Source organism: Coregonus lavaretus (assembly GCF_964263955.1).
Source record: "Coregonus lavaretus genome assembly, chromosome: 7".
In the NCBI taxonomy this organism is placed as follows: Eukaryota; Metazoa; Chordata; class Actinopteri; order Salmoniformes; family Salmonidae; genus Coregonus; species Coregonus lavaretus.
Window position 1 is genome coordinate 52,919,754 of NC_139994.1, and position 126,987 is coordinate 53,046,740.

The 126,987-nt window shown below is 44.5% G+C and overlaps 3 protein-coding genes across 6 annotated transcripts in view; 1 reads left to right on the plus strand and 2 right to left on the minus strand.

The window, feature by feature from the left end:
- Positions 1-34,410: 34,410 nt before the first annotated feature.
- On the minus strand, positions 34,411-105,119 carry LOC311132942 (insulin receptor substrate 1-B-like). 3 transcript variants are annotated; one of them, XM_084166332.1, is made up of 5 exons: positions 104,289-105,119; positions 68,497-68,801; positions 65,000-68,135; positions 64,658-64,719; positions 34,411-36,373 (listed from the first exon to the last, which is right to left on the minus strand). In XM_084166332.1, the coding sequence occupies exons 1-4, from the start codon at positions 104,635-104,637 to the stop codon at positions 64,673-64,675; spliced, it is 3,837 nt and encodes a 1,278-aa protein (XP_084022458.1). In that variant the 5' UTR covers positions 104,638-105,119; the 3' UTR covers positions 34,411-36,373; positions 64,658-64,672. The 3 variants fall into 3 exon arrangements, with proteins under 3 accessions (XP_084022458.1, XP_084022460.1, XP_084022459.1); XM_084166334.1 differs by lacking the exon at positions 64,658-64,719; XM_084166333.1 differs by lacking the exon at positions 34,411-36,373 and having other exon boundaries at positions 64,687-64,766.
- Positions 105,120-106,168: 1,049 nt separating this feature from the next.
- LOC311131797 (arf-GAP domain and FG repeat-containing protein 2-like) lies at positions 106,169-119,963 on the minus strand. 2 transcript variants are annotated; one of them, XM_084164926.1, is made up of 13 exons: positions 119,449-119,963; positions 117,132-117,225; positions 115,601-115,716; positions 114,554-114,695; positions 113,960-114,077; positions 113,606-113,710; positions 112,633-112,863; positions 111,143-111,215; positions 110,822-110,865; positions 110,554-110,646; positions 108,245-108,364; positions 107,571-107,641; positions 106,169-107,272 (listed from the first exon to the last, which is right to left on the minus strand). In XM_084164926.1, exons 1-13 carry the CDS (start codon positions 119,613-119,615, stop codon positions 107,225-107,227), a joined length of 1,422 nt encoding a protein of 473 aa, XP_084021052.1. In that variant the 5' UTR covers positions 119,616-119,963; the 3' UTR covers positions 106,169-107,224. The 2 variants fall into 2 exon arrangements, with proteins under 2 accessions (XP_084021052.1, XP_084021053.1); XM_084164927.1 differs by lacking the exon at positions 112,633-112,863 and having other exon boundaries at positions 106,226-107,272; positions 119,449-119,695.
- A 4,702-nt stretch (positions 119,964-124,665) lies between these two features.
- The window catches only part of LOC311132895 (arf-GAP with coiled-coil, ANK repeat and PH domain-containing protein 1-like), a 27,368-nt gene continuing 25,046 nt past the window's right edge, over positions 124,666-126,987 (plus strand). Inside the window, exon 1 of the mRNA XM_084166262.1 lies at positions 124,666-125,305. Within this exon, the coding sequence (XP_084022388.1) occupies positions 125,253-125,305 (53 nt within the window). The 5' untranslated portion in view covers positions 124,666-125,252. The remainder of the gene's footprint in view (positions 125,306-126,987) is intronic.

Consider the following 126,987-nt stretch of genomic DNA (forward strand, 5'->3'; position numbering starts at 1 on the left):
TAAATGTTTTGGGCCTTCCTCTGACACCGCCTAGTATATAGGTCCTGGATGTCATGAATGCTTGGCCCCAGTGATGTACTGGGCCGTACGCACTACCCTCTGTAGCGCCTTACGGTCAGATGCCAAGCAGTTGCCATACCAGGCAGTGATGCAACCGGTCAGGATGCTCTCGATGGTGCAGCTGTATAACTTTTTGAGGATCTGAGTGAAGACATCAAAACTATGATATAACACATATGGAATAATGTAGTAACCATAAAAGTGTTAAACAAATCAAAATATATTTTATATTTGAGATTCTTCAAATAGCCACCCTTTGCCTTGATGACAGCTTTGCACACTCTTGGCATTCTCTCAACCAGCTTCATGAGGTAGTCACCTGGAATGCATTTCAATTAACAGGTGTGCCTTCTTAAAAGTTAATTTATGGAATTAATGCGTTTGAGCCAATCAGTTGTGTTGTGACAAGGTAGGGGGGTATACAGAAGATAGCCCTATTTGGTAAAAGACCAAGTCCATATTATGGCAAGAACAGCTCAAATAAGCAAAGAGAAACGACAGTCCATCATTACTTTAAGACATGAAGGTCAGTCAATATGGAACATTTCAAGAACTTTGAACGTTTCTTCAAGTGCAGTCGAAAAACCCCATCAAGCGCTATATTGAAACTGCCTCTCATGAGGACCGCCACAGGAATGGAAGACCCAGAGTTACCTCTGCTGCAGAGGATAAGTTCATTAGACTTACCAGCCTCAGAAATTGCATCCCAAATAAATGCTTCACAGAGTTCAAGTCACAGACACATCTCAACATCAACTGTTCAGAGGGGACTTGTGAATCAGACCTTCATGGTCGAATTGCTGCAAAGAAACCACTACTAAAGGACACCAATAAGAAGAAGAGACCTGCTTGGGCCAAGAAACATGAGTAATGGACATTAGACCGGTGGAAATGTGTAATTTGGTCTGGAGTCCAAATGTGAGATTTTGGTTACATAAAAATTACTTCTGCGGTTAAATTCCCTAATAGCCTACTGAATAGAAAATACAAGTTAAATGGGTTTCCATCTTATTTTCAACTCTACTGATGGTTTAGTCACAATGTTTTGTGTTATATAGCGAATGTGCCCACTCTGGTCTTGGCAGTTGCGCTCTAGCCAACAGCTTGCAGATGCAGCCTGCAGAGACAGTGCGGGTATAGCCTACATGATGATATTATAGACAAAAGGGCAAGATTATTTGTATTTGTCAAACGGCAGCCAAGCATCGATCATCATGTCGCCAGAATAAGACACTCAATATTTATTGGAAAGGAGCATAAAGCTCATCACCGTGCACTTTCACCACCCTGTGAAGTTCATAACTTATTTCATATGTAGCCTAATAAACTGCGTGGTTTCCTGAGTCGTAGTGGGAGGATCACACAATATATCCACGTGTGACTCCAAGTTTACTTCTACACTGAACAAAAATATAAACGCAACATGTAAAGTGTTGGTCCCATGTTTCATGAGCAGAAATAAAAGATCCCAGAAATGTTCCATACTCACAAAAAGCTTATTTCTATCATACTTTGTGCACACATTTGTTTACATCCCTGTTAGTGAGCATTTCTCCTTTGCCAAGATAATCCATCCACCTGACAGGTGTGGCATATCAAGAATCTGATTAAACAGCATGATCATTACACAGGTGCACCTTGTGCTGGGGACAATAAAAGGCCACTCTAAAATGTGCAGTTTTGTCACACAACAGAATATCACAGATGTCTCAAGTTTTGAGGGAGTGTGCAATTGGCATGCTGAATGCAGAATTGTCCACCAGAGCTTTTTGCCAGAGAATGTAATGTTCATTTCTCTACCATAAGCCGCCTCCAACGTTGTTTTAGAGAATTTGGCAGTACGTCCAACTGGCCTCAACCGCAGACCACTTGCATGGCGTCGTATGGGCGAGCGGTATGCTGATGTCAACGTTGTGAACAGAGTGCCCCATGGTGGAGGTGGGGTTATGGTATGGGCATGCATAAGCTACGGACAACAAACACAATTGCTATTTGAATGCACAAAAATACCGTAACGAGATCCTGAGGCCCATTTTTTTTAAAGGTATCTGTGACAAACAGATGCATATCTGTATTCCCCGTCATGTGAAATCCATAGATTAGGGCCTAATTAATTTATTTCAATTGACTGATTTCCTCATATGAACTGTAACTCAGTAAAATCAATGAAATTGTTGCATGTTGCATTTATATTTTTGTTCAGTATATATCCATATTTGCGCATAAAGGCATTTCCACCACAATTTCTCATAATTAATTTTACCGACACAAAAAGATCCCACCTTGTCTAGCGTATTTTGTTTTGTCAAAATTTGGAAAGTTTACCGACAAATTAGCTGTTTCCATCAGGCCTGTACATTTTTTATGTACTTTACTCGCATAAAAATGTTGGATGGAAACCTGGTTAATGCCTTCCCTTGAATTTTACTATGACGTGTAATTTTCCTCCGAAATTCTGGAGGAGGCAATCAACATTAATGGTTGCACCTGTGTTCACATGGGCCTGGGGTGTGTTCAGTGAGGTGAAAGATTCAGAAGGTTGCAGAATGCAAATAGAAATGTAACAAATAGAGCTAACTTGATTCCCTGGCCTATTCTATACAAACAAGAAAGAATATGTTCTACACAATACATCTTTATCAAAACGTTCTGTAATGTTGCACTCTTCTGAACAAGGCCCAGTTTGAGATAGCAACAGGTGCAGCTAGTCAATGGGATCTGTGACTGCAGAGTTCTAGTTGACTACTAGCAGGACAAGAGGTTGATAAAACAAAGCTTTTACCTTAAAATCTTTGTCAGTTACAATCTACTACTCTCTGATTGAGCTGTATTGTCTGCATGTCTGTCTTTTGGTTGGTGGATGGCCAGCAACGGTGTCAAGGACACTTAATACTTGTTCGCATTGGAAGTGAGTGAAATTAAAAACAATTGCATATCCGATTCAAATCTGTTCTTTTTCATGCAGTCTGAACAGCCAAAAAGCACATGAAATCGGATATTTCAAGCCACCTTCCTAAGTGGTTAGAAGTCCGATACAAATCTGATTCCTGGCCATGTGCCCGTCTGAACGTTCAAATCTGATTTATTTGCCCTCAAGTTGGTTTTAGACTGTTATTTGGCATATCTTGTTGTTCGCTAGCTACTCTGTAGATAGTTTGACAAGAACATGTGGTAGTTAACTAACTTGTTAATTGTTTACAAATTAGTGAATGTGCTAGAACGCTAAACAGCTACCTAGCTAGTAGTTGACTGCTGTGGCAAGCCAACATGTACTTGTTTTGAAAGTTGGATCATCTTATCCTTTGAGGCTTTTGAAGTGTTCTTACGCTATGATTTTGAACATTCAAAGTAACTGGGAAACGTCCATGGCAGGCATTGTCACCTTATCTGCTACAGAACTTCTGAGGGAAAGGAACTAAGCATGAGCACCACCACCAATCAGCCTACGCCACTGCACACACACCCGTCATTACTATGACAACTAGCGTAGCCATGGCAGCAAATGACTGCTGTCTGAACGCACACACACATCCGATTTAGTCACCTGTAACTTGCTGTTTGGACAGACAGTAGTCCAAAACGGATTTGAAAAACAAAACTGATTTGAGCATTAAGGCCTGCAGTGTGAACAAGGCTTAAGGGATCATAGCTTTCACCTGGTCAGTCTGTCATGGAAAGAGCAGGTGTTCCTAATGTTTTGTACACTCAGTGTACATAAAACACAGGGAATCACGTTTTTGATTGCAATGGGCCTTTAATCAAGTAACCTCAACAGACTATTTCCCAACACTTTGTACTGTGATAGCATTGAGAAAATGAATGATATTTAGGTAACGTAACTGATGTCACTAACCTAATGAAAGTTACTGATATCAACATTTATACAGTATATAGAAAAGTGACCGTTTTCTCATATTAGTCAGTGCACTAATGTAATCAAACTTTATTTTGTCCTACAGACTTCTGTTTGTCTTTCTGGTGATAGCTGCTGTAGATGTTAGTTGTTTAGCGCCATCAAGTGGTGAGAGAGAGAATGTACAGTATAATGCTTATCTCCTGTGATGATTTAGTTGATAACTTTAATAGCAAATTAAGGGCAACCATTGATGCCATAGCTCCAGTAAAGTTGAGGAAGGCCACATCCAAACGGAGAGCCCCTTGGATGAGTGAGGAAACAAATCAATTAAAGAGAAATTGCAGAAAGGCAGAGCGGAAGTGGAGAAAGTCGAAGTTGCAGGACCATTCTGATATTCTGAGAGTACTACTTAAGTAGTTTTTTTTGGTATCTGTACTTTACTATTTATATTTTTGCCAACCTTTACTTTTACTTCCCTACATTCCTACAGAAAATAATGTACTTTTTACTCCATAAATTTTCCCTGACACCCAAAAGTACTCGTTACATTTTGACAGGAAAATTGTCAAATTCACACACTTATCAAGAGAACATCCCTGGTCATCCCTACTGCCTCTGACCTGGCGGACTCACTAAACACAAATGCTTCATTTGTAAATTACAGTTGTCTGAGTGTTGGAGTGTGCCCCTGGCTATACGTAAAAAAAGACCGAAAAATATAATTGTGCCGTCTGATTTGCTTAAAATAAGGAATTTGAAATGGTTTATACTTTTACTTTTGATACTTAAGTACATTTTAGCAATTCCATTTACTTTTAATACTTAAGTATATTTAAAACCAAAATACTTTTAGACTTTTACTCAAGTAGGATTTTACTGGGTGACTTCCACTTTTACTTGAGTCATTTTCTATTAAGGTATCTTTACTTTTACTCAAGTATGACAATTTAGTACTTTTTCCACCACTGGAGAGCAACTTGGCATATATAACAAGGCAATTTAACTGAACAAAAATATAAGTGCAACATTGAAATTGCCATTGATAAAATGCAATTGTGTTCATTGTCCGTAACTTATGCCTGCCCATATCATAAACCCACCACCACCATGGTGCACTCTGTTCACAACGTTGAAATCAGCAAACTGCTCGCACACAGGACGCCATACACGTGGTCAGCGGTCGTGAGGCCAGTTGGAAGTATTTCCGGGATCTTTTATATCAGCTCATGAAACATGGGACCAACACTTTACGTGTTGCGTTTATATTTTTGTTCAGTATAGAAATGCCAGACGGGCTAATTTTTCTAACTTGATCACTATTAATCAGCATAATTTGAGATTGCTCTTCTCGGCCATTGATGGCCTGAAAAATCCTACCCTCGCAAACCTATGTGAACTTTCCTCCACATCTAAATATGATGAGTTTGTGGCATATTTCAGAGATAAGTTAACCAACATTAGGCTGGTTATCAGTCAAGCAAGACCTGATGAGAAATTTGATACAGTTGAAGTCGGAAGTTTACATACACCTTAGCCAAATATATTTAAACTCAGTTTTTCACAATTCCTGACATTTAATCCTAGTAAAAAATCCCTGTTTTAGGTCACTGATGTCTTGAGATGTTGCTTCAATATATCCACAAACATTTCCTTCCTCATGATGCCATCTATTTTGTGAAGTGCACCAGTCCCTCCTGCAGCAAAGCACCCCCACAGCATGAGGCTGCCACCCCTGTGCTTCACGGTTGGGATGGTGTTCTTCGGCTTACAAGCCACCCCCTTTTCCCTCCAAACATAACGATGGTCATTATGGCCAAACAGTTCTATTTTTGTTTCATCAGACCAGAGGCCATTTCTCCAAAAAGTACAATATTTTTCCCCATGTGCAGTTGCAAACCGTAGTCTGTTTTTTTAAAATGGCGGTTTTGGAGCAGTGGCTTCTTCCTTGCTGAGCGGCCTTTCAGGTTATGTCGATATAGGACTCGTTTTACTGTGGATATAGATACTTTTGTACCGGTTTCCTCCAGCATCTTCACAAGGTCCTTTGCTGTTGTTCTGGGATTGATTTGCACTTTTCGGACCAAAGTATGTTCATCTCTAGGAGACAGAACGCGTCTCCTTCCTGAGCAGTTTGATGGCTGCGTGGTCCCATGGTGTTTCTACTTGCGTACTATTGTTTGTACAGATGAACGTGGTACCTTCAGGTGTTTGGAAATTGCTCCCAAGGATGAACCAGACTTGTGGAGGTCTACAATTTTTCTTCTGAGGTCTTGGCTGATTTCTTTTGATTTTCCCATGATGTCAAGCAAAGAGGCACGGAGTTTGAAGGTAGGCCTTGAAATACATCCACAGGTACACCTCCAATTGACTCAAATTATGTCAATTAGCCTATCAGAAGCTTCTAAAGCCATTACTTCATTTTCTGGAATTTTCCAAGCTGTTTAAAGGCACAGTCAACTTAGTGTATGTAAACTTCTGACCCACTGGAATTGTGATAAGTGAAATAATCTGTCTGTATACAATTGTTGGGAAAATTCCTTGTGTCATGCACAAAGTAGATGTCCTAACCGACTTGCAAAAACTATAGTTTGTTAACAAGAAATTTGTGCAGTGGTTGAAAAACGAGTTTTAATGACTCTAACCTAAGTGTATATAAACTTCCGACTTCAACTGTATGTGCCCTAGCCTACCATGCAATGGCACTATGGATTTATTTTCCCTGGTTGACACAGACATGCTCAGGAAAGTGATACCACAACTTAAGCCTTATACCTGCCTTCTCAATTCTATCCCCACCACCTTCTTCAAAACAGTTTTTAATTGCATATATGAAGAAGTGCAAGCTATTGTTAATCACTCTGTGTTCACAGGCAGTTTCCCCACAGCACTAAAAACTGCTATGGTGAAACCTCTTCTGAAGAAAAGTAATCTAGATTCTTCAGCTCTTAGCAATTTTCGGCCAATCTCCAACCTTTCATTTTTAAGCAACATTCTGGAGAAGTTGGTGTTCAAACAGCTAAATTATTTTTTAAGTGCGAACTGTATTAAAAAAAAAATCCAATCTGGTTTTCATGCCCACCACAGCACAGAGACAGCCTTAGTTAAAGTGTTAAAGTGGTCAATTATCTTAGAGCCAACACAGATGTCAAACAGCACTCTGTGCACTAAGTGCTGCATTCGACACTGTTGACCATGACGTCCTTCTGGACAGACTGGAGAGGTGGGTTGGCCGCTCCGGTCCAGTTCTAAAGTAGTTTAGGACTTATTTAAATGGTCAAGAGTTTTTTGTCACCCTTGGTGAACATAACTCAGAGATAATACATATCACATGTGGCGTTCCACAAGGTTCGATTTTGGGTCCGGTACTGTTCAGTTTATGTACAGTGAGGGAAAAAAGTATTTGATCCCCTGCTGATTTTGTACGTTTGCCCACTGACAAAGAAATTATCAGTCTATAATTTTAATGGTAGGTTTATTTGAACAGTGAGAGACAGAATAACAACAAAAAATCTAGAAAAACGCATGTCAAAAATGTTATAAATTGATTTGCATTTTAATGAGGGAAATAAGTATTTGACCCCCTCTCAATCAGAAAGATTTCTGGCTCCCAGGTGTCTTTTATACAGGTAACGAGCTGAGATTAGGAGCACACTCTTAAAGGGACACCTCTATAAAAGACACCTGTCCACAGAAGCATTCAATCAATCAGATTCCAAACTCTCCACCATGGCCAAGACCAAAGAGCTCTCCAAGGATGTCAGGGACAAGATTGTAGACCTACACAAGGCTGGAATGGGCTACAAGACCATCGCCAAGCAGCTTGGTGAGAAGGTGACAACAGTTGGTGTGATTATTCGCAAATGGAAGAAACATAAAATAACTGTCAATCTCCCTCGGCCTGGGGCTCCATGCAAGATCTCACCTCGTGGAGTTGCAATGATCATGAGAACGGTGAGGAATCAGCCCAGAACTACACGGGAGAATCTTGTCAATAATCTCAAGGCAGCTGGGACCATAGTCACCAAGAAAACAATTGGTAACACACTACGTCATGAAGGACTGAAATCCTGCAGCGCCCGCATGGTCCCCCTGCTCAAGAACGCACATATACAGGCCCGTCTGAAGTTTGCCAATGAACATCTGAATGATTCAGTGGAGAACTGGGTGAAAGTGTTGTGGTCAGATGAGACCAAAATCGAGCTCTTTGGCATCAACTCAACTCGCCGTGTTTGGAGGAGGAGGAATGGTGCCTATGACCCCAAGAACACCATCCCCACCGTCAAACATGGAGGTGGAAACATTATGCTTTGGGGGTGTTTTTCTGCTAAGGGGACAGGACAACTTCACCGCATCAAAGGGACGATGGACGGGGCCATGTACCGTCAAATCTTGGGTGAGAACCTCCTTCCCTCAGCCAGTGCATTGAAAATGGGTCGTGGGTGGTTATTCCAGCATGACAATGACCCAAAACACACGGCCAAGGCAACAAAGGAGTGGCTCAAGAAGAAGCACATTAAGGTCCTGGAGTGGCCTAGCCAGTCTCCAGACCTTAATCCCATAGAAAATCTGTGGAGGGAGCTGAAGGTTCGAGTTGCCAAACGTCAGCCTCGAAGCCTTAATGACTTGGAAAAGATCTGCAAAGAGGAATGGGACAAAATCCCTCCTGAGATGTGTGCAAACCTGGTGGCCAACTACAAGAAACGTCTGACCTCTGTGATTGCCAACAAGGGTTTTGCCACCAAGTACTAAGTCATGTTTTGCAGAGGGGTCAAATATTTATTTCCCTCATTAAAATGCAAATCAATTCATAACATTTTTGACATGCGTTTTTCTGGATTTTGTTGTTGTTATTCTGTCTCTCACTGTTCAAATAAACCTACCATTAAAATTATAGACTGATCATGTCTTTGTCAGTGGGCAAACGTACAAAATCAGCAGGGGATCAAATATTTTTTTCCCTCACTGTATGTTACCCCTTGGCAGCGTTATCAGAAAGCACAGCATTTATTTTCACTGCTACGCAGATGATACACAACATTACATTTCTGTGTCACCAGAGGATTTTATCTCCACGGATAAATTATTAGACTGTATTAGTGATTTAAATACTTGGATGACTCACAACTCCTTCCAGCTAAATCAAGATAAGACCGAGGTACTTATTGTTGGAGCCAAAGCACAGAGAGAGAATCTAGCCGCACATTTTAATTCACGGGCAATAAAGATAAAATACCAGGTAAAAAACCTAGGTGTTATTTTTGATACTGAACTAAATTTAGAATCACACATTAGGAATGTGACCAAAATAGCTTTTTACCACCTGAGGAACATTGCCAAGGTGCGTCCGTTTCTCTCTCAGGCTGATACAGAGAGACTCATCCATGCTTTTATTACAAGCAGGCTTGAATACTATAATGCTCTCCTGTCTGGTCTACCCAAGAAAGCCATTGGTCAACTGCAAAACATACAGAATACTGCAGCACGGGTACTGACCAAGACCAGACGGAGAGCACACATTACACCGGTTTTAAGGTCTTTGCACTGGCTGCCTGTGAATTGTATCATTAATTTTAAGATTCTTCTATTGGTTTTTAAATCAATACATGATTGTGCACCCCAATGCATGTCAGCCATGCTTTAAAGTTATGTACCCATTAGGTCCCTCAGGTCCTCTGGCACTGGCCTTTTAACTATCCTAAAGCCTAGGACCAAGAGGTATGGAGAGGCAGCCTTTAGTTATTATGCCCCCAGCCTCTGGAATAGCCTGCCAGAGAACCCGAGGGGGGCCGAAACTGGACATATTTAAAACATATTTTTAGCTTTGCTTTTCCTGAGGGTGCTTTTTTAGTTGTTCAGTTTATGTCATACTTTAGTTTTTTTTTTAAATCTTATCTTTGTTGTGTAGTAAATATTTCAGCTTTTATTTTCATGTTTGTATTATTATCTTGCTGTTAAGCACACTGCATCTCATTTCATGTATGAAATGTGCTGTATAAATAAAGCTTGATTTTATTTAATTATCATTCTTATCTTATTGCACAAAAACTGAGCAAAGGTTGTTTTAGGTCATATAGACCTATGTCCATAAAGACCTAAATACACAACAGTTGGGCTAATGTTTAACAATATCCAGGCACTCAGGGTTATTGTTCAGAATGTGTCCTTACATGACTTGAGTGTTTATCAAATTGTCAATGCTTGACCTCAAGATATCTTGTGACCTGAAATCGTTTACCTTGACCAGATATGATGGTTTAGACTATGTGTTTGAAAACATCAAGAAGCTCAATGAACTTCCATAGCTGCCTTATCTTAGTGACCTACAAACAAATATGAAATGTCATGTAAGGACAAAAAACTCTGGGCACTACTTCTAACACATTGTCCATTTAATTCAGCAAGGCAATTGATACCATAACTTGATTATCACTGTTTATAAATGTATTGATTGAGGTTATAGTATCCAGACATTTATAATGAAATACATCAATTATACTTAAACGTATTTTGTGAAACTGAATGATGTTCTTATTCATTTCCCATTTCCCATTAGCCATAAGCAGGAGAACAGTACAGGAGGAAGGATGTTCTCTTGGCACAGAGGAGCTCAGAAGCTGGAGGCCTCTCTACACAACCCCAGCCACAGCCAAAGCCCCAGCCTGAGACGGAAACTTAGCCCTAGTCAACCGGTCCCCAACTGTCTCCAAATTGGCCAGGCTCAGAGGATCTTTAGCCTGAGACCGGGAATCCAACCTGGGACCAACAACATTGTGGCCAACCAGAAAGAAGGTCCCCCTGATGGAGACGAGTATTAGCCCCCCAACAGTTGCTCTAGGAGATTTCCAAGTAGCTCTGTGCCTAAGAAGACTGTTCATTACCGTAACTACCCTTCTAACCTAGGTAGCCCAATTGTCCCCAGAACATGGGGTGCCTCCGGTACCTTTCAGTCAGTCAAAAACACTGTGATACAAAGTAGCCATGTTGACCCCAGTAGTTTGCAACCTGTCAGGGACAGATTTGTCTCTCCTGTCATTGAACACACCCCCATTCCAGCCCAACAGGCAGAAAACCCTGTAAGAAACAATGACAAACCCAAGTACAGAAAGGTTCTGTCTTCCTATCTCTTCGGGGGAATCCCAACCCACTTCTAGCATCTCTGAAACCACTCACAAGGGCACTTGTGAAGGAGTGAAGACCATCAGTTGACTTGGTGCCTCCTCTTGTACCCAAAGTGAAGGAAACCCCAGTGTTCTTGGGCCTGGAAGATCCACACATGTCCCAAGGGGGCTATGGCTACATAGGCTCTCAATTGTACCCTAGATCCTTTACGTTTGTCAATGGACGTCAGGCACAAGTGCACCCACCAACTCTGAGCCAATCAGCTTTTTCTAAAATAGATGCTACCAGTGAAGCCCAACATGCTACTAGTATCACCAAACCCTTCCATAATTGACAGTGCTAGCTTTTCCCAAAGTGGAGGTAGCCCTATATGCTATTCCCCTGGTAAAGTGGCAGATACTCAGGCTAGAAGTGCTTTCAGCAGAATTCAACCTCATAGTAGGTTTGGTTCTTTCCTGAACGCAGTAGCCTCCACTGCAACTCAACCTACCCAAGTCCCTCTGAGCCTGCAGAGAGAGAAACTTTGCCTTATAGTCCTGCACCTGGCCAGTCTTTGAAAACCAAGAGTAGCTACTGTTTGTCCTGGGCTAAGAAACTCATCCAGAGGTCAGAACGGAGGAGCCAGAGGTCAAAATGGAGGAGCCATAGGTCAGAACGGAGGAGCCAGAGGTCAGAACAGAGGAGCCACATGCGGTTACAAACCTGAAAGATCCACGAACGTCAACATGCACTTTGGGTTCAGAGGGTTCCAATATCAAGCTCCCAAGACAACATTGGCTCCCATCGTGAGTGAAGAATACCAACCCTCTGTTGCTATCAGACCTTCAATCAACACAAACTGCAAAGAGTCAAAGTACTGGCTGGAGATAAACCATGGTACACCTAGGGGCATGCAAATGGGTTCTGTCAGTAGGTATCCATATTCAAAAAGTATGGCTTTGACCCAAGGAATCCACTAAAGCTTCCCCTGCCCCAATTGATACTCTAGTCCCAAGGATATTCAAATCAGGCCCACGAGGAGTCCAACCTATTTCCACAGAAGATAACCTTGTCTCTAGCAATACAGACTCTGCACATGGTGAAAATTAACATAGAAAAGTGCAACCTACTCCTAAAGTGGTAAGGTCTGACACCGACCACAGCTCCTACACCCCAGGTCCCAGGCAATTCAATAACTTCAAGAGCGTCTCTGCTCAAAGGGGTTAATGCACCTCCCTGCAGTTCTGCTTCACTACAGATGGAGGACACTAACGCTGCAATCCAGAATGTGCCTATCACTGAAACTTCCATCTCCAGTGTGGTCCAACAATCTTCTGATACTTCTGTTCAAAGCAGCCTGCATTCCCTCAGCAATTTCATGTCTTCTTCAGAAGTGCAGACCACTACCACCGACATGCCTCGCTCTACCCAGAGAGTCAGTAGGCCTTGGTTTCGCAGCTACACACCTGGCAAGGATAACAATGCTAAAACTGGCCATGTTTTCAAGGGATTCAAACCAGCCCCAACCCAACCACCATCTCCCCAGATTGAGAGTCTAAACAACGTCCAGCCAAGCTCTGGTTTTCCCAGCAACAATGATGTCCATGTCAGTTCTACCACTAGAGAGGCTAAACCTGGTCCAATAAGCACACAGCCGATTAGAGCCAAAGTAGTGATTCATCTCACAAAACTGTTGATGATCACTCTAGTTATGAAGACCCCAAGTCTCCCCCACATGACTCAGAAAGCAACAAAATGTCAAGCAATTCCATTAGGTACAAATCTGGTAAACTCACAAAAATCTGGAATGGCTATGCTTTCATGGGCTTCCAAAAACGTATGGGCAAAGCAGGGTCAACCCAGGACAAAGAAAGATGCTAACCTCTGTGCCCAAAATGTGCCTCTCACCACAACCACCCCCACCCCCAGTAAGGTTCCACCTGTCTCTGGATCAATTGAGGCCAGTGAAGAGCATCCACCCCCAGTTACACCCACCTCTGCCTCCAGTGTCCACCCAAGCCCTCCCAGTGTCCAAATCGAACCAGATCCAAGCACCACTGAACTCGCTGAGAGTCACAACCCCACCAGCAGCGTTGTAAAGGGCAAACGTGTCAAGGGAAAGGGCCAAAATCGTATTTTCTCCTCCGATGCCTCCTCTCCCTCCAACGACACCGCCTCCCCACCCATCATCAGGCCGCCCCAAGAGGTTCAAGGCAATCCAGTTTCCTAATATTCAAGGAAGTGCCTCTTTCAGTGGAGTCCGACCCAGGGGAGGCTCCAGACCCAGTGTAAAGCCAACATCCAATACCACAGCGTCAGGCCAAGATGGAGGTGCATTGGACAAGGATCAACCAACACCCAGAGGGTCGGGGTCACCCCAAGGTAAAGGAGGGGACCCCAAGGCCGTCCCACTCCCACCGTTCCCCAGTGAAGCTGATACTGCTCAGAGTGGAGAGGTGGATGTCAGTAGTGTCAAAGGGGACGTCCAAAGTGAGGTAGGGGTCTTCATTAGTGTGGAAAGGGGCATGATAAGTGAAGAAAATGTACCTTTAGATGGGTCGGATGTGCCCTCTGCAGTCTACTGATAACGCCTCAATCTGAAGAGGCATCAGAACTGAACTATTTGAGGACATCTGCAGGTTCTCTCCTCAATAAAGTCTGGTTTGAATTCGTGAAAGATGTGACCTGGCCCCATAGCCCTGCTCCCAAGTATTTATGCAGAACATTATTGTGCTTGTAAATTTCAGTGGTGTAAAGTACTTAAGTAAAAATACTTTAAAGTACTACTATAATAGTTTTTATGGGTATCTGTTCTTTACTATTTATGTTTTTGACAACTTTTACTTCACTACATTCCTAAAGAAAATAACTTTTTACTCCATACATTTTCCCTGACACCCAAAAGTACTCGTTACATTTTGAATGCTTAGCAGGACAGGAAAATTGACACATTTATCAAGAGAACATCCCTGGTCATCCCTACTGCCTCTGATCTGGCGGACTCACTAAACACACATGCTTCATTTGTAAATTCTGTCTGAGTGTTGGAGTGTGCCTCTGGTTATCCATAAATAAATAAAAAACAAGAAAATGGTGCCGTCTGGTTTGCTTAATATAAGGAATATGAAATGATTTATACTTTTACTTTTGATACTTAAGTATATTTTATACAGGTGACTTCATAGAAAGTGTTGCTAATGTGTAATGTCAGGTATGTCTTTCTCTTTGGAAAGAATGTACTGTATGTGGAATTAATCATATTCACACATTGAATAATTCACCAATAACCTTTGAGTCTGTGATTATCTATGTTATCTATGTCTATCTGGTTATCTATATCTGGCATGGGCTTAGCCTATAAATATATGAATATAGTGTATTAACCAGTAATTATACACTTCAAGCACTGATGTCCCAAGGACAAAATACAGCAAACAGACAATATTATGGATGATAATAAATAATGGTTTAACATCTCACCCCAAGAGGCCCATTCTAAAATAAAACCAATACATTTTTCAATGTGGGAAACCTCCAAGGGTCAGACATGAACTGCGTCCTAAATGGCACCCTATTCCCTATTTAGTGCACAACTTTTGACCTATATAGGGAATAGGATACCATTTGGGACGCACTAATGGTCCACTCAACATAATATCAGGGTTGTTTAGGAAGAAAGTATTTGGATATTGTCATGGGGAGTATTAGTTAGGGAAAATGATGGAGGAGAAAGGCATTGGACTTTTTGTTGTTGATAAAACGATAGTTTTCCCATCAGTTGAGTCCCCTTGAGCCAGAGAGGCCCTCTACAATCAGCTGACACAGACTTTCCATCCCCTCTCAGGGCTTGGGGAGCGGAGAGGATTTGGCATACTGGTTCCTGAGTGGACAAACAACATGGAAAACGTTTTTATCAGCCCTTTGTAAGAAATATTTTTATGATGATGTCCAACAAAATGTCATTATCTTTTTATGATAATACCAAAATGAGAGTCTATTTTACAAAATATGTTATCGAAAGAAAGTCTGTAAATGTGGTTTATTTATGTTCACTTGACCTTGCTGCCAGAAAGAGATCACACAAATTGAGATGGAAAAGAGTTGAAAGGTTGTCATACAGTGGCTTACGAAAGTGTTCACCCCCCTTGGCATTTTTCCTATTTTGTTGCCTTACAACCTGGAATTAAAATTGATTTTTGGGGGGTTTGTATCATTTGATTTACACAACATGCCTACCACTTTGAAGATGCAAAATATTTTTTCTTGTGAAACAAACAAGAAATAAGACAAGAAAACAGAACTTGAGCGTGCATAACTATTCACCCCCCCAAAGTCAATACTTTGTAGAGCCACCTTTTGCAGCAATTACAGCTGCAAGTCTCTTGGGGTATGTCTCTATAAGCTTGGGTTTTTTGCCCATTCTTCAAAGCAAAACTGCTCCAGCTCCTTCAAGTTGGATGGGTTCCGCTGGTGTACAGCAAACTTTAAGTCATACCACAGATTCTCAATCGGATTGAGGTCTGGGCTTTGACTAGGCCATTCCAAGACATTTAAATGTTTCCCCTTAAACCACTCGAGTGTTGCTTTAGCAGTATGCTTAGGGTCATTGTCCTGCTGGAAGGTGAACCTCCGTCCCAGTCTCAAATCTCTGGAAGACTGAAACCGGTTTCCCTCAAGAATTTCCCTGTATTTTATCGCACTACTTTGCTTTATCTTGGCCAGGTCGCAGTTGTAAATGAGAACTTGTTCTCAACTGGCTTACCTGGTTAAATAAAGGTGAAAAAAAAAAATTTTAGCGCCATCCATCATTCCTTCAATTATTACCAGTTTCCCAGTCTCTGCCGATGACAAACATCCCCACAGCATGATGCTGCCACCACCATGCTTCACTGTGGGGGTGGTGTTCTCGGGGTGATGAGAGGTGTTGGGTTTGCGCCAGACATAGCGTTTTCCTTGATGGCCAAAAAGCTCAATTTTAGTGTCATCTGACCAGAGAACCTTCTTCCATATGTTTGGCGAACACCGAACGTGTTTGCTTATTTTTTTCTTCAAGCAATGGCTTTTTTCTGGCCACTTTTCCGTAAAGCCTCTGTGGAGTCTACAGCTTAAAGTGGTCCTATGGACAGATACTCCATCTCCGCTGTGGAGCTTTGCAGCTCCTTCAGGGTTATCTTTGGTCTCTTTGTTGCCTCTCTGATTAATGCCCCCCTTGCCTGGTCTGTGAGTTTTGGTGGGTGGCCCTCTCTTGGCAGGTTTGTTGTTGTGCCATATTCTTTAAAAAAAAAGTAGAATAGATTTAATGGTGCTCCGTGGGATGTTCAAGGTTTTTTAGATTTTTTTTATAACCCAACCCTGATCTGTATTTCTCCACAACTTTGTCCCTGACCTGTTTGGAGAGCTCCTTGGTCTTCATGGTGCCGCTTGCTTGGTGGTGCCCCTTGCTTATGGTGTTGCAGACTCTGGGGCCTTTCAGAACAGGTGAATATATATTCTGAGATCATGTGACACTTAGATTGCACACAGGTGAACTTTATTTAACTAATTATGTGACTTCTGAGGGTAATTGGTTGCACCAGATGTTATTTAGGGGCTTCATGGCAAAGGGGGTGAATACATATGCACGCACCACTTTTCTGCTTTTATTTATTTGAATTTTTTGAAACAAGTAATTTTTTCCATTTCACTTCACCAATTTTGACTATTTTGTGTATGTCTATTACATGAAATCCCCCCAAAAATCCATTTAAATTACAGGTTGTAATGCAACAAAATAGGAAAAACGGCAAGGGGGATGAATACTTTTGCAAGGCACTGTAAATCTGTCACTGTTTCAGATAAGAACATGTACAGTGTGATTAGTGTCAAGAGACCCCCCCCCCCCCCCCCCCAACCTGATTTATCTACATTTAAATCCACAACATTCTTTCTTGACAAGATGACATAGGCCTAAATGCAGTGCAGTTTAAGCATCATCATAGCATGTCTAGACTTGCACTGGAGTCTATGATTGATGTTCACTTTTTCCAAGTGCTTAGTTTATCCACTAGGTGGCATGTGATACCATTGAAAACCAAAAGGGGTGGGTTTTTTTTCTCAGTTCCCTTTGGTTTCCCCTAGTGGAAGAAGTGTCAAGTTAGGTTACTTACTACAGGAATCTGGGGAAGTATGGAAAGAACACTATAAACCACATTCATTGCACATAATACTTACTGGATAATAACCATTATTGCTAGAATAGCCATAGGCCTCAGTTTAGTTTGGTTGATTTTTACTGTGAGTTTCCCACAGTCTGAATCAACAAGAGACAAACATTTCACAAGTACAGGGATGTTGTTGCTTTGGTCCAGCCACCAGTGATTTAGCACGGTTCGATGTGTCCATGCTATTGCTCAAATTACAGCGCTAACAGTCTCATTTATGGAGGATGACCCTTCACCTTTTCCCAGCGAGTGAGCCTCACCAAAATACCCACTTCTTTGCTTGTCCTCAACTGCCATTCAGGAACCAGCAGTGGGGGGCCAAGGCTAGGGGGAAGCTTGAGGGATCTGTCAATCAAGTTTAAATACATTGTACATTGGATTAACGCAACTCCCCCCCCCCCCCCCCCCCCCCAATACTCGTGGAAAGTGGAACAGTCCACTTTCCCATAGAAGTCTCCTTCAGAGTTCAAACCCATTAAAGCCATATTGTGTAAGGGTACTGTTTTCTTGTCCCATGAACTAAGCCTGTCTGATTTTGAACATTACAAAGCCGAGGTAAACTGACAGGTCTTTCTAAGCTCCCTCTCTCTTTTTCTCTCCCTGTGTGTGCCCATGAGCATGTGCATGCCTGAGTGTGCGTGTGTGTATGTGCAAGTGTGTGTGTGTGCATGTATCTGTGTGTGTGACGTGTTTTCTCTTTCAAACTGGCTCCCCCCTCCTCCTCTCACTCTGAGGGGAATTCTGTACCATGTGTCTGTGGTTTTCAGGGAGCTTTCAAGGAAAATAAAGTATAGAGGCCGCCCAGTCATCTCCCCCTCTTCCCCTCCTCCCTTTTCTCCTCCCTCTCTTACTCCCTATCCCTCCCTCGCTCCATGTGGTAGTTTTATGTTTTCTACCTCATTCTTTTACTCTCACTGAAACAAAAACGACAGAGTAACCGAGCTAACTACGTCCGCAGCATTACATAAACTAGACACATCCAAAATTATGTTCACATTTCCCATGCAGTACGATTAAGGGGTGGGAGGAGCGAAAAGGGAGGCATGGAGGGAGGGAGGGAAGGAACGAAAGAGAAAGGCTTTTTGTTTGGCCAAGTACACTATGCGAAAGAGTGGAATGGGGGGGGGGGCTGGGGGGGGGGGGGGAAAGGGGCTGAAAATACATTAGAAATGGTTGGGTCTGCTGTGGCATTTGCAGATCCAATTACTTCAGTTGCCAGAAGCATTGGATTCGCTGGGTTTGACTATTTCCATATTAGTCTGTACTGCAGTAATTGTGCTGATTGCACTGCAACAAAGTTTACCCTCAACCTTTTCATAAGAAATTAACTTAAACAAGTGCACCAAATAGAATGGAATTGATTAAACAAGGAGAATGTGAAGGAAAGGGTGATTAACTGAAATGTATGAAACGGTACGGTTATTATCTAGAGTTCAGATCTTTATCAGTCTATAAAAACATATTTATCTCCTTAGTGCCAACGCACAAAAACAAAAATCTAAAGCTTTAAAAACAACACAATATCTTAGTAGGGGAAGGAGACGGTATTCTAATGTAGAGTTTGATTCTTGGAAAAATGTTCTATGTAGACCAGTTTAAGGAGCCTTAAAAAAAAAAAAAAAGTTGTCTTCATTGGATGTGTGTCATGTGAATGAGGATCTGTATCACACAGTGGCGGTCGGTGCTGTTTAAGATTAGAGAGGACTATTTAGTTTTTTATGAGCATGGCCTTATTTCAATTACAGCATATTGGATGGCTGTCATTCATATTCCATTCACCCAGCTCAATGTAACATCGACAGGTTTAGGCTACTACATGATACTCAAATATTCCCTATCTGAGGTTGCTACAACCTAGCCTATGAATGAAAGTTTATAACGTAGATGCACAGGTCGAGAGACAAATTGGAATAATCAAGGTGACAGACAATACCACCTTGCACACTCTTGCCTGCATTTATCTGATCTAAGTTGTAATCATTAGTCCAAACAGTTGCAAACAAGAGTTTCTATTGGACAAATTCAGGTAGGTTTATCCCCGTTTTGTTCCGTTTGCTTCCGTTTAAGAAAAGTTTTTCAACAGAATCGGCAGAATGAATACACCCCTGATCACTCGAACACACAGTTCACTTTTATAGCAGCCACATATAAACAGAATCATCACTTTGTTCGTTGTATAATTCTATCTTGCATCTACGAGCTCTCCTCCTCTTACCTGTTCCCTTCACTTGTGGACTTCAGTGCACAACACAACAGCTGTCTGTGACCAGGCATTTTTTTTAAATCCAAGCCAACCCTACATACCATAACCACTACACACAGCCTACATCTTTGTCACCATATTAGCTAACGTCATAGTCAACATAGCTACTAGAACTAACGTGTTAGTAAACCCGCTATAATCACGCAGTACAGTGTACAGCAAGCAGTTTAGCAGTTACACCGGCGGGCCCTGGTGGCAATAAATTAATAAAACCAAAAGCTTACCTTGACTTGGAAGAGTTCCAGTGATGGATAGCCTTAGCCAGCTAGCTAACATAAATAGCATTCCTCTCTGTTTGAGCTGGGTGTTTGAGTAGGCTAAATTAGCTAGCTGCATTAGCTAGCTAAGTGAAAGTGAAAAAAAATACAACGAAATACAGATAACTCTCCCTCTCTGCTGCTTGTCTTACATTTTTTAAGAAATTAATTTGTTCAAAACTGTTCAACTATTGTCTTTCTCTTTGAGTCAACTACTCACCACATTTTATGCACTGCAGTGCTAGCGAGCTGTAGCTTATGTTTTCAGTACTAGATTCATTCTCTGATCCTTTGATTGGGTGGACAACATGTCAGTTCATGCTGATAGAGCTCTAATAGGTTGAGGACGTCCTCCGGAAGTTGTCATAATTACTATATATTTTTTACATTTTACCAGACGCTCTTATTCAGAGCGACTTACAAATTGGTGCATTCAACTTAGGGGACAACCACATCTTGTTCACAGTAAGTACACTTCTTCAAACAAGCAGCTGTGAGCAAATTCAGTGCAATCAGGGACAACTACATCTCAATCACAATAAGTACATTTCTTTAAACAAGTCAGTGCTAGCAGGTGAAATAAGTCAGGTGTTAGTTTAGACAAAAGACAGTGGTAGTAAAGGGGGTGTAGAAGGATTACTATTCCAGGTATTCCTTAAAGAGGTAGGGTTTCAAGTGTCTCCGGAAGGTGGTCAGTGATTCCACTGTCCTGGCGTCGTGGGGGAGCTTGTTCCACCATTGGGGTGCCAGAGCAGCGAATAGCTTTGACTGGGCTGAGCGGGAACTGTGTTTCCGTAGAGGTAGGGGGGCTAGCAGGCCAGAGGATAATGAACGTAGTGCCCTCGTTTGGATGTAGGGTCTGATCAGAGCCTGGTAAGGAGGTGCCGTTCCCCTCACAGCTCCTTAGGCAAGCACCATGGTATTGTAGTAGATACAAGCTTCAACTGGAAGCCAGTGGAGTGTGCGGAGGAGCGGGGTGACGAGAGAGAACTTGGGAAGGTTGAACACCAGACGGGCTGCAGCGTTCTAGATAAGTTGTAGGGGTTTAATGGCACAGGCAGGGAGCCCAGCCAACAGCGAGTTGCAGTAATCCAGACGGGAGATGACAAGTGCCTGGATTAGGACCTGTGCCGCTTTCTGTGTAAGGTAGGGTCGTACTCTGCAAATGTTGTAGAGCATGAACCTGCAGGATCGGGTCACCGCTTTGATGTTAGCAGAGAACGACAGGGTGTTGTCCAGGGTCACGCCAAGGTTATTTACACTCTGGGAGGAGGACACAATGGAGTTGTCAACCTTACTATGTAAGTCTACTGAAGGGGGTGAGAACCATTAGCCGGAAAATAGCTATCCACCGGCTACACCATGGTGTTACCCCAGAGAGTCCTGTTGAGGCTACTGTAGACCTTCAATGCAAAATAGTGTGTTTTAATCAGTTATTTGGTGATGTGAATATATTTAGTATCGTTTTATCTAAAAAGTAAAACTTTTGTAATGTTTATTTATTTATTTATTTTTTTGGTGGGGACATTTACTGAATAGGATGGTCCTCCCCTTCCTCCTCTGAGGAGCCTCCACTGGTATCACGGTGTATTTCAGTGTGTCTGGTTTGGGGAGCTTGGCTATTTCCGTGACAAACACGGAGTGAACTTCCTGTCTGTCCGTGCCAGAGAGGAAGTCATAAAGCAGGAAGACTTCCTGTATTATTACCAACGCGCCGATGAACGTGAGCACCGCTACATGCTGCTACATCATGGGGGTTGGAGGTGATGAACGACAGATGGGAAATGAAATCAAATGTATTAAAATGTATCCAGCCTACATTTTTAAATTGATAAAAATCCAATAAATATACTTTTTAATCCCCCTACACACACATACAAGTAATTCTGAAACATGTTAAAAGCTTTTTATACATTTTGGTTCCTCAAATACAATGATGGTTTAGTATGGACTGTGCCCGGTATCACATCATCATTTTTTTCTGTTTTCTCTGTTCTGTATAACATAGACATTGTAAACACACACCTGTTGTTAATGTGTTAATGCCCTACAATTGTCTAGTCACACAATTGTGTGTAAATGTGTGTGTGTGTGGGTCTGCATGCTCCTGTGACTCACCCTAACACGTGGCTGAGGGTGAGAGCCAAAAGATGCTGTTGTACAGAGGGCATGTCCCTCCGCCTAGTTCTACAACTAGAGTTCACAGGTCACACACACCAGATGGAGGCTTGGCTAACAGCCCAAACACTGCAGACAGAGGGATGATCTCAGTTGCATAATCCTCATCTCCTTCTCAAAACAGACCCACCTGTAGTCTTCTTCTGGCCTCCAAGCTGCTCTCTCCACCTCTCTTTCCATCTCTGTTACTCACTCCCCCTCTTCAGCTCTTTCCCCCCTCCCTCCCTCCCTCCTTCTCTTTTTATCCCTCGTTTCCTCTAGGTTTATGACATCACTGTCTGTCTGTGATGATTACCCGTCTGAACTCGGTGTCCTCTACCTCGTCTTGGCACCATCCCAGAATACTCATCTCTCTCTCATGGGAGGGGTCAACTGTGGAGCTGCCACCAACGCAACGAAACACGGGCATTGACTCTGCGTCTCCAGTCTCTCACTCGATCACTCCCTACCTCTCTCTTTTTGATGTGGAGGCTCTAAGGGCCACATCTCATCCCTTCTTTTCTCCTCCTCTTTTCCTATATCTATCCATTCATTCACTGTCCTGTCACCTGGCTGGTCACAATGGCCACTGTAATGTAAGAGCAGCCCTAATGGAGGGAAGCAGTGTGTTTGTGGTTAGCGGTCAGCTAGTGGTTAGCTACAATACTTACTTCACCTAGGGCCAAGCCACCGGGCTTTTTAGAGTCTCTGTGACCGTGTGTGTTCATGGGTGGGACATGTCCCTCCCTCCTGCCCCCCCGCCCCGTGTCGAAGGTTAGACTAGAGGGTTCAAATGTAAATGTAACAAGTCTAACAGGGCTAAACATGCCCCGAGGGAAGCCTAAAGGAGACGTTAGTTGAGAGGGAACAGGAACTAGCTATCATGAAGAGAGCAATAGTGTCAGCACAACAGGGAATAGACTACAGATACTATGTACCTACAGGGTTTTATTGGCCTTCTGGTGAGGGTGTGTGAGCCTCATATTCCCCTAATACAGGCATGGGCAACTTTGATGGGGGTGGGGGCCACAAATAATCTCATCATGGGGGGGCCGCAGTGGCTTGCAGGTCTACGTACCCACTTCATACCCACACATTCAGTCAGAGCCAGCCCTAGCCTTTTGAGGGCCCTAAGCAACAAGAAAACAAAGAAGCCCCCCCCACCTACCTTGCGAGCAAAACATTTTAGCAGCCTCCCTCTTGAAAAATGTATACACATTTTGCCTTGGGGCATAGAGAAAATGGTGCAGTTTTAAAGCAAGTTTGCTGCAATTCTACACATTTTGCCATGGGGCGGAGAGAAGATTTTGCAATTTTATTACTAATTTCATGCAACTCTACTCACTTTGCCATGGGGCGTAGAGAAAATGTTGCAGTTTTAAAGCAAGTTTGCTGCAATTCTACACATTTTGTAATGGTGCCGAGAAATGTCTGATATCTGAGTGAGAAATTCGACCATGATTACTACAAGTGTAGATAGCTGGCCGCTAGACTAATTTACCAATCTAAAAAATTGGGTAATTGAGTGACTGTCAGTGACTGACATAACAAGAAAAAAACTGCTGATGCACAACCAAATTTCGAAATTACACTTTGTGTATTGTACTATTCTAACTCTCAACAGTAAATTGAGACCCCGAATGATCCGCAGCCTACAAAAGGGGATATATTCCTTCCTATTCATTGGGCAGGGCAAAGAGAACGTGAGAGCATCTGCTTCATTCTCATTCCAGTGCATGGTGTGCGTGTGTGTTCATTCCTATTCATCCAAACAGGGATTCGGTGGACAGATCACCTGGGGTCTAGGTACCTGGCCATCTGGGAGAGACAGACAACAGACTTCATTAGGTAAAGATTGGGTAATGTGTGGGTATGGAGTGGGTACGCAGACCCGCAAGCCACTGCGGCCCCCCCATGATGAGATTATTTGTGGCCCCCACCCCCATGATAACTCAGCTATACAGCTGATGCCTGCTGGACTGTTCCTTTATACGGTACCGCATCCTGTTTATGTTTAGCCTCAGCCCAAACTGTGTCATCATTACCAGCTGTTGTCTTAGCTCTCTCAAATTACACCTGTGATTGCTTTATGCCTCTCTCCCATGTCAATATGGTTAGCTTATTGTTGTTTCGGTTATTTCTAATTGTACTATTTCACTGTAGATCCCCCAGCCCAGCTAAACCTGCCTTAGATAGCTCCTTTGTCACCCCCCCCCCCCCATACACGCGGAGACCGACTCAATTGGTGCCTCCAGTGATGCTATCTCTTTCATTGTTACCCAACGCTTAGGTTTACCTCCACTTTACTCATATCCTTCCATATCCTTGTCTGTACATAACGCCCTGAATCTTTTCTACAATGCCCGGAAATCTGCCCCCTTTATTCGATGTACCCAACGCACTAGAAGACCAGTTCTTAAAGCCTTTAGCCGTATCCTTATTCTAGTCCTCCTCTGTTCCTCTGGTGATGTAGAGGCTAACCCAGGCCCTGCAGCCCTCAGTATCACTCCTACTCCCCAGGCGCTATCATTTGTTGACTTCTGTAATCGCAAAAGCCTTGGTTTCTTGCATGTTAATATCAGAAGTCTACTTCCTAAGTTTGAGTTATTCACTGCGTTAGCACACTCCGCCAACCCTGATGTTCTAGCAGTGTCTGAATCCTGACTTAGGAAGGCCACCAAAAATTCTGAAATTTCCATCCCCAACTATAACATTTTCCGTCTAGATAGAACTGCCAAAGGGGGTGGAGTTGCAATCTACTGTAGAGATAGCCTGCAGAGCTCTATCATACTATCCAGGTCTGTGCCCAACCAGTTTGAGCTTCTACTTCTAAAAATCCACCTTTCCAGAAATAAGTCTCTCACTGTTGCCGCTTGTTACAGACCCCCCTCAGCCCCCAGCTGTGCCCTGGACACCATATGTGAATTGATTGCCCCCCATTTATGCTCAGAGTTCGTACTGCTTGGTGACCTAAATTGGGATATGCTTAACACCCCGGCCATCCTACAATCCAAACTAGATGCCCTCAATCTCACACAAATTATCAACGAACCTACCAGGTACAACCCTAAATCCGTAAACATGGGTACCCTCATAGATATCATCCTGACTAACTTACCCTCTAAATACACCTCCGCTGTCTTCAACCAGGATCTCAGTGATCACTGCCTTATGGCCTGCGTCCGTAACGGGTCCGCGGTCAAACGACCACCCCTCATCACTGTCAAACGCTCCCTAAAACACTTTAGCGAGCAGGCCTTCCTAATTGACCTGGCCCAGGTATCCTGGATGGATATAGATCTCATTCCGTCAGTAGAGGATGCCTGGTTGTTCTTTAAAAGTAATTTCCTCTCAATCTTAAATAAACATGTCCCATTCAAAAAATACAGAACTAAGAACAGATATAGCCCCTGGTTCTCCTCAGACTTGACTGCCCTTGACCAGCACAAAAACATCCTGTGGCGTACTGCATTAGCATCAAATAGCCCCCGCGATATGCAACTTTTCAGGGAAGTTAGGAACCAATATACACAAGCAGTCAGGAAAGCAAAGGCTAACTTTTTCAAACAGAAATTTGCATCCTGTAGCACTAACTCCCAAAAGTTTTGGGACACTGTAAAGTCCATGGAGAATAAGAGCACTTCCTCCCAGCTGCCCACTGCACTGAGGCTAGGAAACACTATCACCACCGATAAATCTACAATAATCGAGAATTTCAACAAGCATTTTGCTACGGCTGGCCATGCTTTCCACCTGGCTACCACTACCCCGGCCACCAACACTGCACCCTCCGCTGTAACTTGCCCATGCCCCCCCCCCCCGCTTCTCCTTCACACAAATTCAGACAGCTGATGTTCTGAAAGAGCTGCAAAATCTGGACCCCTACAAATCAGCTGGGCTAGACAATCTGGACCCTTTCTTTCTAAAACTAGCCGCCGAAATTGTCGCAACCCCTATTACTAGCCTGTTGAACCTCTCTTTCGTAACGTCTGAGATCCCCAGAGATTGGAAAGCTGCCGCGGTCATCCCCCTCTTCAAAGGGGGTGACACTCTAGATCCAAACTGTTACAGACCTATATCCATCCTGCCCTGCCTTTCGAAAGTATTTGAAAGCCAAGTTAACAAACAGATCACCGACCATTTCGAATCCCACCATACCTTCTCCGCTATGCAATCCGGTTTCCGAGCTGGTCATGGGTGCACTTCAGCCACGCTCAAGGTCCTAAACGATATTATAACTGCGATCGATAATAGACAGTACTGTGCAGCCGTCTTCATCGACCTGGCCAAGGCTTTCGACTCTGTCAACCACCGCATTCTTATTGGCAGACTAAATAGCCTTGGTTTCTCAAATGACTGCCTCGCCTGGTTCACCAACTACTTCTCAGATAGAGTTCAATGTGTCAAATCGGAGGGCCTGTTGTCTGGACCTATGGCAGTCTCTATGGGGGTGCCACAGGGTTCAATTCTTGGGCCGACTCTTTTCTCCGTGTATATCAATGATGTCGCTCTTGCTGCTGGTGACTCTCAGATCCACCTCTACGCAGACGACACCATTTTGTATACATCTGGCCCTTCATTGGACACTGTGTTAACAAACCTCCAAATGAGCTTCAATGCCATACAACACTCCTTCAGTAGCCTCCAACTGCTCCTAAACACTAGTAAAACTAAATGCATGCTCTTCAATCGAACGCTGCTGGCACCCGCCCACCCGACAGTCTGGTTAGACTGTAAACTCTCCTTCCAGACTCACATTAAGAATCTCCAATCCAAAGTTAAATCTAGAATCGGCTTCCTATTTCGCAACAAAGCCTCCTTCACTCATGCTGCCAAACATGCCCTCGTAAAACTGACTATCCTACCGATCCTTGACTTCGGCGATGTCATTTACAAAATAGCCTCCAAAACTCTACTCAGCAAATTGGATGTAGTCTATCACAGTGCCATCCGTTTTGTCTCCAAAGCCCCATACACTACGCTCTTGTTGGCTGGTCCTCACTACATGTTCATCGTCAAACCCACTGGCTCCAGGCCATCTATAAATCACTGCTAGGCAAATCCCCGCCTTTTCTTAGCTCATTGGTCACCATAGCAGCACCCACCCGTAGTCTGCGCTCCAGTTCTCCCCACTGTATATCTCACTGGTCATCCCCAAAGCCAACACCTCCTTTGGCCGCCATTCCTTCCAGTTCTCTGGAAGCTAAAATCTCTGAAGCTGGAGACTCTTATCTCCCTCACTAACTTTAAGCATCAGTTGTCAGAGCACCTTACCGATCACTGCACCTGATCACAGCCCATCTGAAATTAGCCCACACAACTACCTCATCCCTATATTGTTATTTATTTTGCTCTTTTGCACCCCAGTATCTCTATTTGCACATAATATCTTGCACATCTAGCATTCCAGTGTTAATACTAATTGTAATTATTTTGCACTATAGCCTATTTATTGCCTTACCTCCATAACTTGCTACATTTGCACACACTGTATATATATTTTCTGTTGTATTATAATTTTTTTGACTTTATGTTTTTTTACCGCATATGTAACTCTGTGTTGTTGTTTTTATCGCACTGCTTTGCTTTATCTTGGCCAGGTCGCAGTTGTAAATGAGAACTTGTTCTCAACTGGCTTACCTGGTTAACTAAAGGTGAAATAAAAAATAAAAATAATAAATAGTGAAAGGAAAGCGGTAGGGAGATGTAAGATACTGACTTATCTTTTTATTAGTATTTTTTAAAATTATAATTATAATTATTTGTAGTATTTTTTTAGGGGGTAGATAAGCTTTAATATTGCAGATAGATTGTAACTTCCATCAATGTAATTGTCTGCATCACTTCCAATCCCCCATATGTTTTTTTTGCAAATACACACATATATATATATATATATATACAGTGGGGGAAAAAAGTATTTAGTCAGCCACCAATTGTGCAAGTTCTCCCACTTAAAAAGATGAGAGAGGCCTGTAATTTTCATCATAGGTACACGTCAACTATGACAGACAAATTGAGAAAAAAAAATCCAGAAAATCCCATTGTAGGATTTTTAATGAATTTATTTGCAAATTATGGTGGAAAATAAGTATTTGGTCACCTACAAACAAGCAAGATTTCTGGCTCTCACAGACCTGTAACTTCTTCTTTAAGAGGCTCCTCTGTCCTCCACTCGTTACCTGTATTAATGGCACCTGTTTGAACTTGTTATCAGTATAAAAGACACCTGTCCACAACCTCAAACAGTCACACTCCAAACTCCACAATGGCCAAGACCAAAGAGCTGTCAAAGGACACAAAAAACAAAATTGTAGACCTGCACCAGGCTGGGAAGACTGAATCTGCAATAGGTAAGCAGCTTGGTTTGAAGAAATCAACTGTGGGAGCAATTATTAGGAAATGGAAGACATACAAGACCACTGATAATCTCCCTCGATCTGGGGCTCCACGCAAGATCTCACCCCGTGGGGTCAAAATGATCACAAGAACGGTGAGCAAAAATCCCAGAACCACACGGGGGGACCTAGTGAATGACCTGCAGAGAGCTGGGACCAAAGTAACAAAGCCTACCATCAGTAAGACACTACGCCGCCAGGGACTCAAATCCTGCAGTGCGAGACGTGTCCCCCTGCTTAAGCCAGTACATGTCCAGGCCCGTCTGAAGTGCATTTGGATGATCCAGAAGAGGATTGGGAGAATGTCATATGGTCAGATGAAACCAAAATATAACTTTTTGGTAAAAACTCAACTCGTCATGTTTGGAGGACAAAGAATGCTGAGTTGCATCCAAAGAACACCATACCTACTGTGAAGCATGGGGTTGGAAACATCATGCTTTGGGGCTGTTTTTCTGCAAAGGGACCAGGACGACTGATCCGTGTAAAGGAAAGAATGAATGGGGCCATGTATCGTGAGATTTTGAGTGAAACCCTCCTTCCATCAGCAAGGGCATTGAAGATGAAACGTGGCTGGGTCTTTCAGCATGACAATGATCCCAAACACACCGCCCGGGCAACGAAGGAGTGGCTTCGTAAGAAGCATTTCAAGGTCCTGGAGTGGCCTACCCAGTCTCCAGATCTCAACCCCATAGAAAATCTTTGGAGGGAGTTGAAAGTCTGTGTTGCCCAGCGACAGCCCCAAAACATCACTGCTCTAGAGGAGATCTGCATGGAGGAATGGGCCAAAATACCAGCAACAGTGTGTGAAAACCTTTTGAAGACTTACATAAAACGTTTGACCTGTGTCATTGCCAACAAAGGGTATATAACAAAGTATTGAGAAACTTTTGTTATTGACCAAATACTTATTTTCCACCATAATTTGCAAATAAATTCATTAAAAATCCTACAATGGGATTTTCTGGATTTTTTTTTCTCAATTTGTCTGTCATAGTTGACGTGTACCTATGATGAAAATTACAGGCCTCTCTCATCTTTTTAAGTGGGAGAACTTGCACAATTGGTGGCTGACTAAATACTTTTTTTCCCCACTGTATATATATATACACACATATACAGTGAGGGAAAAAAGTATTTGATCCCCTGCTGATTTTGTATGTTTGCTCACTGACAAAGACATGATCAGTCTATAATTTTTATGGTAGGTTTATTTGAACAGTGAGAGACAGAATAACAACAAAAAGATCCAGAAAAACGCATGTCAAAAATGTTTTAAATTGATTTGCATTTTAATGAGGGAAATAAGTATTTGACCCCTCTGCAAAAACATGACTTGGTACTTGGTGGCAAAACCCTTGTTGGCAATCACAGAGGTCAGATGTTTCTTGTAGTTGGCCACCAGGATTGCACACATCTCAGGAGGGATTTTGTCCCACTCCTCTTTGCAGATCAACTCCAAGTCATTAAGGTTTCGAGGCTGACGTTTGGCAACTCGAACCTTCAGCTCCCTCCACAGATGTTCTATGGGATTAAGGTCTGGAGACTGGCTAGGCCACTCCAGGACCTTAATGTGCTTCTTCTTGAGCTACTCCTTTGTTGCCTTGGCCGTGTGTTTTGGGTCATTGTCATGCTGGAATACCCATCCACGACCCATTTTCAATACCCTGGCTGAGGGAAGGAGGTTCTCACCCAAGATTTTTCCCTCCATGTTTGACGGTGGGGATGGTCTTCTTGGGGTCATAGGCAGCATTCCTCCTCCTCCAAACACGGCGAGTTGAGTTGATGCCAAAGAGCTCGATTTTGGTCTCATCTGACCACAACACTTTCACCCAGTTCTCCTCTGAATCATTCAGATGTTCATTGGCAAACTTCAGACGGGCCTGTATATGTGCTTTCTTGAGCAGGGGGACCTTGCGGGTGCTGCAGAATTTCAGTCCTTCACGGCGTAGTGTGTTACCAATTGTTTTCTTGGTGACTATGGTCCCAGCTGCCTTGAGATCATTGACAAGATCCTCCAGTGTAGTTCTGGGCTGATTCCTCACCGTTCTCATGATCATTGCAACTCCACGAGGTGAGATCTTGCATGGAGCCCCAGGCCGATGGAGATTGACAGTTCTTTTGTGTTGCTTCCATTTGCGAATAATCGCACCAACTGTTGTCACCTTCTCACCAAGCTGCTTGGCGATGGTCTTGTAACCCATTCCAGCCTTGTGTAGGTCTACAATCTTGTCCCTGACATCCTTGGAGAGCTCTTTGGTCTTGGCCATGGTGGAGAGTTTGAAATCTGATTGATTGATTGCTTCTGTGGACAGGTGTCTTTTAAACAGGTAACAAACTGAGATTAGGAGCACTCCCTTTAAGAGTGTGCTCTAATCTCAGCTCGTTACCTGTATAAAAGACACCTGGGAGCCAGAAATCTTTCTGATTGAGAGGGGGTCAAATACTTATTTCCCTCATTAAAATGCAAATCAATTTATAACATTTTTGACATGCGTTTTTCTGGATTTATTTGTTGTTATTCTGTCTCTCACTGTTCAAATAAACCTACCATTAAAATTATAGACTGATCATTTCTTTGTCAGTGGGCAAACGTACAAAATCAGCAGGAGATCAAATACTTTTTTCCCTTACTGTACATACATACACATATAAATACATATAAATACAATAATAAGTCAATTTTACAATAATTATATTTTTGTTTGTTTTTACTCCTGAACTTCCTCTACCCTCAACCTCTCCAATCATTTTCATGATGTCCATCTGGTTTGCCTCTACATGCCATATCCCCAAACGGTGCTCTTTCACAAAAGTTCTCAACCTATATACTTATTATGGACACAGTATGTTTTACATTAGTTATTTTGTTGTTATTAGTCCCAACCTTCAGCTCCATTCAACCCCTCCAATCTATCTCTTAACACCATCCATATTGGATTTCTACTTGCCATATATTTCTCAACTGTACTGTGATGTTTCACTGACTTATCTTAATGCCCAATGAAATTAATTTATATGCAAGTGAAAGAGACTGAGAGAGAGCATTACACACACACACACACGCACACAAAAGCAGTTGGTCATCATTCCAGTCAGATGCGTGATAAACCCTGTTGGCATCTTGCCACTACAGAGTCACATTGATCTTATTACATTTTAGTCATTCTTATGACTGAGAGATGATGACTAATATAATTCAATGGCTTTGTGTGTACAGTAATTAAATCATTAAACAGAATAATTTTATATGTCATCAGAATATCTGAGTTATGGTTGTTAAAACCTTAATGAGTTTGACTGTGTGTGTGTGTAAGAGTGTGTGTGTGTGTGTGTGTGTGTGTGTCTGTCACTATAGTACAGTATGCAAATATCACCTCCTGCCTGAGCCTGTACAACTGTCTGTGCCTGTCACTTTGCTTATCAGTCTTTATGTTTTCCTTTTGTCTCAATCTGTCCCTCCCCACAGACATCCATCCAGACAACTCTTCTTTTTATGAGATTTTGATAAAAGGACAATTCCAACTTTATCTCCAGAATAAAAACAAACGGCACATTTCTTTGTTTGCCTTTTTTGCAGTTTAGTTTTTTTTCTCTCAAGCACAAAAGTGAAATTGTCTAACATCACAGGCAAATATCATCAATTTCTCATTCAGAATTATCCCTCAAAGAAAATAAGAGAAAGAAAGAAACACTGTAAAACTGCCTTTTCCCTTCCTCCCCTCCTCCGTAGAACATCTAGAACCCCAAACTGCCTTTTCCCTTCCTCCCCTCCTCCGTAGAACATCTAGAACCCCAAACTGCCCTTTCCCTTCCTCCCCTCCTCTGTAGAACATCTAGAACCCCAAACTGCCTTTTCCCTTCCTCCCCTCCTCCGTAGAACATCTAGAACCCGACACTGCCCTTTCCCTTCCTCCCCTCCTCTGTAGAACATCTAGAACCCCAAACGACCTTTTCCCTTCCTCCCCTCCTCCGTAGAACACCTAGAACCCCCTATCGTGATGGAGAACAGCAACTTAGCTGACACATTCAACTTCATGACACATCATTATCACCATCAATTAATTTCATATTAACACAACACGGCTCTCCGTTTGGAACAGGGGGGTGGTAGGTATGCAGTGGCGATTTTAGCATGTCAATCTTGGTGGGGCAAACTCAAAAAAATTGTTTTAAATGCATGCCAGCAAAGCCACTACACAACACAACACAACACAACACAACACTAAACAATACATTAATTGCACTATGATGGTGACAAACAGTGCCCACAAACAGTTAGGGCCTACATAAAGCTGTCCCAACAGCAGAGCTTTCTTTTCAGCACCATGGAGTGAATCCTTACCACTGCTACACCTGGCTATCAGCGGAGCCTTGTCTGGCAGCGAAACAGTTCATTCAGCCTCATTTACTGCCTTTTTAAAAAACATAGCTGATATGGCTGACTTGCTTAAACAAATGTGGTTTCTACTGACAATTGAGATGTACAAACTATGGCATAAGGGAACGATGAGCGGATAAGACAATGAGTGAGCTAAGACGGACGTAATCAATGTAACTATTTGTTCAGCACTTTGAAATGTACAGCGACAGAATTCAGAACATGGGCCGTTCTTACAGTATTCTCCCTGTACACCAAGTCAGAACTGTAGGATAAATAAAAGGGGGCATATAAGCAGACAATGAAAGCTCTTACAATATCCGATGATGACATTTCTCTACAACAGGCTTTGTCAACTTTCTCTACAACAGTAGATTGTCAACTTGATTCATGATGATGACTGCTTGTCTAGCTTGCTAGCTAAGATTTTGAAAGTATGATGTTGACATGATCAGTCCAATCAAAGCTACGGTAGATATAACGTGATCTGACATAATTGTTTCTGTGGCCAATGACTTTGAGCCTTCTTGGATGGGCACGTCTAATGTAAATCTATGGCAGCACCCAAGGGGCTTAAATTTTCGAGCTCTCCCTGTAAATTATGCAGTGACGTAGTGTCCCCATGAGTGACAGAACACTGAGCCAATCACGGCGCAACTAGAGAACATTACCAACCCCTACACTCTGTATTTTCCGCTGGCTGCCCCACCACCACAGAAAGCACTGAGCTAGGCTGAAATACCTGCATTTTGGAGCTGCCTTACTCAAGAAGGCAAAAAATAGAAAAGAGTTTGTATGCAGCTTTATTAACTAAAAGATTTTTATGATTTTATTTTTTTACATTGTTTGCAAACTGATGTGACATGTATTAATGCCAAAATAACATGCAAAACAGGTGGGGCTCTGCCCCACCTGCCCTGATAGACGGGTCGCCACTGTAGGTATGTTAAATGGAGACATGACACTCTAGCCTCCAAGTACCTTGCTTCTCTAAGAATTAAAGTGACACTTCACTCCAAAATTCAAGTTTGTCATCTAGACCTCAACAGTGACTGAGTTCATGGCCATTGTCCACTTTTGAGGCCAACTTGGAACATAACTTTGATTTCAGAGTGAACTCCTGCACTAAGTTTGTTTTTGTGTGTTTTCCCCCATATTACTGGTACCTAGGATCTTGCTTTAGTTTGGAAGATTGATGAGTCATTATGAGAAAAATATAACATTTCCAAAACACTGTTTGTGTTTAATGTGTGTGCGTGTCGCTGCCTCTTTGTGCCATGCAGTGAACAGAAACAAACCCGGCACAGTGAGGTTAGAGTCCAACTACTTTCCTAACCCCACCTGCATTAGAAACCATTTTGGCCAATTGTCCTGACCACAGATCCCAATCTGGTAGCAATAAAGCCGCTTTGTTATGCTACCGAAAGTCATGTGACTCAAATGAGGAGGAAGCGCTTAAGGCAGACAGCCCATATACAAATTTGGTGGTAGTGAAACGGACAGAGAAATGTCGTTCTGTTTAAAGGGTGTTTTTCCCCCTCTTTTTCTCTTTCTGTGATTGCTCATATTGGCAACTTACGGTAAGTATTGTTCATGAAGTACAATTTCATAAGTGCTTCCGCCCACCCCTTTCTTTCATAAGTGTCCCAGAGGCAAACTATGAGGCAAGATGTCTCAAAAACATCCAAAACAGGTTTTTTTAGTTTTTACAGTGGTAAAGAAAACAACAAGAGAGCAGGCGAGGTTATAATAGCATTTAACAACCGAGAAAAAGCTCATTGTATTAGCTCAAAGTTGCTACTGTAGCTTTTTAATGTATTGTTTGAAAGAGTCACAGCGTATTTTTATTTTGGCACTAATACGGCCATCCATAGACGAGGTCCTCAGTACCAACCCAATACAAACACATGATGAAGTCAGGGGCCATTGGTCAAGTCATTTCATGGGTCACTACATCCTTGAACATCATATTTGAAACCTCAATAAGGGAAGGGTACCTTGAGGTTACACAATATTGTACATACGCTAAGAGACAAATAGACATAAAAATAGACTATATATATATTTTGAGAGGATAGCCCTGATAGTGCTAAAGGGGAAGAAAGCGACAGCCAGACTGACAGACAGACAGGCACTTTAGTGCTGATGCATAGCAGAAAGAGTTTAAAGTAAGAGCCAAAAAGAGAGACAGAGAAAGAGGGAGAATGAAAAACAGAAAGGAGGGTTGTGGCCATCTATGTCCCTTAACCCAATACTTTGCTAACTAGGCTAAAGTTAGCACATTCCCCACAGCTAGCGAGGCCCATGTTATCAAATCCAGACGTTAGCTAAGACGACTTTAGCAAGGGCTATTGTTAGCACAGATAACGTTAGCGCCTCCTTTATCTCTATGGACACTATACTCTACCATCCTATCGCTTAACAGGCTCCTGCAACAATGGGGATGAAAAGATCTGCAACTGTCTTGAGCTAATAGATGCTAACGTTTTATCTGATAATTGGATTGCGTAGGATAATAATGTCGTACCTATATCTGAGCTGTGATCAGCAAAACTAGCCATTTAGCACTTAGCTAGCACAATGTTGAGGGATTTACCGTCTACCTAGCACAATGCTATAATAATCTGACCAACCTAGGTAGAGGAGATTGGGGTATGTTGAGTGGTTGAGCTCATTTTACCCCACTCTCCCCTATTTTGGATGGCTATGTTCCAACATAGCTCATTTACACCACTCAGAATGCATGCATTCCACAATGCATCACTTCATTCCAAGTGGTGTGTTAATGTGGATATTGGAACAGAGCCCCTGTCTTTACCTGCAACAAGTGCCAAGTGTCTGTCTTTGTGTGTTAAATACATATTGTCCAGAGCCAGAGACAGTATTCACGGTGAAGGATGAGTGTCTTATTGTATAGTATGTGGGCGTGTTGGTATGTGATATGGAATAACTGCAATCTTGGATGAACTGGTGTGGGCAGAGAGAGAGAGAGAGAGATTTTGAAAGAGAGAGAGATTTTGAAAGAGAGAGAGAGATTTTGAAAGAGAGAGAGATTTTGAAAGAAAGAGAGAGATTTTGAAAGAGAGAGAGAGATTTTGAAAGAGACACAGACAGACAGATAGATAGTAAGGCAAGCAAATTGGTATTATTATTATCACCATCATCATCATCATTTTCATATTATTCTTACACCTGCCACAACATATTCTACTTCAAAACAAGCACAAATACTGAAGCTTCTTCACTTCCTTAAGTCAATGCTAGGTTGAAGTTCTTTGTAAAATGGCTACAATCAAAAAATGAGGCACTTTTGAGCAGATATATATTTCTATATATTTTGTTATTACACTTTGTATATTCAGCCATCATCATTAGATTAAATCCTTATTTTTGATTGGTTAATTGTGTTTCCATTTAAGCTGATCATCGAAAAATATAATTGGCTCCCAGTCAGCAGTCAGTCTTTATACTCTTCTCTGAAGTCCTCCCTTCTCAGGCTAAGAGCAACCAATAGGTTTTCAGAATATCATTGGCACGCATCCCCATTGGTCATCACAACCAATAAACTGAAAGCAAAATAATTTAGGTTTTCCATCAGTCCTTCCAAAGTGCTTCAGGGGCGTGACCAGTGCAACCCCACTCTCTTCCCATTGGCTGTCACAATTTCCCATAATTCCAAGGTGAGGGCAAAGACATCAGCATTCTGAAAACAGAGAGGAAATGGTCAGGTTAGAAGAACAGTAAACAATAGCATATGATATGAAGATTAACCAAATATTACTACATTTATCTACTGACTACCACACCTTATCACCAACATTGTTTGCATATCTACAATAAGATATCTATGTCTGATTATCCACAGGGGAACATTGTGTTCTTTAATTACATATACAGTGAAGTTCAACTGAGTAATAGAACGGAGGTGAGTGAGACCGCACACAGAGAGAGAGAGAGAGAGAGAGAGAGAGAGAGAGAGAGAGAGAGAGAGAGAGAGAGAGAGAGAGAGAGAGAGAGAGAGAGAGAGAGAGAGCGAGACAGAGAGAGAGAGAGAAAGAAGGGGAAAGAGAGGGCAACCACTGCTGCAGGGTGTGTGTGTGTGTGTGTGTGTGTGTGTGTGTGTGTGTGTGTGTGTGTGTGTGTGTGTGTGTGTGTGTGTGTGTGTGTGTGCGCATGTATTGTTTTAGGTCAATTTACACTTTTCCTGTCATATTATGCAACTAAAGCAAGTATGTCATTAAGAAAATGTCCTCATTATTTCAATAACATGGAGCCGTTGAGAGCTCCACATTCACACACAAACTTGTCTTTTGTTATGGAACCTCTTGTACGATTGATAACGCCTTCAAAGGTCGTACTGACGGACTGATGGATATTTACACTACGGAGAGGAAAAGGCCTGAAAATGCATACCATAACACAACTCTCATACGTCTTCCTCTCCGTTGGTCGATTACCCTTTATTAGGGGTAACTAGCATTCACACGTGACGAGTATGTACTGTAGGTCTATAATAATAATCATGTAATTAACATCATCATTAAAGGCCAGTGTAAATACGAGGAAACGTTGTGGGTGGGCGGGCCGCATGACGGAAACATCAAATCAACCAAAACAGTGACGTTGAATGGTGACTGATTGAGAGAAAGGACTCCTTTGTTCCTTTTCCTAAATTTCCCAGCCCTGCGCTCTAATTGTCCATGAAAAAAAGTGCCTCCTCTATATTTTTGGTGCCCCCCACCCCCCCTTCTTTCTCTTCCTGGTGCAGTCTATATTTAGCGTCCTGGCACAGACGGTGACAGCTAACAGCAGCAGCTAGTGCAGCTCAGCCTGAGAGAGCCACACAAACAATCAGCCCAATGGGCCCAGGGAGACCGGAGGAGACAGGGCACACATTGGCACACACACATTGGTGTAGAAGCGCTCACAGGCAAGTATTCGTGTGGGCACAAACCCACACATTGGCACACCAACACACACACATTGAGGACACAGTGACTGGGTAAATATGGATGGCACATAAGAGCATACTAAACACACACACATACACGTTTTGTTCTTCTAACCTCGTGGGGACCAAACATGTATTTCCATTCAAAATCCTATTTTCCCTAACCCAGCATTTCCCAAATTCAGACCTCAGGACCCCATGGGGTGCACATTTTGCCCCAACACTACACAGCTGATTCAAATTATCAAAGCTTGATGATTAGTTGATTATGTGAATATTATTTGATATTGAAGGTCCAGAGGACCGAGTTTGGGAAACCCTGCCCTAACCCTTAACCCTAACTCCTAACCTTAACCCCTTACCCTAATTCTACCCTGACCCTAATTGTAACCCTAACCCTTAAGCTTAAAATACACCCCCCCCACCACGTGCAAAAACACACCAAACCAATAGGCCGGTGTCAGTGGGTGCATCCTCTTCTACTGTTCTATATCTAAATCCGAACCGCAACACACCCACTAACTACTGACATCATATGGAACCAGACAGGAAGCATTTCCTTTCCTAAACTACTGTAACACACTCTCTCTCTCTCTCTCTCTCTCTCTCTCTCTGCTTGTCTATCGATTTCATTCATTTCCTTGCACCATCTCTCCATTCTGGCTCTAATCGATGTGATGATGCCTCTGGGAGTGTGTGTGTGTGTGTGACTGTCCCGCTCTGCAGGCTCTTTAACTCTGAGGCCAGATGGGGCTATGATCTGCCTCAGCCACTGTCTGGCCTACAAACTGTTCCCTTTCTATATCGGTCCCTATCTCAGTCTGTCTATGTGTCTATCTGGGGCAGTCAATGTGATGGCTCACTGGATGAAGAAGTCAATGTTGTGCGTGAGTGTGTGTTTGTCTGCCTGGGGCTGTCAATGTCCGGTTCTGTGACTGCTCACTTTAGTGGTTCATTAAGGATAAGGCACCCTCTGTGCCTTTAAGTAGATTAATTGGAGTGTTTTTGTGTGTCACCCTAGCATCTGTCAGTCTGTGAGTCAGTGTCCGCAACCGCTCACTTAATATATGATGTAAGATGAATATAAGATGCAATGCCTTGTTCTGTGTGTGATGCACAGTATTGTGTCTGTCTGTCTGCGTCAGTTGTTTGTCTGTTTGTGATGGGGTCACTGGACTTAGTTTAGATCTGTGTGTCCTTCAATAGACTGACACTGGCTGAGCACATACTGCTGCTGCGCAAGTGGGCACACATCTCTCTCTCTCACACACACACACACACACACACACACACACACACAATCGCATACACTCGCTCTCCCCTCTGACCCTTGCACTGTCAATCACTTCCATGCCCCAGGAGACACGGTGGTCAAGTTATATAACCTGCTTAACCAGGTGTGTGTTTGTGTGTGTGTGTGTGTGTGTGTATATATACACTTCCGTTCAAAAGTTTGGGGTCACTTAGAAATGTCCTTGTTTTCGAAAGAAAAGCAATTGTTTTATGCATTAAAATAACATCAAATTGATCAGAAATACAGTGTAGACATTGTTAATGTTGTAAATGGCTATTGTAGCTGGAAACGGCTGATTTTTAATGGAATATCTACATAGGCGTACAGAGGCCCATTATCAGCAACCATCAGTCCTGTGTTCCAATGGCACGTTGTGTTTGCTAATCCAAGTTTATCATTTTAAAAGGCTAATTGATCATTAGAAAACTATTTTGCAATTATGTTTGCACAGCTCAAAACTGTTGTGCTGATTAAAGCAGCAATAAAACTGGCCTTCTTGAGACTAGTTGAGTATCTGGAGCATCAGCAATTGTGGGTTCGATTACAGGCTCAAAATGGCGAGAAACAAATAACTTTCTTCTGAAACTCGTCAGTCTATTCTTGTTCTGAGAAATGAAGGCTATTCCATGTGAGAAATTGCCAAGAAACTGAAGATCTCGTACAACGCTGTGTACTACTCCCTTCACAGAACAGTGCAAACTGGCTCTAACCAGAATAGAAAGAGGAGTGGGAGGCCCCGGTGCACAACTGAGCAAGAGGACAAATACATTAGTGTCTCTAGTTTGAGAAACAGGCGCCTCACAGGTCCTCAACTGGCAGCTTCATTAAATAATACCCGCAAAACACCAGTCTCAACGTCAACAGTGAAGAGGCGACTCCGAGATGCTGTATATGAGTGTATGCATATCCTCTTAGGGATTTAGACCCGTGCAATGTGCATACTAAAATACACAATTTTGCAGAGACAGTATGCACGCACAAGGTGGGGGCCCATCACCATAGGAAGGCCTCTGCCAAGCAAAGAGAGGGTGTTTTGAAAGCCAGTAGGGAAGAGGGGTGCAGTGCAAAGAGCAGAGCGAGAGAGAGAGAGAGAGAGAGTGAGGTGGTCTCTCTCTCTCTCTCTCTCTCTGTGTGTGTGTGTGATATCTGGGAGATGTATGTGCTGTGCTGTGCTGCGGATCAGGTAAGGCTGAAGGCCTGCAGTATGCAGTAGAGGCTGTGGGTGGGTGTGGGTGTGTACCAGGGTTTCCGTTAGCCAGTAATAGCTGGATTTTGGCCCCCAAAAATAGACAAACCGATAAATAAAATTGCCGCCGGCCAATTGTCCGGGAGGAGAAAAAAATCCCATATCAAAAGAATGCTTTTTAGCCATATTATTGATGAAAATATCAGTCGATGTAAATACATTTGACCGGTCATGCTTAAACTGCATAATTTACTGGAATTAAATTGCTGTGTGTATTTTCGTTAGTCGTTATGATACTTATTTATCACACATGCACAGCATACAGATACAGAGCCTAGTTTAAGCAGAAAATCTGGCAGACAGCACGAGAGCTGCTGCTACAGCTCCTGTTGCAGCTGGAGTTTTGATGGCCACGATTAAAAATAGCTACTATTTTTATTTCTCAACTGGTAATTGAAGCTCGCTTCCCTTTCTCCATTCAAGTGCAACGGTAGGCAGGCTTCAGCGGGTCTCAATTTACAGTGTGAGCTGGAGGCAGTATGCATTTTGAAAACATATACTTAATTGTGTGAAACCTGAACTTTTTACTTCATATTATGTCTTACCTTGCTTCAAAGTTGCCTAGCCAAAATCCAATTGCAATGCCATTGAAACCAGTAGCCTTTTTCTCTCATGTTCTATTGGTTTTCAAATAAATTTTCTTTCATTGTCCAGCAGCCAAAGGCACAATCCTAGTCATATTAGCAACCCATGCTGGTTAGATCTCCCATCTTAAAAAATGTCTGATGGATATTTTCCATCTGTCACATGAAACCGCTCGTATGTCCAGTGCGCTTTTGACCACAGAGTTTTCCCGCTAATTGCATTATGGAAAGGACATTTGCGCGTAGCCTACTGCCGTGTGCGCATTGCTGCGCTTATAATGTGATGAAATAATAGTTTATAAAAATGTTAAGCTAAACGTTCTGATCTGTTGCATAAGCCTCATTGTTTTTTAAAGTAACATTTATATGTGCTGGTTGTATGAATTTGGGATCTATCGTCCCATAACTGTCCCAGAGTCTGTTTGGAATTGGCTATTTCTTTTTCACACAGAACGGCAAGCTGACCAATAGAATAGGTTAACTTTTCTACTATGGGGGATAGTAGATTGACATAGGCTATTGATTTTGCTGTTCGTTACTGGTCTTGTTGGCTGAGGAAAAGTAAATGTGGACAGTTATTCTAACATCTTCAAATTGCTCACTGGAATTTGTTTTAGAAGGACGCACGGCGTTGCATCCTCGAGTTGGATGTTCTGTTAAGATTTATTACCATAATCTAAATTAGATTTCTGTCATTCTGAGCACCGCGGGTGGACACCCTAATCAGGTTACACACCCAATGCATATGGGTTCGGTCGATTTCTCAAGTGTCCGGTAAATTAAAATGCTGCCGGTCAAATGTCCGGCACCACATTTTTCTATGTGTGTGCGTACGAGAGGGTGTGTATGCGTGTGAGTGAAAGACAGCGAGACAGGGTGTGTGTTCTTTGCACGTATGTGAACAGATTCTCTAGTGGCTTAGAATCCTGATCTGTACGGGACATCTTGTCCCTGGCTACAGAATGGGAGAGGGGGAAGCCAATGGGTAGTGGGCAAAACATACACACACCACACACGCCGGGGATTCCGCTAGAACATTTTAGAAATTTACTGGACCCATTATCATTGGTCACGTAACCTGATTAGGGCGTCCACCCACGGTTCTCAGAATGACAGAAATCACGTTTAGTTTATGGTAATTCATCTTAACAGAACATGCGACTCGGATGCAACAGCATGTATCATTCTTACCAAATTCCAGTGAGCAATTTGAAGATGTTAGAATACATAGGCAGCCGATCTGCCAACTTCTGTAGTGTCCGAACAGTTTGGGTACACACGAATATGACCCCTCTATGGAATGGTGAGACTCTCACGAATACTTATATGCCGGTTTTGTTCTAGGATGCCCTCAGGCCTCACAAGAGTTGTGTGAAAGTCCCCCTGTACCAGTTGAAAAAAATGAATGGACGTACAGTACCAGCCAAAAGTTTGGACACACCTACTCATTCAAGGGTCTTTCTTAATTTTTACACTTTTTTTTAACATTGTAGAATAATAGTGAAGACATCATTCAGTGGTATCTTCGATCATCCACCGGAGGGCAGAGAGGGGGGTGAGCACCTACTCCAACTATGGCAGGAGGACCTGACTGCTGCCAAGTACGCGCTCACCTTCCTGACAGTAGCAGCGTCCAGCGGATGGAATGAGCAGGCGCTTCGTACGCTATTCAGAAGAGGACTGCGCGAGGAGGTCCAGACGGCACTGGCCTGTCGAGACGACAACCTTTCCTTGGACACACTCATTGCGATGGCCATCCGTCTGGATAATCTACTTCGGGAGCGACGGCACTCTCATCGCTTCTCTCCCTCCCTTCTCAGTGAACACTTTGGATCAGAGCCTGAACCCATAGAGGTAGGGGTCACACGCCTCTCTGCCGCAGAGCGACGCAGATGGAGACAGCTGGGGCTCCATCTCTATTGTGGTCAAGGAGGGCACCAGCTCCAGCAGTGTCCGGTACGTCCCAACTCGGGATCCACGAGAGCAGAGGGACGGTCACATGATCTTCCACCTCCTGGGGCAGGTGTGAGTATCCCCTCTTCATCACTTTCTGAGAACATCACCAGAGCACCAGCTCACAAGATCATCCTCGGCCTCCGTTGGCTTCAACGTCATAACCCCACCATCTCATGGTCGAGGATGAAAATCACGGACTGGGCACCCGAATGCTGGAGGACCTGCTTTCCCGACCCCTGTGGTTTCACGTCGGTTGAGAGTCCTGTGGTTGCCCTTCAGCCCAACATCCCAGAGGTATACCGGGACCTGAGGTATTTCCAAAACCCGTGCCACCTGTCTCCCTCCTCATCGCCCCTTGGACTGTGCCATCAACCTGCTTGCAGGCTCTGCGCCCCCGCGCAGAAGCATCTACCCTCTGTCGGTGGCTGAACCAAGGCCATGGAGGAGTACATCCAGGAGGCGCTCCAACAAGGTTTAATCCGCATGTCCACTTCTACTGCGTCTGCAGGCTTCTTCTTCGTGGCCAAGAAGGATGGGGGTTACGCCCGTGTATTGATTACAGAGGACTCCATGAGATCACCACCAAGTACTGTTAACCTCTCCTGTTGGTGCCGGCATCTCCTCGATCAGCTCCGCGGGGCCCGGTTCTTTACCAAATTGGAACTGCGGAGTGCATACAATCTCATCCGCATCCGGGAGGGGGATGAATGGAAGACAGCTTTTAGCACGATGTCTGGTCAGTACGAGTACTTGGTGATGCCATTTGGCTTAGCCAATGCGCTGTCAGTGTTCCAGGCATTCATCAACGAGGTGTTCCGGGACATGCTTGGACAACAGGTGGTCGTGTATATTGACGACATCCTGGTCTACTCGGCTACCTTGAAGGATCACATCGCTCACATCCGAGTAGTCCTGGAACGGCTCCTGGCTAACCAACTGTTTGTCAAGGCTGAGAAGTTGGCATTAGAGGAGTGGAGACACTGGCTGGAGGGCGCCAAGGACCAATTCGTCATCCTCACCGACCATCGGAACCTGGAGTACATACGGACAGCGAGGAGGCTGAATCCGCGCCAAGCAAGGTGGGCCCTTTCCTTCACGAGATTTGACTTCACGCTGACCTATTGCCCAGGTTCAAAGAACACCAAAGCCGATGTCCCGTCTCTACGATTCGGGAGAGGGTCCTGTCCAGAGTGCACCCATAATCCCTTCCTCTCGAGTCGTAGCCCCTGTGGTCTGGGACGTAGATGTGGACATACGCCAAGCTCTGGAGAGGGAGCCCGCACCCACTACCTGTCCTCCTGAGCGCATCTACGTTCCCACGGGGATAAGGGATCGGCTGCTGACCTGGGCGCACACAGCTGTCGTCGCTGGACATCCAGGTATTTCTCGTACTGCTCAATCTATCTCTGAGAAGTATTGGTGGCCTACCTTGGCGCAGGACGTTATTCGCTACGTCAACTCCTGTTCCGTATGTGCTCAAACCAAATCCCCCTGGCACGCTCCAGCAGGGAAAGAGTTTCCCGTGCCTCAGCGTCCATGGTCTCATCTATCCATTGACTTTGTCACTGATCTCCCCTCCTCTGACGGTTTCACCACCATTTTAGTGGTTGTGGATAGATTTTCAAAATCATGTCGTTTCATCCCTCTCTCTGGTCTCTCTACTGCTCTCCAGGTCGCTGAGGCACTATTCCAGCAGGTCTTCCGGCATTATGGCCTTCCGGAGGACATCGTCTCCGACCGTGGCCCTGAATTCACATCACGGTATGGAGAGGCTTTATGGAGAAGTTTGGGGTCACAGTCAGCCTCACTTTCGGGTATAGGCCTCAGTCTAACAGGCAGGTGGAGAGGATGAACCAGGAGCTGGGGAGGTTCCTGAGGAGTCACTGCCAGGACCGGCAGGGAGAGTGGGCCCAATTCCTTCCATGGTTGAGTACGCCCAGAATTCGTTATGTCACTCCTCCACCGGGCTGACTCCCTTCCAGTGTGTTCTGGGTTTTCAGCCAGCCCTGGCTCTGTGGACCCCGGGCCAGACCGAAGCTCCTGCAGTGGATGAGAGGTGTGCAGCAAGGCTCACGTGAGACTCCGCTGTCCAACATCAGAAGGAGCAGGCAGACCACCACCGCAGTGAGACCCCCGTGTTCCATCCTGGGGATTGTGTCTGGCTCTCTACCAGGAACCTCCCACTCCGCCTGCCCTGCAAGAAGCTGAGCCCCCGGTTTGTGGGGCTGTTCAAGGTTCTCCGGAGGGTCAACGAGGTGACGTATAGGTTACAGCTTCCCAGTGACTACTGTATCTCACCTTCTTTTCATGTCTCCCTTCTCAGGCCGGTGGTTTCTGGTCCCCTGCCTGATGGTGTCCCCCACGACACCCCTCTGCCCCCCCTGGACGTAGTGGGAGATCCCGCCTATGCTGTCAGATCCCTACTGGACTCCCGACGTCGTGGGGGTCAGCTCCAGTACCTGGTGGACTGGGAGGGGTACGACCCAGAGGAGCGGTGTTGGGTTCCGGTGGAGGACATTCCATTCTGGATCCCAACATCATCCATGATTTCCATCTTCGCCGCCATGACCGGCCCGCTCCTCGCCCTCGGGGCTGTCCCTCTGGCCAGCATCATCCTGCGGCTGGAGCCGCTGGGGAGGGGGTGTACTGTCACGTCTACTCCCGCTCCTCCCCTCCGGCGTTTGACGTCGCCGGTTTACTAACCACCGGTCCTGGTAACCATCATTACGCGCACCTGGCATCAATCATTACAAGCACCTGCGCTTCATCATGAGGCACACCTGGACTCCATTACCTCCCCTTTATCTGGCACTCCCTTAGGTTCTTTCCCAAGGCAGTATTGTTTCATGTCAAGACGCTACTCCTATGTTGCATTGTTCTTTGTTATATTAAACTTACCACCTGCACCTGCTTCTTGACTCCCAGCGTCTACGTTACAAATATATGGATCAGACAACATCGGTTTTATTGATCTGTTTGTCAGTGTCAGCAGAGAAGGCTACCCTGTAATTTTTGTTGTATTAAAAAAATATTCTGCTAATGTCTCCAGTCATATGTGTAGTAGAATTGCACGAAATGCGTGTTTTCCTGTGCAACGGAAGGAAAAGAAATGTAGGCTGATATAGCCTAAGCCTACTCTTAGACACTACGCGCTGCATTGAACAGTCTTTTTTTGCAAACAGTGATTGAGTTAGGCTATATTATTAGCCTAAATTATGACTATCCAATCTAATCATCACATTAGAAATATCAGGCTATTTTACATAAGACTGCAAAAGCGAGGATGCATGGATTGCTTTATTATAAAGGTACTTTTTAATGGTGAAAATGTGCTTCCCCAAGCTTGAAACTCACGTGTCGCCTATGTTAGAATAACTGCCCACATTTACTTTTCCTCAGCCAATAAAATGAGTAACGAAGAGCAAAATCACTAGCCTATGTTAATCTACTATCCCCCCCCATAGTAGAAAAGTTGACCTATTCTATTGGTCAGCTTATCGTTCTGTGCGAGAAATAAATAGCCTATTCCAAACAGACTCTGGGACAGTTTTGGAACGATAGATCCCAAATTCATACAACCAGTAGGCATAGACTACATCCAAAAAACGTAAACGCAACGAGGTTCATGCAACAGATCAGAACGTTTAGCATAAAATGTTAAACTATTTATTCACATTATAACCGCAGCAATGCACACAAGGCAGTAGGCTATGTGTGAATGTTTGTTCCATAATGCAAATTAGCATTAGATAACTGTGTTGTAGGGCATGAGTTCAGGGCTCAAGTATGCTCTATCTATTCACTATGTTTAACAGTTTGGACATAAATCGTACAGTGATTGAATGTATCCACAGAAATGGAAATTATAGGAGGGAACATTCTGCTAAATAATGATATAAAGACCCACGCACACCGCACACCGTACACCACCCCCCTTACAAACACACACCCCTCCAGCCCATTTGCTGACTCAGCCCCTCTCCCCCCCTCTCTGTTCTGTTCCGTTGCTCTACCAGTTCTGCCACTTTTCTGCCAAAGTGTTCTCAGAAAGCTCCAGAATAAACACTGTTCAGTTCAGAGGTGATTTACTACCATAAGGAGAGGCAAGGCGGCAGCACGGGGCTCTAGCCCTCTGGCAACCCTGCAGTAGTTCTTCCTAATACCATTCCCAGAAAAAGCTGTACTTCATTCACCCTTCTAAAGTAGAACACAAGACGTGATAGCCTATACGCCTCCGCTGTTGTGGAACATTCAACGCTATTCTACACCGCTTAGGGGTGGAATCGTTCTATGTAGAGTAAATAGGGTTTTGGTTCTAGAGTCTAGACACTGATCTTGGGTCAGTTTTGTGTGTACTCGCAGAGTGGTTGAGGTTAGAGGTTAGGGGAGGTTAATCTGATCCTAGATCTGTGGTAAGAAAAACTTGCATCTCAAAGGCAAAGGCTATTTTACATCCCCTGTTTCTTTGTTTCACCAAATACGTCAGAGGTTTTGGCTACTAGTCTAGAACACCAAAGTGATTGATTGACAAACTTTTGGGGAAATTTCGACAAAGAAAGAACAAAACTGCTAACCAAGCTTTTTTATTAGGAAACATTGTCCCATGGCTCAGGAGGGAGAAACTGATGTGTGTGTGGGTGTATGTGTGTTCACGTCGCCAGGCCATACCCCCGTCCTGAGATCTCCTGATAAATTATGTAATTATTAAGAGTTGTAAGTGGTGTCCCTTCAATCCAATCCCCCTCACAGTCCGTCCTCCAAACCCTTCCCTCCTTCCTCCCCCTGTGGCGTTTAGAATTACCATGTGTAACCTTAGTACCTTAATTCAGATAAGTGCACTTCTGTGAAGCAGGGTGCACGGGGACAGAGAGTGTGTGTGTGTGTGTGTGTGTGTGTGTGTGAGTATGAGAGTTTGTGAGTGTGTACACTACCAGTCAAAAGTTTGGACACACCTACTCATTCAAGGGTTTTTCTTTATTTCTACATTATAGAATAATAGGGAAGACATCAAAACTATGAAATAACACATATGGAATCATGTAGTAACCAAAAAGTGTTAAACAAATCCAAATATACACCCTTTACCTTTATTACATTTACATTTTAGTCATTTAGCAGACGCTCTTATCCAGAGTGACTTACAGTTACCTTGAAGGAGTTCCCACATATGCTGAGCACTTGTTGGCTACTTTTCCTTCACTCTGCGGTCCGACTCATCCCAAACCATCTCAATTGGGTTGAGGTCGGTGGATTGTGGAGGCCAGGTTATCTGACGCAGCAGCCCATCACTCTCCTTCTTGGTAAAATAACCCTTACCCAGCCTGGAGGTATGTTGGGTCATTGTCCTGTTGAATAACAAATGATAGTCCCACTAAACCCAAACCAGATGGGATGGCATATCACGGCAGAATGCTGTGGTAGCCATGCTGGTTAAGTGTGCCTTGAATTCTAAATAAATCACAGACAGTGTCACCAGCAAAGCACCCCCACACCATAACACCTCCTCCTCCATGCTTTACGGTGGGAACTATACATGCAGAGATCATCTGTTCACCCACACCGCGTCTCACAAAGACATGGTGGTTGGAACCAAAAATCTCCAATTTGGACTCCAGACCAAGGACACATTTCCACCGGTCTAATGTCCATTGCTCGTGTTTCGTGGTCCAAGCAAGTCTCTTCTTATTATTGGTGTCCTTTAATAGTGGTTTCTTTGCAGCAATTCGACCATGAAGGCCTGATTCACACAGTCTCCTCTGAACAGTTGATGTTGAGATGTGTCTGTTTCTTGAACTCTGTGAAGCATTTATTTGGGTTGCAATTTCTGAGGCTGGTAACTCTAATAAACTTATCCTCTGCAGCAGAGGTAACTCTTCCATTCCTGTGGCGGTCCTCATGAGAGCAAGTTTCATCATAGCGCTTGATGGTTTTTGCGACTGCACTTGAAGAAACGTTAAAAGTTCTTGACATTTTCCGTATTGACTGACCTTCATGTCTTAAAGATAATAATAATAATAATAATAATAATAATAATAATAATAATAATAATGGACTGTCGTTTCTCTTTGCTTATTTGAGCTGTTCTTGCCATAATATGGATTTGGTCTTTTACCAAATAGGGCTATCTTCTGTATACCACCCCTACCCTATCACAACACAACTGATTGGCTCAACTGAAAATTCCACAAATTAACTTTTAAGAAGGCACACCTGTTAATTTAAATGCATTCCAGGTCACTACCTCATGAAGTTGGTTGAGAGAATGCCAAGAGTGTGCAAAGCTGTCAAAGGCAAAGGGTGGCGATTTCAAGAATCTCAAATATAAAATATATTTTGATTTGTTTAACACTTTTTTGGTTACTACATGATTCCATATGTGTTATTTCATAGTTTTGATGTCTTCACTATTATTCTACAATGTAAAAAATAGTAAAAATAAAGAAAACCCCTCAAATGAGTAGGTGTGTCCAAACTTTTGACTAGTAGTGTATGTGTGTATGTGGACGAGTGTGTGAGTGTGACAGCCAGGCGTGGCCCAATATGGCTCCGCAAATATTTATCTATGAGCAAGGGGAATGCTGGGCGCTCCAATAGGGGCCCTTCCCTCCTTACCACCAGTGGAAAAAGAAAGAGAAACAAGAATCTTCTTCTTCTACCCCTCTGTCTCTTTTCTAGACCCCTCACCATCCTACCTCCTTCCATCCATCCATCTCTCTCTCACTCATTCCATCACTCCCCCTCATGTACGTAGGTTGGTAGATTTACAGTGTGGGTTTTTGCTCCCCTCATCCTAATAAAATGTTTGTTTTTGGAGTCCTGTGGTGAACAGATTACCTGGTCTGAACAGCATAGACAAGACAGAGACTGAACACTGTATGGGGCTGTGTGTGTGTGTGTGTGTGTGTGTGTGTGTGTGTGTGTGTGTGTGTGTGTGTGTGTGTGTGTGTGTGTGTGTGTGTGTGTGTGTGTGTGTGTGTGTGTGTGTGTGTGTGTGCGCAGAAGAGGTAGTGTTGCTGGTTTAATATAATACACATCAATTATATATATGACATTTAGCAGATGCTTTTATCCAAAGTGACTTACAGTCATGCGTGCAGAAATGTTTTACGTCTGGTTGGAAATGGGTCTGAGTGTGTGTGTGTGTGTGTGTGTGTGTGTGTGTGTGCGTGCGCGACTGGGTACACGTGTGTGTTGCTATGGTAGGAAAGCAGGAGCAGCAAAGGTAGAGTTGCTGGCTTGTCGTGTGTGTGTGTGTAAGGGAGAGCAGTAGGATCCAGTGGTCATGCTGGACAGCAGGGTAACAGTAGCTGTCTGTGGTCAAGGCTAGTCATAAAGCATGTCACTGCACCGCTGCTGTTTTTAACCATCCCAGGAGGCTATGTCCTGAACACACACAAGCACGCACACACTTGCGCACAAACAGTTCCACAGACTTTACACACGCGCACACGTTTCACAGACCTTTGCTCACACACACAAGAAGAATAAGCGCATCAACATTCTCCCTTTACAAAACACACACACACACACACTCTCTCAACCAACAACACTCAACAACACAAACACACACAGTCATGCATAATGCAAATGTTACCACTCTGCCCGACTTCTGGGCACACAGTCACCACTACATATGTAAATTAGCCCTGACATGACACACAGCAGTGGTGCTTGACACGTGTTTTGGTTCGTAATATGATTCATATTCATTTGTACTCTAAAATACTTTCCAATTTATCTGCAGTTGACCTCACTACGAAAAGACGTGACCACTCCATGCACACACACACAAACGCCTAACCCCACCACTCCAGCCCACTAGGCTAGGCAAAGGGAAAATGTATATGAAATTAAAAATAAATGACAAAGCTCCACTCATTTGTTGACACACACACACACACACACACACACACACACAAACACACACCTACTCATTCCTAGCCAGTGTTGATAGGGGGGTATATTTCCTCTCCATGCCTGTATGAGTCAATCCTTTTATAAGGCCTAATGCACCAAAGATTAGGTCCTACGTGCTTCGGTGGGGAGAACATTGTGTGCCGGATGCTAATTACTGATGCTGGCTCACTGAGCATCACAAACCGAATGGGATGGGATGGGACGTGTTCCAAAAGAGACAGAGACACAGATGTACATAATTGACAAACACACATATTAAAGCAGTACACATACCAATAAATATAGGCTTACACACCACAGAGATGCAGACAGAGAAGCACACCAATACACGCTTGCAGGTACACACACACTATCCTCTGTGGCATTTCTGTGACGACATATTGAGTCACACACAAAATACAGCCTCCATGGTGACACACTCCTCAGTGTCCACATTTCTGCAGGAGACCTTTATTTCTGTTTCAGTCGCAGAAACCTTGAAGGTTAACGACCATTCCACGTAGCATAATGGGAGACAGAGCAAACATCTTCCTCCACTCTCTCTGTCCATTACCTCTGCCTGCCCTCTCTGACACGTTGATGACAGCATTCAGCGCTCTCTAGTTGGAGCACACATTGTTCTCCTTCCTTCCTACATGATTTAACCAGTCTTTGCCCTGAGGAGGAGGGGGGGGGGGGGGGGGGGGGGTGTCTCAGAGTGTGTGTGTGTGTGTGTGTGTTTGTGTGAGAATCAGTGTGTACGCTGAGATCAACACAAAGGTAGGCCTATGTTTGTGTGTGTGTGTGTGTGTGTGTGTGTGTGTGTGTGTATGTATGTATGTATGTATGTATGTGTGTGTGTGTGTGTGTGTGTGTGTGTGTGTGTGTGTGTGTGTGTGTGTGTGTGTGTGCAGTCAATGAGTCATCCTCTGATCCAATATCAGGTCAAACATCACATCCCACCCTCTCTCTCACCCTGGGTTGATACTCTACATGCACTATAACCCCTGACCCCTACGTGCCCTTTACACTTCTCTCATCTCTCCCACCGACCCATGAGACCCTCTGCCTCAGCATTGACCCCAGCCTGTGACAAACACGTCTCCCCCCTCCCCATGTGAGAACGTCTCATTATCATTAGCAGTGTTGTCGAACGCCCACCAGCGCTAAGCTCTTTACAGACAAACCCAGTGAGAGAGAGAGAGAGAGAGAGAGAGAGAGAGAGAGAGAGAGAGAGAGAGAGAGAGAGAGAGAGAGAGAGAGAGAGAGAGAGAGAGAGAGAGAGAGAGATCCAGGCATAGATCACTGGGGTTAGCAGCAGTACTGATGACAACAGTTACTCAACACTGGGAGAACAGGAGGAGTAAGAGAAGGAGGTGTTGCAAAAATGAAGGGGAAAAGGGAGAGAGAGCGGAGATAAAGAGAGAAGGCAACGAGGCAAACGAGTGCAACGGAGAGAGAGAGCGAGATTGATGGGAGCAAGAGGGGGAGAGGGTGCATGAGGAGAGGAGTGAGAGAATGCAAAACAGAGAGAGAAAGTGGTAGAGAAGAGGGAGAGAATGCAAGAAAGACGGAGCATAGATTAAACAAACAAACGAAATGCCAAAAAAAAAGAGAGGGTAAAAAAGAAAAAGGAAATGCATGAAAGAGGGTGTGTGTCATTGAAAGTGAAGAGAGAACCCCCTTTTCCGTCCATAGAGAAGTGCTCCCATGGACTCAATGACCCCCTGAGTCTGTACTACGAGCATACATACCACACACACCACAGCGCGCTTGCTCACACACACACACACCATACCACAGCAGAGAATCACTGCTCTGTACTACTGTAAAACTGATCCACAAAGTTCCTGGCAGGCGGCCACAACCATCAAGGAACTATATACTGTACTAGTATACACACACACACACAGACACACACAACCACACACAGACACACAACCACAAACACACAAGCAAACAAACACCCGGCGGAACTCTCCTTAATCCACAGAACATGATTATAAGAAAGGAAGAGAGATGGAGGAAGAGGGAGGGAGGAAGGAAGAGATAGATAGATAGATAGATAGATAGATAGATAGATAGATAGATAGATAGATAGATAGATAGATAGATAGATAGATAGATAGATAGATAGATAGATAGATAGAGAGAGAGAGAGAGAGAGAGAGAGAGAGAGAGAGAGAGAGAGAGAGAGAAAAGGAGAGAGTGTGTGGGTGTACTGCCAAGAAAGCAGTCTTAAGGCCTTCCACAGAGTGTACTGCCAAGAAAGCAGTCTTAAGGCCTTCCACAGACTTGAGGCTGGCGGGGGACTTTGGGCATTAGGTGAGAGGCTTTTCGCCTATCTCTTTTTCCTGTGATTTGATTGGCTTACAGATCAGTCTGAGCCTTTCTTATTGAGAAGCCCCAAACACGTGTGTGACTGTACTGTGTATATAAACACAGCAACCAGAGAGCTTACTACAATCTAACAGCTTTGATTTGAGGAACACACAAACACACACATTCACTCTTTCTCCCTCTTGACTTGGGCAATGTCCGGCGCCCCAATGTGTGTGTGTGTGTGTGTGTGTGTGTGTGTGTGTGTGTGCAGATATTACAATACTGTTACATGTATTTCAAATATGTATTTCAATTACTTTTGAGTATTTTGTCATTTGTATTACACTACACTGAACTACACATTTTGTAACAAAATACTTTTGACAGCTGTAATTTGTATTTCAAAATACAAAATACTTTTCTACACCATTTTTTATAGCAGTCCACCTATTTGTGGCCCCCTTTTCACCTTACATTGGTATCAGCAGTCTGATGGCACTGTGGTGTGATAAGAGCGTCTGCTAAATTAACTAAAAATACATGTGTATGTCAATACGGATAATTGCAAACTATTATTCTAATGAGCTCCGCCCCGAAACAAGGATTTGTCTAGAAGAGATAGTTTTTGTCAAAATGTACTTTTTGTGGCAGGTTTAGGATAATTAATGTAGCAGGTTAGGAGAATTAGGTTAAGCTGTATCCCACCTAGACATGACCCCAAAACAAGGCTATAATATTACCCAGTGTTCATTTTGGTATGTTCATTTTCACATATACATTTACATTTTGGTCATTTAGCAGACACTCTTATCCAGAGTGACTTACAGTCAGTGCATTCAACAACATATCACAGTCATAACATGTAAAACATTTCTGTAACCGTTACTGAGAATGTTGTTGCTGTTCGCGGTTGGCTACTTGCAAACGTATGGCAAATGTATTTGAAGTGTTTTGTAGTTTATTTTGATACATTCATCTTTATGGTATTTTGTAACTGTATTTTGAAATTTTGCCCATCCCTCTGTGTGTGTGTGTGTGTGTGTGTCAGAGAATAATTTATTATCAGTCAGTGAGTGAACTTGATATTAGTGATGGGGGGGGAATCGATATATCAGGATACACGTAGTCCCGTGTAGCTCAGTTGGTAGAGCATGGCGCTTGCAATGCCAGGGTTGTAGGTTCGATGTTCGATTCCCACGGGGGACCAGTATGAAAAAATGTATGCACTCATTTAGTCTGCTAAATGACTAAAATGTAATAACTTTTTACTATATATCGCAATCTTATTTTTGACAATATTGCAACATAATATTTTGCGCTAGTCGGCTGTACCTGCACCAAAACTACAGTAATTTTCCTTCATAGCTGGTTCTCCATCTTCTTTTTAAATAGTAAGCCAATTTGTTTTTAGCACTTTTATTTCAATAACTGATCTTTTATTTCAATAACTGATCAAAACTTGTTTTCTCTACAGTAATTTTCCTTCATAGCTGGTTCTCCATCTTCTTTTTAAATAGTAAGCCAATTTGTTTTTAGCACTTTTATTTCAATAACTGATCAAAACTTGTTTTCTCATGGCTCTCTCTTTTCCTTCTGCAGCAGAATTGTTGGGATGGTCAAACGTTTTCAGTGTAAACTTAAATGACTAAAAGCAGATATAAAGTATGTAGAAAAGATCATGGAGCAATATATATTTGAGAACTAACAATCACCAAAATAAAAACTAGACTAAATCTAAATTGATTTTGTTTTCATGTTTGAGTCACTCAGATGGCATAAGAACAAGGCATAAGCCTTGGAAAATTGTGTATAATTGACAGAAATTAGCTTTAAAACTGAACATTTTCTCTCAGCCCCATGACAAAATGTTTAGAACTGCAGGAAATTAGCTTTAAACTGTGAAATCTCTGCGGCCAAGAGGAGGCCCCCCCCCACCCCCCCCACCCCCCCGCTGCTAACTTTGCCACTGCTGCTGAAAAAAATAATTGGGGAAACACTGCATAGGTATCGTGATAATATCACATCGTGAGATCTCTGGCTATTCCCAGCCCTACTTGATATACTAGTGTACTTAGGGATGGGACTGGGTGTGTTACCATAGGAACAGGACCTTAACAAGAGAGTGGCCAACTGGATTTATTCAACAAACACACACACTCAGATACCATCACAACAAGCTTGCATAGCACATACAGTGGGGAGAACAAGTATTTGATACACTGCCGATGTTGCAGGTTTTCCTACTTACAAAGCATGTAGAGGTCTGTAATTTTTATGAGAGACGGAATAAATAAAAAAAAATATCCAGGAAATCACATTGTATGATTTTTAAGTTATTAATTTGCATTTTATTGCATGACATAAGTATTTGATACATCAGAAAAGCAGAACTTAATATTTGGTACAGAAACCTTTGTTTGCAATTACAGAGATCATATGTTTCCTGTAGGTCTTGACCAGGTTTGCACACACTGCAGCAAGGATTTTGGCCCACTCCTCCATACAGACCTTCTCCAGATCCTTCAGGTTTCAGGGCTGTCGCTGGGCAATACGGACTTTCAGCTCCCTCCAAATATTTTCTATTGGGTTCAGGTCTGGAGACTGGCTAGGCCACTCCAGGACCTTGAGATGCTTCTTACGGAGCCACTCCTTAGTTGCCCTGGCTGTGTGTTTCAGGTCGTTGTCATGCTGGAAGACCCAGCCACGACCCATCTTCAATGCTCTTACTGAGGGAAGGAGGTTGTTGGCCAAGATCTCGCGATACATGGCCCCATCTATCCTCCCCTCAATACGGTGCAGTTGTCCTGTCCCCTTTGCAGAAAAGCATCCCCAAAGAATGATGTTTCCACCTCCATGCTTCACGGTTGGGATGGTGTTCTTGGGGTTGTACTCATCCTTCTTCTTCCTCCAAACACATCGAGTGGAGTTTAGACCAAAAAGCTCTATTTTTGTCTCATCAGACCACATGACCTTCTCCCATTCCTCCTCTGGATCATCCAGATGGTCATTGGAAAACTTCAGACGGGCCTGGACATGCGCTAGCTTGAGCAGGAGAACCTTGCGTGCGCTGCAGGATTTTAATCCATGACGGCGTAGTGTGTTACTAATGGTTTCTTTGAGACTGTGGTCCCAGCTCTCTTCAGGTCATTGACCAGGTCCTGCCGTGTAGTTCTGGGCTGATCCCTCACCTTCCTCATGATCATTGATGCCCCACGAGGTGAGATCTTGCATGGAGCCCCAGACCGAGGGTGATTGACCGTCATCTTGAACATTTTCTAATAATTGCGCCAACAGTTGTTGCCTTCTCACCAAGCTGCTTGCCTATTGTCCTGTAGCCCATCCCAGCCTTGTGCAGGTCTACAATTTTTATCCCTGATGTCCTTACACATCTCTCTGGTCTTGGCCATTGTGGAGAGGTTGGAGACTGTTTGATTGAGTGTGTGGACAGGTGTCTTTTATACAGGTAACGAGTTCAAACAGGTGCAGTTAATACAGGTAATGAGTGGAGAACAGGAGGGCTTCTTAAAGAAAAACGAACAGGTCTGTGAGAGCCGGAATTCTTACTGGTTGGTAGGTGATCAAATACTTATGTTATGCAATAAAATGCAAATTAATTACTTAAAAATCATACTATGTGATTTTCTGGATTTTTGTTTTAGATTCCGTCTCTCACAGTTGAAGTGTACCTATGATAAAAATTACAGACCTCTACATGCTTTGTAAGTAGGAAAACCTGCAAAATTGGCAGTGTATCAAATACTTGTTCTCGCCACTGTCCTTGCAATGTACAGACATGCACCCGCAACCCACACATCCGTGTACATCGGTCCATGCATACAATACACACAAAAGCGCTGAGGTCTATTGTGACACTTATCTTCTCTCCTTTTCACCCCATATCTCTCTCTCCTCCTCTTTTCTCCCCCCTTGCCATTCTCTTGAGCATAGGAATTAAGCTAGTCAGGTCTTTCACCATGACCCCCATGAACAACAAGGTCACACACACACACTTAAGGTCACACAGTCATGCTCTTATCCTCACACGCACACACACAATTTCCCAGCACTATCAGCAATCTCCCACCAAGTCTGTGTGTGGGTGCTTGCAGAACGGCATTGAGGAGACAAAGAAATGGGGAGATGGGAGATGGTTGGAAGAGATTGGACAGAGTGGAGTGAGAGAAGGAGAGATTTGGGCGAGACTGATAGGATAACATGGAGAGTTAACTGATAGAGTGGCGGAGAGATAGAGCAAGAAGAAGGAGAGAAGGAAAGAAAGGGTAGGCGGGCCATGTGGTGGCAGGTAGCCTAGTGGTTAAGAGCGTTGTGCCAGTTACTGAAAGGTCACCGGTTCAAATCCAACTAGGTGAAAAATCTGTTGATGTGCCCTTGAGCAAGGCACTTAACCCTAATTGCTCCTGTAAGTAGCTCTGGATAAGAGCGTCTGCTAAATGACAAAATGTAAAGACAGAGAGATAAAGAGCAGGAAAGAGAGAGAGAGACTTTATTTGTACTTCTTTCATTTGCGTCGCTAAGGAAACAGCGCTAAACTAAACACACTTCCTCTCCTGCGGGCTAAAATTCCAAGAAAACCTCTCTCTCCCTCTCGCTCTCTCCCCCCCTTTCTTTTTCTTTCTTTCTTTCCTTCGCCCTCTTTTTTTATTTCTCTCTCCCTCTCCTTTCCCTCTCTCCCCCCATTTCTTTCTTTCTTTCTTTCATTCTTTCTTTCTTTCTTTCTTTCTTTCTTTCTTTCTTTCTCCCTCTCTTTTTTTATTTATTTCTCTCTCCCTCCCTTTTTCTCTCTTCCTCTCTTGTTCTCGCTCAATATTTGTTCCTGTACTTCTGAGTATCACCATGACAAATGTAGCACGCCATTCTCTAGTCTGTGTGCTAAGGCTAACACTGTTGACTGTCCACAACAGGCAATAAAAAGGCTTTTGAATTCCATCAAAATTCCATCAATATCAATCTCAACCACTGACCTAGAATATTACAACGTAGAGGAGGGAATAAATTGAGCATAAAGACAACAGAATATTATAGAATACATTAATAGAATACAACTGACAAGCAAAATGACTGTGAATATTATGCATATGCATGTGATGAAACAAGTGGTTATTACTACATCTAGGATAGCTGCGTTGGCGCGTAGTATCCGCTCTCTCTTTCTCTCGCTAAATGAGAGATTAGTTCTCTATTCATCCTTTACAGAACCAGATCCGCCCATTTCCTCTCCTCTCTCACTGTAGTCAATGGGAGATTAGACCGTACGAGCCAGTACCTCAGGGACAGACGCAACACACACACTGACGCAACACACGCACACACACACACACACACACACACGAGCAGGTGAACTTTAAAAGGACATAAATGCATGTATACACATACACACAACTACATGCTCGTATACAAACACACACTCTTACGTAATTTACACTGGTAAACTTAGGTCACAGGTGACTCCAGGTGACATTACGGTGACACAGAACATTTGTGGTTTTATTGTCCTGTTCTGCTGGCCCGTGTGCTTTGCTGTATCTCTCATCCCTCTCTTACTGTCAACAGTACAGTGGAAAGATCGACTCTGTTGAGCTCTATGATAAAAACCTCAGTGTGTTTATGTGTGTGTGTGTGTGTGTGTGTGTGTGTATGCGTGGTAAACCTCCCTCATGTTCCAGTGTGTGTGTGTGTGTGTGTGTGGGGGGGGGGGGGGGGGGGGGGTAAACCTCCCTCATGTTCCAGTGTGTGTGTGTGTGTGTGTGTGTGTGTGTGTATGCGTGGTAAACCTCCCTCATGTTCCAGTGTGTGTGTGTGTGTGTGTGTGTGTGTGTGTGTGTGTGTGTGTGTGTGTGTGGGGGGGGGGGGGGGTAAACCTCCCTCATGTTCCAGTGTGTGTGTGTGTGTGTGTGTGTGTGTGTGTGTGTGTGTGTGTGTGGGGGGGGGGGTAAACCTCCCTCATGTTCCAGTGTGTGTGTGTGTGTGTGTGTGTGTGTGTGTGTGTGTGTGTGTGTGTGTGGGGGGGGGGTAAACCTCCCTCATGTTCCAGTGTGTGTGTGTGTGTGTGTGTGTGTGTGTGTGTGTGTGTGTGTGTGTGTGTGTAAAGGGGGGGGGGGGGGGGGGTAAACCTCCCTCATGTTCCAGTGTGTGTGTGTGGGGGGGGGGGGGGGGTAAACCTCCCTCATGTTCCAGTGTGTGTGTGTGTGTGTGTGTGTGTGTGTGTGTGTGTGTGTGGGGGGGGGGGGGGGGGTAAACCTCCCCTGCCTATGCTGTGTTGTGTTCCAGAGTGGGCTGGGACCGTATTGTGCCCTGATGTTGAAAGCTGCAGCACCACATTAAGTTTTGCTGACTGTTGCTGGGCTGGCCCTTGTCATGCTGAGTTCGGCACAGGGGTCGAAGGTGTGTGTGTGTGTGTGTGTGTGGTTAGATCACCCACTCCCAGGGATTTTGAGTTGGGCTGTGGTCCACCCATGTAGGGGTACATTGAGCTACTTCACTAACATTAAACTGGATTCATGACTTCATGACAATGTGGTGGAATGAGAGAACTGACATCTGTGGCTCAGAGAGATGATGTCACAAAATGGAATGTGGTGCTCAGGGTCCGGGCGAATATAAAATCACCCAAACAGTACTGAGTCCCAAATGGAATCCTATTCCCTATGTAGTGCACTACTTTTGACCAGGGCCCATAGGGAATAGGGAGCCATTTGGAATGCACACTAACACACCACTATGTACTTTACAAGGGACTGTGAGACTCAGACCATCACAGGGTAACAACAGGGAGCTTGAACAAAAAAAGAAATATCCTTGACATGGTTTCATACAAGACTGTAACAAACGTATATGTACCGTGAGATCACTGGTTGAGTAGAGTGCTGAAACTACTAGCTAGCTACTGAGTTATGGAAAGCAATATCCAGTATCATTTGTACCTGGCAATAGAACAGATGTACTGGCCCTAACAGGAAACAACACATGAATAAAACAGGAAGAGGTTGAGCTGGGTTAGGTTCTGCTACATTAGAAATATATAGCGGCTATATAATGTAGTTCTATATTGTATTTTATATTTATAAAACAGTGGAACTTCCAGGGCAATTCTGCCATAGACACAATTAGGACATTCATTGTTTTAAGAGAACTGCAACACTGACAATAGTAATCAGTTCTATATCTAGATTAGAGTTAAATCCATAACAGAGCTCACATCTTACCCAATATAGGCTGTGTATAATCTGTGGTGGGCCGTTGAGCGTGGTGTACAGGCCTGGCACGTAGAGGAGAATACATTACAATAGATTACAGCGGGATATAAATGTGGAGAACTAGACAGAGGATTACAAACATAGTCTAATCTCCATCTCTCTTCTCTTGACTTGAACCCTTTCTGAGCCAGCAATAACAACTGGATCTGGTCCCTAGGGACCTCCAGGACCAGACTTCACTCACATGGCTATAGACATATAAATGATGGCTATAGACATATAAATGATGGCTATAGACATATAAATGATGGCTATAGACATATAAATGATGGCTATAGACATAGAAATGATGGCTATAGACATAGAAATGATGGCTATAGACATATAAATGATGGCTATAGACATATAAATGATGGCTATAGACATATAAATGATGGCTATAGACATAGAAATGATGGCTATAGACATATAAATGATGGCTATAGACATATAAATGATGGCTATAGACATAGGACTTATGGCTATAGAAATGATGCTATAGACATAGAAATTATGTCTATAGACATTGAAATTATGCCTATAGACATATAAATGATGGCATTAGAAATAGAAAACAAAGTACAGTCAAATCCTGATTCTACATGTGAATGCATGCACTAAATTAGAGAAACTAGCCTAACTTTTGACAGTGGAAAAATGTGGAGACGTTATCAAAACTGATCATATCACGCAATATCTGTAGCAGCATTAATTTCATGATAACCTCTGTTTCTGCATGAGCCATGAGAAGGCAGTAAGTGACGCATGTGATGCAATTGGCGATTGCTTTTGACAGTTTCCCAAACACTTTTTGAATGGTGTCACTTTCAGTATTTGGTAACATTTCTGTATATTTATAGTGACAAAATGTCACCAAGGGGCAACTAATTGTACAGAATGTCATATCTAGTCAGATACTGTGGTCTGCAACAGTCCTACACTACCATGTGAAAAAGTAGGGTATTTTTACACCAAACGCAGTACACTTGCTGTGCTCTGACTGCAGTCATGATCCAACAAGTCCAAAAGGAGAGTTAAAATACTGGTAGCGTATAAATAAGCATCGCTATGGTTACAGGTCAGGGATTAAATGACAGAGTAGACTTGCTCAGTCTGTTAGTCTGAGTATTCTGTCCTGTAATCCAGGGGAACCACGGGTTATAGGCTAGTCCTGTTATGTAAAACGGTCTCTAAATGGAACGCTGCATTGCATTAAGCCAGGTGATGGTCAGGGCACTATGTGTATGTGTGTGTGTGTGTGTGTGTGTGTGTGTGTGTGTGTGTGTGTGTGTGTGTGTGTGTGTGTGTGTGTGTGTGTGTGTGTGTGTGTGTGTGTGTGTGTGTGTGTGTGTGTGTGAGAGAGAGTGTGTGTATTGGGTGGCAGATCTAATATAACTCCAACAACAAGGAGAGCCATTCTTTCTGGTGGGGGGTGCAGAGGGAGGGGGAGATGGATTAAATACTTCTAAACTACCTCGGCTCAACTTCCCTCTATCCCTCACATCTTTGAGGCACTTACCACAGGGTGAGCAGCCACCACAGCACAGCGAGGCGAGGCCAGATGTGTGTGAGTGTGAGAGAGAGAGAAAGAGAGTGTGTGTGTGTGTGTGTGAGAGAGGGTTTGGGAGAGAGAGGTAGATTTGGGTAAATGGTTCTTATTGTTCCCCTCCCTCCCAAGTGTGTGTACCCCTGTGTGTGTGTGTGTGTGTGTGTGTGTGTGTGTGTGTGTGTGTGTGTGTGTGTGTGTGTGTGGACCCCTGTGTGTGTGTGTGCCCTGAGCAAGCAGGAGTTCCACACGTGGCATGGGGCTTTAAGGAGGTGCCAACATGCCATGTCGCCCTCAGGCTTGCCATGAAGCAGGGTAGCGTTACAGAGTCTTACAGGGCAGCGCCACGCTACTGGCATGTATACCGGCTAGACCAGGCTATACCAAATGGGCAGTGACCTCATTTCTTGCACTGCTTTGTGTCTCACTATTCTGAGCTTTTTGTGCCACCTCTTTAGGGAGATAAAATACGATTTATTGAAATGAAAAGGTTGAAAAGTATCGGATCCTGTGTCAGTGGTTGAGTGCAACTCACAGAGGGTAGGGGGTAGGGGCCCGGGGTAGAGGCTAGGTGTCGGTTTAGCATTGGTAGTTTATATCAAATGAGCGAGGATAGAGGGGCAGGTAGCGGCATGGTGAGGAGAAGGCTAATAGTCAGGTCTTCCTGGAACATGTTGGCATGGCCTACAGGGTGATTTGATTTCCATCATCAGACTTATCAGGAGAAAAAACACATGCACTCATCGCATCCATCCCACTCAGTTTGAAAGAACCTTTCTCCAGGTACTGTAGCTGAAACACACAGATGTGAGGTGGTACCCCACGGTTGTTTGCTTCAGGAAGGGACACGTGTTCACAGTGCAGTTGTCATCTAAATCATTTACAGTATGAGCTCCCATTAACCAACACATAAAATGGTCACACTCTAGGTCAGTGGTTCCCAAATCTGGGGTCGGGACCCCTTGTGGGGTCACCGAAAGTTGAAATGGGGTTCCCTGAGAAAATCTGTAATCTTAACAAATTAATATTTTTTCTCTTCAAATGGTTATAGAATACAACTTTTTAGTGTCAACTACTATTAGGATGCAGATTCATGTTATTATGTGTTGCGACACAGACTGCGGAAACTAAAATAGAATGAATATTCCCAGCGTTAACTAGGGAATATCATTTTTCAAAGTGGGGTCTCCTGCATTTTCTAGTGTCAATTTGCAGTCATGTGCTGTTAAAGTTTGGGAAGTGCCCCCATGGACTTAATGACCCCTTGAGGCTATACTACGAGCATACATACCGCACGCACGCACGCACGCACGCACGCACACACACACTGGGGAGCCTGCCAGAAAAAAATCCCCACAATTACCATGGAGTTAGTTGACCAAACACTTTTAGGCCTAAATAAATGCACAGACGAAACGATTAATTGCGTCCAAACCGCGCCGTAATCCACGGATCAATCTGTACTTTTGGGTACTTCACACTACATTCACACCGTCTCTCATTCTATCTCTCTCTTTTATTAATTCTCTCTATCCTAGTTGCTTTCCTCTCTTCTCAATAAGAGGGGGACTTCCCAAAATAGATTTTTATCTGCCTTCTCTCATCGTTCTAGGATGGAGCGAGACACAATGTGAAAACAGAGGGAGGGGAAAGATGCAAAAGAAAGAGACAGTGAGAGGAGAGAAAGAGGGGGAGGAGAGGGAGAAGAGGAGAGAAAGAGAGGGAGAAGAGGAGAGGAAGAGAGGGAGAAGAGGGAGAAGAGGAGAGAAAGAGGGGGAGGAGAGGGAGAAGAGGAGAGAAAGAGGGGGAGGAGAGGGAGAAGAGGAGAGAAAGAAGGGGGGAGAAGAGGGAGAAGAGTAGAAAGAGGATAAAGGATGAATGAGTGAAAAAGAAGATTGAAAGAGGAGAGAGAGACAGGAGAGAGTGTAAGAGAGAGAGCGAGAGAGAGAGAGAGAGAGAGAGAGTGAGAGATAGAACACTTTCAGGGGGAGAGGAGAGGAGCTCAGTTCAGTCCAGCCTGGCCTAGCTGAAGGTAACTGGCAATCCACTGCGGCAGAAACACCCGGACAAAAGGATCATTTATTGGAGGAAGAAAAAGGGGGAGACGGAATGGACTGGAGGGATGAAGGGAGGAGGGGACACTGTACAGAGGCATTTGATTTGGGAGCAGTGTGCATTAGTGAAACGCTGGCCCCCTCTCAACATTCCCAGCCATCGTGTAACATTCTGCCCCCACACTGCCTTGCTGACGCGACCATGCTAACGCGCACAGCCAGAGATTTCCCATAAGGACCCACTGTGGTGGGCTACCACTAACGCTAAAATCCTCTAAAAAGACCCACTGTGGAGGCTAGCTAACGGTGCTGAATTCTCCATAAAGGCCAACTGTGGAGGCTAGCTAATGGTGCTAACGTTCTCCATAAAGGCCCACTGTTTGAAGTCTAGGTAGCCTAGCGCGACTTAACACTTCACTAGTTAATACTGGCTTATAAATCCCCACTCAGGGTTTAACTGGGGTCTATCTATTTAAACAGCAGACAGACTTCTCTAATGAGCCAATTCTGGCTAAGTCAGGGAGGACAGTGGCTTCTCTCATTGCGAACGTTTGTCTCCTCCTCAGAGAACATGCTTGTCAGAAATTGAGCTAATTGCAAGGCTAGGATAGGAGTTCAGCTGGTGATATTGAGTATGAGTCCAACTATTTACTTTTTTCCAAATTTCTATTTTGAAGCCATTTCCTGTTAATAAACTTGCATGAATATGTGATGAGTGTCAATAGAATGTTCAGTTTGAGACTCTATGAAAAAATATATAAGCACATTTTCATTTTCATCGCTACAAATAAAGATTGAATTAAAAATAAATAAAAAGGCCTGCCCTTTAGACAAAACAGACTAAGATAAAAACCATATGTACTTAGCTAAAGATAGCAGACTCACCATATCTCTTCTAATTTAGGCGTAAATAGACAGTGTGTGGTGACTGCTGGGTAATCCGGCGCCTGCATTTAAGCATAGATGGACAAAATCTAAAATGCCACCGTTTCATCTGAAAAATGTAGACAGTGGCAGCAGGAGACAGGAATGGAGGGGGGGAGAGACAGAAAAGAGAGAGGGGGGAGAGAGAGAGAGGGGGAGAGCAAGAGAGAGACAGGGTGAGAAAGAGGGGTGGAATAGGAAGAAGAGCAGGAGAGCAACCAAAGCTGCACACAAAACATCACAGAGAGAGGACATTTAGACTTCCCCCCAAATATGGCCAAAGGAGTAGAAATGAACTCTCACCTGTACCGTCTTTGTTTCCGTTCTGTTGCGTCCGCAGCTCCTCTGACTTGTAGAAGTCAATGCTGGCATAGGTGTTGAGGTTGGAGCCTCCACTGCCCCCGACGCCTGCTCCGGACACCCCATTCAGCACGGACGAGTAGAGGCGAGTGGGGATAGCCTGGACGGTTGAGGACCCGTCTAAGGCTGAATGAGGGCTCTCTTTGTTGACCAAGTTCAAGTCTATGTAGTTGAGACCTTGCTCCACGGACAAAGCCTGGGCAGCGGGTAGGCCAGGCCCAGGGTGGAGGAACTGCGAGGGGAGATGCTCGGCCGACGCTCCGTTCCCCCACAGCATGCCCTCGAACCCCAGCCGGCGAGCCACGGCCTGGGTGTGCTCCGGGAAGAGAGAGGCGGCAGAGGAGGAGTTGGAGGAGGAAGAGGAGGAGGAGGGGGGAGGGAGAGAGGGAGAGGCGAGGAAGGTTTCGGAGCAGTGGCGCCTGCGGCCCTGGGGGTCGGCCCGGATCACTTTAGCGCCGTGGTCAGGGTTGGGCCCAGGTTTAGGCAGGGGGAAGTCCAGGCCCAGGGTGACGACAGGGACTGAGGGATAGGGCCTGGCTGGGGAGGGGGCTTTGGGGAAGTTGTTGTTGGACGTGGCGCTGGGGACGGTGTTGTTGTTCAGGCTGAAGGCCATCTCTGTATAGTCCCCGCAGGAGGTAGGGGACTCTGATTGAGTGACCACTACAGGAGTAGTCTGTCTGTTTGTCCTGGGCCCCGCTTCAGCCCCGTCGCGGGCCTTGGGGGCCAGGGTCATGGGAGGGGGCGTGGGAGGGGTGGGGAAGGAGGGGAAGCCCAGTGGTGTCAGGGAGAGGGGAGAGGGGGACGGTGAGGGCCGCAGGTCCATGTTAACATACTCTGAGGCGGATGGAGGGGTGAGGGGCGTGAGGGGGGTCTGGGGGGTGGAGGGGCTTCGGGAGAGGGGCAGGAACCCCCCCAGGCAAGAGGCGGGCCGGTGTGAGGGGCACTGGCTGGAGCCGTGAGGCAGGGACATCCCGTGTCTGAGTCCCCTCCCACCCCCACCTCCTGGCCCTCCTCTAGTGCTTTTGTCCCCCTTGAATTCGATGCTGACGTACTCCCCTGGGCTCTTGGGCTCCAGGGGGAGGGGGTTCTCACGGACCCTGGGGAGGGTGTTGGCTTTGGACACGTCCACAAACAGGCTGACAGGCCGGGTCCTGTGTCCCCCCTGCTGGCCCTGCTTGGGGGCCGCTCGTCTCTGCTGGAGGAGCCCCATGTCTTTAGAGTGAGCTCCCCCACCTGAGGAGCCTGCTCCCTGGAGAGCCCTGTCCTCGTTCTCCCCTAGGCTCTCGCTGCTGGCTGAGCTGGAGGAGTATGAGGACGAGGAGAGGGACAGGTGGCGACCTTGGACCGCACCCAAATTGGGGTCCTGACGAACCACCACCGCCCTGCCAACTCCTCTACCATCACCGCCCCCATTGGGCCTCCTGCCTCGGCCGGGACCGTCCTCAAAGTGTCCACCAGGTGGCGTGTGTTTGTAGGAGCGGGGCAGAGAGTAGTAGGAGTAGACCATCTTGGGGGCCTTCTGCGGGGTGTGGTGGTCTGCCTGAGGGGGTTGCTCGGGGGGAGGGGGGCTGCTGTTGGCCGAGCGGGTACTGATGGGGGACATGTTCATGTAGTCGCTGCCCGCCCGGCTGTCGGTGCTGCTGCTGTCCACCCAGGCCACGCCTCCTAGGCAGCCCCGCTGGTCCGGAGAGCAGCTGCTGTTGGGTGACATCATCATGTAGCCGTCGCCGGAGCCGGGAGGGGGCCGGATCTGCTGCGGGGGGGACACACTGTTGTTCGGCGTCATGGCCATGTAGTCATCTGCCGGCTTGGACTCCAAGTCGGCGACGGAGACTGAAAGCGAGTGGGTGAGGGAGACTGGAGGTTGGGTCACTCCTCCTGGTAGCATGGACATGTAGCCATTATCCCGCACTATACCTCCACCCCCACCTCCACTACCAACCAACTCTACAGCCACGTCCAGGTATCCCCCTCCCCCCCCCCCTCCACCGGGGCTCATCTCAGAGTCTCTCTGTGAGGAGATGCAAGTGGTGAAGGAATCGCCGCTGGTGCTGTGGGACATGATGGCGTAGTCCGCTGCGTCTTCATCCTGCTCCTCCTCCCTGTGTGGTCGCGGGGCCAGGCGCTCCAGGGCCATGGGCGGCAGGGACGCCCGCTTGCTCAGCAGCCGCCTCTCGGCTTCACATTCCCGGCTAGAGGAGCGCCGCAGGACCCTCTTGGTCTGGGGCTGGTGGGAAGGGGCTGAGCTGGATGCTCCAACAGGCAGAGTGCCAGATGTTGGGGCTCCACCACCACCACGCTGGCCCATTAGGATGTAGTTAGCAGCCTCGTCGTTCAGCGATTGATCATGGCCTGACCTGGCTGACCCTCCAGGCATGTTGGGGGAGGGGGCGGAGTGCTCCCCAGGGCTGGAGCCGTACTCGTCCGAGGAGCCGTAGTCGCTGGGGGAGCCCGACACGGAAACGTTGTGGGAGGGAAGGTGGCTGTAGGCACCGGCCCCTGCTGCTCCTCCCCCTCCTCCGGTTGCACCCACCACTACCCCAAACTCGGAGCCGTGGCCGGAGCTGGAGGACAGGCTGGGGGCCGGGGAGGGGGCTGGGGTGGAGATGGAGCGCATCAGGCCCAGGGAGTTGTTCTTGGTCGGGGTGGAGGCAGAGCGAGCCAACTTGGACCTGAGGATGGGCGTGGTGGAGCAGGACCCGTTGGTGGTAGGACTGGAACTCTGACCTACACCTCCATACGCTCCCCCCACGCCTTCTTCTCCTTTACCCCCGTCGCTCCCTGTGCCTGACCTGGGGAAGCTGTGGCGGGGGGTGGGCGATGCGTTGGCGCTGTTGCCGCCAGTTCGAGACCCTCCGGGCGGCTCGGTGCGAGGCCTGCGGGTGAAGCCCACCTGGCTGGGGGGCGGGTTGGGGTGGTGGCGTCGCGAGGGGACACTGATGGGGTTGGAGGCGGTGGCTCCCCCACCTGGCCCAGAGTTGGACTGCGACTTGCTGCGTTGGCGGAACTCCTCACTCAGGGCTTTCATGGCTTCCAGTAGGGTCTCATGCATGTTCTGGGCCACCACTGAGTCATCCACCTGCATGAGGCAGAACACAGTCATACTCTATGGGCTTACAACCACATGTCGATCACATGTTCTATCCTCTAATCCATAATCTTAACCCCCCCCCCCCCCCAAGTTTTCTGAGCAAAAAATGATTTCCGGCCCCCCGACCATCCGCTCAATGAAAAATCTGCCCACGGCTGAATGTAATTGGGCACCCATGCTTTAACCTTAACCAAATCCATAACAAATTCTCTACTGTAACCTTTCCTTTGAGTTTAGCCAACATCAAATGGTCATGCATCAGGAGGAATACACTGCTTGACAATCAAAACACCATAGCCATTCACAGCTGTAACCTCAGAGACTGGGTTTGTGTTACATTTCATCTCACCTGCATCCAGAACTCTCCGGGGCCCGTGACCGCAGAGCGACCGACCTCCACGAAGAAGAAGTTCTCGGAGTGACCGCAGCGCCGCACGTTCATCAACTGCAGGACCACGGCGGCCGCGTCCGAGTTGAGCTTGACGAAGTTGACCGTCTTGTCGGTCAGGCACAGCCGGTAGACACCCACCAGGTTCTTGGCCTGGCCCAGCCCTTTAGGCCACACCTTGACCTGCCACACCTCCTTGAAGGCGGGGCCTGGGGTGGGCACGACGTAGTCCCCTCCAGCACCTGTATCAGTAGTAGGCATCTTACCTGGAAAGGAAGAGAGACGGGAAGAGAGACGGGAAGAGAGAGGGGAGGGGAGAGGGGAAGAGAGAGGGGAAGGGAGAGGGGAAGAGAGAGGGGAAGAGAGAGGGGAAGAGAGAGGAGAAGGGAGAGGGGAAGAGAGAGGGGAGGGGAGAGGGGGAGAGGGGAAGAGCGAAAGGAAGAGAGAGGAAGAGCGAAGGGAAGAGAGAGAGAGGAAGAGAGAGGGGAAGGGATGTATAAAGACAGAGAAAAGAGAGAGTTAAGGAAAAGTGTTTGAGAGGGAGAGAGAGAAATGGATCAAGAAAGAGAGAGAGAGTGAGGTACAGGTGGGTGGATAGAGGGATGGAAAGAAAGAGAGATAGGTTAGTAATGTGGGTTGTGAGGAAGTTCACAAAGGAACAAAGTGGTAAATCACCAACGTTGTAATGGACCAACATGACCATCGTGCATCAGTTGCCAGAGGGAATGTGAGGTGAAAGCACCACTATTTACGTAGCCCACGAGAATAAGCCTCCGCCATTATGCAAGATGTGCTGATAACGAGCTTTTTAGCAAATTCTGAACAATCTGCTTTTTAGGCGAGCATGCAGTGGCTTGCGAGTCCCGCTCTCCCTGCACCTGCATGTTCCAACTCGGTGGCCACACACACACACACACACACACACACACACACACACACACACACACACACACACACAAACACACACACACACACACACAGAAGATTCAAATTGTCGAGGATTCAAGCACTTCAAAAGGACAATGACTATGAAAAAAAAGTGAAACTGTAGTGGAAATAATTTAACTGATACTGCAACAGACACCATCTATCCCACCCATCTGTGGCCCTTACGCCAAGTTCTTTCCATACAATTGGTTGGTGTTTGCAGGTTTGAGACGTTCTGAATACATTAGAACCCTATAGAATAGTTCGTTTACTGTATAGAGTTCAGTTGCAGTATGAAGACACTCATTTACAGGTCATTCACTGTATAGAGAGAAAACCACACCTTTCTTGGGACTGAGCTCACCTGGTCAGATATGGAACAATGACGTCCTCTGTCAATACCAATGGTATGCAAGGGGACCAGAACACCTGTTTAATAACTGCTTTCATAGATAAGAATGGGGTCAATGATTCCTTGACTGACCCATACACTCAGACTACATGACTAGACTACTAGCTCATACAGGCACCTCTGCCAACTTCACCTTAACAGATGAGAACCTCCACTCCTCCATAACCTCCAACATTATTATCATACTTGAGAGTGTGTATGTGCGCGTGTGTGTGTGTGTTCACGCACTTCCATGAAGTAGCATTGCCTTGTCTTCTGGATAGTAGACTCAATTAGCCTCAGGGAAACTTGTCCGTCTCTCTCTGTGTGTGTGTGCGCCTCTGTCTCTACCGTGCCTTCTCTTCAACCCAACAATCACAACCATATATACACAAAACCCTTCGGCACGAACGCACAACAACAGACTCAGCCTCCGTTATGACTAACATTTCCACGACCGCTTCCAAAACATTTAGTTGCGGTCGCAGTATGGGGAACCTGCATGTCTGTTCTTCTGGCTCTCTTACCGCTAAATGGATGATGAACCATGACTTCAAGGCCCACCAGAATAGCTGTTGTGTTCTATTGAAGGCTATGCCAGTGGATTACACAGTAGACCAGTGGCTATGTATGAGGCACGTCCCCTACATTAGATGAGTCACTCTGGGGCCACACATGACTATTTAATGGGCTGCTGTGTGTTGTCCTGTTTTGCCAGCTGCATTTGGATTTACTAAAGGAAAGCGATGTTTTTGAGATTTTGAGGCAAAGGGACTGAGACAGATGAGGGAACGCAGAAAGAAAACAAAAACATATTTGAAAAGAAATGAAGGGAGAAGAGAAGAAATGTAAAGGAAGAATGAAAGAAAGCAGAGGAATGAAAAGAGGTAGACTTTCTGGATGACTCAATAATAATGGAAGTAAAACTGGATCCCCTGTTCTTCCTTCACCCTTCTTCTCTCCTTTTCTTTCAGTATCAAGGCTACCTTACCATTTCCCTCCCTGTCACCGTCTTACCACTGCACTGTCCTTCCTTCCCACACACGGCTTCAGATCCCAATGTCAAATACTGCTGAAGCGATTATTTATTTTCTCCTAGAAAACTCCTCAGCTATCTGTGAAGCAGGTCTGTGTTTGTTATGAAAACATCATTAGAAATCAGCCGTGCTCGTGTTTTCCACTTCAACCATCAACAGCCCTACAAGATCCTTATTTGATCTCGCGCACACACGTTGACCTTCTGCAGCAATCAGAGCAGCCCGAAAACCTCACTAGCTCTGTTACCCTTCTGTTGAAATTCTCAGAGCATTAAAGTGACCAAATAGGCTATATCCATCTAACGTTACATAAGAGGAAGGTGGATTTGATATTACACAGAAGTGTGTGAATTATAGATGTGACTGGTTTTCCTCCAAGGGATCTTTCCCTGGCAGAGTAGGACTAACAGAGCCAGCGGTGGAGAAGGAGCAGGGTTTTAGCTCACGCAATGCAAAGCCAGTGAGGTGACCGTACAGTCAAGTCCAGCACACGGACCAGGGATGGACCACCAGCATGAAGTCACCTGGATATTAAGGACATGACAAATGGAAAATGTTTAATGTTAAAACAGCCATTTTTTAAAATCGGTTTTCCAATAAGTTCTATCTACCTCAGTCATAGGCTGAATCTCAAACCGAACACTTGGCCCCTAAGCCCTTTATCAACTGGCTACTTGCTGTTGTGCTCAATAGCGATCACTCGAGTCTGCAAGTGTTTTAGCCAAAATGAGCATTTAGACGCACTTGATGTCCCAACTGCCACTTATCAATATTCCAAAATTCTAAATCCATTCACGCACATGCAATTGTCTACCGCGACCTGTCTTGTGCATGACTCACTTGCTACGAAACATGGGCAACGTCTGCAGTTTTAACACACACACACACACGCGCGATAAGTAATTTATTACAACCTTATTATAACCTAACTACAACCTTACCACAACGTTCTGCTTCACGTGTGGCTAGTCTACAACCAACCAAAGTGTGAAGTCCAGCACACACACACTACACACTGCTCTATTCATACATCCTTTATAAGACAAATATTACCATATAGACTAATCTCTCTCGCTGGGCCTCTCCACAGGCCATTAGATATGACGTGCGTTGGCACCACGGTATTTCCCCAGCTTCCTTATCCAGGTCAGCTTTTATTGGGGGCCATAACAGCCGCTTGTCGTTTGCCCATGAACCTGTAGGACAGCCAGCTGGCTAATGGGATATTGACGAGCCCTTTCCATTAGCGACGACCGGAGTGTGACCTAGTGATAACTTATCACACACTGGCTAGGCTACCCTGTTTAATGTAGGTCAACAGTATGGACATGGTACCGTGGAGTAGCCCTCAGTTGTGAAGTAGATAGCATGTGGTAGTATGGTAGATGTTAATACATAATGAGGAGCAGTAGTGAAGTTGAGGATAACGTTTTTTTGACCAGAAACTCTCTTTAGGTTAAATTTAGGGTTTAATGTGTATTATGTGAGCTTACACAGTAGACAGAGCACATGGTATACTGTCTGTGGGGGAGATGAAGGTTGAAGATGATCTGAGATTAATCTACTGTTCATACAGCGGTGAAATCAAACACTTCTCAGGCTAGCGGGTTACCGTCTTTTGCCTTTCATGGATTCGCCGTTTGTGGATTTTACATTCCAATCTCATCAAATTCATGGCGGGGCATGACCTCTGTGAGTGCTAGGTTAAATCTTGCCAATACATTTCTGGGCCTTAAACAAAACAGGGTAAATCAGAGAGTCACATAATTCAAGTGTCCAGCAAATTTCGCAAAACTTCCCCTCTCTCTTAGTTTAAGCACTTAGTAAATCACTGAAAGCTAGAGCTGGCATGGAAAGAGCCTTTTCCCACTAGGTCTTGTTTCATGCTGTTGACCACAGTGCCCCAAACTCGGTCCTGGGGACCCCCCTGGGTGCATGTTTTGGTTTTTGCCCTAGCACTACACAGCTGATTCAAATAACCAACTCATCATCAACCTAGATTATTTGAATCAGCTGTGTAGTACTAGGGCAAACGGCAAAATGTGCACCATGGGGGGACTTCAACAAGCTGGACTTCTGAGGCCTAAAGACCCATTATTTATCTCGCCTGCTCGGCTATCCCCCCTTGCCCTCCCCCCTCGCCTCCATCCTGAGTTACCAGTGTGGAGAGACACAGGACAGCTGTGTCCAGTGTGTGAGTAAGCCACCCAGAGTCAATAAAACCTTGGGTCTCCCCAAAAAGATCTCCCTTGCTGCCAAGTGTCCCAGTCTGTCTCCTCTACTCTCCCACTTCCCATCTCTCCTTCCCTCATTCTCTCTCATTATCAACCCCCCCCCGCCCCGCCCCGCCTCTCTAGGCCCCCGAGGAGAGAAACACACCACCACCTCCCCAAGGTTCATTTCACACACTTATCAGTGAGGCATCCAGCTTTGTCATCACCCGAAGCGCCACATGAAAGGGATCGTGAAGGTTAGCTAGTGTGCTAGTCGGTCTTCCCCAGATTGTCTTCACAACAACCTCGCCAACCTGGCAGCCATCTTAAAAACCTTGACAGTTGGCCAAGTCCTGAGTTAAACACTGCCACGTCAAGGCCTTTGTGAGGTCACAGAACCACTGACGAGTGAAGACTGCACTGGAAGAGGACATACCAGGTGCATCTCAATAGTCTAAATGGCTTCCTCTCCTTCATCACTTATCCAAAAATACAAGATAAGCCAAAATATCATGGAGGACCACCAGGGGAATTTAACCTGTCCAGATTTCTTTATGTCAGTGCAGCTGCAGACGAGGAAGTGGCTTTAGTTTAACCAGGGTTCCCTAAACTTGGCCCTCCAAGTTTTCTGAACAAAAATAAATAAATAAATACTATATATATACATGTTTTATGTACTGAGCTCAGGTGCATCCTGTTTCCATTGATCATCCTTGAGATGTTTCTACAACTTGATTGGAGTCCACCCATGGTAAATTCAATTGATTGGACATGATTTGGAAAGACACACACCTGTCTACATAAGGTCCCACAGTTGACAGTGCATGTCAGCGCAAAACCAAGCCATGAGGTTGAAGGAATTGTCCGTAGAGCTCAGAGACAGGATTGTGTTGAGGCACAGATCTGGGGAAGGGTACCAAAACATTTCTGCAGGAAACCTGGCACCATCCCTACGGTGAAGCATGGTGGTGGCAGCATCATGCTGTGGGAATGTTTTTCAGTGGCAGGGACTGGGATACTAGTCAGGGAAAGATGATGAACGGAGCAAAGTACAGAGAGATCCTTGATGAAGTCCTGAGCGCTCTGGAGCAGGTTCTCAGACTGGGGCGAAGGTTCACCTTCCAACAGGACAGTTACCCTAAGCACACAGCCAAGACAATGCAGGAGTGGCTTCAGGACAAGTCTCTGAATGTCCTTGAGTGACCCAGGCAGAGCCCGGACTTGAATCCGATCAAACATCTCTGGAGAGACCTGAAAATAGCTGTGCAGTGACGCTCCACATCCAACCTGACAGAGCTTGAGAGGATCTGCAGAGAAGAACGGGAGAAACTCTCCCAAGCTTGTAGCGTCATACCCAAGAATACTTGAGGCTGTAATCGCTGCCAAAGGTGCTTCAACAAAATACTGAGTAAAGGGTCTGAAAACGTATGTAAATGTGATATTTCAGTCTTTTTTCTTCTTCTTTTTTGTTGCTAAAAATCAATTCGTAGGGGCATAGACTCTTCAAGGTGTCGAAAGCATTTCACAGGGATGCTGGCCCATGTTGACTCCAATGCTTCCCACAGTTGTGTCAAGTTGGCTGGATATCCTTTTGGGTGGTGGACCATTCTTGATACACACATGAAACTGTTGAGTGTGAAAAACCCAGCAGCGTTGCAGTTCCTGACACCTGGCACCTACTACCATACCCCGTTCAAAAGGCATTTAAATAGTTTGTCTTGCCCATTCACCCTCTGAATGGCACACATGCACAATCCATGTCGCAATTGTTTTAAGGTTTAAAAATACTTCTTTAACCTGTCTCCTCCCCTTCATCTACATTGATTGAAGTGGATTTAACAAGTGACATTAATAAGGATTCACTTGTTCAGTCTATGTCATGGAAAGAGCAGGTGTTCATAATGTTTTGTACACTCAGTGTACGTGATCGTATCCCAATGTAATAAAGGTTTGAAATTATTCTGTTTTTGTCAAATACTATATCTGTTTTTGCAGTGTAAAAAACTATATTCCGTCCCCCCGACCATCTGCTCAAGAAAAAAAACGTCCAGTGGCTGAGTGTAATTGGGTACCCCTCGTTTTAACCCTTAAGACGAACCCATTGACCTGGTCCTGCACCACAGTGGGGTGACCTGGTGGTTATATAATGTACTATCAACTAGCAAATCAATATCACCATAAAAGGTTTATATTTGCATAAACCTCAGCACACAGCTGCAGTATGGAATATGGACACTCATTTACTAGCTCGATTGCGTTTCTCTCTCAGCCTTTCCTTCATGTCAATCAAATGATGACTATCCTTAGGATAAATAGTTCTTGTTGCACATACACTACCGGTCAAAAGTTTTGGAACACCTACTCATTCAAGGGTTTTTCTTTATTTTTACTATTTTCTAAAATGTAGAAAATTGTAAAAAAAAAATATATATATATATACAGTGGGGAGAATAAGTATTTGATACACTGCTGATTTTGCAGGTTTTCCTATTTACAAAGCATGTAGAGGTCTGTAATTTTTATCATAGGTACACTTCAACTGTGAGAGACGGAATCTAAAACAAAAATCCAGAAAATCACATTGTATGATTTTTAAGTAATTAATTTGCATTTTATTGCATGACATAAGTATTTGATCACCTACCAACCAGTAAGAATTCCGGCTCTCACAGAACTGTTAGTTTTTCTTTAAGAAGCCCTCCTGTTCTCCACTCATTACCTGTATTAACTGCACCTGTTTGAACTCGTTACCTGTATAAAAGACACCTGTCCACACACTCAATCAAACAGACTCCAACCTCTCCACAAAGACCAGAGAGCTGTGTAAGGACATCAGGGATAAAATTGTAGACCTGCAGAAGGCTGGGATGGGCTACAGGACAATAGGCAAGCAGCTTGGTGAGAAGGCAACAACTGTTGGCGCAATTATTAGAAAATGGAAGAAGTTCAAGATGACGGTCAATCACCCTCGGTCTGGGGCTCCATGCAAGATCTCACCTCGTGGGGCATCAATGATCATGAGGAAGGTGAGGGATCAGCCCAGAACTACACGGCAGGACCTGGTCAATGACCTGAAGAGAGCTGGGACCACAGTCTCAAAGAAAACCATTAGTAACACACTACGCCGTCATGGATTACAATCCTGCAGCGCACGCAAGGTCCCCCTGCTCAAGCCAGCGCATTTCCAGGCCCGTCTGAAGTTTGCCAATGACCATCTGGATGATCCAGAGGAGGAATGGGAGAAGGTCATGTGGTCTGATGAGACAAAAATAGAGCTTTTTGGTCTAAACTCCAGACCTGAACCAAAGGAAAATCTTTGGAGGGAGCTGAAAGTCCTTATTGCCCAGCGACAGTCCCGAAACCTGAAGGATCTGGAGAAGGTCTGTATGGAGGAGTGGGCCAAAATCCCTGCTGCAGTGTGTGCAAACCTGGTCAAGACCTACAGGAAACGTATGATCTCTGTAATTGCAAACAAAGGTTTCTGTACCAAATATTAAGTTCTGCTTTTCTGATGTATCAAATACTTATGTCATGCAATAAAATGCAAATTAATAACTTAAAAATCATACAATGTGATTTTCTGGATTTTTGTTTTAGATTCCGTCTCTCACAGTTGAGGTGTACCTATGATAAAAAATTACAGACCTCTACATGCTTTGTAAGTAGGAAAACCTGCAAAATCGGCAGTGTATCAAATACTTGTTCTCCCCACTGTATATAAAAAAAACACTTGAATGAGTAGGTGTTCTAAAACTTTTGACCGGCAGTGTATAACATGCATATGAAGCACATATAGGGGCTTTACATTGATCTCGCTCAAGTCTACAAGACTTAAGGTTGATATTTTACAGTAGTTGACTGTTGAGAGTGGCTCCCGAGTGGCGCAGTGGTCTAAGGCACTGCATCTCAGTGCTTGAGGAGTCACTACAGACCCCCGGTTCGATTCCAGGCTGTATCACAACCGGCCGTGATTGGGAGTCCCATAGGGCGGTGCACAATTGGCCCAGCGTCGTCCGGGTTTGGCCGGTGTAGGCCGTCATTGTAAATAAGAATTTGTTCTTAACTGACTTGCCTAGTTAAATAAAGGTAAAATAAAAAAATATAAAAAAAGAGTGAACATGGGGCTATTGCGCAATAGGGGATCTACCCACCCAGCAAAAGACTGGCTAGCCCTATGTTAAATGAAATTACAGGGTGTTAATGGTGTAAACTATTTTCTGCATAGGAAACGACCCTGCAGTGGCTGTGGTTAAAGGGAAAAGAGGGAGGATCCTGCACCCGGCTGGATAGGGCTGGCTGGCTTCTGATCCAACTCACACCGCTCACTTGGTCTGCGTCCCAAATGGTGCCCTATTCCTTATATAGTGCACTACTTTTGGCAAGGTTCCATAGGGCTCTGGTCAAAAGTAGTGCAATGAATAGGGAATAAGGTGCCATTTGGGACACCACCCCTGGGTCTTAGCGTTTAAAATAGTGCTAGTCTAGCTCCAGTGGCTGTTCACACCCACACCATCCGGTTGTCCCCGTCATGCAGCGCTGCGTCGGGCCGACTCAGAGACAATAATTACTGTCTAATTAGGGAGATGAGCAGCGGTTTAACGTTTAATCACCTCCCCGGCGGCCACAGGTGAGATCCAGATCACACCGCCTGCCTGGATGACTGGGAAACTGAATGACAAGGGCTGGGTATAAATACTACACTTCAACAATGAGACAAGTGTATCCTCATGGGTGAAGTGGCCTCTTGACTTGCACTGATATGGAGTCAGAGTATGTCATATCCATTACATGGAATAAAAAGGGAAAACTGACTGTAGATCAGAGCTGATATGGGGTTAGTGTATCAAACATCAGTTAATAGGACTGTGTTTTATGTGAGGCGAAAAGGGAAAACTGACTGTAGATCAGAACTTAGTAGCTGTCTGTCATGGAGATAGACTTGGAAGGGCCTTTGTTCTGGATTGTGGCTTGCTGGTCAAGTTTGACAATATAGTTTAATGAAAGGTTTGTCTCATTTACATTTGACATGTTAGTAATTTAGTAGACGCTCTTATCCAGAGCGACTTACAGTTAGTGATGCATTTTTCAAACTGGCCCCCCGTGGGAATCAAACCCACAACCCTGGCGTTGCAAACGCCATGCTCTACCAACTGAGCTACACGGGACTAGTGTCTGTATGTGTGCCTGCCGCCTGGGTTAGCATTGCAGTCTCTTTTCTTGCCAGTTTCTCTTTTTTATTTGGTTCTACTTGGAGTTACTGGCCTGTTTTTTTTTTTTGCTATTGACCACTTCTTTCAACTAAAATCAGTGCTCTAGGCTATAATAACCACATAGTAAATGTACCTCCCAACTCAGACCTTTAGGTTTAAGCTGGGGGGCATAATGTGGTTAAGTATGGGACAGGTGTAGTGGCATGCACTCCGTGATTAAGAAAGTGATGAAAGGTGCAAGACGTGCAATTCAGGGAGGGGGGTGATAGGGCTTTCCTTGGGATAGAGGGAGACTTTTTAGGAGAGGGACAACGGAGGGCAGTTATACACATTGTAATTCTCATGTACAGCTATGTCTAGCAGCTTGATCATGATGGTACTAGTAGTTTTACCATAACACCTCTTCCTCCATGTATAAACGCAACATGCAACAATTTCAAAGATTTTACTGAGTTACAGTGAGGGAAAAAAGTATTTGATCCCCTGCTGATTTTGTACGTTTGCCCACTGACAAAGACATGTTCAGTCAATAATTTTAATGGTAAGTTTATTTGAACAGTGAGAGACAGAATAACAACAACAAAATCCAGAAAAACGCATGTCAATAATGTTATAAATTGATTTGCATTTTAATGAGGGAAATAAGTATTTGACCCCTCTGCAAAACATGACTTAGTACTTGGTGGCAAAACCCTTGTTGGCAATCACAGAGGTCAGACGTTTCTTGTAGTTGGCCACCAGGTTTGCACACATCTCAGGAGGGATTTTGCAGATCTTCTCCAAGTCATTAAGGGTTCGTGGCTGACGTTTGGCAACTCGAACCTTCAGCTCCCTCCACAGATTTTCTATGGGATTAAGGTCTGGAGACTGGCTAGGCCACTCCAGGACCTTAATGTGCTTCTTCTTGAGCCACTCCTTTGTTGCCTTGGCCGTGTGTTTTGGGTCATTGTCATGCTGGAATAACCATCCACAACCCATTTTCAATGCCCTGGCTGAGGGAAGGAGTTTCTCACCCAAGATTTGACGGTACATGGCCCCGTCCATCGTCCCTTTCATGCGGTGAAGTTGTCCTGTCCCCTTAGCAGAAAAACACCCCCAAAGCATAATGTTTCCACCTCCATGTTTGATGGTGGGGATGGTGTTCTTAGGGTCATAGGCAGCATTCCTCCTCCTCCAAACACGGAGAGTTGAGTTGATGCCAAAGAGCTCGATTTTGGTCTCATCTGACCACAACACTTTCACCCAGTTCTCCTCTGAATCATTCAGATGTTCATTGGCAAACTTCAGACGGCCCTGTATATGTGCTTTCTTGAGCAGGGGAACCTTGCGGGCGCTGCAGGATTTCAATCATTCACGGCGTAGTGTGTTACCAATTGTTTTCTTGGTGACTATGGTCCCAGCTGCCTTGAGATCATTGACAAGATCCTCCCGTGTAGTTCTGGGCTGATTCCTCACCATTCTCATGATCATTGCAACTCCACAAGGTGAGATCTTGCATGGAGCCCCAGGCCGAGGGAGATTGACAGTGCTTTTGTGTTTCTTCCATTTGCAAATAATTGCACCAACTGTTGTCACCTTCTCACCAAGCTGCTTGGCGATGGTCTTGTAGCCCATTCCAGCCTTGTGTAGGTCTACAATCTTGTCCCTGACATCCTTGGAGAGCTCTTTGGTCTTGGCCATGGTGGAGAGTTTGGAATCTGATTGATTGATTGCTTCTGTGGACAGGTGTATTTTATACAGGTAACAAGATGAGATTAGGAGCACTCCCTTTAAGAGTGTGCTCCTAATCTCAGCTCGTTACCTGTATAAAAGACACCTGGGAGCCAGAAATCTTTCTGATTGAGAGGGGGTCAAATACTTATTTCCCTCATTAAAATGCAAATCCATTTATAACATTTTTGACATGCGTTTTTCTGGATTTTTTTGTTGTTATTCTGTCTCTCACTGTTCAAATAAACATACCATTAAAATTATAGACTGATCATTTCTTTGTCAGTGGGCAAACGCACAAAATCAGCAGGGGATCAAATACTTTTTTCCCTCACTGTACAGTTCATTTAAGGAAATCAGTCAATTGAAATAAATTCACTAGGCCCTAATCTATGGATTTCACATGACTGGGAATACAAATATGCATCTGTTGGTCACAGACTTTTAAAAAATGGATCAGAAAACCAGTCAGTATCTGGTGTGCAGCGACACATCTCCTTCGCATAGAGTTGATCAGGCTGTTGATTGTGGGCTGTTGATTGTGGAATGTTGTCCCACTCCTCTTCAATGGCTGTGCAAAGTTTCTGGATATTGTTGGGAACTAGAACACACTGTCGTACACGTCGAACCAGAGCATCCCAAACATGCTCAGTGACATGTATGGTGAGTATGCAGGCCATGGAAGAACTGAGACATTTTGAGCTTCCAGGAATTGTGTATTGATCCTTGTGACATTGGGCTGTGCATTATCATGCTGAAACATGAGGCGATGGCGGCGGATGAATGGCATGACAATGGGCCTCAGAATCTTGTCACGGTATATATCTGTACATTAAAATTGCCATCGATAAAATGCAATTGTGTTCATTGTCCGTAGCTTATGCCTTCCAATACCAGAACCTCACCGCCAACAATGGGGCACTGTTCACAACGTTGACATCAACAAACCGCTCACCCACACGACGCCATGCCGTCTGCCCGGTACAGTTGAAACCGGGATTCATCCGTGAAGAGCACACTTCTACAGCGTGCCAGTGGCCATCGACAGTGAGCATTTGCCCACTGAAGTCGGTAACGACGCCGAACTGCATTCAGGTCAAGACCCTGGTGAGGATGACAAGATGAGCTCCCTGAGACAGTTTCTGACAGTTTGTGCAGAAACTCTTTGGTTGTGCAAACCCACAGTTCCATTAGCTGTCCAGGTGGCTGGTCTCAGACAATCCTGCAGGTGAAGAAGCTGGATGTGGAGGTCCTGGGCTGGCGTGGTTACACGTGGTCTGCGGTTGTGAGGCCGGTTTGACATACTGCCAAATTCTCTAAAACGACGTTGGAGGCGGCTTACATGCGCCATACATGTTGCAAAATAGCTAGGAAGAGATTTTCTTCCAATACACAAAACAACGCTTGATTCAACATTACGTTTTTTTTCAAGGTGTCAAACTCATTCCATGGAGGGCCTAGTGTCTGCAGATTTTGGGTTTTTCTTTCAATTAAGCCCTTGACAACCAGGTGTGGGGAGTTCCTTAATAATTTACAAGGGAGGAATGAAAGGGAGGAATGAAAACCCGCAGACACTCGGCCCGCAGTGGAATGAGTTTGACACGTGATTTAAATTAATACATTAAAATTCTTGCCACCAACAGAATGTTATATACAGTGCCTTCGGAAAGTATTCAGACCCCTTGACTTTTTCCAGATTTTGTTATGTTACAGCCTTAATCTAAAATGGATTAAATCAATACCTAAGCAATTTCCACACAATACCCCATAATGACAAAATCGAAAACAGGTTTATATAAATTTTTGCAAATGTATTAAAAATAAACAGAAATACCTTATTTACATAAGTATTCAGACGCTTTGCTATGAGACTCAAAATTTAGCTCAGGTGCATCCTGTTTCCATTGATCATCCTTGAGATGTTTCTACAACTTGGAGTCCACCTGTAGTAAATTAAATTGATTGGACATGATTTGGAAAGGCACACAGCTGTCTGTATAAGGTCCCACAGTTGACAGTGCATGTCAGAGCAAAAACCAAGCCATGAGGTCGAAGGAATTGCCTGTAGAGCTCAGAGACAGGATTGTGTCGAGGTACAGATCTGGGGAAGGGTACCAAAACATTTCTGCAGTAAAGCATGGTGGTGGCAGCATCATGCTGTGGGGATGTTTTTCAGCGGCAGGGACTGGGACACTAGTCAGGATCGAGGGAAAGATGAACGGAGCAAAGTACAGAAAGATCCTTGATGAAAACCTGCTCCAGAGAGCTCAGGACCTCAGACTGGGTGTCACGGTTTCGGCCGAGGCTGCTCCTCCTCCTTGTTCGGGCAGGCTTCGGCGGTCGTCGTCTCCGGAGTACTAGCTGCCACCGTTCTTTGTTTTCGATGTTTGTTTGGTTAGGTCTGTTTGGTACACCTGTTCATGTTTAGTGTTGATTATGTGTCCTATAAGTTCTCGTTGTTTCTGTCATGTGTTGTGTGTAATTGTTTTCACCTGTCTGTTGGTGCTCTTCATTTGTTTGGTCAGACGCCAGAGTGTACCGTCGCACTTTTGTTTTCGTGCATAGTCGGTTTTGGTATTTTACGCACTGTTGCGTATTGTTCGCCTCCGGGTTAGTTGGACCCGTTTGTATTTGTTTCATCTCAGTAAAGTCAGGTTTGACTTAGCTCCTGTGTCCTGCACTTGATTCCACACCACACTCGCATCAGAACCCTTGACAGAATTACACACCAAATGAATGCCTAACGGCTACCTAAGTATGGCTCCCAATCAGAGACAACGAGCTACAGCCGTCTCTGATTGGGAGCCACCCTGGCCAACATAGAATTACAAAACCTAGAAATTAACACCCTGGCTCAACATACGAGAGTCCCCAGAGCCAGGGCGTGACAGTACCTCCCCCCAAAGGCGCGGACTCCGACCGCGCCAACCAAACACAACAGGGGAGGGACCGGGTGGGCACTCCGCCTCGGCGGCGGATCCGGCTCCGGACATGACCCCCACTCCTTCTCTAACCCCCCAAAGTACCCCTGGTCCGGTCTGGCCCTGCTGACCGGAGCTGAACTGAACACTGGTGGAGCGGATTGCTCTAGCTCCGGCGTGACGCAGCTGACCCGTGCCGACCCAGGCACCGGTGGAACAGGCACGGGCTGTGCCGTACTGACGACGCACACTACTGGCTTGGTGTGGGGAGCAGGAACGGGCCGAGCCGGGCTGACGAAACGCACCACTGACTTGGTGCGGGGAGCAGGAGCGGGCTGGACCGGGCTGACGAGGCGCACCACTGACTTGGTGCGGGGAGCAGGAACGGGCCGAGCCGGGCTGACGAAGCGCACCACTGACTTGGTGCGGGGAGCAGGAACGGGCCGAGCTGGGCTGACGAAACGCACCACTGACTTGGTGCGGGGAGCAGGAGCGGGCCGGACCGGGCTGACGAAGCGCACCACTGACTTGGTGCGGCGAGCAGGAACGGGCCGAGCTGGGCTGACGCAGCGCACCACTGGCTGGGTGTGGGGAGCAGGAACAGGCCGGACCGGGCTGGCGACGCGCACCACAGGCTCGGTACGAGGGACAGGAACAGGCTGGACCGTACTGGGGACACACACCACTGGCCCTACGCGGGGATCAGGAACGGGCCGGACCGGACTGGTAACACACCCCAGTACCTCTCACCGTGCCTCTACACTTTCCTCCCCTTTTGTGACCAGTGGCCCCCGTAACCTGGCGGCCTCCTCTACTAACCGCTCTATCGCGGCCTCCTGCTGCCCCGTCGTCCACGGCGTGAGCCCCCCCCTAAAAATTTTCTGGGTGTCTCTCCTCCTCGTGGACCAGGCCTCCATAGTTCTCGCCCAACTCTCGCTCTTCTGCTTCCAAGTCCTCTCTGGCGTTGGCTCCTGGACACGCTGCTTGGTCCAGTTATGGTGGTTTCTTCTGTCACGATCGTCGGGAACAGAGGACCAAGGCGCAGCGTGGAATGCGAACATATTTATTAAATAATGATCACACGAACAAAACAACAAAACGATAACGTGACGTCCCTGGTTACATACACCAACCAACACGGAACAAGAAACCACACCAAATGAATGCCTAACGGCTACCTAAGTATGGCTCCCAATCAGAGACAACGAGCTACAGCCGTCTCTGATTGGGAGCCACCCTGGCCAACATAGAATTACAAAACCTAGAAATTAACACCCTGGCTCAACATACGAGAGTCCCCAGAGCCAGGGCGTGACACTGGGGTGAAGGTTAACCTTCCAACAGGACAACAACCCTAAGCACACAGCCAAGACAACGCAGTAGAGGCTTCGGGATGAGTCTCTGAATGTCCTTGAGTGGCCTAGCCAGAGCCCGGACTTGAACCCGATCGAACATCTCTGGGAGACCTGAAAATAGCTGTGCAGCGACACTCCTCATCCAACCTGACAGAGCTTGAGAGGATCTGCAGAGAAGAATGGGATAAACTCCCCAAATACAGGTGTGCCAAGCTTGTAGCGTCATACCCAAGAAGACTCGAGGCTGTAATCACTGCCAAAGGTGCTTCAACAAAGTACTGAGTAAAGGGTCTGAATACTTATGTAAATGTAATATTTCAGTTTATTTTTATAAATTAGCAAACATTCATAAAAACCTGTTTTTGCTTTGTCATTATGGGGTATTGTGTTTAGAATGATGAGGGAAAAAAATTATTTAATCAATTTTAGAATAAGGCTGTAACCTAACAAAATGTGGAAAAAGTCAAGGGGTCTGAATACTTTCTGAAGGCACTGTATATGGGGCATACAATAATCTCAGCTCTATAGATTTTGCTGCAAAGAAACAGAATCACTAGATAATTTATTCTGGTATTGTCCCCATGTAGCTTGTTTCTGGTCACAGGTTCAGGAATGGCTGACAAATCACAACATTCATTTAAAATTAACCCTTCAAGTAGCAGTGTTGGGCGATTTGGAAAGCCATAGTCAATCAATCAACAATATACAAATACCTTTAGGAAAAATATTAATGTTTAACTTCAAATGGTTCAAAATTCATGTAAGACATCACAGCATAGCATTAAAAATATGGAACTGCTCGGCCTCCGACCGCAAGGCACTACAGAGGGTAGTGCGTACGGCCCAGTACATCACTGGGGCCAAGCTTCCTGCCATCCAGGACCTCTATACCAGGCGGTGTCAGAGGAAGGCCCTCAAAATTGTCAAAGACTCCAGCCACCCTAGTCATAGACTGTTCTCTCTGCTACCGCACAGCAAGCGGTACCGGAGCGACAAGTCTAGGTCCAAAAGGCTTCTCAACAGCTTCTACCCCCAAGCCATAAGACTCCTGAACAGCTAATCATGGCTACCCGGACTACTTGCACTATTTTACTTCTGCTCTTTTTTTCTCAACACTTTTTTGTTGTTGTTGTTTTATTTTACTTTTTTATAAAAAAATAATGCATTGTTGGTTAAGGGCTGTAAGTAAGCATTTCACGGTAATGTCTACGGTAATGTCTACACCTGTTGTATTCGGCGCATGTGGCAAATACAATTTGATTTGATTTGATTTGATGATGTCTACGAAGATGAAATAAATTTGGATTTGTCACATGTGCCAAATACAACAAGTGTAGGCTTTACCATGAAATGCTTACTTAATAACCCTTTCCCAACAATGCAGTTAAAAAGTAAGTAAATTAACAAATATACTAAAATAAAAGAGTAACACAGTAAAATAACAAAAAATATCAATAACCCGCCCTCTTTTGCCCTCAGAACAGCCTCAATTCGTAGGGGCATGGACTCTTCAAGGTGTCGAAAGCGTTCCACAGCGATGCTGGCCCATGTTGACTCCGATGCTTCCCACAGTAGTGTCGAGTTGGCTGGATGTCCTTTGGGTGGTGGACCATTCTTGATACACATGGAAAACTGTTGAGCGTGAAAAACCCAGCAGCGTTGCAGTTCTTGACACAAACTGGTGCGCCTGGCACCTACTACCATATCCTGTTCAAAGGCACTTACATTTTTTGTCTTGCCCATTCATCCTCTGAATGGCACACATACACAATCTATGTCTCAATTGTCTCAAGGCTTAAAAATCCTTCTTTAACCTGTCTCCTCCCATTCACCTAAACTGATTGAAGTGGATTTAACAAGTGACATCAATATGGGATTATAGAGCTTTCACCTAGATTCACCTGGTCAGTCTGTCATGGAAAGAGCAGGTGTTCTTTATGTTTTGTATACTCAGTGTACAAGGAGTACCGGTCCCAAGGTGGGATGGCTGAGAGTAGCAGAGGTTTGGGATTATAAAGCTCACGATCGGTAATAGTTATTCCTGAAAACACTATAGAGATGTCTGAGTACTATCTATCCAAAATGTAATGTGTATAATAAAAAAAATTATAACTTTATGTACCGTAAAACCTCCATTAATAGCCCGGGCATTTATTTGCTTAAATCACTGAACACAACAAGCACTTATTAGAGACAGGCTTATATTTCTTAATGCACACAGCTTTTGCTCATTTGCATAGTTGAATTGTTTAATTCCAGCATTCACTTCCAGCATTTTAATCAATTTCTTCATTTACTGCACTAATGTGTTATTATTTACATACTCTGTCACGTTTCTTTTTTCTTAGTATGCCTCTATTTAAAATTTAAATTAAAAAATGTCCTTGACAAAATAATTATTCTACTCTTTGACTGTGCATTTTCGGCAGTTTTTACTTTCAACACTAGAGGGCGATCGGACGATTTGTAAGGGTCTACACGCCAATCGCCAAATGCTTTTGGGAACGGGCAATCCACGGATGCAAAAAGGACAATGTGTGAAAGGACAAGAAAAACTGTGAAATGGAGAGTTGAAAATAAAGAGAAGGGAGGGCCACAAAAGTAATGTTTGGGAAAGATTTGTTAAAGTAGTAAAAGAGGATGATAGCAGTGTTATGTGTGAGGACTGTGATGACAGTCACACGACAGGGACTTCAATTAGGCCTACGGCACTTCAAGGGAACTGTAGCGTACTGTTCAGATGGGTTAAATGGAAACTGAAATCTGGACACTGACTGTAGGTCTCTAACCTGTCACATAGCCTTAATATTAACTGCTGCAGAATTAAGCATTTCTTAATTACACCAAATGTAACCAACATTTTGACTTGGGAAATGGAGTGGAGAAATATATTGTCTTTCTTTCAGCATCTTGAGAGAATGCTAATCCCCGGTTAGCACCTACAGACTATCTTAATCAGCATCATAAAAGCTGATAGTATTTCAACCACATAAAATAAGCATCCAAGCCTAAATTAAATCTTATCAAACACATGTTGGGTAGTTTTCACAGCTTTGTATTTCCTTACAACCGGGCAAAATGTTGCACTGAAAATCTTTCCAGTTTTTGGGGGAGTTATTGCTTTTTCTCCCCGGTCCCTAAATGTCTTTGCTCTGCGAAAGAAGCAGAGAAGACAAATGTCAACTAGATTGAAGCGTTCATTCTACCAATTAATGATATAATTTTGGTGAGCAAGGGTTTATTTAGTGTTCTATGGCAACATATAATGACAAAAGAGAAGTTGCAAGTATCTAATTATAGACAAGTTGACTAACAAATAGCCTACCAAAGCATTGGAAATTATTAGCGGAAACATAGACCTAAAATCAGGCAAAAAAAATCCTGCACCCCCTGTCAAAAAAGTATTCACTGTAGCCTACAGTGCATGTTCTATATTAGCAGGCTAGGGTCGGGTGCGGGCCTCAGATTTTCACTTTATCACATATAGTCGGGAGGTTGCGGATGGGTTATTAGCAATTGCGGGCGGGTGCGGGTGAACAAAACAGCTTACCCGCGCATCACTAACAGGTGGCTAGTTGAGGCTCAGCGTTTAATTGAAGTTTTACGGTAACTACTGTGTATAAAAGTACCATGTATGAAAAATGTGTGTAAAATGTATATGTAACAAAAAAATTGTAAAAACAAAACAATATAACAGTTACTTTTGTCCTCCGAAGAGGTGGTGGTGGATGCCCTCCCCCCCAAAACAAATGTTATATACATATACATACATACAGTGCTGTGTATCTCCTCACCTTAAGTTTGCACTGCTCTGTTGTTTACAAGGGTCAACAACAGTTCTTGAGGTGGCTTGTGAGCCAGAAGATTTGGTCTGGCAAACGATGATGCCCCACACTTATACTCTGCTTCAGCCTTGATACACTCCAGTGAATATAAATAGTTCGGTAAATAAGCTTCTCTTACAGCTTGATACAGTTCTTACTGGCCAAATGGACTCCTTGAACCCAGCTTAACAATATCTCTCTCGGCAGCTGGACTGTATTTGTGCAAATTATGGATAGGGAGGGAGATTGCCTTCGAGATATTAAGATGAAAACGGTCCCTGGCTGCTTCAGGTGAGTTTCCCAGAACGCAGCACGGAGAGCGTCGGAGACTGAGGCAGTTATTCAAAGTGGGCTACGGGTGCACAGACTGACTGCTGTGATGTCTGTTATGCTTTTTCTCTGTGTGTGTGTGTATGTGTGTGTGTGTGTAGAGAGCGAGAGAGAATGCACTTCTCTCCCTTTTGTATCACCAGCTCCCACATACACTGCCAGTGTATAATAGCTACCTCCCACTGTCAACACATTTCTCAAAGCTTAGGCCCAGAACCGCAGTATAAGCCATAGCATGTCAAAAAGCACTCCTCCACACCTACAGGACCAAGAAGACTGACATGACTTGAAAGTGGCGGCAGCACAGTATTTGCTTGACTGAAAAGGTATTAAATTAAGCGGAGTGTTCCAGAAAGGAATATATGCATTGCTATGTGTCATCTCTCCTCTGGCCCCCCATTTGTCCTATAGGACCTAGCCTGTTTGTCTGAGTTGGTGTGAATTCTTCTTCTTCCATACTGTACAAGTGGGGGTTCACGTTACCCCCATAAACTTTCAGCTTACTGGATGGAAAACCCAAAGACTGCATGGTCACTGACACAAAGACTGCTCATTTAGCCAAGATCTTTTTCCAATGGCATCTTTGAAAATGTGAGGAGCATGTTGTCAACTGTTTTCAACCCCAGTATAACATATTTCAGCCACACACTTTTACTGTATACATAGGTTGGAATTCAAAGGGTGGGTGTGCATACAAGTTGGCCTTTCCCCTCAACAACAAAAAAATCTGCCAACGTTAGCATGACAGAGATGGATAATTGTGGAACTACATGAACTAGACCCTATATGCAATATGAGCCGTATGGGTGTAGATTGATGTAGCTGGCTCAGACCAGTCAGAGGAGAGAGATGTATGTGTTATAACACAACACTAAAGAAACAGGAGGAGTGGGGGTAACAGGTTTCTGAGCAATGTCGAGTTACGCTGTTGTTCAACAACACCACAAAGCGGAGAAATCAGTGACAAAATTGACAGAAGAAATGCCAAAAGACAGATGTCAAAATGTTTGTCAAGACAGGGTCGTTGATTTAGTTAGCTCTGCCGATGTTTTATGGCTGACAACTGGAGAGAGACACCCCTTCTCCTCCCCCTTTCCTCCCCTCCCTCCGCAATCTGGCAACCACATCCCATACCGACTCGGAGGTCTCTGAGGGTGCTCCTCTGCTGCTGTTTCCTTCTGTCTCTTCCATGCGTAGTGCTGCATGTGGGGGAGAAACGTTTGACAAAGATCCAGGATCAGTTAGGCCTATGTAGCCTATTGTTGCTGTTGTTTTCTGCCCAGTTGGTTACAGTTAGGACTGGAGTAAGGAAAACTGATCCTAGATCTGTAAGTAGGGCCAACTAACGCCTGAGACAGCCTGGAGAGCACAGGTAATAGGCCAGCCGACGACATTAGTTAAGGCACAGGTTAACCAAGTCAAAAGAGGTCCAATTCTATTTCAACCTCTTGATCATTGTTACCGGTGCAGAATGTTTGGGACATGGAATACATCTATACAGTAAGAGGCTTCTGTGTTTCTCTCTCACCTAGTTTAGTGCCCTCATTCTAAATCAGCTCTTTTACATAACGCAGGCCAGCAACTCAGCTGTAAGTACCTCAAATCCAAACCTTCGTTTGCTAAGATTGCATCATGTGTGTCCTCCCCACCCCAGTTACCGCCGGTCTATGAGCTTTCACATTGTGAGACCGCAGAACAAACCTGCCGATTGCAGCCAGTCGGCCACTGGCTTGAGAGTTGTGTTTGCACAAAATGCTTGATCAACAGCTGATAACAGGAGGGATTCGAAAGTGTCTCTACATTGAAATCAATGCTTTCTGTTTTTGTGTGCATAATTGCAAATAATAAATAATACAAAAAAAAACTCTAAATTGAAGATGAGTAGGCCTACTGACAGTTGGGTATACTGCACAGGTATCCAACCATATGGATCTTACATTTACATTTAAGTCATTTAGCAGACGCTTTTATCCAAAGCGACTTACAAATTGGTGCATTCAACTTAGGATAACCAGTGGGACAACCGCATCTTGATCACAGTATAAACTTGTTCATACTTGATTGTTTTCACCACTGTGATCAATGTCTTGTCTGGGCAAATACTGTCATGTCAGCAGGAAAAGAGAACATACTAAGTAAACAGAGAATCAGGCTCATAACAGAAATCTGGATGTGTTTGAGCAATGGCCTGGGTTGACTTGGAAATGAAGAAGAAGCAGGACAAAGGTTGGCAGTGGCACATTGGCTCCAATATAGCCTACTCCAGCTATAAAAAAGATCTCCTAGTCCAAGGGGGGGCAAAGTACGGCCCGCAGGCCGTATCCGGCCCGCCGGGCACTTAAATCCAGCCTGCAATAAAAAAATGTAATGTATTAAATATTATTATATTTGAGTTATGATTTTTGGCCTAAAATTACTCATTCCATGATATACAAACAACCTCCAATAGATGGCGCTGTAGCCTCCACACTCTGTATTTGGGCCTACAGTCGTGGTCAAAAGTTTTGAGAATGACACAAGTATTGGTCTTCACAAAGTTTGCTGCTTCAGTGTTTTTAGATATTTTTGTCAGATGTTACTATGGTATACTGAAGTATAATTACAAGCATTCCATAAGTGTCAAAGGCTTTTATTGACAATTACATTAAGTTTATGCAAAGAGTCAATATTTGCAGTGTTGACCCTTCTTTTTCAAGACCTCTGCAATCGGCCCTGGCATGCTGTCAATTAACTTCTGGGCCACATCCTGACTGATGGCAGCCCATTCTTGCATAATCAATGCTTGGAGTTTGTCAGAATTTGTGGGTTTTTGTTTGGCCACCCACCTCTTGAGGATTGATCACAAGTTCTCAATGGGATTAAGGTCTGGGGAGTTTCCTGGCCATGGACCCAAAATGTTGATGTTTTGTTCCCCGAGCCACTTAGTTATCACTTTTGCCTTATGGCAAGGTGCTCCATCATGCTGGAAAAGGCATTGTTCGTCACCAAACTGTTCTTGGATGGTTGGGAGAAGTTGCTCTCGGAGGATGTGTTGGTACCATTCTTTATTCATGGCTGTGTTCTTAGGCAAAATTGTGAGTGAGCCTACTCCCTTGGCTGAGAAGCAACCCCACACATGAATGGTCTCAGGATGCTTTACTGTTGGCATGACACAGGATTGATGGTAGCATCACCTTGTCTTCTCCTGACAAGCTTTTTTCCGGATGCCCCAAACAATCGGAAAGGGGATTCATCAGAGAAAATGACTTTACCCCAGTCCTCAGCAGTCCAATCCCTGTACCTTTTTGCAGAATATCAGTCTGTCCCTGATGTTTTTCCTGGAGTCAAGTGGCTTCCTCGCTGCCCTTCTTGACACCAGGCCATCCTCCAAAAGTCTTCGCCTCACTGTGCGTGCAGATGCACTCACACCTGCCTGCTGCCATTCCTGAGCAAGCTCTGCACTGGTGGTGCCCCGATCTTGCAGCTGAATCAACTTTAGGAGACAGTCCTGGCGCTTGCTGGACTTTCTTGGGCGCCCTGAAGCCTTCTTCACAACAATTGAAACTCTCCATTAAGTTCTTGATGATCCGATAAATGGTTGATTTAGGTGCAATCTTACTAGCAGCAATATCCTTGCCTGTGAAGCCCTTTTTGTGCAAAGCAATGATGATGGCACGTGTTTCCTTGCAGGTAACCATGGTTAACAGAGGAAGAACAATGATTTCAAGCGCCACCTTCCTTTTAAAGCTTCCAGTCTGTTATTCTAACTCAATCAGCATGACAGAGTGATCTCCAGCCTTGTCCTCGTCAACACTCACCTGTGTTAACGAGAGAATCACTGACATGATGTCAGCTGGTCCTTTTGTGGCAGGGCTGAAATGCAGTGTAATTTTTTTGTGGGGATTAAGTTCATTTTCATGGCAAAGAAGGACTTTGCAATTAATTGCAATTAATCTGATCACTCTTCATAACATTCTGGAGTATATGCAAATTGCCATCATCAAAACTGAGGCAGCAGACTTTGTGAAAATTAATATTTGTGTCATTTAGAATGTGCTCAATCATCATAGCCACTTCATTGCTTGACGACTTTTGACGTGAAAAATGAGTGCTGCGAAAATGAGAAAAGTGGACTCTGAATGTCGTGTGTTTAAAGAAGAATGGACAGCAAAATACTTTTTTACTAATATTGGACATAAGGCAGTATGTCTAATATACCAAGAAATATGCAGTTTTTAAGGAATATAATCTCAATCCTCATTTTCCAAGCAAGCATGCTAAACTACGCTAGCAATCTGTCCTCTCAGGAAAAGGCAAGGAAGGCCTCAAAACCTGCCACAAACTTAAAAGCTCAACAAAACACGTTTACTAAATGGTGCTCTACTCAAGACTCCGTAAATAAGGCAAGCTACGTAGTGGCACATAAAATCGCAAAGCATAGCAAGCCTTTTGCTGAAGGGGAGTTTGTGAAAGAGTGTATGGTGGAAACTGCTGGTTTACTTTGTCCTGAGAGTAAAAGCCAATTCGAGAAAATTAGCTTATCACGCAGAACCATCACCAGGCATGTGGAAGTGATAACTGAGGAGCTAATCTCCGAGTTGAAGAAAAAAGCAGATGGCTTCGATCTTTTTTCTACAGCACTGGATGAGATTACTGACATTAGAGACACCGCTCAACTTTTAATTTTTGTCAGATGGAATCAATGATGGGAACAACCAGGGGCTCTGACTTATATGACTGTAACGAACCCTGCAGTCTGAGTCGGTTCCTGTCTGTGTTATTAGTTTTCTGCTCGGGATCTCCAGTTTCCCGAGGGTTCTGGAACGCTCCCTGCCTGGTTGCCGGGCGACGTTGCTAGGCGGGAGCTCTCATGATTTCCGCACCTGCATCCCATCAGCAATCTACACACCTGGTCCGGATCATCACCCTTTTTAGGCTCTGCCCTAACATCCATTCCCTGCCGGATCGTTAGCCATGAACATCACTCGTCCGGAACCTTCACCCAACCTCTGCCTGATGGTCGGCGGCTGCCGAGCCCGTATTGGACCTACCACTGCACCCTCAACAACTCATCCACGCCGCCCGCTCTGTTCCCTGGATTATTCAGCATCACTTGTGGATCTGTTAAATAAACACTCACCTTTGTTTCAACTTACCTTGTCCTGGTCTGCTTCTGGGTTCTGGCTTTGAAAACCGTGACAGAACGATCCGGCCAGTAATGAACCCAGCGGACCTGGACTCTGTTCGCCATGCCATTTCCCATCAGGAGAAGATGTTGGGACATCATAGCACGGTACTACAGGAGATAGCGTTGTCAGTTCGGAACCTTTCTACCGGTCTGACGGAGGTCCAGAACCAGCGCAAGTTTCCGGTGGAGAATCCACTACCGGTTTCACCCATCTCGCCTGCCGCTTCTGGAGCTGTGTCCTTCCGTGAGCCCAAGGTTCCGACGCCGGATAAATATGAGGGGGAACTGGGAAGATGCCGTTCTTTCCTTATGCAGTGTGGTTTAGTGTTCGATCTACAGCCCTACTCTTATGCCACAGACAAGGCTAGGATAGCCTTTGTTATTGAGTTGCTGCGTGGTCGAGCGCTGGAGTGGGCTTCAGCCGTTTGGGAACGACAGGACACCTGCATGGCTTCATACCAGGGGTTCACGGCCGAGATGAGGAAGTTATTCGACCATTCCGTCCGAGGGAAGGACGCAGCTAGGCGCCTGTTTTCGCTTCGCCAAGGTTCTCGCAGCGTTGCCGACTTCGTGATCGAGTTCAGGACGTTGGCTGTGGAGAGTGGGTGGAATGAGGAGTCTCTGCAAGCGGCCTTTTACCAGGGCCTGTCGGAGCAGCTCAAGGATGAGTTGATCTCCTATCCGGAGCCTAGTGACCTGGACAGCTTGGTAGCCTTGTCTATTCGGGTGGATAATCGAGTCCGAGAGCGAAGGAGGGAGAAGCAATGGGTCCCCTCCAATCGATCAGCTTCTCAGGTCCCAGTCGGGTCGGGGATTGGACCAGAATACGTCGATCATCGTCCACCACACAGGATTAGTGGAGAGGTCCTGTCTCCCGACTCTGAACCCATGCAAGTGGGGCGGCACGGGTTAACCAAGGAGGAGCGCCAACATAGACGTAGGACTAACTGTTGCCTCTACTGTGGTGGTTCGGGACATTACCTCGCCACTTGTTCCCGGCGGTCGTCAAACTGCGCGGCTCGCTAAAGTTGGGAGGACTTTTAGCGAGCCAGTTTCGACCTCTCAATACCTCTGTCAGACCCCGTTTCCCGGCTACCCTTATGAACAGGAATCAGAGCTTAGCGCTTAACGCTTTTGTCGATTCAGGTGCCGATGGAAGCTTTATTGATGCCGAGGTGGTGGAACAGCTGGGGCTTTCCAAGGAGCAATTACCGGAAGCCATTGAAGCTACCACTCTGAACGGCAGTAGTCTGGCACGTATCACGATGAGGACTGAACCGGTTAAGATGCTGTTGTCGGGGAATCATTCTGAGGTGATTTCATTCTTCATTCTGCCGTCTTCCCATGTTCCTCTGGTCCTTGGATACCCCTGGCTGAAGGAACACAATCCCACGTTCGATTGGGTGACGGGCAAGGTAACGAGTTGGAGCCTTGAGTGTCATGCTAACTGTCTCAAGACTGCCTGTTCCCATTCGGTTCCCAGTCAGGTGATTGAGGCTGAACCCCCAGATTTGTCCCTGGTTCCCGAGACATATCACGATTTGGGGGAGGTGTTCAGTAAGCAGAGGGCTCTGTCACTCCCTCCCCACCGACCATATGATTGTGCCATCAACCTGGTCCCTGGAGCTGTCTACCCCAAGGGACGGTTATACAGTATCTCCCGACCTGAACGTGAGGCTTTGGAGACCTACATCAAGGAGTCCCTAGCTGCTGGTCTCGTTCGTCCCTCGTCATCACCCCTGGGGGCAGGATTCTTCTTTGTGGGTAAGAAGGATGGCTCTCTTCGACCGTGTATTGATTATCGGGGGTTGAATGATATCACGGTCAAGAACAAGTATCCCCTGCCCTTGATGAGCTCTGCCTTCGACTCCTTACAGGGTGCTACGGTGTTCACCAAGCTAGACCTACGCAATGCGTATCACCTGGTCCGGATCAGAGAGGGGGACGAGTGGTTGACGGGTTTCAATACACCGATGGGTCACTTCGAGTATCAGGTGATGCCGTTTGGACTGACCAATGCTCCAGCGGTATTCCAGAGTATGGTGAACGACGTCCTGAGAGATATGATCGGTCTCTTTGTGTTTGTTTACCTGGATGACATTCTAATATTCTCGAAGGAACCTTCCGACCACGCCCAGCATGTCCGGCAGGTTCTGCAGCGATTGTTGGAGAATCGCCTGTTCGTGAAGGCCGAGAAGTGCGAGTTTCACGCCCACACGACATCCTTCCTCGGGTACATCATCTCCAGGGGAGAGATTAGGATGGACCAGGAGAAGGTTAGAGCGGTTCTGGAATGGGACCAGCCCGGTACGAGATTGCAGCTCCAGAGGTTTTTGGGGTTTGCGAATTTCTACCGCAGATTCATCCGGGATTACAGCCGTGTGGCCGCTCCGTTAACTGCCTTGACTTCCAGTACCAGGACCTTCAGTTGGAATCCGGAGGCGGATAGAGCGTTTCTGGACTTGAAGAGGCGATTCACCAACGCACCGATTCTCTCTCAACCGGACACGGCCCGTCAGTTCGTCGTTGAAGTGGACGCGTCTGATGTGGGAGTTGGCGCCATCCTGTCGCAGCGATGCTCCACTGACAGTAAACTCCATCCCTGCGCCTACTACTCTCGTCGGCTTTCGCCTGCGGAGAGGAACTACGATGTGGGTAACCGGGAGCTTCTCGCGGTGAAGCTTGCCTTGGAGGAGTGGCGCCACTGGTTGGAGGGGGCGGAGCAACCGTTTATTGTCTGGACTGATCACAAGAATCTTGCTTACGTGCAATCGGCTAGACGTCTCAACTCCCGTCAGGCCAGGTGGGCGTTGTTTTTCGGACGATTCAATTTTTCCCTGACGTTCCGACCTGGATCTAAGAACGGCAAGGCGGACGCCTTGTCCCGGATGTTCTCCAAGACGGAGGAGAGTGGGTCCAAGACCGAGACGATTCTTCCCCGGAACTGTGTCGTGGGAGCAGTTATGTGGAAGATTGAGGAGGAGGTTATGGCGGCCCTTCGGACGCAGCCCGGTCCCGGTAACGGTCCACCCGGTCGGTTGTTTGTGCCTGAGTCGGTTCGTTCTGCTGTCCTCAAATGGTCTCACGCCAGCAAGATGGCTTGTCACCCTGGCGTGGCTCGGACGATGGCGTTTCTTCGCAGACGTTTTTGGTGGCCTGCCATGGGAGAGGATACTCTGGGTTTTGTTGCTGCCTGTCCAGTGTGTGCGCAGAATAAAAGTGCCAATCGGCCCAGCTCTGGACTACTTCACCCCCTTCCTATTCCCCGGCGACCATGGTCGCATCTGGCCCTGGACTTTGTCACTGGGTTGCCCTCTTCTGAGGGGAGAACGGTCGTTCTGACGATCGTGGACAGATTCAGCAAGTTCGCCCACTTTGTGCCCATTTCCAAGCTTCCCTCTGCCTCGGAGACGTCCGAGATCCTGGTTAGGGAGGTTTTCAGGGTCCACGGGTTGCCCAGTGATATCGTTTCCGACCGTGGTCCTCAGTTTACCTCTGCTGTCTGGAAATCCTTCTGTTTGGCCATTGGAGCTACAGTCAGTCTCACATCTGGTTTTCACCCCCAATCTAATGGTCAGGCGGAGAGAGCCAACCAGAAGATGGAATCCACGCTACGCTGCCTTGTCTCCTCCAACCCCACCTCCTGGGTCTCCCAGTTGCCTTGGGTTGAGTATGCCCACAATACTCTCCCTACATCTGCCACTGGGATGTCTCCCTTCCAGTGCCTGTATGGCTACCAACCTCCCTTGTTCCCTTCTCAGGAGAAGGATCTCTCAGTGCCCTCTGTTCAGGCCCATATTCGTCGTTGCCACCGGACCTGGCATCGGGCCAGAAAGGCACTCCTTAGAGTTTCTGACCGGTATCAGCTCCAGGCGAATCGTCGCCGGATTCCCGCTCCCACCTATACCATCGGAGATAGGGTCTGGTTGGCCACACGGGATCTTCCTTTACGGACTGAGTCTAGGAAGTTGTCACCGAAGTTCATTGGTCCGTTTGTGGTGGAGAAGGTGATCAATCCGGTTGCAGTTCGACTCAAATTACCGAGAACGCTCAGAGTCCATCCCACCTTTCATGTCTCCTGCCTCAAGCCTGTTCTCCTCAGTCCTCTGTTGCCTCCTCCGCCTCCTCCTCCTCCTCCTCGGATGATCGGAGGTGGTCCTGCCTACACGGTGCGACGCATTATGGATTCCAGACGGAGGGGCCGGGGTTTCCAGTATCTCGTGGACTGGGAGGGGTATGGGCCTGAAGAGAGGAGTTGGATTCCGCGGCGACAGATCCTTGATGCTGACCTCATTCGTGACTTCCACCGCCTCCATCCTGGCGCTCCGGGGAGTCCGCCCGGTGGCGTTCGTCGGAGGGGGGGGTACTGTAACGAACCCTGCAGTCTGAGTCGGTTCCTGTCTGTGTTATTAGTTTTCTGCTCGGGATCTCCAGTTTCCCGAGGGTTCTGGAACGCTCCCTGCCTGGTTGCCGGGCGACGTTGCTAGGCGGGAGCTCTCATGATTTCCGCACCTGCATCCCATCAGCAATCTACACACCTGGTCCGGATCATCACCCTTTTTAGGCTCTGCCCTAACATCCATTCCCTGCCGGATCGTTAGCCATGAACATCACTCGTCCGGAACCTTCACCCAACCTCTGCCTGATGGTCGGCGGCTGCCGAGCCCGTATTGGACCTACCACTGCACCCTCAACAACTCATCCACGCCGCCCGCTCTGTTCCCTGGATTATTCAGCATCACTTGTGGATCTGTTAAATAAACACTCACCTTTGTTTCAACTTACCTTGTCCTGGTCTGCTTCTGGGTTCTGGCTTTGAAAACCGTGACAATGACAGGGTGTCTGCCTGCTTGGAAAAAAATCTACCGTGGATCTAACCGGTAAAAACATTGGCCTACTAAAAAGATTACAAGACAAAGTAAAAGAAGAAAGCCCTAACTCGAGGAATTGATATTTCTTCACTGTATTATTCATCAGGAAGCACTGTGTAAAAGTGTGTTAAAACTGGAAAATGTTGTCAAAGTGATTGTAAAACTTGCCATCTTTATACGGGCAAGGGGGCGTAACCATCGTCAGTTTATTCAGCTGTTTAATGACACAGAGGCAGAGCACCAGGACTTGTTGTACCATTCAAATGTGCGCTGTTGTCACAGAATCGTCTAGAATGTCATTGCATGCAGTAGTGTTAAGATCTCCCTTTACTGGAACTAAGGGGCCTAGCCCGAACCATGAAAAACAGCCCCAGACCATTATTCCTCCTCCACCAAACTTTACAGTTGGCACTATGCATTGGTGGAGGTAGCGTTCTCCTGGCATCCACCAAACCCAGATTAGTCCGTCGGACTACCAGATGGTGAAGCGGGATTCATCACTCCAGAGAACGCGTTTCCACTGCTCCAGAGTCCAATGGCGGCGAGCTTTACACCACTCCAGCTGACGCTTGGCATTGCGCATGGTGATCTTAAGCTTGCGTGCGGCTGCTCGGCCATGGAAAAACATTTCATTAAGCTCCCGACTAACAGTTATTGTGCTGACGTTGCTTCCAGAGGCAGTTTGGAACTCGGTAGTGAGTGTTGCAACCAAGGACAGACGATTCAGCATGTTCTGTGAGCTTGTGTGGCCTACCACTTCACGGCTGAGCCGTTGTTGCTCGTAGACATTTCCACTTCGCAATAACAGCACTTACAGTTGACCGGGGAAGCTCTAGCAGGGCAGAAATTTGACGAACTGACTTGTTGGAAAGGTGGCATCCTATGATGGTGCCACGTTGAAAGTCACTCAGCTCTTCAGTAAGGCCATTCTACTGTGTACGGAGATTGCATGGCTGTGTGCTCAATTTTATACACCCGTCAGCAATGGGTGTGGCTGAAATAGCCGAATCCACTAATTTGAAGGAGTGTCCACATACTTTTAGCCATATAGTGTATATGTCTTCTAAACTTCCATGTCTAGTTGCAGGGGGTTCGTTTGAATTTAGAAAATGCTCCCTTGTTCAATTAAATAAATGTTTTGCTCCATGAAGTAATTCTACAATGTGTATGCTGCCATCTTGTCTATTTCAAATATTCTTTCATTGATTGGGACAGGTGGGTGTCCACCAGTGGAGGCTCCTCAGAGGAGGAAGGGGAGGGCCATCCTCCTCAGTGAATTTCATCAAAATAAAATAGTGAAACTATATAAAACTATACCAAATATATTCACGTCATCAAATAATTGATTAAAACACTGTTTTGCAATGAAAGTCTACAGTATCCTCAACAGCACTCTGTAGGGTAGCACCATGGTGTAGCTACTTTCTGTCCTACTCTGGTTACATTGACTTCAACACAAAACCTAGGAGGCTCGTGGTTCTTACCCCCTTCCATAGACTTACAAAGTAATTATGACAACTTCTGGAAGACTTCCTCCAACCTATCAGAGATCTTGCAGTAAACTGACATGTGGTCCATCCAATCAAAGGATCAGTGCATAAAATCTTTGACTTAAAGAGAAAGAAAGAAAATAGTTGAACAGTTTTGAACAAATTAATTTCTTTAAAAATGAAGGAGAAGCAAGAGCAAGAGAGAGAGCTATATTTCATTGTATTTTTTTTCACTTTCACTTAGCTAGCGAATGCAGCTAGCTAGTTTAGTCTACTCAAACACCCGGCTCAAACAGAGAGGGATGATATGTTAGTTAGCTGGCTATGGACATCCAACACTGGACATCTTCCAAGTCAAAGTAAGCTTTTGGTTGTATTAATTTATTGCCACCGGGGCCCGCCGGTGTAACTGCTAAACTGCTTGCTGACTGTAAACTGTACTGCATGATTGTAGCGGGTTTACTAACGCGTTAGTTCTAGTCGCTATGTTGGTTATGACATTAGCTAATATGGTGACAAAGATGTAGGCTGTGTGTAGCGGTTAGCGGTTATGATATGAAGGTTTGGCTTAGAAAGGTTTTTTTCGCCTGGCCACAGACAGCTGATGTGTTGTGCACTGAAGTCCACAAGCGAAGGGAAAAGGTGAGAAGGGAGGGTGCGTAGATACGGGAACAACGATCAAAGGGATCATGCTGTTTGTATGTGGCTGCTATGAAAGTGAACTGTGTTTGCGTGTGATAAAGGGTGTATTCATTCCGCCGATTCTGTTGAAAAACGTTCTTAAACGGAAGGAAACGGGGAAAACATACCTGAATTTGTCCAATAGGAACTCTCATTTGCAACTGTTGGACTAATGATTACACCCTAGATCAGCTAGATGCAGGCAAGAGTGTGCAAGGCGGCATTGAATGTGTCAATGTCTGTCACCTTTATTACTCAAATTTCTCTTGAGCTGTGCACCTACAGTACGTTGTAAACTTTCATTCATAGGCTAGGTTGTAGCAACCTCATGATGGGTACAGGGAAAATTTGAGTATCATGTAGTTGCCTAAACTCATCAATGTTACATTGAGCTGGGTGAATGGCATATGAATGACAGTCATCCAATATGCTGTAATAGAAATAAGGCCATTCTCATTTTTTTTTTTTACATTTGTCCTCCTCCCAAATGGCACCGACCGCCACTGGTGTGCCGCATGTCATGATTACATCACCTGTCTCGATCTATGCATACACATTGTTGGATTACTTAATGGAGGAACATTCTATTTACATTTAGTAACAGAACATTTTCTAAATTCAACAAACAGCCTACAACTAGACATGTACACTACCGGTCAAAAGTTTTACAACACCTACTCATTCAAGGGTTTTCTTTATTTTTACAATTTTCTACATTGCAGAATAAAAGTGAAGACATCAAAACTATGAAATAACGCATATGGAATCATGTAGTAACCGAAAAAGTGTTAAACAAATCAAAATATATTTTATATTTGAGATTCTTCAAATAGCCACCCTTTGCCTTGATGACAGCTTTGCACACTCTTGGCATTCTCTCAACCAGCTTCATGAGGTAGTCACCTGGAATGCATTTCAATTAACAGGTGTGCCTTCTTAAAAGTTAATTTGTGGAATGTATTTCCTTCTTAATGCGTTTGAGCCAATCAGTTGTGTTGTGACAAGGTAGGGGGGGTATACAGAAGATAGCCCTATTTGGTAAAAGACCAAGCCATTTTATGGCAAGAACAGCTCAAATAAGCAAAGAGAAATGACAATCCATCATTACTTTAAGACATGAAGGTCAGTCAATACGGAACATTTCAAGAACTTTGAAAGTTTCTTCAAGTGCAGTCGCAAAACCCATCAAGCCCTATGATGAAACTGGCTCTCAAGAGGACCGCCACAGGAAAGGAAGACCCAGAGTTACCTCTGCTGCAGAGGATAAGTTAATTAGAGTTACCAGCCTCAGAAATTGCAGCCCAAATAAATGCTTCACAGAGTTCAATAACCGACACATTTCAACATCAACTGTTCAGAGGAGACTGCGCGAATCAGGTCTTCATTGTCGAATTGCTGCAAAGAAACCACTACTAATGGACACCAATAAGAAGAAGAGACTTGCTTGGGCCAAGAAACACAAGCAATGGACATTAGACTGGTGGAAATGTGTCCTTTGGTTTGCAGTCCAAATTGGAGATTGTTGGTTCCAACCGCTGTGTCTTTGTGAGACGCAGGGTGAACGGATGATCTCCGCATGTGTATTTCCCACCGTAAAGCATGGAGGAGGAGGTGTTATGGTTTGAGGGTGCTTTGCTGGTAACACTGTCTGTGATTTATTTAGAATTCAAGGCACACTTAACCAGCATGGCCATCACAGCATTCTGCAGCGATACGCCATCCCATCTGGTTTGGGCTTAGTGGGACTATCATTTGTTTTTCAACAGGACAATGACCCAACACACCTCCAGGCTGTTTAAGGGCGATTTTACCAAGAAGGAGAGTGATGGAGTGCTGCATCAGATGACCTGGCCTCCACAATCCCCAGACCTCAACCAAATTGAGATGGTTTGGGATGAGTCGGACGTCAGAGTGAAGGAAAAGCAGCCAACAAGTGATCAGCATATGTGGGAACTCCTTCATGACTGTTGGAAAAGCATTCCAGGTGAAGCTGGTTGAGAGAATGCCAAGCGTTTGCAAAGCTGTCATCAAGGTAAAGGGTGGCTATTTGAAGAATCTCAAATATAACATATATGTTGATTTGTTTAACACTTTTTTGGTTACTACATGATTCCATATGTGTTATTTCATAGTGAAGACATCAAAACTATTATTCAACAATGCAGAAAATAGTAAAAATAAAGAAAAACCCTTTAATGAGTAGGCGTTCTAAAACTTTTGACCGGTAGTGTATATTTAGAAGACATTGGTTGTCTTCCAAGACGGGAAGTTAAGGTAGGTTGAAAATTCTCTGTGCTATGCCAAATAGTACAGGGTTTTTTCTGGATCAAAAAGGGGCTTAGGTGGTGGGCGTGGCAGGGGGCGTGACAATGAACACAGTCAGCCTTCATGAGGTTACATATTAGAGACCTCATCTTGGCACTCTAGAGACATTTTAGAATTCTACAAATTTCTACATGGAGCTGAGATACATTTTTGCAGTTTTAAAGCTAATTTCCTGCAATTCTACACATTTTGCCATGCAGCAGAGAGACATTTTTGCAGTTTAAAGCAAATTTTCTGCGATTCTACATATTCTACCATGGAGCTGAGAGAAAAAATGTATGTTTTAAAGCTAGTTTCCTGCAATTCTATGCATTTTGCCATTGTTAATGCTGTGTTCTTTTGCTCAAACATAATAACAAAATGAATACTGCTAAATTAATTGTTTTGCGAATTTTTAAGTCTCCCCAACTGTCTAGCTTTTATTTTGGTGATTGTTAGTTCTCAAAGATTACGTTTTCATCCTGAAATTTTATTTTAAAAGTTTGGATTTAGGCGACCCGAAAAAACGCTTAGGCCCGCCCAAGGCTTACAATGGAAGAAAAACCCTGTAACTGCTAATGGAGCATCACATTAGCCTGTTACAATCTGCTAGCTAAACCTACTATTGATACAGGCAACATTTTAATGAAACGACTTGTTTTTCCCTTCTCTAAACCCTGTACAAACCACAAGCTCTTTGTCCATATCTGAACTTTTGAAGCAAGTAGACTATCTTTGGTGGTAATAAAAGTATGATCACGTAGCTATGTTCTCAGGGTGGTGTCAAGGATAAGTACACATGGTTACTTTGGAATATGAGATTTGCAGTTTTTGGTGTACATTGGTAAATATAATTATTATGCAAAGAAGTATGCACTGTAATTTTGCATAATATTTAAATTATGGTCCATAGGCAGCAATTCACATGAAGTACAGTAACCACACATTGTAATATGAATATATTTTGACACCACATAATTTGTTTAAGAGCATGCCTCAAAATATTATGATAAAATCGGGACCGACATTTGCAAACCTCGCTGCTGACATGCAATGTGAAATTACTCACGTTGAGAACCATATGCATACTTCTATATTCACATTTTTGGATGTCCTAAAAAAAAAAAAATACGAATAACAATGACCCATATTTTAAACGAGCACGTGTTGAATTTATAAGTTGCATTTGAGCAATTTTGCAGTGGGCTACATTGCCACGTTCAGATAATACTATGGCCACTTCGCTAACGCTAGGCAGCCATATAGAGCTCGGGTTGCAGTCAGAGCTCGCTGTAGTTTGCTAGCTATATATGTTTACTTACTTTTGCATTGCAGCTCCACCATGGCCTGATACCATTCGTTCTGGTCCGCCTCGTTTTCTGCCGCGATGGCAAAGCTCTCCGCCCGGGTGTACAGCACTATCATGTGCTTGTTCTTCGCATCAGCCCGCTTATTGATGTTGAAACACGTCTCCAGCACCAGGGCTTTCTTTGGGACGGGTGTCTTTCCGCGGAATTTCTTCTCGCTCTCGTAGTATTCGAGCCGGGCCGGGCCCCTCACCGAGGCCGTCCGGAGGACGAAGTATCGCCGGTGCATGGATTTCTGCTTGCGGAGGTAGCCGCTCTTTCGAATGTCCTCGTAGCTTTGCGGGTCGGGTGTTTGGCACTCCATTGCGTTCGAGTTATCTTGTTTTTCTCAACTACAACCTAAACTTCTATTCAATGACAGCAAAAATATTTTCGCAAGTTAGCTAGCTAGATAATTCAAACATCATTCAGTCGCGTTCCCCTCCCTCCCTTTAACACATGTATGCAAGGGAGAGAGGTCCTCTAGTCCAGTCCAGTCTTTTAAAATATAAACTAAATATTCCCTTTCCTTTCTCGTTGCAGTACTGTGCCTGCTACTACTATTTAGCTAGCTAGCTGAGTGCTTTAATCCATTTACTGTATAGCTTGGCAGCTGTGTACTGAATACTTCGCTGCAACTGCTGTCCTCTCCACTCCTGTCCCCTCTCTATGGCGTGGAGCTACTGTGAATGAAAAGCTGTCAGTCAACGCTTGTCTGTAGTGACAGAAGAGGGCGAGAGACAGTGTATACAGAGAAGGAAAGAGAGAGAGAACATTGAGTTCATGTGCGAACATAAATCGAATTTCATATGCCGTTTGGTTCTCATAAGAATGCCTATGCCAGTGTTCTTCAGCCAATATTGTGAAACTTCCAACGTTATTTTGAAGATCATATGATGTGCTGCACGATTGAACGATTGTGACATTTTATAACCAGAAATGTAACCCTCATCAAATTGCATCCCGATGATAGAACGAACCTCTGAGCACAATTGGCTTGATTTAACTTTTCAGTTTAACCCTGTAACAGCTGTTGGTGCGATCGATTTAATTGTAATGGGAAAAATTGACATTGTTTAGGCATAATTACATGATTCAATCAAGGTCATGTGCATTTAAGATTGTTAATTGTATTATTTTAGTTACACATAGTTTGTCATAACGAGCAGCCAAATGAGTAATCTTTATTTCCGTTATTACATTGTACAACGTGTACAAAACATTAAGAACACCTTCCTAATATTGAGTTGCACTTTCCCCTTTTGCCCTCAGAACAGCCTCAATTCGTCGGGGCATGGACTCTACAAAGTGTCGAAAGCGTTCCACAAGGATGCTGGACCATGTTGACGCCAATGTTTCCCACAGTTCTTTCAAGTTGGCTGGATGTCCTTTGGGTGGTGGACCATTCTTGATGAGCGTGAAAAGCCCAGTAGCGATGTAGTTCTTGACACACTCAAACCTACTAGCAAAGGCACTTAAATCTTTTGAATGCTCTAAATGGCACATACACAATCCATGTCTCAAGGCTTACACATCCTTCTTTAACCTGTATCCTCCCCTTCTTCTACACTGATTGAAGTGTAATTTAGCAAGTGACATCAATAAGGTATCAAAGCTTTCACCTGGTCAGTCCATGTCATGGAGCAGGTGTTCTTAATGTTTTGTACACTCAGTGTATATGCCACATCATGGACAAGGCTAGAAAACTATGCAACATACGCCGCCTGGTGGTTGAATTGACCTATTTCAAGTTGTTACTAGGGACGTTTTAAAATAGGCTACCCATAATTGACTGAAAGCCAAAGGAAGCAATCGATTACTTGGGTAAATATTTGATGATCCCAATTATGTTTGTTACAAATGATGTATTATGAAAGATTTTCCCTCAGACACACACACACTAGACACTGTTTAAAGAAGCAACAGATATTATTTAAATGTATGAACATGGACAATTATCATTATAAATACTTTCTCAATAGAACTCTTGCAAACAAAAGAAAGAGATCAATTTCACCTCCATATTTTCACCCAAAAGAACAAGAAACATTTGGTCCACTACAGGGAGAAATAACACCGTTTTTGTTTTGAAAATAGCTTTTACATTCAGTAGTATCTCCTCTTGTAGACCTCCAAGCGCATGCAGCCTGAGACTGAAACACAAATGATTTACACAGACAAAAACAACTGACATATAAAACAATACAAACGTGTTTTCCACATACACACACAGCACATGGAGGGAAAAGACAGGCTTGTCTGTAATGTCTTATCTACATGCATTAGGAGGATGTTGTGTTAAGGCTGCCATAACCATCACTAAGGAGAAAAAAATGCTTGCTCGTCATAATTTTTTGCTCTTGTCATCTTGTTCAGCTCTCATAGCCTTGAAGAGGGATATCTCTCAATTCTGTAACTTGATACACACTGACCAACTGACTGGACTGGCTAGTTTTGGGGAGTTTTTGAAGGCAGTTTTCAGAGGTGTCTCCAAAAAGCAAGCAGAATGTGATGATTTGGTGTACTGTTTTACGAATGGGACTATTTTTGCACAGACGCGGGACATGGGAGAAACAGCGAAGTGTGTGTGTGTGTGTCTTGGTGATGACACCCACAGAGCCCTGAGGTGGATTTTAATGTCACACAAACACCTTTGATATATGGTCACTCACAGACACACACACACACACTCAAAACACACACAGACACGCACTTGTACACATTATTTTAACGGATTAACATTACTGTACAGAGACTCCACACACACACACATAGAGGGGAGAGGAGCCTGCATGAACGTTTCCCCTCTCTCTCTGAAGGTCAAAATACTCTAGAGGCATGGAAATAGTTCACTGGTCTTCATGTGCCCAGGGGTGGGGTGGGTAATCGGGGGGTAGCCGGGGGCGCCGGTATCAGATGAAAGGGTTTCGCGACGTTCCTCTACCCGGGTAAACATTCCCCTGAGAGAGGGAGGGAGAGATGGAAAGAGAGAGAGAGAGAGAGAGAGAGAGGGAGGGAGGGAGAGATGGAAAGAGACAGGGAGGGAGTGGTTGAGGGAGAGATGGAAAGAGAGAGGGTGAGGGAGAGTTCCTGCTGTACATCTACTGCACCAAAAATGCCCTCCAATAACTTTTGAATTAAGCATTAGCATAACAATTAAGCAGCTAGCGGTCCAAATCCCCAACAAACTCTGTGCAAATCTATTGAAGTACACTCAATGCTCATGGTAGTGTTGCTATAGTGTGGTATGGTACTCACAGTGAATGGGTTCACTGACATTGGACGAGGAACTTTGGGTTGAGAGTCCGGTGCAGGGAAAGAGGCAAAACCTACAAATCCAACAACACCCCAAAATCAGAGATACATTAGGACCAAATATTAATACATTCAATACTAGTCTGACAAACATAGAACCACATTCAAACACATTGACAACATCCAGCATCCAACATGAAAGGGGGTTCTAACCTAGAAATATAATTACTAGAATAGACAACGCCCCTCAGACCATAGAAATTTCACTCATTCAAATTTCATGGGTTCTAACTCTATATTTGGGGGCTGAGTTGGTATTATGTAAGCATGGGAAAATATGCTGTGATCATCATTAGCTGTGATGTTGGCGCCTCCTTAGGGTTTGAGGAGACGGAGTTCATTTTGATCACAGGCCAAATCCCATACATAACAGATGACATGGCATGCTGCTGCAGCCCAGCCAAAGAACACATCCATGCAGCACTCCAGTGACTAACTGTTGTGTTTCTTGGCAAAGCATGTACTGTAATTTGTATATATAGAACACAAAATGGAAAATGCTATTTTTGCGTGCTCTTGTCCTGTGCGGTTGGAGACAATTCTCCAAATTATTTTGACGAGAATAGAATTGCATGACAATTAGAATGAGAATAGAATTATAGTCCACTTCTACTTGCCGTTGGCTTCCTGGTTGTTGGCATGCGTGTGTGGAAATGCATTCTGGGTAGCGGGAGTTGGGAAGGTGGTGGACGGGAGGAACACTGAGGTTGGAGAGCTGACGAACCCACTGGAGTCACCTGCATAGGGAAACACAACATAAGGGTGTTAAGTCACACACAGTAAATTGAATTATCTTGTGTCCTCCAATAAACCAAGAATCCATGGGCCCCAATTCTCCATTATAACTGTTTGTTAATGATTTCTAAACTACACTACCAGTCAAAAGTTTGGACAAACCTACTCATTCAAGGGTTTTTCTTTATTTTTACTATTTTTTACATTGTATAATAATAGTGAAGACATCGAAACTATGAAATAACACATATGGAAACATGTAGTAACCAAAAAAGTGTTAAACAAATCAAAATATATTTTATATTTGAGATTCTTCAAATAGCCACCCTTTGCCTTGATGACAGCTTTGCACACTCTTGGCATTCTCTCAACCAGCTTCATGAGGTAGTCACCTGGAATGCATTTCAATTAACAGCTGTGCCTTCTTAAAAGTTAATTTGTGGAATTTATTTCCTTCTTAATGCGTTTGAGCCAATCAGTTGTGTTGTGACAAGGTAGGGGTGGTATACAGAAGATAGCCCTATTTGGTAAAAGACTAAGTCCATATTATGGCAAGAACAGCTCAAATAAGCAAAGAGAAACGACAGTCCATCATTACTTTAAGACATGAAGGTCAGTCAATACGGAACATTTCAAGAACTTTGAATGTTTCTTCCAAGTGCAGTCGCAAAAACCATCAAGCACTATGATGAAACTGGCTCTCATGAGGACCACCACAGGAATGGAAGACCCAGAGTTACCTCTGCTACAGAGGATATGTTCATTAGAGTTACCAGCCTCAGAAATTGCAGCCCAAATAAATGATTCACAGAGTTCAAGTCACAGACACATCTCAACATCAACTGTTCATGTTCAGAGGGGACTGTGTGAATCAGGCCTTCATGGTTGAATTGCAGCAAAGAAACCACTACTAAAGGACACCAATAAGAAGAAGAGATATGCTTGGGCCAAGAAACACGTGCAATGGACATTAGACCGGTGGAAATGTGTCCTTTGGTCTGGAGTCCAAATTGGAGATTTCTGGTTCCAACCGCCGTGTTTTGTGAGACGCGGTGTGGGTGAACGGATGATCTCCGCATGTGTAGTTCCACCGTAAAGCATGGAGGAAGAGGTGTTATGGTGTGGGGGTGCTTTGCTGGTGACACTGTCTGTGATTTCTTTAAAATTCAAGGCACATTTTACCAGCATGGCTACCACAGCATTCTGCATCAATACGTCTTCCCATCTGGTTTGGGCTTAGTGGGACTATCATTTGTTTTTCAACAGGACAATTACATTTACATTTTTGTCATTTAGCAGACGCTCTTATCCAGAGCGACTTACAGTTAGTGAATACCTTTTTTTTATTTATTTTTTTATACTGGCCCCCCATGGAAATCGAACCCACAACCCTGGCGTTGCAAACGCCATGCTCTATCAACAGAGCTACATCCCTGCCGGCCATTCCCTCCCCTACCCTGGACGACGCTGGGCCAATTGTGCGCCGCCCATGAGTCTCCCGGTCGCGGCCGGCTGCGACAGAGCCTTGATTCGAACCAGGATCTCTAGTGGCACAGTTAGCACTGCGATGCAGTGCCTTAGACCACTGCGCCACTCAGGAGCGATGACCCAACACACCTCCAGGCTGTGTAAGGGCTATTTTACCAAGAAGGAGAGTGATGGAGTGCTGCATCAGATGACCTGGCCTCCACAATCCCCCGACCTCAACCCAATTGAGATGGTTTGGGATGAGTCGGACGGCAGCCAACAAGTGCTCAGCATATGTGGGAACACCTTCAAGACTGTTGGAAAAGCATTCCAGGTGAAGCTGGTTGAGAGAATGCCAAGTGTGTGCAAAGCTGTCATCAAGGCAAAGGGTGGCTATTTGAAGAATCTCAAATATAACATATATTATGATTTGTTTATCACTTTTTTGGTTACTACATGACTTCATATGTGTTATTTAATAGTGTTGATGTCTTCCCTATTATTCTACAATGTAGAAAATAGTAAAAATTAAGAAAAACCCTTGAATGAGTAGGTGTGTCCAAACTTTTGACTGATACTGTACATACACTATTAACTAATGAAGACTGTCTATAAACTACTTATATACAGTTTACCCCTTAAGGGGTACCTTCATGTAAAGTGTTACTGGACATTCTTGACCTTTCCCCCAGGCTGAATAAGCAGTGCTCTGCTGGCAGCTTACCTCCTGAGGTGGAGCTGTTGAAGGGGTTACTGGGGGATAGGGCAGGCTGCTGCTGCTGAGAGCTGGAACTGGAGCTGAACGGGTTGGGGAAGTCTGAGACATGGAGGTAGGAGACAGAGAGAAAGAGGAAGAGAGCGAGACAAGGAGAGCGAGAGCGACAGAGACAGAGATAGAGACAATAGTTAATGGATATGTTCAAGCCTTTCAAAGTCTTTAATGAAATATATACACCTGCATGATTGATTAATATTTTTGTAACACTGCCTACTTGCAAATGTTTGGGATCCCGACACGGCATCCACACCTGGAGAGCTGAAGAAAGAAGGAAAAGAAGAGAGGAAGGAAGGAAGGACCAACTATATATTATTACATTCATGAACATTAACAAAAACAAGTCCATTTAATATTGCAGTTGCCTCCAGCTATGGTGTGAGACTGTCATGAATTAGTAAACCAAGGGCATGCAGATATCCTGAGCAATTAAAACAATGTATTTGTACCGGGACTGGTGCACTTTAACACAGTCGACACTTCTTCGATGCATTAAATAGGAATGTTAAGTGTATTTGCTTGACATTGCATTCATTACCTGGCAGGAGTGGAACTGGAGGACAGGCGGTTCCCAAATAGGGTGCTATACTGGGGTAGTCCACCGGGGGGTGCTGAAAACACACATTCAAATAAATAGACAGACCATAGACGGGTTGGTTGTTTAGGCTAAACAAAACCGACACGTGCGCAACTATGGGGCAAAACAGACAGGGTTGGCTTAGATTGTTGACAACATGTAAACTATATTTTGTCTCCAAATGTTTATTGAAAACATAAATACATTTGCACAATGAGCACTTGTTATCCCTCAACTACATCATTACAGTTGTTGGTTAACTGGCTAGCGAATTTTTGCCATATTAGCATAGAAAGGAAGCTCTGACGAAGGCCTTGAGGCCGATACGTAAAGCTTATTAAAGAGCAGTGATTATTCAACTGTTACAATGCACCTGCAACAAAGATAGCTCAGATGTGCGAGTGCCTTTTGAATTTTTCGCCATATTAGCAAAGGCATGACATGAGTCAAAACACCTCAAAACAAGACATGGTATCAATAAAAAGCTACAACGAGCTGAAACAAGCCACCTATGATTCCCCACATGGATGCTTCTTGTCATTGTTGCTAGCTATCAGACCGCTCAGAATCATAACACCATACGGCCTTCTGCCTCATCAATGCATGTGCATAATTTTCGTAACGTTGTCAGCCAACCCGTCTATAAGCAGAGGGCTCAGCTGGGGGCTGATTTGAGAGATCAAGTGTAATTGATTTGATTTGATTTGACATAGGGTGCACATTTTCCACTCTCAGTGTGTGATTGGTCAAGGTGTAACTGTATTGACTGTGCTCAGGGTAAAAAACATGCTTATAGTTCAAGGCTATATGAATCAAAAGAAACTACACATAAATCAACCTACAGTATATGATTGCCTGGGTGAGAGATAGTAAGTATTGAATCATGGGAATAAAACAATGCTATATGTTCAAACATGCCTAAGGCATTGTTCCAGCACATTTATGTTATCATTAGTTAAGTTAGCAGTTAGTAGCATTGCTAAATCAAAACTGGAACATATTTCCTCGGTTGTTCTGTAACAACCCAACGGTGTAGTATTGAGAGCAGAAAACACAATGGGGATAATTCACTTGGTAAAACCTTGGCATTTAGAGTAAGGGCATTATGCATTGTAGCTGACAATAACCTCTCTCTCTCTCACACACACACACTCACACAAAGCTATGTCTTACTATACTTGTGAGGACTTTTTGGGGACCAACAATTGATTCCAATTCAAAATCCTATTTTCCCTAACCCCTAAACCCAACCCTAACTCCTAACCCCTAAACCTAACCCTAAGCCTAAAATATACTTTTTTGTTTAGTGAGGACCAGCAAAATGTCCTCACTTCTCCAAATGTTTGTTGGTGTACTATTCTTGTGAGGACTTCTGGTACTCACAAGTATAGTAAAATGTGTACACACACACCCACCCTCTCCCACCCCCCACACACTCCTTCTACCCTTACCTGTAGGTCCTGGTCCAGGCGACATGTCAGAGAAGACACTGTTTAGTTGGGACAGGGCAGCGTAGCGGTCTTGGTGGTTTGTGTGTGTGTTTGGGCCGGGGGCTGGGGCTGGGGGGGTGATGCTGAGGGCACTGTGACTGTGCTGCTGGCTGAGCCCTCCAAAATCCACACTCAGAGACTTAGGGAAGGCCCTGAAGGGGGCTAAGCCCCCCGAGGAGGACACTATACGACCTGAGAAGACCAAACAAAGATGGCCGAGATAAGGAAGGCTGGGGGTGTGTCCGAGATGGCACCCTATTCCCTATATAGTGCACTGCATTTGACCAAGGCCCGCAAAGTAGTGCAATACATAGGTAATAGGGTGCTATTTCAGACGCAGCCCATGCATGTTTTTCCTGACCATGTGACTTGACCAGGCAATAGCCTCAATGGATTATTGAGGCTATATTTGCCATCTTGGTCTGGTGAGGCTATTGCCTGGTCAAGTCACATGGTCAGGAAAAACATGCATGGGCTGCACAAACGTTTAGCATGCTACATGTATTAGCAGCCAGCAGGAGTTGAATGTGTTCCTAGACAGAATCATAGCATACTTCTGAGCTGTGAAATACCATTGGGCCCCTGTTGAAAGGAGCATTGTCCACTCTCTAAAAATCTCTCTCTCTCTCTCTCTCTCTCTCTCTCTCTCTCTCTCTCTCTCTCTCTCTCTCTCTCTCTCTCTCTCTCTCTCTCTCTCTCTCTCTCTCTCTCTCTCTCTCTCTCTCTCTCTCTCTCTCTCTCTCTCTCTCTCTCTCTCTCTCTCTCTCTCTCTCCGATCGGGGACTGAAGGGAGAAATTGACTAATCAGAAGTAATAGCAGAAGAGTACAGGAAGTACCTAGAGTGAAGTTCTTATTGAAAGTGCTACTGGCTAAGGAGGTAAAAGTAGAGAGAGAGAAAATGAGAGATATGTAGGTAGAGGGTGTGGTCTTTACCTGAGGGTCGAGGGAGTGCAGGAAAGGAGGGGGCGTGGCTCTGGGGTCCCATCGCTGAAGACAGAGAGCCTGGACGTTGTCTCTCTATACCTCTCAGTAGAGACTCTGAGAGAGAGAGAGCGACAGACAGAGAGAGAGAGAGAGAGAGAGCGACAGACAGAGCGAGAGCGAGAGAGAGAGGGAGACAGACAGAGAGAGAGTGGGAGAGAACAGTAGAGAGAAGGACAGAGAGAGAAAGAGTGAGGAACAGATATAACGATAGAGAGGTGGAAAGAGAAAGAAACAACAGGGTCAAATCATGTTGCCTCAGGTTCCATTATTCATAGTATCAAAAAAGAAGGTGAACAGTTCTACCTTTCATAGGGGGGTCTCTAAAGCTCTGGGAGCGTGAGGGAGCACGGGCGGTAAACACTTCCGCCTTCATGTCCGCAGGGGAGATAGCGGGGACTCTTGACGAGAGCTGGGACTGGGACTGGAGGAGAGGGGAGACGGGGGGGGGGGGACCACACAGTGGGTGGGTGTATTTTTCCTCTGTGTTACGTTATCCTCATTTAACCCTTCATCTATTATTCACCCCTTTATTTTTGATGTGAAGATGACCTGGAGTGGGTTATTTCTTTGGTCATCCGCCTCTGTCTCTCTGTGTCATTGGATCTCTATTGGTACAGTATTCAGTATTCTGGTACAGTATTCAGTATTCTGGTGCAGTATTCACCTATCTCTAACTCTATTACGCTTCTCCACAGTAACACCACTCCCTCCACTTCTTTTTCTCTCTCTCTCTCCTCTTTCTCTCTCTCTCACTCTCTCTCCACTTGCTCTCTCTCTCCCCCTCCCTCCCCCCCTCCCTCCCTCTTCACTTTCCCTTTCAATTTAATTTAATAAAGCTTTATATACATGAAATACACCTCTGCCTCTCTCATCTATTGGAGGAGTTATGTATCTCACCAGTGTGCGTCTGGCCGAGGGGAGCATGGTGTGGGATGGGGCCTGGGCGGGCGGGGGGCCGTGAGAGGAGGGTAAAGCCTGCACCCCCGGCGGGCTCCAGGGTCCCTCCACCTCCCTCCGGCACTTGTTCTTCGAAAAATGCCTGAAGAATAGTTCAATGTTGCTGTGAGTACATTTGAAGAAGAGATTTTATCTCAATGAGACTAAACTAAACTAAGAACGAAAAAATAATTTTCCCACTGTAAGTAAATGCATTGTGCTACAAAATAATTTGAGTGGACATTCAACATATTCAACTCAATGTGTACAACTTTGATCGGATGTGTTCGGATGAGTTCGAAGTACAGTGCTATGAAAAAGTATTTGCCCCCTTTCTAATTTTCTCTACTTTTCATATTTGTGATACTGAATGTTATCAGATCTTCAACCAAAACCTAATATTAGATAAAGGGAACATAAGTGAACAAATAACACAACAATTACATATTTATTTCATTTATTTCATAAACAAAGTTATGCAACACCCAATTCCCCTGTGTGAAAAAGTAATTGCCCCCTTACACTCAATAACTGGTTGTGCCACCTTTAGCTGCAATGACTCCAACCAAATGCTTCCTGTAGTTGTTGATCAGTCTCTCACGTCGCTGTGGAGGAATTTTGGCCCACTCTTCCATGCAGAACTGTTTTAACTCAGTGACGTGTGGGTTTTCAAGCATGAACCGTTCGTTTCAAATCGCAGCTAGGTCATGCAGCAAGACAATGATCCAAAACACACAATCAAGTTTACATGAAAATAGCTAAAAAGCAACAAATTGGAAGTTTTGGAATGGCCTAGTCAAAGTCCAGACCTAATCCCAATTGAGATGTTGTGGCAGGACTTGAAACGAGCAGTTCATGCTTGAAAACCCACACGTCACTGAGTTAAAGCAGTTCTGCATGGAAGAGTGGGCCAAAATTCCTCCACAGCGACGTAGGGTTCACATACTTTCAAGCAGCACTGTAGATATCTTTATGGAGATATGATGATATCTTTATTGATTTCCTCACCATTTCTTTTTCTCGTATTTGTCCTGGAGGAACTCCTTGAGTTTCTGGGAGTCCCTTGTATCGAAGCATCCATCTGTCTTTGGCTCAAAGACACACAGCCAAGTCCTCCTCCCCACCTACACACATACACACACACGTACACACATGTGCAGAGCCGCAGACGCACGTACGGGTGCACACACAAACACACAAATAATGATGCAGAACATCAACAATAGACACCACATACACACACACGTGGACGCACACACACACACACAGTCTTGTACAACTAACCTTGTTGGGACACACAATTCAGTCCCATTCAAAATCCTATTTACCCTAACCCCTAACCCTAAACCCAACCCTAAGCTTAACCCGAAAACCTAACGTTAACCCTAAACCTAATCCTAGCTCCTAACCCTAACCCTAAACCTAATTCTAACCTTAACCCTAAACCCCCTAGCATTAGCGTTTGACCTTGTGGGGACCAACAAAATGTTCCCGATTGGCCAAATTGTGTTAGTTTACTATTCTTGTGTGGACTGCTGGTCCCCACAAGTATAGTTAAACATGTACACACACACACACACACACACACACACACCAAAATAATGATGTAGAAACTGAACAGTAGACACCTCTGCCTACTGACACATTAGTTAACATGCTAGAGTCACTTGCTCTGATCGACACTACTGTAGCTCACTGACTAATTATGAATCACCAACATCAAAACATTGATCTAACCAAATCTGACTACCCAGACTTTTCTACCTGATATCTGCATCAGTGCAATGAATCAGACACTCATGCACGCACGCACGCACAGACTAGTTTCTAACTAAATGGTATCATTGTGTGCAACTGTAAAGTTTGATCCCTTTCACTGCAGACACTCTCTCAGCTCACACACACACACACATTCTCTCTCTCACACACACACACACACACAGTGATGAGGTGGTTTGGGTGTACAGTAACTGCGATGTTCGATCTGATTCACTGCACAAAATGGGCAGAGCACCTACATTCCTCCAGAAACAGCCTGTAACCACCAAACAGTGCTACACTCTATTGGTCTGACTGGTAAAAGACAGGGAAGCATAAAGCATCCTCTTCTATCTCATAAAGATGGATGAGATTTTATCTGGACCTTATATAGTCTAGTTCACATAAAAAAAATGATTCCTTAGACAGAGATGGATGAATCTATCTCATGTGGCCTCAATCCCTCTCCTGGTGGCCTCGGCTCAATAATGTACATTTATCATTTATGATATCTATTTATAATACCTATATAATCTATTCTTGCTCTATTCATCCTGGGACATGAAACATGTATATATTTAATACTGAGTCCAAGTATGCGTCACAATTGTGTTTTGTTCACCTTTTCCTGCTGTTGAAATATTGAAGTATCCAGCTGAGCATTGAGCATTATGCCCAGAATTGAAATGAGGTGGGTGAAATATAGGTGTAATACTGTTAAGTCCCGCCCACAAGCCCACCTGACTCTGTCGATAATGGAGGCAGCCTGCCTGTCACTCACCTCATTGCCATGGTTTTGCAGAAACTCCACTTCCTGTTGGGAGAAGGTTGTCATGGAGATAGACTTGACTCTGTGGGGAGGGTTGAGTCCTCTCCTGAGAGAAGAGAGAGATTGGAAAAAGAGAAACCGATAAAAGAGATATGTAAGATATGTGAAAGGGGGCACTCCACATTCATAACAACATAAATCACTAAAGATGAACACTTGTGATACTGCATTTAAAAGAGGAAAGGGCAGTAGAGGGTATTTAAATTGTTCAAAAAATGGATGCAATGACAGGTGACTGTGAGAAAAAGTTAAAATAGATTGTTACAGTGAAAATGGTCATAGTGCAAATGTATCCAGTGTAGAGAAGGCTTACACAACAGGACATAATATTGTGTTCATTCACTGTGCAAATGGTATCTTTAGGCTATTCTTCTGTAATCATGACAGGCTGTTCTTTGGAGTGAGACAGCATGTGCAAGACTCTAAACCTATGCTGAAATCTCACCACTGCGAATTAGTGAAACCTTGCGAAATGTCCCACAGCCACAGCCTATAATCTGTTGGGGACCTGAGCTATGGTCTGCATGCAGAATACAATACATGAGCCTGAAGAGAATGCCAAACCTGGTGCAATGCCGAAATGAAACGTAACACGAGCACGACTACGGGCATGCCTGAAAATGATAAAGTAGTCTGATTAACTGTAGCATAGGACACCAAGGGGAGGAAGAGACACCACATAGATTAATACAGGGCGCGTCACAGTTTCAGTTTCTTGTCAATACTCAAATGTAACAGCAGCATCCTAAAATATAATCTGCAGATGCAACATACTGGTTAATCATTATCTGCATGCACAGCCTGGTCTCATAGACTTGACGTAACATAGTAATCAAATCAAATTTAATTGGTCGCATACACATATTTAGCAGATGTTATCGCGGGTGTAGCGAAATGCTTATGTTCCTAGCTCCAACAGTGCAGTAATACCTGACAATATAAAACAATACAACCAAATCCAAAAAATCTAAAGAAAGATATTAAGAGATATATAAATATTAGAATGAGCAATGTCCGGATAAAACAGTGTGTAAACATTATTAAAGTGACCAGTGGTAAATTACTATGTACATAGGGCAACAGTCTCTAAGGTGCAGGGTTGAGCCGGCTAGTAACAGTGACTAAAGTTCAGGGCAGGGTACTGGGCCGGCAAGTGGTGACTGTTTAATAGTCTGATGGCCTGGAGATAGAAGCTGTTTTTCAGTCTCAGTCCCAGATTTGATGCACCTGTACTATCTCCGCATTCTAAATGGTAGCGGAGTGAACAGGCCGTGGCTCGGATGGCTGAGGTCCTTGATGATCTTCTTGGCCTTCCTGTGACACCGGGTGCTGTAGATGTCCTGGAGGGCAGTCAGTGCGCCCCCGGTGACACTCAAATTATGTTACGTTTGGTATGGTTACATAAGACAGAAGGTTACTTAAGGAAAAAAATTAAGTAGGGTGATTGGTCGAGTGGTGGATGGGTGGGCGTATACAGGGAACTTCTAGCAACCCAAAGGTTGCGTGTTGAAATCTCATCACGGCCAACTTTAGCATTTTATCTAATTAGCAGCTTTGCAACTACTTACTACTTTTTAGCTAATTTGTAACTACTTAACATGTTAGCTAACCCTTCCACTATCCCTATCCCTAACTCCTAACCCTTTAACTTAACTCCTAACCCTACCCTTAACTCCTAACCCTAACCTTAACTCCTAACCCTAACCTTAACTCCTAACCCTAACCTTAAACTCCTAACCCTAACCTTAACTCCTAATCCAGCATTTCCCAAACTCGGTCCTCCAAGGAGTGCATGTTTTGGTTTTTGCCCTAACACTACACAGCTTGATGATTAGTTGATTATTTGAATAATCTGTGTAGTGCTAGGGAAAAAACCAAAACATGCACCGAGTTTGGGAAAACCTGCCCTAAACCCTAGCCTAGCTAGCCTAGCTAACGTTAGCAGCCTAGTTAACATTAGCGTTAGCCATCTAGCCATATCATTTGTTTTGCAATTTGGTAACATATTGTACGAATTGCAATTCGTAACATATTGTATGAATTGCAATTCGTAACCTATCATACGAAATGGATAATGGATATCCACAAATGAATACATTCCATACTAATTGGAGAGTCCCGGATTTACATTTACTATGTTACGTCTACCCCTGAGTCCAGGTTGGCATGAAATGGGCTTAGTTTTGTAGTTTTATTATAATTGTAGGCATATGTAGCCTAATAGCCTATGCGCAATATGCATGTTATAGAAAAAGCTATCCATACTTACAGCATTCCAGAGCACGACGTGCATACGAAGCAGCCCACGGTGATATCAATGTAAGTCACCCCGGGTTGACTGCACTCGAAGCAGTGTTTGTTTACTCCAGCCTGGGCCAACTCCCGGACCTTGCGGGCGCATATCTCTTGGTTGTCCCGATGTTTTCGGTTCGACATATTGCTGTCTCGGTCCGCTCTCACCGCCTTTGGTCTGGCACAGACGACAGGCTCGTAGTGGTGAGCCGCTTACCACTGGCCCTCCGCTATCCTCCCTGATTTCTCCCTTCGTTTACAGTATATATTACTCACGCCCGCATTATTTATACAGCTCGCTTTAACGTGATTTGAGACAGATATTACATGCCTGCGTCAGGCTGTGTCGTGTCTTTAGCAGAAGAAGTCAGAGGAGATCTTGTCATACTGTCAAAGAGTTTTACTAGGTCGTTATTTATTTATTCATTGCTGCATTATCCTCTTCGGCAGTGGAGAAAGAAATCTGTCTCGCTCTAAATATCTCTCTCCTCTGCTTCGCTCTCTGCTCGCCATACGAAGACGCGTCGCATTGGAATGGTGACAGATTTTTGGAACCCAGCTTGCCAGCTAAGGCAAGGACAGAGGCTCACACATAGCATAGATCGATAAATAAAACAACCTACACAAATAAACCAACAGAGAAGAGAAAAAATAAACCATTATAATTATTACATTCTATTCTATATGACTATGCTGAAACATATTTATTCAGATTATTTTATGAGAGTTGTCTGATGTAAGTTTATTTTAATAGTAACAGCAACACACATGTAATGCCTGTCATGGGGAGACTCTATCACGCCCATTGCATTATGACGTCCGAAATGAAAAAGTATTGTTTTATCTGTCTTGAGTTTGTTAACTCTTCACATCGATTTCTGATAAAACACCATCCATTTAGAACATAAAAAAGCAATATATGATAGGCTACTATACAGGTCACAAAGGGTTTACGCACGCGTCATTACGCACATGTAGTAATTAAACAGATTCAAGATAGATATCCTACCCAAAATAAATCCCTCCTAAACACTTGAGATTGGTTTCAGATTTTACACTCAGAGCAGATCAGCCAGTGCATGTAATGTAATGACGTCTTTTGGTCACGAAAGAGAGCCATGTGCAGGCAGGTCAGGTGGTAACGGCCTGGCTGAGTCCCTGCAGCAATTGCCACTCACCTGTCATTTGATCCTACAAGCTTTTCTGATGGTGGTGTAGGATGTAAACATTGTAGGCCTGCATGTATACTAGGCTATCTAGCAGCTTTTCAGCAGAGTAAGGCCTTTTAACAATGTACATCTCTTCTATTCTATTAATGTGAACATTGTGCCCTAATGTGTGTGTCTGTATATACGTGTGTGTGCGCGCGTGTGTGTGTGTGTAGGCTATGTGTGTTGCGCCATGCAGAGAGACATAAATGATTGGTCTAGATCATCAGCCACTGTAATGATAGGTCTGTCTTGGCCGCTCAACCACAGAGTAGCTACTGTGGCACGCAGACCTCTCTGGTTACATAGAACTGTATGTTGTATTGAGGTAGAGCTAATCTCCTGTTGCTCAAGGATAAGTGGACTTTTTAACATTCTGTTTTGAAATAGCCCTATTGGAGATACAATATGTGTGTGTGTTTGTGTGTGTGTCTGTATCTGTGTATGTCTGTGTGTTTGTTTGTTTGTGTGTATTGCTCGCATTTGTCTGTGTTTATGTTAATTAGAGGGCTTCTTGCCTCAGTAAGACAAAGTACAAGTATCTTCATTAATTGCAAGAGGTTGCCAAACAAGAATACACACCCTAACCACCCGAATTGTGCCTCTTTCTAAACATTTGTATGGGATTGAGGGAGTAGATGGCCCTTAGCAAGCATAATTATCTCACATAAAAACCTATTGACCAAACTACATTCCCTGTCACTATGCGAATGAATCACAAATTGACTGGTCATTGGGAATACACATCAAAGACTGAATCATTGGGAGAGAACGTTTTTGTAATGTTACCTGTAATGTTCCCCTGATGTTTGAGTGTCCAGTTTTCCGTTAGTTATGGGAACATTCTATGTTAGCAAAAACCTCCTGAGAACCTATTTAGCATGTTTTGGCATTAGAGTTAGGAGAACATTCCCTTAATGTCAAACAAAACTTGCCCAGAACGTGGTTACCATGTTCTCAGAATATTCCATATTAATGTTCTACACAGGTTTCATGGCATGTTGCAAGAATATTAATGTGTCCAGTTTTCTGAGGGTTAGGAGAATATTCCATCAATGTCACACCAAACACACACAGAACATGGTTGCCATGTTCTCAGAATTTAAGATATAAATGTTCTAGATATGTTTCATTGGAACGTTGTAAGAACATGTGTCCAAGGACGTTTAAAACATAAGACATTCTGTCATGGTCCCCTGGAGGTTTTTGTCTAGTTCCTGGCTTGTTCCGATGACGTCCCGGAAGACGTTTTTAGGACGTCGACTGATGGTCCCAAAGAGACGTTCTCCCCCCCAAAAACGTATTTCTTTATACATCACCCCTTGTTACTGTTGACGAGCCCATGACGGCCCTGGTTGGCAAGGGTAGACACACCCACAAACACAAACATGGTTTTCAACATACAGAGTTTTCAACTTACATATTTGACACACTTTGACATACATTACATTGTGCATGTTCATTTATACAGTAATTATTATTCAACATGTCCTCACCTGGGATTTGAAGAACCTCTTGATTAAGGAGTAACATTAAAAAGAGTCATATGCCCCACCAACATGAGACAACTATAATGTTTCTTTTTTTTCTTTCTGAAATAAGTCAATCAAATCTATGATGAGAGAATAGTCAGATTAACTGATAACTGACACAGACATGGTGGTGTAGCACGAAGATTGGAATTCTGTGAACCAAGAGGTTGTGAATTTGAATCCCATGTGAAGACATGTTGAAAAATAATTACTGTATAAATTAACATGCACAATGTAATAATGTATGTAAAAGATTGTCACATGCAGTTGAAGTCAGAAGTTTACATACACATTGGCCAAATACATTCCAACTCCGTTTTTCACAATTCCTGACATTTAATCCTAGTAAAAATGCCCTGTCTTAGATCAGTTAGGATCACCACTTTATTTGAAGAATGTGAAATGTCAGAATAATAGTAGAGAGAATTATTTATTTAATCTTTTATTTCCTTCATCACATTCCCAGTGGGTCAGAAGTTTGCATACACTCAATTAGTATTTGGTAGCATTGCCTTTAAATTGTTTAACTTGGGTCAAACGTTTCGGGTAGCCTTCCACAAGCTTCCCACAATAAGTTGGGTGAATTTTGGCCCATTCCTAATGACAGAGCTGGTGTAACTGAGTCAGGTTTGTAGGCCTCCTTGCTCGCACACGCTTTTTCAGTTCTGCGCACAATTGTTCTATAGGATTGAGGTCAGGGCTTTGTGATGGCCACTCCAATACCTTGACTTTGTTGTCCTTAAGCCATTTTGCCACAACTTTGGAAGTATGTTTGGGGTCATTGTCCATTTGGAAGACCCATTTGCGACCAAGCTTTAACTTCCTGACTGATGTCTTGAGATGTTGCTTCAATATATCCACATCATTTTCCTTCCTCATAATGCCATCTATTTTGTGAAGTGCACAAGTCCCTCCTGAAGCAAAGCACCCCCACAGCATGATGCTGCCACCCTCGTGCTTCACGGTTGGGATGGTATTCTTTGACTTGCAAGCAACCCCATTTTTCCTCCAAACATAACGATGGTCATTATGGCCAAACAGTTCTATTTTTGTTTCATCAGACCAGAGGACATTTCTCCTAAAAGTACGATCTTTGTCCTCAAGTGCAGTTGCAAACCGTAGTCTGGCTTTTTTATGGCGGTTTTGGAGCAGTGGCTTCTTCCTTGCTGAGCGGCCTTTCAGGTTATGTCGATATAGGACTCGTTTTACTGTGGATATAGATACTTTTGTACCTGTTTCCTCCAGCATCTTCACAAGGTCCTTTGCTGTTGTTCTGGGATTGATTTGCACTTTTCGCACCAAAGTACGTTAATCTCTAGGAGACAGAACGTGTCTCCTTCCTGAGCGGTATGACGGCTGCATGGTCCCATGGTGTTTATACTTGCGCACTATTGTTTGTACAGATGAACGTGGTACCTTCAGGTGTTTGGAAATTGCTCCCAAGAATGAACCAGACTTGTGGAGGTCTACAATTTTTTTTATGAGGTCTTGGCTGATTTTGAAGGTAGGCCTTGAAATACAACCACAGGTACACCTCCAATTGACTCAAATGATGTAAATTAGCCTATCAGAAGCTTCTAAAGCCATGACATCATTTTCTGGAATCTTCCAAACTGGGTAAAGGCACAGTCAATTTAGTGTATGTAAACTTCTGACCCACTGGAATTGTGATACAGTGAATTATAAATTAAATAATCTGTCTGTTAACAATTGTTGGAAAAAGTCCTTGTGTCATGCACAAGGTAGATGTCCTAACCGACTTGCCAAAACTATAATTTGTTAACAAGAAATTTGTGGAGTGGTTGAAGAACGAGTTTTAATGACTCCAACCTAAGTGTATGTAAACTTCCGACTTCAACTGTATTGAAAAATGCTGTGTTAAAAGCACTGTGTGCGGGTGTCCCTAACCAAAACCTCCAGGGGACCATGACAGAACGTCCTATGTTTAAATGTAATTGGACACAGGAATGTTCTTGCAACGTTCCCATGAAACGTGTCTAGAACATTAATATGTTATCTGAGAACATGGCAACCATGAAAAATTGAAAATATGGCCTACACATATTTTTCAATATTTTTCCCCCGGCCCGAAATTAAAGCTTTTTAAGGAGGAAAATTATGTCTTTGCAGCCTGAATAGAGGATGCTTTGCTTAGCCGGACCATGGGGGACACGAGTGTATTACCGCCCACTGTCGGCTGCCTAGGCTAACTATGAATAAGCCTACACATTTATGCAATCATGTCCATGTTTATAATCATTGCCACTTATAATGAATGTAGGCCTCATATTCCACTTATTTTAATACCCAAATTGCAATTTCTACCCTATTTAATCATATCCCCTTCATCTGAAAAATGTCCCTACCACCACAACACTGCAAGAACTCCCACTGGCTTTTTGTTGTTAGGTTAGTGCAATGGCGCTTGCATACCCGGAAATAGTGTGAGGGGGTGGACCAAGGCAGCAAGCGAGAGAGATAGCATAGGAAGCAGATTTTTTTCGTTACTGTGGCACCCTCGTCACCCCGGGGTCCTCGAGGGAAATGCTGGTGGATTTTTTTTATTGATGTTGGATTATTTACGGTGAAAGGATCTACACTGTCGAGAAGCTTTTGGGAATTTGTTCACTAATTTTCCTGACTCAAGCGCGCACTAGAGCATGAGCGAAGTGGAACAACTTGCCTATCATAAATTAATCGATTGCAGTTATTTGGTTATTTAAATTATTCTAATCAATACGTAATAACCTGTTGTTCCAAGAAGAGAGAGTCACGATTCACTGATTCACTGACACCTAATTTCATGATTTGATGTCGAGAAGAATAGAATTCAAGACAACAGAAGTTATTTGTTGAAAAACCTAAAAACTATGCAATATACGTTCAATATGTAAATATTATTTTTGGATTATTGCTTGTTGGGGAAAAACATCACCAAAAGGAGCTAATCTATTTTCTCAAGCACTCTCCCATGTCACATTCAACATCAATAGAAATAGTTGCGGTTACGTTATTGTTATAATTTGTGTCAAAACTGAAGGATGACTGTCAAACTGGACTTTGAAGAGTGTCTCAAAGACTCCCCCCGATTCAGGTAGGTCATGATTAACCCTTGAATAATATTTTTAATGACTTGGGGCAACAGTCTACATAGGTTACAGGCATTATTCATGCAGTTACATTATTAGCATTGTAAAGTGAGAGCTAATTTGTAAATTATGCATAAATGTATGTAGCCTACTTACTACCAGCATATTACAGTTATAATAAGTTATAATCGAGGTAGCCTATGTAGGCCTACTGTATGTTTTTTCAGTACATTATTTAGATAGTTTCAAAACTGTTACATGTCCACATAGGGCAAAATGATGACTAGAATCCTGCTTGCATCCTCCCTAACAGTGAGGAAATAGAGAAGTGCTACAAATGTTTTGGTCAAAGTTACCTGTGCAATCTCAATAGATGCTGAGTATTGGCAGTGCATTCTAGTTTAGTCAGCACAACCAGAGGATACACTTGTCAAATTACAAAGTGTCAGCCCTGCAGATGGTTTGCTGTCATGCCTCTTGCTTGGGGTCTGATTTGTCACTGCGATGAGTGAAATGAGTCTGGCTATTGACATGAGGCGCGAGACACTGCCTTTTCTCATTGATGAGACTGGCTTTGTGTGTCGGAATGAAAGAGCGAATTTATAAAACTTTGTTGATTGTTGTAAGCAGGGCTCTAAATGAACCTTTTCATTGGTAGAACTAGTGCTTCCAACTTGAAAATGTTAGTTTAAACAAATATGATACAAATGTAACAGCTGCACCAGACACACAACACAAACGTAAGAACTGTGCTTGCACCGAACAGCACAAATATCATTTTGCCATTCAACGTATTAGGCGCACTGGTGCTATCCAATCAACATTCCAGGTCACACAGCACAATATTTAGGAGCATATGCCACCAAGATGGTTGCAAGCCCAGGTTATAAGTCAATGTAGGAATGCCACACACCAACCTTGGAGTTCTGTCTGGCCTAATCTCTTTCAGAGAGTCAAAACATTTTATTTATTTTAACTCTAAAAAGGAACACAATGTAAAGCCAAAAGGAAAGTGGATTTTGTGTTGGTTTTGAAAGTAGCTAATAAAATAGTTTTGGGAGATCTGGGAGATCATGAGTGACAGTGGTAAGAAACTTCTCTCTCTCTCTCCCTCCCTCCCCCTCTAACTCTCTCTCTCCCTCCCTCCCCCTCTAACTCTCTCTCTCTCCCTCCCTCCCCCTCTAACTCTCTCTCTCTATCTCCCCCTCTAACTCTCTCTCTCTCCCTCCCTCCCCCTCTAACTCTCTCTCTCTCTCTCTCCCTTTCTCTGTCTCTCGGTCTTTGCTGTTTTATCCTTTCTTAATTCTTGTTTGATTAACCTTGTAAGTGGTTAAAGAGCTTATAACTCTCTCTTCCTCTCTCTCTCCTCCCTCCATATACACACACAGGTAGTGTGAATGACTGGAGAGAGAGGAGAGGGTGATGTTATGAGAAAACAGGCTTTGAAAGAGAAGAAAAGAGACAAACATCTCAGTGAATGGAGGATAGAGGAGAGAGGGACATCTCAGAAAAGAGGCATTGAAAGAGGAAAAGAGAGAGGCTAGTACAGTACACATACAGACATAGAGGCCGAGGACTTGGGGTAGTGCTTCAAACTGTGGCCTCCCATTGCTAGGTAACCATGGGAGTGGGCTGGGGTTGTGGAGTGGAACAGGAGGCGAGAGATACAAAGGTGATAAATAGGAGA

Excerpts from the sequence above, each read along its gene's own strand:
- LOC311132942 (XM_084166332.1), bottom strand. The coding sequence starts at position 104,637 with ATGGAGTGCCAAACACCCGACCCGCAAAGCTACGAGGACATTCGAAAG. Across the intron at positions 68,136-68,496 it reads CCGGAGAGTTCTGGATGCAG|GTGGATGACTCAGTGGTGGC; the intron begins GTGAGATGAAAT and ends TGCCTCATGCAG. Across the intron at positions 64,720-64,999 it reads CGGAAACAAAGACGGTACAG|GCGCCGGATTACCCAGCAGT; the intron begins GTGAGAGTTCAT and ends GCTTAAATGCAG.
- LOC311131797 (XM_084164926.1), bottom strand. The coding sequence starts at position 119,615 with ATGTCGAACCGAAAACATCGGGACAACCAAGAGATATGCGCCCGCAAG. Across the intron at positions 112,864-113,605 it reads TGCACTCCCTCGACCCTCAG|GTCGTATAGTGTCCTCCTCG; the intron begins GTAAAGACCACA and ends TGGTCTTCTCAG. Across the intron at positions 108,365-110,553 it reads CAACAGCTCCACCTCAGGAG|GTGACTCCAGTGGGTTCGTC; the intron begins GTAAGCTGCCAG and ends TTCCCTATGCAG.